Source organism: Scyliorhinus torazame, chromosome 13 (genome assembly GCF_047496885.1).
Source record: "Scyliorhinus torazame isolate Kashiwa2021f chromosome 13, sScyTor2.1, whole genome shotgun sequence".
NCBI lineage: Eukaryota > Metazoa > Chordata > Chondrichthyes > Carcharhiniformes > Scyliorhinidae > Scyliorhinus > Scyliorhinus torazame.
Window position 1 is genome coordinate 29,551,952 of NC_092719.1, and position 121,896 is coordinate 29,673,847.

Here is a 121,896-nt window from a genome sequence, read left to right on the forward strand (position 1 = left end):
CCAATGCCTGCATAACAAATCATGATCGAAGTGACAGACAGTTGTTTGAATAAATCAGAAAGCCTCAGCTGAGAATTAGAACCAATGAAAGTAAATAAGGGGCTAAACCATAGATAAAGATTCCCTTAAGAATGTGATCCGTATGACTGATTAGGAGAAGAATTTTAGCCTTCTGCGATTCTTGATACATTTGTGATTACCTTTTAAAAAGCCTTTTGTTGAAATGACTTTTATTTTGTAATTCTGGAGTTACTTTTATCTTGAAGCTTTTTGCTTTCATTCTTCAGTATCTCAAGGACTTTTCAATGTACTCTCAAAAAAATTTCGATTTAATTTTGTGCAAATGTACCAAATGAATTATTGAAAATAAAGAGTGCTTGGACACCTCAAACTAGACTGAGTACCTTATCCTGAGTAAGAGATAAGAGGATCTTTCACTCCTGTAGTGATACACATAAACAAGTGTATGTGTAAATATGTATAGCTTCTGACCAGCAGGTGTCAGGCAAGTAATAGCACATGGCACTGTTGCCTGGGGGAGTCTGGAGGAGAAACCATCGTGGTCAGTCGTGTTTGTATTAGTTCCTATTTGATAGCATTAGTTTCCTACCCACAGTTTATTACACTATAATAAAATTAACTAGTCTTGACCTAGATGTTCTTCAGTATGCCTTCTCCGTAATTGTGTCTGTACGAGAACAAACTCTGTGCTAGGTATTGCTCCAACCATTGGGGAGATTTCCCATTGATTTCTCTTTGCTGGTACTTGATTTCGTACTTGGTTAAATGTTGCCTTAATGTCAGGGTGGTGACTCTCACTTCATCTCTGGAATTTAATTCATTTTAGTCCATGTTTGGACCAAGGCTGCAATGAGGCCTGGTGCTCCTGCCATCAGGAAATAGACATAAAAAACTGTCAATGGAGAGAATATCAGTTTTTCAAGCGTACAATGCATTTAGTTTATCTAATATGTTAACCAATCTAATTTATCGAATATGTTTTACGTTTCGCTTTGACAACCAACATGGAATACATGGACCACCATTTCTCCACGTGTCTGATATCAGCCGTTTTTAGTATAGTCCCACACTTACTGTGTCTTTAATGTTCAGGCCCTGCCTGCTGTGCTCCCTGACCCTGGATACTCAACATGTCCACAATAGCCCCCGGTCATTGTCCCTCTGTCATTTCCTGCTACTTAAACCACCAAAACCAGGTTACCACTGAACAGAGAATCCGGACTTCTTGAGTGTTTTGAGCTCTTAGAAAATAATTAATAAGGAAAAGAACTTTTGAACCTTAGTGTCAATTCCTGCCCGAAATGACTATGATTGAAGTAGTGGTGAAATTCTCCTCACAAACAAGGAAATCTCCTGATGTTTAGTACCTATGCCCCACCCTCTTGCTTAGCTAATGCCTGGTGTTTTTATAATCATAACCTTTAAATTGACGTCAACAGGATCAAGTGAAACCCTCAACTAACTTCCCTTAACTTCAGCCAGAGGGAGGTGAATTTCAGAACATGTGGTTTGGACTTGTAGAGTCCAACGAACCCTGCAGCCAAAGGAGGAAAGTCAGCCAAGTGTGTTACCTTCATCATGATTGTCTAAGATCCAAGGAGGGGCAATTTAGCATGGCCAATCCACCTAATCTGCACATCTTTGGACTGTGGGAGAATGTGCAATATAGTTCTTGTTATTAATAAAAAGTAATTTCAATTCACAATTTTACAAACCTGGTGACTGTAATTGTTGGGCAGCAAAGGGTCAAAGCCGTTGGGTATTTTTCTAAGAATGATTGGTTAATTCAATTATGTAGCACCTTGGGTCAAGGAGGTATTGACCGTGCCCTAGCCCAGGGTGCCGTAACAATACATCATGGCATGACACTCATACCCAGAAGACTAGGCTGAAAGGTCAATGCAATAGCGAACTTGAAGATCCCAAATTCCAGATCATAGACAGTGCACACCAGCCAGCCATCTCAGCTGGAGCAAGCCTGGATTGGTAACTCCAAATGTGGCACAGCACACAAGACCACTGACTGCTGAACAAATACAAGAGCAGTACAAAGATGTGTTTACAAGGTTTGGATGTCTTCCTGCTGAAGTGGATGGGTGTGTAAAACCAATTCAACATCGGTCAAGAAGGGTTGCAGCCGTCTTCAAGTCAAGCCTAATAATCAGGATAGAAGAGCGGGAAGAGAGCGGCGTAATCAAGAAAGAGGCAATCCCTCGAGACTGGATTTGCAGCATGGCGGCAGTGAAACAACCTGGAAAGCTGAGACATTGGGTGGGACATTTTGGTCCTGCCTACCACAGGATAGAAAATTCCCACCAAAAGACAATGGACCTTTTGTCATTCCATCAAATTGTCCAGCCCATCCACGACAATTCCAGTGGAGGGTGGCACCAGAAAATATCCCCCCCCACCATTGAATCTGACAGACAAACACTGTTCTCAAATCTACCCAACAAAATACAGCTTTACAAGTGCTGTGAGAAGTAGCAATGAAGGAGTGGTCTGCGAGGATACAGCAAATGTCACAAGAGCATATTGGATATACTGAGATGAACTGACAGCCAAAATGGCATCTTGTAGAAAGTAAATGGAGTCATCACCCAGAATGAAATGAGAAGCATCTGTACAAGCCATCAAGGAATTGAATGAAGTGTGAGGAGGTTGAGAGAAGTGCTCCATTATCTCACTCTTCCCATTACTGTATTCAACCACTACTTGTACCACCTGACCATACTTTTCCCTTTCCATCCTCCTCCCTACCATAGTATTTTATCCAACATTGAGGATTTGTCCTCTGGTTTTTGAAACATCTCTTTCATCAATTGGAATGGACCCTGTATCTCACGGTCATAAACTAACTCAAATGGGTCTAACCCAATAAATTCATTTGGGGAATCCATGTGGCAAATAATAAAAAATTCCAATCTCTTGAATATTCATGGAAAGAGGCCCTAATCATGGTTTTGAGAGTCTGATGCTAGCTCTCCAAAGCTCCTTGAGTTTGTGGATGATAAGGAGTCCTTTTTCTTTTAGACTCAGCACACAATATCTATCCAATTATCCAAGGCTGCCTTTATATGGTCCGCATCCTGATGGTAGGACAGAAGAATCCAGCCCCATGTGTACGATAATTGAAACTACTGTTGGCGTTGGAATTTTTGATACATCTGTTGGTTTGGCCTTGTTCTGTAACTTCTGATATAAAACGTGAAAAGTCCAAGAAGAAATATTTTTTTAAAAAAGAATATTTGTCCACCCAGAGTATATTCTTTAATAATCTTTATTAGTGTCACAAGTAGGCTTACATTAATACTGCAATGAAGTTACTGTAAAAATCCCCTAGTCGCCACACTCTGGTGCCTGCTCGGGTACATGGAGGGAGAATTCAGAATGTCCAAATTAATTACCTAACTGGGGGCACGACTTTCGGGACTTGTGGAGGGAAACCGCAGCACCCAGAAACATGTGCAAACTCTGCACAGACAGTGACCCAAGCGGGAATCGGACCTGGGACCCTGCCGCTGTGAAGCAGCAGTGCTACCCACTGTGCTACTGTGCCGCCCTTGTTTCCTTCAAGTGTTTCTTTCAAATGGAAGAGTTCTGATTCATTAGCTGAACAAGGGGTGGGGCATAGGTACTAATCATCAGGAGGTTTCCTTGTCCGTGTGGCGAATTCCACCACTACTTCACTCAAAGCATTTTGCACGTGCAGGAATGGACACTAAGGTTCAGAAGCTCTTTTTCTTATTAATTATTTCCAAAGGGCTCAAAACACTGAAGCCCAGAGTCTCTTCCAATTCCTGTTCAGTGGGAGCGGGCTTTGGTGGATTAAGTAGCAGGAAGTGACAGAGGGACAATGACCAGGAATTGTTGTGGGCATGTTGAGTATCCAGAGTCCGAGGGCGCAGCAGGCAGGGCCTGAACATTAAAGATACAGTGAGCGTTGGACTATACTAAAAATGGCCGATATCAGACACGCGGAAAGATGGCGGTCCATGTATTCCATGTTTGTTGTCAAAGCTGAATTTAGAACATTGGTTAACATATTTTTTTTAAATTTAGAGCACCCAATTAATTTTTTCCAATTAAGGGGCAAGTTAGCGTGGCCAATCCACCTACCCTGCACATCTTTGAGTTGTGGGGGCGAAGCCCATGCAAACATGGGGAGATTGTGCAAACTCTACACAGACAGTGACCCAGAGCCGGGATCGAACCTGGGACCTCAGCACCGTGAGAGTGCTAACCATTGCACCACCGTGCTGCCCCTTGGTTACCATATTTGATAAACCAAATGTATTGTACGCTTGAAAAACTGATATTGTCTTCATCGACAGTGTTTTATGCCTATCTCCTGATGGCAGTAGCACCAGGCCTCATTGCAGCCTTGGTCCAAACATGGACTAAAAAGAGCTGAATTCCAGTGACGAAGTGAGAGTCACCGCCCTGACATTAAGGCAGCATTTAAACAAGTACGAAATCAAGAGACCGCAGCAAAATGAAGGCAATGGGAAATCGTCCCACTGGTTGGAGCGTTCCTATTGAGACAGGAACATGGGGTGTAGTTGCTGGAGGCCAAGCATATCCTCCGCAAGCAGGACTTTGCTGCAGGAGTTAGTGTCGTCGGCCCAACCAACTCCATGACCTTCCCTCCACGATAAGGTCAGAAGTTTGATAATTGTATCGAGTTTGTGTCGTTCGAGACTCTCAGATACTGAAGTACTTCCTGCCTGGATGCAGAGAAACCCGGACAACATTCAGACTTGATCTCACAAGTAATAAGTAACGTTCGTGCCAAGCAAGTTCTGTCAGCGACAAGGGACAATCCCGCCATCTGCCCTTGATGTTCAAATCCCCATTATCATTAATCTGGCGGTTATCATTGATCAGGAACTTAATTGATTCAGCCAAATAAACACAGGCCAGAGGCCGGGATCTTTGTAGCGAATAATTCACCTCCTGATCCCCCAAAGCCTGTCCACCATCTACAAGGCACAAGTCAGGAGTGTGATGGATATTCCCCACTTGCCTGGGTGAGTGCAGCTACAAAAGCGCTCAAGAAGTTTGACTCTATCTGGGACACCATGGCAACATTTTTTATTTAAACCTATTTTATTACAAACTTGTATCAAAGCAGGTTATAGCAAGTAAACATCCCTGGAAACATACTTCCCAGCAATCAACTATACAGTCTGTACAGATTTTTCCCCTTTTTCACCCCCCCCCCCCCCGCCGCGACGAACAGCTCCTCAAACACGGTCACAAACATCCCCAACCTTTGCTCAAACTCCCCCTGCCGAGCCCCTAAACTCATACTTTATCTCCTCTAATCGCAGGAAGTCGTACAGGTCACCCAACCAAGCTGCTGCCCCCGGTGGCGATGCCGACCGCCACTCCAGCAAAATTAGTCACCGTGCAATCAGAGAGGCGAAGGCCACGACATCGGCCTTCCTCCTCTCCATGAGCTCGGCTTCTCTGAAACCCCAAATCTCGCCACCAAAGGGTCCGGGTCCACCTCCTCCTTTCGCAACCCCAAAACATATACTCGTGATTCGCTGGCCCTCGCCCACACCTCTCACACTCATCTGCTAACCCCTGAAAGAACCCACTCATTCTCGCCCGAGTCATATGCACCCTGTGCACCACCTTAAACTGTATCAGGCTCATCCTTGCACAGTCCCTAACCTGCAGATACCTGAACTCACTCCCCCTCGGCAGATCTACCCTCGTCCTCAGCTCCTCCAGTCTGGCGAACCCTTCCTCCAAATACAAATCCATCACCTTGACCAGCCCCACCCCACTTCCCTCCACCTCCTGTACACACTATCCATTCCCCCCCCCCCCACCCCCCCCCCACCCCCACCCCCGCTCAAACACATGATTCTCGCACAGCGGCGTTAGCACCGACAACCCTTCCACTATAAAATGCCTCCTCAACTGATTCCATATCTTCACCGTGGACTGCACCACTGGGCTCCCTGAATACCTACTCAGAGCCATTGGCAATGCTGCCGTCCCCATAGCCCTCAAACTAGACCCCTTGCAAGATTCCTCCTCCATCGTAACCCACCCTTCCCCTTCTCCTTCCCACCACCACCACACCATGTGCACATTCGCTGCCACACCTTGTGCACATGCGCTGCCACACCTTGTCCACATTCGGTGCCGCACCTTGTGCACATTCGCTGAAGCACCTTGTCCACATTCGCTGCCGCAGCTTGTCCACATTCGCTGCCGCACCTTGTCCACATTCGCTGCCGCACCTTGTCCACATTCGCTGCCGCACCTTGTCCACATTCGCTGCCACACCTTGTCCACATTCGCTGCCACACCTTGTCCACATTCGCTGCCACACCTTGTCCACATTCGCTGCCACACCTTGTGCACATTCGCTGCCACACCTTGTCCACATTCGCAGTCGCACCTTGTCCACATTCGCTGCCGCACCTTGTCCACATTCGCTGCCGCACCTTGTGCTCATTCGCTGCCACCCCTTGTCCACATTCGCTGCCACACCTTGTCAACATTCGCTGCCGCACCTTGTCCACATTCGCTGCCACACATTGTGCTCATTCACTGCCACACCTTGTCCACATTCGCCGCCGCACCTTGTCCACATTCGTTGCCACACCTTGTCCACATTCGCTGCCACACCTTGTCCTCATTCGCTGCCGCACCTTGTCCACATTCGCTGCCGCACCTTGTCCACATTCGCTGCCACAACTTGTCCACATTCGCTGCCGCACCTTGTCCACATTCGCTGCCGCACCTTGTCCACATTCGCTGCCACACCTTGTGCAGATTCGCTGCCACACCTTGTGCAGATTCGCTGCCACATCTTGTGTACATTCGCTGCCACACCTTGTCCACATTCGCTGCCACACCTTGTGCACATTCGCTGCCACACCTCATGCACATTCGCTGCCACACCTTGTGCACATTCGCTGCCACACCTTGTCCACATTCGCCGCCACACCTTGTGCACATTCGCTGCCACAACTCGTCCACATTCGCTGCCACACCTTGTCTACATTCGCTGCCACACCTTGTGCACATTCGCTGCCACACCTTGTCCACATTCGCTGCCACACCTTGTCCACATTTGCTGCCACACCTTGTGCTCATTCACTGCCACACCTTGTGTACATTCGCTGCCACACCTTGTCCACATTCGCTGCCACACCTTGTCCACATTCGCTGCCACACCTTGTGCTCATTCACTGCCACACCTTGTGTACATTCGCTGCCACACCTCGTGCACATTCGCTGCCACACCTTGTGCACATTCGCTGCCACACCTTGTGCACATTCGCTGCCACACCTTGTGCACATTCGCTGCCGCACCTTGTCCACATTCGCTGCCACACCTTGTCCACATTCGCTGCCACACCTTATCTACATTCGCTGCCACACCTTGTCCACATTCGCTGCCACACCTTGTCCACATTCGCTGCCACACCTTGTGCACATTCGCTGCCGCACCTTGTCCACATTCGCTGCCACACCTTGTCCACATTCGCTGCCACACCTTGTCCACATTCGCTGCCACACCTTGTGCACATTCGCTGCCACACCTTGTCCACATTCGCTGCCACACCTTGTCCACATTCGCTGCCACACCTTGTCCACATTCGCTGCCACACCTTGTGCACATTCGCTGCCACACCTCGTGCACATTCGCTGCCACACCTCGTCCACATTCGCTGCCACACCTTGTGCACATTCGATGCCACACCTTGTGCATATTCGCTGCCACACCTTGTGCACATTCGCTGCCGTACCTTGTGCACATTCGCTGCCACACCTTGTCCACATTCGCTGCCACACCTTGTCCACATTCGCTGCCACACCTTGTGCACATTCGCTGCCACACCTTGTCCACATTCGCTGCCACACCTTGTCCACTTTCGCCACCGCACCTTGTCCACATTCGCTGCCACACCTTGTCCACATTCGCTGCCTCACCTTGTCCACATTCGCTGCCACACCTTGTCCACTTTCGCCACCGCACCTTGTCCACATTCGCTGCCACACCTTGTCCACATTCGCTGCAACACCTTGTCCACATTCGCTGCCGCACCTTGTCCACATTCGCTGCCACACCTTGTGCACATTCGGCTCCACACCTTGTGCACATTCGCTGCCACACCTTGTCCGCATTGGCTGCCGCACCTTGTCCACATTCGCTGCCACACCTTGTCCACATTCGCTGCCGCACCTTGTCCACATTCGCTGCCACACCTTGTCCACATTCGCTGCCATTCGCTGCCACACCTCGTCCACATTCGCTGCCGCACCTTGTCCACATTCGTCACCGCACCTTGTGCACATTCGCTGCCACACCTTGTCCACATTCGCTGCCACACCTTGTCCACATTCGCTGCCGCACCTTGTCCACATTCGCTGCCACACCTTGTCCACATTCGCTGCCACACCTTGTCCACATTCGCTGCCACACCTTGTCCACATTCGCTGCCGCACCTTGTCCACATTCGCTGCCACACCTTGTCCACATTCGCTGCCGCACCTTGTCCACATTCGCTGCCACACCTTGTGCACATTCGCTGCCGCACCTTGTCCACATTCGCTGCCACACCTTGTCCACATTCGCTGCCACACCTTGTCCACATTCGCTGCCACACCTTGTCCACATTCGCTGCCACACCTTGTGCACATTCGCTGCCGCACCTTGTCCACATTCGCTGCCACACCTTGTCCACATTCGCTGCCGCACCTTGTGCACATTCGCTGCCACTCCTTGTCCACATTCGCTGCCACACCTTGTCCACATTCGCTGCCGCACCTTGTCCACATTCGCTGCCGCACCTTGTCCACATTCGCTGCCACACCTTGTCCACATTCGCTGCCACACCTTGTCCACATTCGCTGCCACACCTTGGCAACATTCGCTGCCACACCTTGTGCACATTCGCTGCCACACCTTGTCCACATTCGTCGCCGCACCTTGTCCACATTCGCTGCCACACCTTGTCCACCTTTGCCGCCGCACCTTGTGTACATTCGCCGCCGCACCTTGTCCACATTCGCTGCCACACCTTGTCCACTTTCGCCGCCGCACCTTGTGCACATTCGTCGCCGCACCTTATCCACATTCGCTGCCACACCTTGTTCACATTCGTCGCCGCACCTTGTCCACATTCGCTGCCACACCTTGTCCACTTTCGCCGCTGCACCTTGTGCACATTCGCTGCCACACCTTGTCCACATTCACTGCCACACCTTGTCCACTTTCGCCGCCGCACCTTGTCCACATTCGCTGCCACACCTTGGCAACATTGTGTACCTTCTACAAGATGTACTGCAGTGACTCACCACGGCTCCTTTGGCAGCATTTCCCAAATCTGTGACCTGTCCCGCCTGCAGGAAAAAGGCAGCTAATGCGACAGAACACTGCCACCTGCAAGTTCCCCCTCACCGAGCAGCCCGCTATTTTTCAGCAGAGGCGGTCCCGCCGTTGTCAATGGGTTTCCCCGTTGACTGCACCCCTCATCGCCGGGAATACCGTGTGCCATTGGTGGGACCGGAATATTCCGCCGGCGTGAACAGCCGGCAAATTCCGCCCATATAGCCACACAGCATCCTGACTTGGAACTATATAGTTGTTGTTTCACTGTCACTGGATCAAAACGTGTGAACTCCCTCCCTATCGCCAAATGGACTCCAGCAGTTGAAGAAGAAGGTGCCTCACCATCAGCACCTTCTCAAAGAGGAATACATTTGGATCTTACATTTGGACGCATACAAAATGATCAGGGGGTTCGATAGGGTGGACAGTGAGAGCCTTCTCCCGCGGATGGATGTGGCTGGCACGAGGGGACATAACTTTAAACTGAGGGGTAATAGATATAGGACAGAGGTCAGAGGTAGGTTCTTTACGCAAAGAGTAGTGAGGCCATGGAATGCCCTACCTGCTACAGTGGTGAACTCGCCAACATTGAGGGCATTTAAAAGTTTATTGGATAAACATATGGATGATAATGGCATAGTGTAGGTTGGATGGCTTTTGTTTTGGTGCAACATCGTGGGCCGAAGGGCCTGTACTGCGCTGTATTGTTCTATGGTCTATGTTCTATCTTACCAGCAATGCTCACTTCACGTGAATGAATTAAAAATGCATCCAAGTCTGTGCTGTCTTCCTCCCCAATGTGGTATTGAGTGAAGAGCTGGGTAGGAAGCGACAGTGGGACAGGAAGGCTGCTATAAACTAGACTCACACATCAAACACACAGCTCATGATGCAATTGTATTTATTATTGACTGAGAGACTAAGAACAGTCACAGAGGCAGTAACTGTGTCACAAACAAATCAAACACTGAATCCAGTCCTGGACAGGATCACGGAGCATCACCAGATTCTTCTACTCACAGGGCAGCTTGTAGGAGCAAATGAAAGGATATTTTCTATCACAAGGCACATCATTCCAAGTTTCCGTATTCGCTGGAGAAAGAAAGAAAGATTGAATTCAGTGAAGTGAGCAGCTTATTGGCTTATTGTTCTCATTCTTTCTGCTTTGAGAGTGTCAAGGTCTTTTCATTTTCCCCATCTCTTAATCCATGGGCGGGATTGTCCGTAGCCCGATGCCGAAATTGGAATCAGCAATCGGGCAGAGAATAGTTTCCGATGCAGGACCTGAGGCAGGCAGCCGTTTGACGCTGGTTCACGACGCCCCCTCCAAATCGGCGTCATCGGGAAGCGCTCTGCGCGCATTCGCAAGGTCATTGGCACATCATCCGCCGGCCCACCCACGATGCTCCGCCCCGGATGAGACGAGTTCCTGGTGGCAGCGTGCCGGCGGTGGACACTGTCCACCGCCGCCACACTCATCCGGGATCTGTGCCGCTAGCCAGGGGGCTGCTACTAGGGCTGGGGGGATTGGTGAGGGGTGGCGAGGGGGTGGGCTGTGGGGTCAGGGTGGGCGGGTTAGGGTTCCAGCATGGCCGGCGCCATGTTTTCAGGACTGCGCATACGCAGCTCAGGACCCGTCGATTCTGCGGCCGTTTTCCGCGCGATCCGCGGGTGTCCCACCTGGTACCAGAATCGTTGCGGGGGGGGTTTGCGCCGATTTTCCTGTCATGAATCACCCACGGATTCGCCGTTGGCACCGGCACTTAGTCTCAGGAACAGAGAATTCTGCCCTCTGAGGAACTTTGTAAAGTACCTGAGATATTTACTGTTCTTACACCGTTTTCAATCAGTGTGCGTGTGAGTCACTGAAACCTGAAAACCTGGCGATATTCAGTGTGGGTTTGGACAGTTCCGGAGTGAAGATGCGGAGTTTACCCTGGGTGGGATTCTCCTGTGTGGGTGGACAGCACGGCCTCACCACCAGGGGTTAAACTGTCTCCTTCCTCATTGCACAGACTTCACACAATTGGAACATTCCCAATTAGAATTGAGCTTTCCAATATCTGTCTGGGTGACATTATCTTCAATCTGGGAATTGAATCCTGTGGAAAGGGGGAAGGATGTTTGGTGCATTAGTGAAGTTAGCTGGATACAGGAAGGTTGAATCTTTTTCCTGGGAATGGTGTATAAACAGAGTGGTGTCCTGCTCACCGGGAGCACGGCTGCAGCCTGGGCCGTGTCAGGATCAGCTCAGTAAATGTGCAGCAGTTACGAAGCTGCTCTTGGTCTGACCTCATCATTGCAGATCCCACAGAGACGCACAATTGAGCAGAAGGAGAAACTTTAGTGTCACTCCCAGTGACCGTTCCTTTATCCACAGCATGTGACCCATGTACTTTCCCCCAGGAAACAGTTTTACCTGGAAGGTGACTGTCAGAGGGGCAGGAAGTAGAGATCTGTCAAAGTCTAAAACTCAACCACATGGAGTCCACTCAGAATCTCACCCACTGATCTATTTGTCTGGAATTGTTTCCCCACAAGACATTGTCACATTTCGCAAAATCATCTTACCAGACCAAACATGCACACAGTTTTCAGTTTTATTCAGATTATTAGGTTCACCAGTTCTCCATTTTGTAAAACCTGATGAAGATCCATCAGTCCAAAGGAAAGTCCCCTCCTGTGGAAATATGAAATCATGCATTCATGTCTCAGGTAGGCAGATATCATTTTCTTCATTAATGTCCTGACGCGGTTACTTAAGAGGTCACGTGACAGAAGCAGGGGGGTTCTCGTTGGAGTACGGGCAGAGTATAAATAGCTCCTCAGTCCAGTGAATAAATTACTATTGTTATAAGGCCTTGGTCACCAGTCATTGTAAGCCAGCACTTATACCTGGTGTAAGGAGTTGACAGTATGGCACAACAACGTGGCCTGCCCTTATTCAATGGAAACATTGCAGACAAGTTTGAAATGGAGCAGTGCATCTACTGCGGTGCTGGATTATCGGATAAATCCAAAAAGGCACAAGCTCACTCCTTACTAAGTCCAGTGGACCACAAGGCAGTCCAGAAGTTTGAGTCATTTGTGTTTCAAATGGATGAGGACAAAGAGCATCCTGAAATAGTTCTGGAGAAGTTTGAGAACACTTGGCTGCCAGTGAAGAGCATAATACTAGACATGCCCCATCAGTGCTCCAATACTCTGATGTTCACCGTCATATCAGTAAATGCCTCCCTGCAAAGGCTTGGCGCAATCTGCATCCAGAATGGCAAGCCTTTGCATCAAGGGTCCTCACTAATGCTGAAACCCATTATGCCCAGGTTGAAAAGGAAATCCTTACTCTCCTCTTCACCTGTCAGAATTTTATGATTTCATATATGGTCATCCTGCAACCATTGAAACTGCTCATCAGCCACTCATAACCATCCTCAAAAAGTCTCTTCACACTGTGTCTGCACAACTGCAGCAGATGTTAAGGCTATAACGCTACAATCTCTGCGTTGTCTCTAAATGGCGTAAGGAGCTGTGTTTGGCTGATTCCCGTTGCAGAGCCTTCCTATCCACTACAGACCAGGCAGATCGTGAGGAAGACATAGACATCATGACTATAGAGGTGCTGTTCTCTCATAATCCAGGAACTCAAAGATGCCCTGGAGGCAGACGTTACCTGCAGTCAACTGCACAACATCATGAGGGGCTGGCCAAAGTCCTCAAGGGAGCTTCCCCACAAACTACGCAGATTTCTTTCCATTAACGATGAACCAACCGCACAGGATGGCCTGATACTGCATGGTCAGCGATTTATCATTCCTTCATGTTTTCAGAGGTACGACACCTATCAACTTCACCAGGAGCACCCAGGGTTGGAAGAAACCAGATACAGGGTCAGGGATTCATTGGACTGGCCTTCCATGTATGCAGACATAGAAAGGGAAATCTCCAGATGTGCACCGTGCAACGCACTCAAGTCATAAAAACAAAAAAAAACACTGTGGCTGCATAAGTCCTGGGTCTCCCATAGTCATTCACAACAGCTGACATTTTCGAATGGAATGGTAAGCATTTGGTCTTAGTTAATTCGTATTCCGGATGGCTTGAACTCAACCACCTGCCAGACATGTCCATTCGCTGGGGGTGGGATTAACGCTCAGCCCTCTTAACACCTGATCAAACGAACAGGGTCCATACCACATGCAGCCATGACAATTGTACGGTGGGACATAACTATGCCCTGCACCCAAATAGTTGCGTGGTAGCTTCAGACAGAACCCACTATGCACAAAACCGGCATCACCTCCTACAGATATCGGAACCAGCGCCAGTAGAAACCACAGTTACTCCAGCCATTCAACCCCACAATACAGGCCTCCCACATCAGTGGAAATGGAGGCCTCTCCTGAGGCCGATGCAACAAGTCTTGCACCCATTGGGCACCCCAATTGCATGCCCCAGTTCGCCCATGTTGAGGACACCAGCCCAAGAATATCTAGAGCACAGTCAACTGTCAGAATGACATGCTCAGGGCACATGACCAAGCCAACAACAAGGTTCCAGGACTACGTAATGAATTAGCCTACAACTTGCCGTCATCTTTCTTCTTTCCATAACAACATGTGGAGAAGGGGGGGAAGGAAACACAAAGGACTCTGCAGCAGCTGCAACAGCTGAATCTGTGTCTCACCCTATGTAAATAGCTATGTATTCATAGATTCATAGAATTTACAGTACAGAAGGAGGCCATTCGGCCCATCGAGTCTGCACCGGCTCTTGGAAAGAGCACCCTACCCAAGGTCAACACCGCCACCCTATCCCCATAACCCAGTAACCCCACCCAACACGAAGGGCAATTTTGGACACTAAGGGCAATTTATCATGGCCAATCCACCTAACCTGCAGCACGGTAGCATAGTGGTTAGCACAATTGCTTCACAGCTCCAGGGTCCCAGGTTCGATTCCGGCTTGGGTCACTGTCTGTGCGGAGTCTGCACGTCCTCCCCGTGTGTGCGTGGGTTTCCTCCGGGTGCTCCGGTTTCCTCCCACAGTCCAAAGATGTGCAGGTTAGGTGGATTGGCCATGATAAATTGCCCTTAGTGTCCAAAATTGCCCTTAGTGTTGGGTGGGGTTACTGGGTTATGGGGATAGGGTGTGGAGGTGATGACCTTGAGTAGGGTGCTCTTCTCCAGGAGCTGGTGCAGACTTGATGGGCCGAATGGCCTCCTTCTGCACTGTAAATTCTATGATAATCTATGATAATCTTTGGACTGTGGGAGGAAACCGGAGCACCCGGAGGAAACCCACGCACACACGGGGAGGATGTATTGTTATCCTGTACAATCTGCATGTTATAAAATAATTTGCACACAATTAATATTTGCGTCCACTAGCCGCGATTCACCAAAATAAATGCTAAGTGCTGCTGTCAGCAGGAAAATCAATGCATTTCCCATTGGCCCGGTAACACCAATCAGGTACTGTTCAACAGGACTTGGAAATGTTTTTGGAGAAGAGCAGGTTTTGCACTGGCCTTGAGAGGGGAGGGGCCTACAACACATTGACAGATCCCGCTCCTCAAAGAGCCCCCACAATTGTTAGCAAGCCCCCCCCCCCCACTTTGCATCACTGGCAAGGCCCTCCCCAAAGTGAGCGACACCCCGCTATGGGTTTGCCAATGGCCCCCCCTTCAGACTCCTCCTCCCTTCAGGGCCCTCCATTCCTGTCTTCAGGATTCAACCCTTGGAAGTGCCAATCTGGTGTCCGTGGCCTTCGAGGAGAAGCAAGTGGGCGAATACCCTCTCTGCACTTCCCTCCAGCGTACTAAGGGTTCCTTCAGAGCTGGTAATGGTTGGGGGGATTTGGCTGGGCTGGAGGGGCTCAGGTCATGAGCCATCCTCAGGATAGGGTTGTATGGCAAGACTTCCCTCTGTAGCCTTGAAAACCTTTAAACTCTACCAGCATGTCAAAGTTCAAAGATATGTCAGATGAAGGCTTCGCTCTGTATCCTTCAAACCTGTGAGGTGTCTCCCAGCACGTCAAATTCAAAGATCTGTCAAATAAAAGGTGAAAGACTTCCCTCTGAAGCCTTGAAACCCTTGAAACGCTGATGCCACAGCCTCTGAAAAAAATAGTGGTTAGAAACAACACCTGCTCAAAAGAGGAAGCACTTCATATATATGGACCTTAAAGAGATATATAAACAAACAAAGCTAATCTTCCGATGAGATAGTCTGGGCCTATCAATCAAGAAGCTTACAAGGCAATAAATCATGAAATTGAATGTAAACAATGCAATTGAAAACTTTTAGGCTTTCCAGCATGCTCATAGGCTTGAAAAAGTTAAAGGGGGTTGAAATTGACTGTGAAAAAAGCACTTCTGTTTGCAACATAGGAGAAGGAAGACTTTCACCTTCATCTGACAGATCTTTGAACTTGACGTACTTGTTGAACCAATATGATGTCTTTGAAAGACATCATATTGGTCCAACGCCTCAGCAGCAAGGCAGCACGGTAGCCTTGTGGATAGCACAATTGCTTCACAGCTCCAGGGTCCCAGGTTCGATTCTGGCTTGGGTCACTGTCTGTGCGGAGTCTGCACATCCTCCCCGTGTGTGCGTGGGTTTCCTCCGGGTGCTCCGGTTTCCTCCCACAGTCTAAAGATGTGCGGGTTAGGTGGATTGGCCATGATAAATTGCCCTTAGTGTCCAAAATTGCCCTTAGTGTTGGGTGGGGCTACTGGGTTATGGGGATAGGGTGGCGGTGTTGACCTTGGGTAGGGTGCTCTTTCCAAGATCCGGTGCAGACTCGATGGGCTGAATGGCCTCCTTCTGCTCTGTAAATTCTATGATTAACTACAACTTGACATGCTGAAAGAGAGTTTATTGATTTTCAGAACTATAGAGGGAAGACTTGCCACATGACTCCCAACCCAGAAAAGAACCCTGACCTGACCCCCCTCCAGCCCAGCCCGAGCTCTGCCGACCCCCACCATTCCTAAATGGACCCCTTTGGCATCCTAAAGGTAAGTATAGAAAGACCCCCCCTTGGTGTCCAGGGTGTCTGATCACTGCTTTTAGGGACCGGAATCATAGAATTTACAGTGAAGAAGGAAGCCATTCGGCCCATCGAGTCTGCACCGGTCCTTTGAAAGAAGGTCGCAACGGGTTTGATGCCTGGCGAGAATTCTGATTTTGCCCTCACGCAGCGGGCCATTGGGAATCCCGCCAGGGGCTAGCGGCCTTGGAAAATTGCCCCCACTGTTACATCTCAGCACCACCAGTTGTCCCAACTGGAGCAGGGGGACCAGGTGGTCACGTGATGACATGGTTACTTACTCTGCAGAGCGCAGGAAGAGTACAAGCATGTAAGAGCTGCTCGTACTAGTGAATACACTATTGTTTGTTGTAAGTCCTTCGTCTTTGGGAACTTAGCACTTCTACACATATCATTGAAAAATGTATAATTTCTTTACCATGAACAATGTGACACAGCAAATAAGAAAAGTTACCTTGTAGAGGTCACTGAAACCAATCCAAGTGGGGACATGAGATCGTTTGGCTTCAAATATCAGCTCAAAAACAAAATCGTTCTGTTTCTCCCAGTGTATGGAGGCAAGATGGCTGGCTGGACCCAGAGTCTGGCAATACAGCTTTAAATAGAAACAGACCATTTATATCTTATGATATTTTTACAACTGAACATATTCAATTGTTTTGTTCCAATATATTTAATGCTGAAACTTTGTTCTTTTGCAGAACGTGAACAATAAAACTACAACCTCCTGCTATGTCCATGATCTCCTGATTGGGACTGATTCCAAATGTCAGTGAATGGGGACACACTCACATTGATTCGACTGATTACTTGGAACCAATCGCATTGTAGTTCCAAACCATCACATCGAAATTCCAGCACAATGGTTAGCACTGTTGCTTCACAGCTCCAGGGTCCCAGGTTCGATTCCCAGCTTGGATCACTGTCTGTGCGGAGTCATTTCTTCCCGTGTCTGCATGGGTTTCCTCCAGGTGCTCCGGTTTCCTCCTACAAGCCATGCTAAATTGCCCTTAGTGACCAAAAATAAGGTTAGGTGGGGTTACTGGGTTGAGGGGATAAGGTGGAGGTGTGGGCTTCGGTAGGGCGCTCTTTCCAAGGGCTGGTGCAGACTCGATGGACCGAATGGCCTCCTTCTGCACTGTAAATTCTACGATTCTGTGTTACTGAACTTTCAACCCCGGCAGCACTGAACCCCCGCCTCCCCCCAGCCCTCCATGAAACCACCTGCGGGGAGTTGGAGTGGGGGGGTGGGTTCTGTAAACTTTCACCCAGAGAGTAAGTAGAATGGGTTGCCCGCAGGTTTTAGGATGAGACACGTAATGAGCTCTGGAATCTATACATTTTTAAAGGGTTGAATGAAGGAAGGTGGAGCCGTTTTGACTGATGTCGCCACATTAGTAAATAGCATAGTTGGATACTGGAAATTGCAAAGGGACATTGATAAACTGTCTCAGATGGAGCTAGATGTGGGGAAGTATGAGATGACTTTGTTTCCGACCTAATGAAAGATAAATTGGAGTAATCATTAACATGGTGAGAAACAAGGAACTGTGGTGGAGCCGAGAGATTTAAAAAATCATTGCAAGGCCGTGGACAGGTACAAACAGGTAATGAGATTAAAGGTTAAAAGAAGCGGATTCAGCAGAATAAAGCTGGTGCTAAAACGGGTAAATAATAAATTGCACAAAACTGGGCTTGTATTCCCTGAGAATAGAAGATTAATAGGTGAACTAACTGAGATGTTTAACATAATTTAAAGGAGCTGATGAGATAGATGGAGGAACTATTAAGTCATAACCTTACAATTAGTATTATACCTTTAAGGGTGACGTCAGGGAGCTTTCCTCACACAAAGTGTAGTGGAAGTAAGGGGCGCGATTTCAGAGAATTGCCTGGGTCGCCAAATTTTCCCGCAACGCCGGTCCGCCGCCCTCCCGCGATTCACGGAAGCGGCCAGATAGGCACAATCGCGTTTTGCGCGGCGCGGTCCAGTGAATCGCCCGAGACAGCCAAAATGACGATTCACCAGTACTCCTGCGATTCTCAGTGCCGGATGGGCCGAGCGGCCTGCCCAAAACGGCGGGTTCCCCCCGGCGCCGTCCACACGTGGTCGCTGCCGCTGGGAACAGTGCGGGAACGCTGGGGGGGGGGGGGGGGGAGGGGGGGGGGGGCTGCAGGGGGGGGGGGGGGGGAGTGGGGATCCTGCACCGGGGGGGGGGCTCAAATGGGGTCTGGCCCGCGATCGATGCCCACCGATCGTCAGGCCGGCCTCTCTGAAGGAGGACCTCCCTTCTTCCACAGCCCCGCAAGATCCATCGGACATCTTCTTGCGGGGCGGACTCGGGGAGGACGGCAACCACGCATGCACGGGTTGGTGCCGGCCAACCCTCGCATTCACGGGTGACGCCAGTTATGCGGCGCCAGCCGCGTCATGTATGCGGCACCGCTTTTATGCGGCGCCAAGGCCTGGCGCGCGTAAATGACGCGGCGCCGCTCCTAGCCCATTTTCAGGCCCTGAATCGGTTGGGATAGGCGCCGTTTCGTGCTGTCGAGAACCTCGACGGCGTTCACGACGGCGCGAACACTCTGTCTCCATTTCAGAGAATCGCGCCCCCTGTGCTCACTCCCTGAAGTTTAGTTAGCTCGGTTGGCTGGCTCATATTCCCGTATTGGCTGAGGTGATCGTGAAGTCTCTCCTTTCTCAACCCTGCCCGTCGCCTGAAGTGTGGTGACCCTCAGGTTAAATCACCATCATTCAGCTCTCAAAGGGGAGAGCAGCCTGTGGTGACATTTACATTTTACACACTCCTTTAATAAGCCTGAGGGTCAAAGGAAAATTACAGAAGGGTACTTAAAGTTTCTCAAACCTAAGTGGGTAGATGGAGTTAAGATCCAGATCAGCCATGGCCAATTTGAATGGGGGAACAGTTTTGAGGGGACGAATGGCCTATTCTTGTTCCTATGTTCTACACATCATCCCCCTGGTTGTTGAGCTACATAAGCCATGAAGCAGCAATGTCTTGATCATAAAATTTGCATTTTTGTTTTCAAATACTACTATGGCCTCACCCCTGACCCTGGACCAGCCTCCCATACCAGCCTCCCGAACAGGCGCCGGAATGTGGTGACTAGGGGCTTTTCACAGTAACTTCATTTGAAGCCTACTTGTGACAAGGAGCGATTTTCATTTCATTTCATTTTCATCTCCTCCAGCTTTACAATCTGCCAGGACCTCTACCCTCCCCTAATTTTGGCCATTTGCACAATGTTGATTTTTAATTAATGAACCATTGGCAACCGGGTCTTCAAGTGCCTTGGTCACAACCTTTGCAATTCCCTCTTCAAACTTCCCCGACTCTCTATTTCTCTCTCCTTTAAAACATTCTTTAAAAGTACAATTTTTGATCAAACGTTTGGTCACCTGCAATGGTGAAAATGGGTGGAGTGCGTACAATGCAAACTCCGCTGAATTGTATCTGAATTTGAATCAAGGTCCAGCAGCCAGTGTTAAGAACACACCCTGGTTTGCATTTGAGTGAATGGAGGCTGGCTTGAGGTGTGGGTCTGGAGCCGAATAGTGCACTGGGCTGGATTTGGACATCAAACAATGACTGAGGTGAACACCCGCCATCCCCCCCCTCCCCCCCCACCACCCCCAAATCACGTGTTTATTCATACAAAAGGAATTGTTAGAAGCAGAGGTTACCTCATAGGCGGCTTTAGAGGTCGCCATGGCTCTGAAAAGTGCCAAAAGAGTGGCGATGGAGTTTGGAGCATGAAAGCAGGCAAGGACCACCAGGTCTGGCAGGAAGCCACTGGCAATCACAGCGCCAGGGATGATGGCATAGAAATCATTGGGCAAAGAGGGTCAGGGCAAAAGTACAGAGATACAGGGAATTTGGTCCGCAGCCCAGGAGCTATGAAGACTACTTCCAGTTGCCGTGGAGATCACGCCCATGAGAGATGTAAATTGAGGAAAGTTACATGTTAAGCCACCAATAGGAGGGGGCACATTGGGAGGAAATGCAAGACTAGGCAAATCCCACAGGGAGACATCTAAAACAAAACCTGACTCGAGTACACAGTGTTGAGAATAACCCCGAAAACAACCAGAATTTTACAGCTCAAACCACATCAAAGTGGGAAAGATGCCCCCAATTGGGATTGTGTTGGTAGTAAATGGTCAGCCATTTAGAATCGAGATGGATGTGGGTGTTAAGTAATGGGTTAAGGGACATTCTATTTAGTTGTCTCATTTATGTTAAGTATCCAATAATTGACACTGATATGTAAAGGGGGTTCAGGTGGCCTTTGTGTCAGATGATGTGATGTTAGAGTTTTGTACAGAGTCTGTTGAAGTAAATTAAAGGTGTTTGTGGAAAAGGAGCAGAACCTTTGACTCTTTATACAACAACAGCAGCTAAACATCTAACAGTGGGGCCCACCGTAAGGTGGCATACAGCCCCTGAAGTTAAGAAGGTCAGCAGCCAAATTATCCATGAATAGCGGGGAAGCTTCAAAACTCCTAAGACCGGCCACAATGACCATAAGCTACCAGAATCAGTCAGCTCAACTCCCCCAATAGCAATGGAGTCCAAGGGTACAGTCTGATGGACCAGGATTGGCTTTGCCAAATTAAATTAAATTGGCTAAAAGCCTTCCAAGTTAGCCAAGGAGGCATTCATGACCTCTTTAAAAAAAATCAGGAGGTTATCCAAGACAGGCTTGGCAAGATACAGGGCCTTAGAGCAAAGACTAACAGGGATCCAGAAGCCATGCCCAAGTTTTTCAGAGCTTGATCCATCCCGTGCCTTAAACGAGAAGGATAAATCTGAACTCAGGCGACTAGAAGAATTTTGATAGGCATCCTCAAACCTGTGCAGTTTTGGGAGTGGGCAGCTCCAATCGTGCCAGTGGTGAAGCCAGATGGAACCATCAGAATTTGTAGGGACTACAAATCAAATGTGAATCCAGCAGCCAAATTAAACCAGTATCCAATACCAAAAAAAGATTTATACCGTAAATTACCCTTGATATGAGTCATGCATAACAACAGTGGAGTTCCCTTCCAGAGAGTTTATTACCACAAACACCAACAAAGGCTTCTACAAGTCTACCCGGTTACCCTCATCTGCCAGTGCAATGTATATTCCAGTGATGATGGAAAGTTTATTGCAGGACCTACCCAAGGTGGTTTTCTGTCTAGATGCTGTACTGATTACAGGAACAGCCAAAGAGGAGTAGCTAACCAATCTTGAAGAGGTCTTAAAAAGATTAAAGATGGCCAGAAAAGGTTGAGAAGCAAACAATGTATGTTCCAAGCTCGTGAAGTTACATTGTTAGGGTTCAGGGCTGCACCCTATGGAGGGGAAAATCAAAGCAATTAAGGTTGCACTGGCCCCCAAAAATACATCAGAATTGAAATCCCTTTTCGGAATGGCAAACTATTACGGCAGATTTATTCCCAATCTTTCCACATTGTTGACATTCTTACACAAACTACTTAACAAGGACCAGAGTGGTATTGGAAAGAGCGTCAGAAAGAAGCCTTTGAATGGGTTAAAATTGCTTTACAGTTATCCAGTCTCTTGGTCCATTTTGACCCATCAAAATAGATAATCGTTAAGAGCGACGAGTCACCTTACGGAATAGGGGCAGTTTTGGCCCACATGTAGAAAGATGGTGCCGAAGGCCTTTCGCCAATGCCTCGAGAACTTTGACCAGTGCTGAACAAGCCTACTCCGAAATTGAAAAAGAGGGACTAGCCTTAATACTCAGAGTCAAAAGGTTCCACCAATACGTCCATGGATGGCATTGACCACTACAAGATTATGAGGGGCATGGATAGAGTGGATGGGCAGGCACTCTTTCCCAGGGTGGAGGGGTCAGTCACTAGGGGGCATAGGTTTAAGGTCGTGAGGCAAAGTTTAGAGGAGGGTTTTTACAAAGAGGGTGGTGAGTACCTGGATTGCGTTGCCGGGGGAGATTGTGGAAGCAGAGACATTAACGGCGTTCAAAAGGCATCTCGACAGATACATGGATAGGATGGGCATAGAGGGATACAGCACTAGGAAGTGCTGAGGGTTTTGGCCAAGGTTGGTATCATGACCGGTACAGGCTTGGAGGGCCGAAGGGTCTGTTCCTGTGCTGTATTGTTCTTTGTACTAACCCCTGTTGGGGCTATTTAGGGATGACAAGGCCATTCACCCCATTGCTTCAGCCAGGGTCCAATGCTGGGTTCTATTATTAGCAGCCTACGGGTGCATGTTTAAACCTAGGTCGGGCACCCACATTTCAAACGTGTGTTCCCCCTATCTCAGAGTATACCTCGTCCACCAGTACCAGAGGAGATCCTCCTTCCTTTGCACTTTCTTGATACATTGCCAGTGTCAGCAAGGCAGATCAAGCTTTGAACCCAAAAGAACCCCTTATTATCTCGTGTCCTTCACAGCTGGCATTATGATAACAGGTCTGAGCTGCTGTGACCCTTTCAGATAAGAAGAAAATGAGCTAAGTTGTGAAGGTGGTGAATCATTATGGGGAGCAAGGGTGGTTGTTCCCACTGCCGTGAGGAAGCTATTGTTGTACTGCACCCATCCTGGAAAATGAAAATGAAGATCCTCAAACGTGTCACAGCCCTTCTGGTCTCAGCTAATGGGACAGCTGTAATAGTGAAGAATTGCAACATTTTACGAGGGCTAATGGCATTCAACATATTCAAACTACTCCCTAACACCCTGCTTCAAATGGACTGGCTGAGAGAGCCAAAGATTCAAGGCTTCCATAAAAGAACAGTCATCAGTCCCTTTACAACTTAGACTGGCCCAGTTCCTTCTCACCTATCGAACTACACTTCATGTCGCCACAGCCGTTACATCGTCAAGTTATTAATGGACAGATGCATTAGAATGCAATTGGATCGTACATTACCAAACTTGGCAGGCAATCATAGATTTTACAGTGCAGAATGAGGCCATCCGGTCCATCGAGTCTGCACCGGCCCTTGGAAAGAGCACCTTACTCAAGCCCACGTCTTCACCTTATCCCCGTAACCCAGTAACCCCACTTAACCTTTTTGGACACCAAGGGCAATTTAGCATGGCCAGTCCACCTAACCCGCACATCTTTGGATTGTGGGAGGAAACTGGAGCACCCTGAGGAAACCCACACAGACACGGGGAGAACATGCAGACTCCGCACAGACAGTGACCCAAGCCAGGAATCGAACCTGGGACCCTGGAACTGTGAGGCAACTGTGCTAACTACTGTGCTACTGTGCACCCGTGGGAGGATGAACCAATGGGACCACCTGGCCAGGGTAGGCTGGTCGGTGAATGGTTATGGACAAAAGTGATGTCGCAGTAAGCTACCCAGAGGGCAAACTCGGTAATGCTCCAGGGGTAATTGGGAAAGTACCTGCATGGATACCCTTTTGCAAATTGAGAGATAACCCATTGAGGGTCAATAAAAGATCCCTCTACTGCTGAAGCGTCAGTGAATTAGTGAATTACGTCGCTCCGAATGGATTAAGAAGTCTCCTGACTGACTTACCTTATAAGAGACCATATTGAGAGACACTTCTTGTATACTTTTGTAAATAGTTCCTTTGTTATTTGAAGAATGTTAATCAGAAACGTAAAGGGAGAGGGATGGGGCAGTGTCCCCCTTTGAGGAGGTGAGTTCCTGGATGGTAATGTGACCCGATTGACAAATGCACGTGATCCCTGGGGAGTGGAGCGTGGGTTTCCCAGTTAGCTGGGATTTTGGAGTCTTGGAACATGGTCGCCTTGATCTCACTCTCTGTGCATAGTTTAATAAAGCACTCATTTGTTACTCGATCTGGCTGTCATCCGCCTGTCAGGATAGGGGCAGCATGGTAGCCTTGTGGATAGCACAATTACTTCACAGCTCCAGGGTCCCAGGTTCGATTCCAGCTTGGGTCACTGTCTGTGCGGAGTCTGCACATCCTCCCCGTGTGTGCGTGGGTTTCCTCCGGGTGCTCCGGTTTCCTCCCACAGTCCAAAGATGTGCAGGTTAGGTGGATTGGCCATGCTAAATTGCCCTTAGTGTCCAAAATTGCCCTTAGTGTTGGGTGGGGTTACTGGGTTATGGGGATAGGGTGGCGGTGTTGACCTTGGGTAGGGTGCTCTTTCCAAGAGCCGGTGCAGACTCGATGGGCCGAATGGCCTCCTTCTGCACTGTAAATTCTATGATAATCTATGATATTACATATTACCAGGGGATTGAACACTTGTAAATCAGAAAGATCCAGATACAAACAAGAAGTTTTCCTTGAGCGTTTTGTCATGTTTAGAAACATTGAGGAGCAAATACTTCAATAACTTACAAAGGTTCCAGGGACTTACCTCAGCTTCTATCCAAGTCTTTGTATCAGGAATAAATTTGTAGCAATGGCCAAAGTAAGGCACGCCATCACGACAAAATCCTCTCCCCAATTGACCACCATTCTCAAGGTGCCGATTCGGCAATTCAGTGTGCGGAGGAGAAGTTGCTGCAGATTAAAACAAGCTGTAATAATCACAACATTCACAGTTCATTTCTCATTCAGGAGGCTAGAAATTGATGAGCACATGGTAGACGAGACCTGCCTGGGACTGGCAGGTTTCACCTGACTGCATTAATCCTCTGCTCACACACCAGAGGTTTCCATCACAATATAGAGAGGTTACAGAACAGGAAGAGAATGTTTGCTCCAATTGGTCAATGCCTATGTTTCTGTCCCTCATGACTCTCCTGATCTGTTTATTTCCTCTAACCCTCCCACCAAATCACTTCATTCCCATCTTCCCCCTGTGCTTATCTAGTTTCCCTAAAGCACACTGGGCTAAATCGCTGGCTTTGAAAGCAGACCAAGGCAGGCCAGCAGCGCGGGTTCAATTCCCATACCAGCCTCCCCGAACAGGCGCCGGAATGTGACGACTAGGGGCTTTTCACAGTAACTTCATTTGAAGCCTACTTGTGACAATAAGTGGTTTTCATTTCAAGTGAATCATGGCCACCTGCCCCAACAACGCCATCTGTTGACATGTTTCACATCCTCACATTTCTCCTGAATTCCTCATTAAGTTAATTGGTGACGAGCTTGGCCAGAATTCTCCATTTGGGAGACTATGGGCTGGATTCTCTGTATCTGAGACTCAGTGTTGACGCCAGCGGAGGAAGTGTGGCATTTTGCGACAGAGAAAACAGCGTAACAGCTGCACCGATTCAGCTACTTTAAATGGGCTAGCACCGTCGCCACGTGGAACACAATCGGTTCCATGGAAAACACTGCCAGATTCGGCGGGTCCGTGATTGGCACTCATTAGGCTCAGACGCTGCAGACGCCCTTCAACGGTCCCCCCACTCACACCAGCCAAGCTAACAAGATGGCTGGAAGGAGAGCGGCGCCATGGTTCAGGGACGATGAGCAGGACACCCTCGAGGAGGAGAGAAGGATGACCCTGTACCCCGACCCGGGCGGAAGGCCGCCAGGCGCCGCCGTTTGCCATGCCTGGGCACAGGTGGCAGAGGCAGTCAGCGCTGTGGGCAACATTGTCCAGACTGGCATGCAGTGCCAGACGAAAGTGCATAACCTTCTCAGGGCGGCCAGGGTGAGTTGGCTGCTCCATGTCCCTGGCACTAACCGTGCCCCCCCCCCCCCCCCCCCCAACACAGACCCGTAACCCGGCCCCCAGCCCCCAAGGACGGCCAAACCCTCGCCCTGCCCCACATGCTAGCATCTATGCCAGCGGCCATGGTCGGGTGACCTGGCCACTGAGGACACCATCTATCCAGCCCCTGGGTTGCAGGCATTGAACTGTCCAACGGTGTCGTTGTTTGTGTTTGTTTGTACCCCCCCCCCCCCCCCCCCCCCCAAGCAGATGGAGGTAGGATTAGCCGAGAGGTCAGACGGTTGGAGGGCAGGACCGCCCGAGGAATCAGCTGCCGTCCAGACAGGTCCCGGGCTTCTGGAACATCCAGTCCCAGCCACAGTGCAGATGCAGTCAGAGAGCCAGGGGACATAGGAGGGGATGTCGGCGAGGATCCAGCACCTGTGAGAGTAGGTGGAGGAGTCCAACCGCGTGCAGGAGCAGGGTGTGGCGCCGGCCGTGCGTGCAACCCAGGCCAACACCGCACAGCTGGCGCCTGCAGTGGAGGCATTGGTGGCGACGGTTTCGGCTATGAATCAGCATGTCCAAGGCCTGGGGCATTCTGTGCAGGCGTGGGCCGAGGCCCAGGACAGGGCTGCCCTCTCACAGGCAGCCATGTGCCAGAGCCACCTGGATATTGCTGCAGCGCTCCTCAGAATGGCCCAGTCACAGCAGGCCATGGCTGGGACCATCAGTGGCATTGCCCAGGCGCTGGCTGGCATTCACAGGGGGAGGTGGCCCAGTCCCAGAGGGAGGTGGCCCAGTCACTGGCTGACGTGGCACAGTCGCAGCCAGATGGAGATGGTCCACTCGCTGTGCTGCATGGCCACGAGCGTGCAGACCCTGGTCGAAACCAGAGCGGGCCTCCAGGACCTGCAGCGCCCGGTGGCAGGGGAGGGCTCATGGGGATGGCTCCACTCGCACTCCCATCCAATGGAGTAGCTCGGGGGCTATCAGATACCCCGAGGGAGGATGCCGGAACACCGCAGCACCTCGGACTTCAACCCCCCCACCCTGTCCCTGGTGCATCTGGTGGACAGCGGCAGAACAGGGTGGCACCACACCACCTGGGACACCAAAGCAGCAGCCGGACCCATATAGGCCGGGTCGCCCAAGGAAACATGCGCCAACAGGGACCCTTGTCCCAGGGCAGGAATCACAGCAGGCTGCCTCCACTCCTGTTGTACCGTCTGAGGAACCACCTCGGCATGGGCAGCACGGTAACATTGTGGATAGCACAATTGCTCCACAGCTCCAGGGTCCCAGGTTCAATTCCGGCTTGGGTCACTGTCTGTGCGGAGTCTGCACGTCCTCCCCGTGTGTGCGTGGGTTTCCTCCGGGTGCTCCGGTTTCCTCCCACAGTCCAAAGATGTGCGGGTTAGGTGGATTGGCCGTGATAAATTGCCCTTAGTGTCCAAAATTGCCCTTAGTGTTGGGTGGGATTGCTGGGTTGTGGGGATAGGGTGGAGGTGTTGACCTTGGGTAGGGTGCTCTCTCCAGGAGCCGGTGCGGACTCGATGGGCCGAATGGCCTCCTTCTGCACTGTAAATTCTATGATAGTATAGGGCCCGTAAGGCTAGAAAGCTAGACACTTGTTAGGTTGGCACGGGCAGGGGCGGATCTATTATTAAACTAATGAAGCTTAAGCTTCAGGGCCCCTAATCCCGGAGGGGCCCCAGAAGCGACTTTACAAGGCAGTCATAAATTAATTGACAGGACTTCACTGATCTATGAGCAGATAAGTCACTGCTGGGTCCCAGGTTAAAAGGAAAGTGATTATTCTGCTGCAAAAATGCGATCAGGAAATGCTGAGGATCAAAATTCGCCTCCTCTTCCGAATGTAGATCTGTCTCGATGAAGAGTGTCACCCCGCGTAAGTGTTGTGTTAATGCAGTGTGTGTGTGATTGGGTATTCCAAGAATGCTGATGTGGCCTGGCTCACGGGACTGCTCTCCCCTCACGCACTGTTCACTTGGCCAGTTTCACGAGGGTCACATATTTTGCAGCTGTGTATCGGAGGAATGAGAAAGAGCTGGCTCCAAACCTCAGCACAAACACTGGCGCCCTGCTTTGCTAGTTTTGTCTTTAGCCACAGGGGCCCTTTCTCTGCCTTCTTTGAAACGCAAAGCTCACTCAGCCTGGGAACTCGCGGTGTGAATTCAGATGTCCCCCTTTGCCGGTTTGCTATTTCACGATCCCAGCCTTCATCTCAGTTTTTACCAGCAGAACTTTGCAGTGTCGTGCAAACATTTAGAGTTAGGAAATTGCAAAGGAGAGCATATCGCTCTCGCACCCCGGTATACAGGTTTAGGTCCCCCATTTTCGGATTTCACCAGACCCCCGAACCCATTGGGACAGATTAAAGTGCATCCATTTTCTTTATGTATTCTGTGGAATAAAGAGATGTAAACCTCTGTGTCTGACTGCCAGGCCAGAGAAATTTGTGTGCTGCTATTTTGTACAGGTTAAGATGTATGGATTATTTTTGGATTGTTTAAATGAGGATAGTTTATTGAGAATAGTTAGAGGTTCCAGTTTTTTTTTATTTTCTGCAATTCATGTATTAATGTCATAGCGCCCCGTAGAGTTTTATGACAATGAATGTATTTAAAATGGTTTAGGTAAAATTGTGTTGCATAGGTTAGGACAGTGTAGAGCCTAAGTCTAGGTGCCCCGGTGATCAGAGGATGAAGACGACATAGTAATGCGATTCTTCACGCTTCGCGTTGAGGATCACAAGGAGGATGTGTAGCCAACTGGGGTGGCCACGTCCTGATTACAAAATGGACACTTGCAAAGAATGCAGGGAAAATTGGACAATGCTAAGAAACAAGCAGGTGCAAGCTCTGTCTGTTGATTAGAACCTTAAACTCCTAGACAGGACAGAAACCACCAAACACTCTACATACCAATGAGCCATATACGGGGACAAAAGGGAAACATTTAGATACACAATGTTAAGGCAGACTCCCCGGCGCCAGAAGAAGCTAAGACAAAGCAGACTGACAGTCACCAGGACACGCCCAGCAATCAGGGAACCACCCCTCTATTAGAGGAAAATCGATACAGATGATTGGGAAAGACCCAATTAGTTGAGGCCAAGTTCAAGGCCCACCCAAAAGCGCGCAAAGCCCTTTTTAGTATAAAAGGTATCTCCCAAGGGAGAACGCCCTCCTTTGGCTTTGGCTCTCACCGAAGAGAGAGAGACCAGCCTAGCAGCTGCACCAGACGAAATAAGTTCCAAGTCAACGCACGCTACGAGATAGACGCTCCTAGTTGCTAACCTGTAAACAGCTCAACCCAGCAGCCTCAGAACCGAGCAACGGCCATTGTTCCTCTGACTGAGTGGGCACCCGAAGCTAAGTATAGGCTTTAGTAATAGTGGTAGTTTAGTTTGTAGAGTTTATGCATGAGTAGATTTGACTGTGTGTAAATAAATGAGCATTGCTTTTGAACTTACTAACTGGTGTATCGAGTCATTGATCAGTATTCGGTTCTGAACCTTGTGGCGGTGCCGAAAAATACCTGGCGACTCTTGAGCAAAAGTGATTAAACAGAGCCAAATTAAGGGCCAACCAAAAGTTAGCAACAATTCTATGATGCATCATGCATGTACATAGCATTTCCCTAATTTTCATCCCCCCGTAACTCGAAATCTATAAGGCATAGGAAATCTTTATTCACACCAGTGACTTTGACATGTGAGATGATCCAGTACAGCAATTTCTATCAAAATCTGAGGTGCAGTGGTTAAATTTTAAAACAGTTTGTGGTGATCTGTCGTGGAACAACCCCATTGAAGAAGATAACAGTGGTTACCCAGACCTCGTTGCTGGTTGCGAAGGGGCCCCCATAACAGTTCAAGCTTCAGGGCCCCAAAAATGTAGGTCCGCACTGGGCACGGGTGCAGAGCAAAGTTTAGTTGTAGGGGCTAGGGCACAGACTATATATATTTCTTCAAAATAAACACCTGTTAACACCGTTAAATCCTGCCTCGGTGCCCTGTCTGGTGTGTGTGGGGGTGGCTGGTCCGGGCTGGCTGGTGGGAAGTTGGGGGGGGTCACCAGTGCACGCATTGTGGGAAGACCATGCTCCACACCCTTCTCCCCCCACCCTCACCCCCGCGCCCCGATCGTCCCCAGAACCCCATCCCAGGGATTCAACGGGACCATGAGATGTACTGACCAGCTCAGAAGGTGCTATCATGGGCATGAGTCAGGCATTGTCGTACGATGCGGAGCACCAAAGCTCATCGCAGAGCGGGTTGGCATCATCCTCCATCCCATAGACCAGACCCGCTGTTAATAATTTGGACATTCTGAATTCCCCCTCTGTGTACCCAAACAGGTGCTGGAATGTGGCGACTAGGGGCTTTTCACAGTAACTTCATTGCAGTGTTAATGTGAGCCTACTTGTGACAATAATAAAGGTAATAATAATTATTATTATTCAAAAGTTTCCTTTTGTGGGGACGAGGAGAACTCAAGGCCGTCAATATCAGACCGTCACCAAGATTGCCAGGAGGGAGTTCAGGAGAAACATCTTCAGCCGAAGAATGATGAGAAAGTGGAACTCACTACCACAGGGAGTGGCTGAAGAAAATAATGAAAATGTATTTAAGGTAAGTGAAATAAGCATGTGTGAGGAGAATAGAGGGTTACAATCATAAATTTGGATGAGGAAAGATGGGGCAAGGATTTAGTGGAGTATAAACTCCACCATGGACAGATTGGGCCAAGTGTCCTGTTTCTCTGCTGTATATCCTGTGTAATTTGCATCTATCCTGCAGCCTTCATTCTTATCCTCACAGAAAACAAGTACTGGAATCAGTATCCATAGGGTCTCCTTCTCTACCTCCTCTTGTGTCCTGACAGACACACAGTCCTTTTCCTGCAATGTGCTTCACTATGAGTTGACTGTGATCTGGAGAGAGCCGTGTGGGTATTTCCCCTCCTCCCCTGTGTTGGAGAGTCTCAAACTCACACTTCAGCTCAACAACTCTGAGCTGCTGTGTCTCAGGCAAGAGACACGAACGGCAGGTGTAGCCATCCCGGACAGTCTGATTGTCCCAAATTCCCATATTCTACGATCCGGTTACACCTCCTGTGCTGCCAATTTTAATCTTTATTTTTTGTTCACAGTCATTGATTTCTACAGATAATAGAATCAGTTTACCTGCCACCTCACTGCTGAATAATGCAGCAAACAGCAAAACTCCAATCAGCATCATATCTGGCTTGAAGTTCCTCTCCTCAAACCTGAAATACAAAAACAATTCAACATTAACATCAAGATTTCCAATGAAAGGTGGGAATCTCCTGCTCCCATTCCTACCTCTCTCTTTCCCAGTTGTCTGATGTGATGAGGTTCCAAGTGTGACTGTGAATATATAGAGCAGACTGAAGAGCAGTGGAGCCACTGAAATCAAATCCAATTGGCTGGATCAGTAATGATGTCACATGAATTATTGACCAATTGGTGTCTGAGAGCCAACAGGAGGGACTGGAAGATATTCAAATATTTCCTGTACCACATCTGAGATTGTTTAACGTGGCTCTGTAACTCCTCAGTGAGGAATGGAAACTGCAGTCAATGTTCCAAACACCATTAATCATTCTGGAAATAAATGGATTTAAGAAATTAAGATTTAAGAATCAATGAAACCAGTTAGAATTTGCTCCTTACCATTATGAGCTTACAGCCCTAAAATAAATGGATTAAGTTCTAAAAACACAGACAGTTTCATTCTCCATTCCGGAGACTAACTGTTGACATTGGCGCAGGATTCGTAGAGACCTATGTTATGATATGCAAACATGCAGCTAATGAACACGTAGAATAGGACACGACCAATGAGCAGTCAGGACACTCAGGGCTGGTATCTCACTATAAAAGGGATGCGGCACTCACTCCCCACCTCTTTCCACAGACCAACATCTACAGAGTGAGACAGGGTGTATCCTCAGCATCACACCCCAGCACGTGGCTTAGAGCAAGGCTGGTTCAGTTAGACTGAGTTACTACGTTTAGATTAGCAGAGAGTCGAACTCATTGAGAACTGTGCTAATAGTTCAATAAAACACATTGAACTCACTTCAAAGTCTGGAGCATCTTTTATTCAAAACTGCATCAAGTGGTTGCTTGTGTTATTCCAAATTACATAACACAACATGATACCAGGAGTCTGTTCAATCTAGTTAGTTCAACTCAGCAAGATCCGTGATGACCAGCGAATGTATACCGGCACAATGGAAAAGACTCCGGCTCCTCACCAGCTCAGGACCTCCGGCAATCTCAGTGCCAACTGGCGGACATTCAAGCAGAAATTTCAGCTTTACGTCGAAGTATCAGACCTCAATGGAGCGTCTGAAGCACGGAAGATAGCTCTTTTCCTCACCACAGCGGGTGATCATGCCTTGGAAATATTCAACTCCTTTCACTTCGCCGAAGACCAGGACAAGACAAAGTTTCAGACCATCCTGGACAAGTTTGACAGCCACTGTGAGGTGGACACCAACGAAATCTTCGAGCACTACATATTCCAGCTGCGATTGTAAGGTAAAGACGAATCCTTGAACTCATATTTAACTAACCATAGACTGCTAGCGCAATCCTGCAACTTCGGTGATATCACTGACTCCATGATCCGAGACCAAATTGTTTTTGGAGTTCACTCTGATCCTCTGAGAGAGCAGTTACTGAAGTATGACCCTGCCAGTCACGATTGAAACATGCACAGTGCATGAACACGCTAAAAATCGCTATTCCCAGTACAAAATGGCAGAAAATGATAAACTAGCCTCCCACGAGGTGGAGAGTGTGCAGACCATCTCCGATGCAGCGCCTCAACATTCGCGCGCCCGGGGCCCGACACATGCGTGATGCGAACGGGATAACGAAGCGGCTGAAACCCGCACTGCGCAGGTGCAGACATCTGAGAACCGCACTGCGCATGTGCAACGACGCCTGGAGTGTCAGGACGCTGACGTCATGACGTGTTCGAACTGTGGCATCGGCCATTTAAAGAAACACTGCCCTGCAGAAGGCAGACGCTGTTTAAACTGCGGGAAGCCAGGCCACTGTGCAGCCCTGTGCAGATCTGCACCACCAGTCAGGAGCCAGCGCTCCCAATTCCGACGACGGCACATCCGGAGTGTGCAACAACGCCTACAGGATTCTGATCCCGGCAGTGCAACGGATCCAGATGCTGAATGCCTGGACAACGCCTACCGTGTGGCAATATTACAACATGTGAATATGCCACACCAGACACATCGCAAGTCCAATCAATCCTAGCTGTGGATTCCGAGGATGAATGGCGAGCAGTGATGAAGGTCAACCACTGCCCCATCCAGTTCAAGCTGGACACAGGTGCCTCTGCCAACCTCCTCTCACAGGCAGATTTCTGACGCATTAAGAAGCCCCCCATGGTCCTCCCAGCTGCCTGCAAGCTCCTGGATTACAACGGGAATGCCATCACGGCACTGGGATCATGCCATCTGCACATATCCAACCGACACACACAAGCACGGTTACGCTTTGAAATTGTTGAGCTGGACAGGGCATCCCTACTAGGTGCACACGCCTGCAAGCAGCTGCACCTCATTCAAAGGGTTTGCACCACAACATCCTCCCATGTGGATCTTCAGGCCGGCATCGACGCCATCCTCGCCCAGTATCCAGATGTGTTCGACGGGATGGGCACGCTGCCTTATCGATACAAGATTCTGCTATGGCCTGATGCCAACCAGTGGTCCACACACCACGACGTGTCCCTGCTCCACTGAGAGAGCGCCAAAGGCACAGCTCAAGGATCTTCAGCAAAAAGGCATCATATCCAAGGTCACCGAACCGACTGACTGGGTCAGCTCGATGGTGTGCGTAAAGAACCGTCGGGGGACCTGAGCATCTGCATTGATCCCAAGGATCTCAATCAGAATATCATGCGGGAACACTACCCCATCCCGAAGCGGGAGCAACTCACGAGTGAGATGGCACACGCCTGCTTCTTCACCAAATTGGATGCATCACAGGGATTTTGGCAAATCCAGCTGGAAGAGTCCAGCAGAAGGCTCTGCACCTTCAACACGTCTTTTGGCAGATGCCGCTACAATCGCATGCCATTTGGCATCATCTCGGCATCGGAGATATTCCATCGCATCATGGAGCAGATGATGGAAGGCATTGAAGGGGTTCGTGTGCACGTGGATGACTTCATCAGATGGTCCACGACCCCTGAAGAATGTGTCCCGTCTCCAGAAGGTATTCTGCCGTGTACATGACAACGGCCTAAAGTTAAACAGGTCCAAATGTTGTTTTGGCACATGGCCGCTCAAGTTCCTAGGCGACCAGATCTCACAGCATGGTGTGCGCCCGGACACATACAAAATCAAGGCCATCGAGGTGATGAAGGTCCCTGAGGACGAAAAAGTGGTGCTGCGCTTCTTGGGTATGGTCAATTTTCTGGGCAAGATCATTCCAAACATAGTCACACACACCACGGCCCTATGCAACCTGGTGAAAAAATCAACTGCCTTTGAGTGGAAGGCGGCACACCAGACAGAGTGGCTGGAGCTGAAAGCCAAGCTCACCACTGCACCAGTCCTGGAATTTTTCGACCCGGACCGGGAGACAAAGATATCCACAGATGTGAGTCAGGATGGCATCGGTGAGATGTTGCTTCAACGAGATGACACATAATCCTGGGCACCAGTAGCCTACGCATCAAGGGCGATGACGCCCACTGAAACCAGATATGCTCAGATTGAGAAGGAGTGCTTGGGTCTTCTCACCGGCATCCTCAAATTTCATAATTATGTCTACAGCCTGTCGACATTCACTGTCGAGACGGATCATAGGCCTCTGGTCCACATCATCCACAAGGACCTGAACGACATGACGCCTCGGTTACAGAGAATCCTGCATAAACTTAGGAGGTATGACTTCAACTTGGTGTACACACCTGGCAAGGAGCTCATCATCGCTGTTACATTGTCCCGCTCCGTCACCTCGCCCAGTGAGCCGCTGGAGATCAAACAGCACATCGAATCGTAGGTGCAGCTGTGTGCTAGCACTCTCCCGGCGACAGATGAGAAGGTAGTTCTCATCCGTGGTCATAGAATTTACAGTGCAGTACAGTGATGAGACAGCCAAGGACCCCCCTCTTGCAGCGCGTCATCCACAACCTCTCCAATGGCTGCCAGAAAGGGCAGTGCCCACAATTTTAAAATGTGAAGGATGACCTGACAGTGATTGATGGTATCCTCCTCAAGCTGGCGAGGATTGTCCGCTCAGTCTCCAGAGCCTGGTGCTGTGCCAGATTCATGAGGGACACCTGGGCGTCGAGAAGTGCAGATGCAGAGCCCGGCAAGCTGTCTACTGGCCCGACATCAGCCAAGACATCACGAACAAGATCCAGAACTGTGCTACCTGTCAGCAGTTCCAGCCAGCGCAGAGCAAGGAGACCCTCCAACCGCATGACCTAGAGACCTCTCCGTGGTCCAAGGTTGGCATTGACCTCTTCCATGCGAATGGTCACGACTACGTATTGATCATCGACTATTTTTCGAATTACCCTGAGGTGCTGAAGCTCCCGGACCTCACCTCTCGGACCGTCATCAAAGCCTGTGAGGAGACGTTCTCAAGGCATGGCATCCCAATCACCATCATGAGCGGCAATGGCCCGTGCTTTAGCAGTCGAGAATGGTCCACATTTGCAGGTCATACAATTTCCAGCATGTCACCTCCAGCCCACACTATCCACAGTCCAATGGAAAAGTCGGGAAAGGGGTGCACATTGTGAAACAGCTCATCTGCAAGGCCGCGGACTCTGCTTCCGACATACACCTTGCACTGCTCGCGTACAGGGAGACTCCATTGTCCACTGGCATGTCACCGGCTCAACTCCTGATGAACAGGGACCTGCGGACGATGTTTCCAGCCATAAACCTGCCCAACCTGGATCACCTCCCGGTGCTGCAGAAGATGCAGCAGCTCAGAAACCGTCAAAAGCAGGGCTATGTTGCCCATGCCACCGATCTGGCCGTGCTAGCCCCGGCAGACACTGTCAGGATCCAGATACCGGATGGTGGGTGGTCTGCCCCGGCTGTCGTTGTTTGACAGGCCGCGCCCCGCTCTTGCGTTGTACGTATGGCTGATGGCTCAATCGTGCGAAGGAATCGATGGGCACTGCGCAAAGTTGCCTGCCCGCAACCACTTTCTCCTCCATTTCCATATGTTGAATTGCCACCTCCTGATACCTCGCACCACGAGGCCACCAGTCAGGCTTCCATCCCGCCTGTCAAGGCGCCGTCGTCCCCTCCGCCACCTCTCCGGCGGTCGACCAGGCTCAGGCGCAAGCCTGAGAGACTGGACTTATGAACGTTTGTTTTGTTTGCTCTGTTCTGTTGTCCTCCATCAGTCACGTTAGACAGACTCATTCACATGTAAATACATTCACATACGCCAGCAAAACATAAAAAAAGGGGAGATGTCATGATACGCAAACATGCAGTTAATGAACACATAGAATAGGACACGGCCAATGAGCAGTCAGGACACTCAGGGATGGTATCTCACTATAAAAGGGATGCGGCACTCACACCCCGCCTCTTTGATATCTTAAATGATAGCATCATTTAAGATGCATCTAGACAGATATATGAACGGGTGGGGAACAAAGAGAAGTAGATCCTTGGAAAATAGGCGACAGGTTTAGATAAAGGATCTGGATCAGCACAGGCTGGGAGGGCCGAAGGGCCTGTTCCTGTTCTGTAATTTTCTTTGTTCTTTCTTTCCACAGACCAACATCTACAGAGTGAGACAGGGTGTATCCTCAGCATCACACCCCAGCACGTGGCTTAGAGCAAGGCTGGTTCAGTTAGACTGAGTTACTACATTTAGATTAGCAGAGAGTCAAACTCATTGAGGACTGTGGTAATTGTTCAATAAAACACATTGAACTCACTTCAAAGTCTGGAGTATGTTTTACTCAAAACTGCATCAAGTGGCAGCTTGTGTTATCCCAAATTACATAACACAACAATCCACAACAGCTAAACTGGCGCCGCACCTGGGCTGATTCAGAGACCCTGGAGGGGCTAGCACCAGCTATCGATTCCAATGAGAAATGGTATTGGATTCGCCAGGTCCATGATTGACACTCGGGAGGTTGACAAGCTACAGCCGTACATGCACATTACACTCCCCACACACACTCATCCCAGCCCACAAGGTGTCACTGGTTGTGCTGGAGCGCGCCCATCCTGCTGATGGGTCGGCTGGGGCCAGAGGTCACCCAGACGACCTGTGGCCTTAAGTTCACAGTGGGTCGTTAGTGGTGTGTGCAGCTGCACAGCTGCCTTGTAGGTCGCGCCAATGATGCTCCGTGCCCTCCATCCCAACCCCACAGCCTACCTCCTGGCCGCCTCCCGCTACTCCCCTCGGCCCTGGTAGAAACCCCCTGGCCAGCGACATGATTATTAGCAAACTCTGGTGATGTTGGACACTTTCCGTACCCCGTCTCTCTCCCTCAGCTGCCACGGCGCCTGTTTCACCATTTTTAAAAGCACTCGTGAACCTCGCCGTCGGGAACTCGGCCCAGTGGAGACGGAGCAGCACGTAGGCCCCGGAGAGTATCGGGTCAGGCCTGCTCATGATATGCCAACGATGTTTACTGTACATGCATTCTGGGATGCATTGACACCGCTGTCAAAGCACCAGAGAACCGGCGCTCACCACGATTTTGGTGTCAAAACCGATCCTCCGCCTAATCGCGTTTCTCGCTTCCAGCATCGGCCGACGGAGAATCCAGCCCGACAACGTATATCAGATAATCCGATCCCTTTTGTAAGAGATCCGTTCCTCTCATTTCTCCCCATAATGATAGATCTCCTTCACACACTGGCAGCAGTGGGAATGTTACCCATTTGTAAAGAATAGTACAGGAGACTCATGACAAAGGTCAGAGCAGCTAAAGGAACAAGTAGTAGAATGGATAGCACTTCAGTTGTACCTCCAATGTCACCCTCCAAACATACACACTTACATCCCAAGTTGGTACTCACTCTTGGGGCACACCGAGGATCACTGAACCATTTCTAGGACTGGCTCCACGTGCGATGGACCACCTCATGCCCACTCACCTGAACAGCCACGCCTATCCAGGCCTTCTTCATCTGATGGGGTGACTTCCTCTTGCCTTCCCATGCCATGGGTATGTCAAACTGGGCACGCACTACCCCGACTAGAGCACACAGACTCTCACCAGCGAACTGGGGCAGAGTGCCCACTGGCATTGCCCCCGAGGCTTGTGTGTCAAATGGGTGCAGATGCCATCATGCTTACCAAATACCTTGCAGTCTCATGTGGAGAGGCATTCTAATTCAAGATGGAATAAAACCACTCCAGCTAAAGGTCAGATAGAGGTTACCACCTGATGGGAGAGACTCCAAGCTGGTTCGAAGGACTCATTAGTATCAAACTATTAAAGACTTTTCTTTGATAGACCATAAATCCTTTGAGACGAACTCCCCTCCCAAGAAGTATTCAAAATATAAGGACAGGGAATTCTCCAGATAAATAGATACACAAATCTTTCTCAAACTATACCTTTGGACACTTACAATAACGCCTTCACAAAAGTGTCTGTTTTGATATCTGGAGAGGATGTCACCCTGACAAGAGGCAGGCACCAACCAGTGCCTCCCTTGCCAATATATCTTAGAACCCTGGACAATTACACAGACACTACAACCATTAAAAGATCTATCAGTGATAGTACATCCAATTAGCCATTTGGCTATAGGTAATTAACCAACAATAAATGCTAAGGTAACAAATGTCTTCTGAACCGATAAGCAAGTTTAATGTATATAAAGAGAAGGCATTTTAGCAGAAGTATCTCTCTCTGATTCTGACCCCCCTCTTAGGGCGAGAGTCAGTTCTGTTCTCAGGAAGCTTGTCTCGTCGGACAAAACCTGTTGTAAGTATGGTTTTGCAATAACTTCTTAGAAATGTATTAAGAAGCTTATAGAGATGCTTTAAGGATTTTTCCATGTTTAGATATCTCATTCGATTGAGAGAAGTTAGTATGTTCGTGTCATGATATCCACATTAACATATCATGGTGCAATCACACACACACACTGATGGACAGGTAGATGGACCAATCAACACACACACAACATCACAGCCAATCACCAGTGAGAGCTCACGCACTATAAAACAGGGAACACCACAGTTCCAGCTCATTCTACCAGGCGATAGCACAGAGCTCACAGCGTGCCACTCAGACATACACCATGTGCTGAGTGCCTCACTAAGATAGTGCTAGGGCTGGGTCCACAGGTTAACTGGTGAAGTACGAACCACAGCCAGAAGTTAACAGTTATTATTGTACAGAATAATAAAACAGAGTTGTCCCATCTACAACCGTGTTGGTTCGTTTGTGTATCGGAACACCCAACACAACAGTTAGTAGATAACTAGAAGGACTGTTTAGTCCACTTATACTTTAACTCTGTAATTCAGTATGTATCCATTGGTAGTATTTTCACAATAAAGATACTTTAATTAAAATCATACTGTGTGAAAATTAATCTCGAGATTGATCTCCTAGACCCTCATTTAGGAAGCCTAAGTCGGCGATAGGACCCACGACCTCAAGAGGTATTGATTTAGTTATGAGTGACGAATCTGAACTCTCCCAAAAGAAAGTAACTGAAATCCTGTCTGAGACCCAGAAAAGCATTCTCCCTTCGTGAGATCTATTCTGAGTCTTGGCAGGAAAACAGGTTTCCCTCTTATAATAGGTTAATCTAGGGCATAGGTTAGTAATGGAGTATTATCAGATCCGGAATAACCTAAACCCACGACACACCTGGATCAGACGGTAAAATTAGCCTCCTCTCTGGAAGTAGCGTTCCAGAGCCTCAACACGTTCCCGTCTGACCACGCGACCCCCTCGTGGACCCCCGACCAAAGACTACCCCAGGCCTGTGCCGCGCGGCTACCGCCTCCCATGGGGGGCTACCCTGCTATTTCTGCGGCCAGCCCCAACACCCCCGGCTGCACTGCCTGGCCCGTAACGCGAACTGCAGCAGCTGAGGGAGTTTGCCTGGCCAGGTCCAAGAACTCTAAATCATAGGCCCGATCCTCAGACTCACAGGCCCGCAGACCCCGCAGTGTGGCAGCATGTCTGCCGACTCCACCCCCTGTAGGTGCGTCATCAGCCTTGTGCTATCCGTGGGGGCAGCCATCTTCCAGCCCACACAGCACGTGCGACTCACGGGGGCCGCCATTTTGGCCATCCTCCCCCACGCGGCCTGCCGCGTGCGCTCCATGCGGGCCACCATCTTGGACGCCATCTTCCTCACTGCCTGACACGCTCGACCAACGGGGGCCGCTATCTTATCCGCCAGCTGCTACACCGCTCAACACGCTCGACCAACGAGGGCAGCCATCATGGAACCGCCCCAGCGCCTCCGACCACGCCGGCTACCCGCAACTCAGCGTGGTCACCTTTGACCAGTAGCGACCCAAGCACCTCCGGAGTTCCATGATGACCGTCCGGGTAAACGGGCACAAAACGCGTTGCCTCATTGACTCCGGGAGCACAGAGAGCTTCATTCGTCCGGACATGGTAAGACGCTGCTCGCTCCCAATCTTCCCGGCGCACCAAACCATCTCCCTCGCGTCTGGGTCGCACTCGGTGCAAATCCGATGGTGCACTACCGCAACCCTAGCGATACAGGGCGCCGAGTACGCCAATTTTAAATTATCCGTACTCCCAGACCTCTGCGCTCCTCTCCTATTGGGACTAGATTTCCAATGCAACCTCAGGAGCCTAACCCTGAAATTCGGGGGGCCCCTACCCCCACTCACCATATGTAGCCTTGCTAAAGGTCGACCCTCCCCCACTCTTCGCAAACCTCACCACCGACTGCACACCAGTTGCCACCAGAAGCAGGCGGTATAGCATCCAGGACAGGACTTTTATCAGGTCCGAGGTCCAGCGACTCATGCGGGAGGGAATCATCGAGGCCAGCAGTAGTCACTGGAGAGCTGAGGTGGTGGTCGTAAAGACCGGGGAAAAGAACTGGATGGTTGTAGATTACAGCCAAACCATAAACCGGTACACGCAACTCGATGCATACCCCCTTCTCCGGATCGCAGACATGGTTAACCAGATCGCACACTACCGGGTGTTCTCCACGGTGGATCTGAAGTCTGCATACCACCAGCTCCCAATCCGCCCGGAGGACCGCCACTACACGGCTTTTGAGGCAGGCGGCCGCCTTTTAAACTTCCTCCGGCTCCCCTTTGACGTCACGAACGGGTCTCGGTGTTCCAAAGAACAATGGACCGAATGGTGGACCAGCACGGGCAGTGGGCCACATTTCCGTACTTGGACAATGTCACCATCTGCGGCCATGATTAGCAGGACCACGATGCCAACCTCCACAGATTTCTCCAAACCGCCCAAACTCTTAACCTCCCTTTCAACAAGGAGAAATGCGTTTTCCGCACAACCAGGCTAGCCATCCTCGGCTACGTCGTGGAAAACAGGGTTCTAGGACCCGACCCTGACCGTATGCGCCCCCTCCTGCAACTCCCCCTCCCCCACTGCCCCAAGGCCCTGAAGAGGTGCCTCGGGTTCTTTTCATATTATGCCCAGTGGGTCCCCAACTATGCGGACAAAGCCCGCCCACTAATCAAGGCCACCATCTTCCCACTGGCGACTGAGACCCGCCAGGCCTTCCGTTGCATCAAGGCGGACATCGCCAAAGCCACTATGCGCGCGGTGGACGAGTCCGTCCCCTTCCAGGCGAGAGCGACGCATCAGAGGTCACTCTCGCCGCTACCCTCAATCAGGCAGGCAGACTGGTCGCGTTTTTTTCGCGCACCCTCACCACCTCCGAAATTCGTCATCCCTCAGTCGAAAAGGAGGCCCAAGCCATCGTGGAAGCCGTACGGCACTGGAGGCACTACCTCGCTGGTAGGAGGTTTACCCTCATCACCGACCAACGATTGGTAGCCTTCATGTTTGATAATATGCAGCGGGGCAAAATCAAGAATGATAAGATCTTGAGGTGGAGGATCGAACTCTCCACCTATAATTACGAAGTAATATATCGTCCTGGGAAATTCAACGAGCTCCCAGATGCCCTGTCCCGCAGCACGTGTGCCAGTGCGCAAGATGACCGACTATGTCACCCGGCTTCTCCACTACATCAAGGCCTGCAACCTGCCCTACTCCACCGAGGAGGTCAGAACTATGACCAGGGACTGCCAGATCTGTGCAGTGTAAACCGCACTTCTAGCGACCAGATAAGGCCCACCTGGTAAAGGCATCCCGGCGCTTTGAGCACCTCAGTATCGATTTCAAAGTGCCCCTCCCCTCCAATAACCGCAATACATATTTTCTCAACATTATTGATGAGTTCTCCCGCTTCCCCTTTGCAATCCCTTGCCCCGACATGACCACGCCCATCGTCATTAAAGCCCTACGTAGTTTCTTCACCCTGTTTGGTTTCCCCAGTTATGTCCACAGTGACCGGGGCTCGTCATTCATGAGCGATGAACTGCGTCAGTACCTGCTCAGTAAGGGCATCGCCTCGAGCAGGACTACCAGTTATAACCCCAGGGGAAACGGGCAGGTGGAGAGGGAGAACGCGACGGTCTGGAAGACCGTCCTACTGACCCTGCGGTCTAGGAATCTCCCAGTTTCCCTCTGGCAGGAGGTCCTCCCCGTTGTGCTCCACTCTATTAGGTCCCTACTTTCCACGGCCACAAACGAGACCCCTCATGACTGCCTATTTGTTTCCCTCAGGAGATCCACCTCAGGGGCCTCGCTTCCATCCTGGCTGAAGACACCGGAGCCCGTTCTGCTCAGAAAGCACGTCAGGAGCCATAAGTCCGACCCTCTGGTAGAGAGGGTCCAGCTCCTACACTCCACCCCTCAGTACGCATATATCGAACACCCCGATGGCCAACAGGATACGGTCTCCCTCCGGGTCCTGGCACCTGCCGGTTCCACCACAATCACCACCGCCACTCCACCCTATCCCGCCGAACCTATCATGACCAGCGCCCCGCCCCTATATGGTTCCCGTGCTCCTTCCCACCTGCCATCCCCCCTTCACCGATCCACAGGAATGAAGCTCCAGAAGAGACGCTCCCGGAATCCACGTCTGTACCCGCACCGGCGCCCTCACTACTGATGCCAGCAAGGATGAGTTTGACTCCCGGGCCAGCAACAGCACCAGAGCTTCAGCGATCACAGCGCACAATCCGTGCGCTAGACCGGCTGAACTTATGAACCCGTCACCCCCCCCGGACTTCATTTTTTTAACAGGGGGTGAATGTGGTGAATGTATTATATTACTAATCCACCATTGTATCTGTGCTATGCTGTTGCCCTTGTGGGCTCCACCTATGGGCCATTGTATGGCATTATCCATAAGGAAACATGTTGGGGCCAGTATGGTCTCCGCCCATGGCTCCTCCCCTTGAAGGGAGGTATAAAGAGCAATCAACCTATAGGCAGCTCTCAGTGTTAGATCAGTCGCAGGCAGGCACTGTTCTAGTTGATTAAAGCCACAGCTTATTTCTACTCTTGTCGCGAGTGAATTGATGGTCGCATCACTCTCTCACACACACAGTCTCTCCGTCTCCCACACACTCTCTTTCTCCAACACACAATCACTCTCTCCCACATACACACTCTCTCCCTCTCTCTCATACACACGCTCTCTCCCTCTCCCCCATACGCTCAGTCTCTCCCACACACACTCACTCTCTCTACCACACACACACTCTCTCTCCCACACACTCACTCTCTCCCACACACACACTCTCTCTCCCACACACACACACTCTCTCTCCCACACACACACACTCTCTCTCCCACACACACACTCTCTCTCCCACACACTCACTCTCTCCCACACACACACTCTCTCTCCCACACACACACACACACTCTCTCCCACACACACACTCTCTCTCCCACACACTCACTCTCTCCCACACACACACTCTCTCTCCCACACACACACACACTCTCTCTCTCACACACACACACTCTCTCTCTCACACTCTCTTTCTCCCTCTCTCCCACACACACACTCTCCCACACACACACTTTCTCACTCTCTCTCCCACATGCACACTCAATCTCTCTCTCACACACACTCTCTCTCTCCCACACGCACACTCAATCTCTCTCTCACACACACTCACTCTCTCTTCCACACACACACTCTCTCTCCCACACACTCACTCTCTCCCACACACACACTCTCTCTCCCACACACACACTCTCTCCCACACACACACTCTCTCTCCCACACACACACACTCTCTCTCTCACACACACTCTCTCTCACACACTCTCTTTCTCCCTCTCTCCCACACACACTCTCCCACACACACTTTCCCACTCTCTCTCCCACATGCACACTCAATCTCTCACACACACTCTCTCTCTCCCACACGCACACTCAATCTCTCTCTCACACACACTCACTCTCTCTTCCACACACACACCTTCCCTCTCTCTCACACACACTCACTCTCACTCTCCCACACACACTCACTCTCTGACACTCTCTCACACACACTCACTCTCTCTCTCACAGACTCACTCTCTCCCTCTCCCACACACATACTCTCTCTCCCCCACACACTCAGTCTCTCCCACACACACTCACTCTCTCTCCCACACACACACTCTCTCTCCCACACACTCTCGTTCTCCCTCTCTCCCACACACACACTCTCTCCATCACACACACTTTCTCTCCCACACGCACACTCAATCTCTCTCTCACGCACACTCTCTCTCTCTCCCACACGCACACTCAATCTCTCGCTCACACACACTCACTCTCTCTTCCACACTCACACTTTCCCTCTCTCTCACACACACTCACTCTCTCTCCCACACACACTCACTCTCTCACACACTCTCTCTCACACACTCTCTCTCTCCCTCTCTCCCACACACACTCACTCTCTCTCTCCCACACACACACTCTCTCCATCACACACACTCTCTCTCTCTCCCACACGCACACTCAATCTCTCACACACACTCACTCTCTCTTCCACACACACACTTTCCCTCTCTCTCATACACTCACTCTCTCTCCCACACACACTCACTCTCTCTCTCACACACTCTCTCTCACACATTCCCTCTCTCCCTCTCTCCCACACACACTCACTCTCTCTCTCACACACACTCACTCTGTCTCTCACACACTCTCTCTCTCTCCCACATACACACTCTCTCTCTCCCACACATACTCACTATCTCTCTCCCACACACACTCACTCTCTGACACACTCTCTCTCTCTCACACTCTCTCTCTCACACACTCCCCCTCTCCCACACACATACTCTCTCTCCCACACACACTCACTCTCTCTCCCACACACACACTCTCTCTCCCACACACTCTCGTTCTCCCTCTCTCCCACACACACACTCTCTCCATCACACACACTTTCTCTCCCACACGCACACTTAATCTCTCTCTCACACACACTCTCTCTCTCTCTCCCACACGCACACTCAATCTCTCTCTCACACACACTCACTCTCTCTCCCACACGCACACTCAATCTCTCTCTCACACACACTCACTCTCTCTTCCACACTCACACTTTCCCTCTCTCTCACACACACTCACTCCCTCTCCCACACACACTCACTCTCTCTTGTGGTGTTGGGTGTTCTGACACACAGATGAGCCAACACAGTTGCATATGGTACAACGCTTCTTTATTTAAACTCACTATTTACAGTTTGGTCTTTGCACTCTGCACGTGGGGGGCTCCCTGCTTGTGGTGTTTCAACAGTTTGTTCTTGTTCCCTTCTCCCCAGACCTACTGACCTCCAGGTGTCGTGCTCGTGCTTTTTATGTGGTTGGTGTTCTTGTCTGTGATTGGTTGTGGTGTTGTGTACTCTGATTTGCCTGTTAGTGTGTCCATCATGATGTGTGTGTTTGAATATCATGACATCCCCCCTTTTTACAAAGATATGTGCCTACGTGGTAATAAAAATGATCGTGACGTGAGTGCATCTAAGAGTGTGTGTGTGTCGTGTGCAGCATGTGTCTATGACGGAACTATGTACATGGGGCGATGTCGAGTGCGTCACATGAATCCAGTTGTACCATAACATAACAGAAATGCGAACGAGAGAAGAAGAAAAAAAATTTGAACAGTTGTCCAGTCAGACGACATCTGGAACGATAAACAACAACAGGTTATCATGTAAAATTGTCCAACTTATTAAACATATGAACTGTATTATAAGTCCATTCTAATGGGTTTGCGACGAATTCGGGTTGACCGCCTCAAGGGTGGATCAAGAACCACCGGCTGCTGTGCAGGCATGGCCATGGGTGGCGATGGAAAGGGCGTGATGTACGGCAGCTCCACAAAGTCATCCTCGGAAGCCTGTTGAAGATCTGGCATGTTGTGTGGCTGTGAGCGTGGAAGTCGGCGAAGGGCGCGCCGATTGCGGCGACGCACGGAACCATCCGGCATGCGAACCAGGAACGAGCGGGGAGCCACTTGTCGGAGGACTTCGGCCGGTGCTGACCAGCCACCATACGGTTGATGGACGCGTACTTTGTCTCCGGAGGACAGGGGGGGCAGGTCCGTCGCTCGTGTGTCGTACCGACCTTTCTGGCGATCACGCTGCAGTTGCATGTTCCGAAGAACCGCCTCATTGTCTGTTGTCGGTGCCAGGACGGAAGGTACCGTCGTCCTGAGGGAGCGACCCATTAGTAGCTGCGCTGGCGAGAGGCCCGTGGATAACGGGGCCGATCGATAGGCCAGCAAGGCAAGGTTAAAGTCCGATCCGGCATCAGCCGCCTTGCACAGGAGCCGCTTTGCGATGTGGACACCCTTTTCAGCCTTCCCGTTCGATTGTGGATGCAGAGGGCTGGATGTCACATGAGTGAAACCATATGCTGCGGCAAAGGACGACCATTCACGGCTGGCAAAACAAGGTCCATTGTCTGACATGACAGTCCTTGGAATGCCATGGCGAGCAAACGTTTCCTTGCAGGCCCCAATGACTGCGGACGACGTCAGATCATGGAGAGGCATGACTTCCGGGTAGTTTGAGAAGTAGTCTATAATAACAATGTGATCTCTGCCGAGCGCGTGAAATAGGTCCACACCCACCTTCGCCCAGGGGGACGTCACCATCTCGTGTGGTAGAAGTGTTTCCGGAGGTTGAGCCGGCTGAAACCTCTGACAGGTTGTGCAGTTGAGCACCATGTTGGCTATGTCTTCATTAATACCCGGCCAATATACCGCCTCCCGGGCCCTTCGTCTGCATTTTTCGACGCCCAAGTGGCCTTCGTGTAGTTGACGAAGAATCATCTGGCGCACACTGTGTGGAATAACGATCCTATGCGATTTCATAAGGACCCCGTCTATATTGGTGAGATCATCTCGCACATTATAAAACTGGGGGCACTGCCCTTTTAGCCACCCTTCCGTCATGTGGCGCATCACTCGCTGCAGCAGAGGGTCAGTCGCCGTCTCTGCGCGTATGTGGGCCAGACTAGGATCATCAGCTGGCATATTTGCTGCTGTCAGAGTCACGTGTGCCTCAATTTGACGCACGAACCCCTCTGCATCTGGTGGTGTGCTCACTGCTCGGGAAAGAGTGTCCGCCACGATGAGTTCCTTCCCCGGAGTGTAGATCAGTTCAAAATCGTACCTCCTGAGTTTGAGTAAGATGCGCTGGAGGCGAGGAGTCATGTCGTTCAGGTCTTTGTTAATGATGTTGACCAGGGGGCGGTGGTCAGTTTCGACCGTGAATCGTGGCAGGCCATACACATAGTCGTGGAACTTGTCCAGTCCAGTTAACAAGCCCAGGCATTCTTTTTCGATTTGCGCATAGCGCTGTTCGGTAGGGGTCATGGCTCGTGAGGCATACGCAACCGGGGCCCATGATGACGTGCTGTCTTTTTGCAGGAGTACCGCTCCAATACCAGATTGGCTGGCGTCTGTTGAGATCTTTGTAGGGCGAGCCGTGTCAAAGAAGGCCAGCACTGGTGCCGTGACCAGTTTGTGCTTGAGCTCCTCCCATTCCCGCTGATGCGATTGGTTCCAGTTGAATTCCGTCGATTTTTTTACGAGATGGCGCATGTTTGTTGTATGAGAAGCCAGGTTGGGAATGAACTTCCCAAGGAAGTTGACCATGCCCAGGAATCTTAAGACAGCCTTCTTGTCAGCCGGTCGTGGCATGGCTGTGATGGCGCTAACCTTGTCTGCATCGGGACGGACCCCGGACCTTGAGATGTGGTCCCCGAGGAATTTCAGCTCCGTCTGGCCGAAAGCACACTTCGCACGGTTGAGACGCAGGCCATTTTGCCGTATGCGGGTAAAGACACGTCGAAGACGATGCATGTGTTCCTGCGGAGTGGTGGACCAAATGATGATGTCGTCCACATATACACGTACCCCTTCGATGCCTTCCATCATCTGCTCCATAATGCGGTGGAATACTTCAGATGCCGAAATGATGCCGAATGGCATCCGGTTGTAGCAGAATCTGCCAAAAGGGGTGTTGAATGTGCATAGTCTTCGGCTGGCCGGGTCCAGTTGGATCTGCCAGAATCCTTTGGACGCATCCAATTTAGTGAATATGTTGGCTCGCGCCATCTCGCTGGTGAGGTCTTCTCGTTTCGGGATGGGATAGTGTTCCCGCATGATGTTGTTGTTCAGATCTTTTGGATCTATACATATACGGAGCTCGCCAGAGGGCTTCTTTACACAGACCATGGAGCTGACCCATGGCGTGGGCTCCGTGACCTTGGATAGGACCCCTTGGTCCTGAAGAATCTGCAGTTGTGCCTTGAGGCGGTTTTTGAGAGGCGCAGGAACCCTGCGAGGTGCGTGAACGACAGGGATGGCGTCCGGTCTGAGTCGAATCTTGTACGTGTGTGGCAATGTCCCCATGCCTTCAAAAACCTCCTGGTTGTGAGCGAGGAGGGAATGGAGATTCGCGTGGAACTCAGCATCCGGGAAGTCGGATATCTCATCTGGAGAGAGAGACATAATGCGCTGTACCAGGTGAAGGACCTTACACGCTTGTGCGCCCAGTAACGAGTCCTTTGATGAGCCCACAACTTCGAAGGGGAGTGTGGCCGTGTACCCCTTGTGAGTCACCTGTAGCTGGCAAGATCCTATGGACGGGATAACGTTCCCGTTATAGTCAACCATCTTAAGCCGGGATGGTGTGATGGGTGGCTTGACCTTCATGGCCTGGACTGCAGAGTAAGCAATCAGGTTGGCGGATGCGCCGGTGTCCAGACGGAAGGCGACGCGCGATCGGTTGACTGTCAGGGTGGCACACCACTCATCGGCTGGATTGATGGCATTGACCTTGTTGACATCAATGACGGCAACTCGGAAGGCATCCTGGTCATCTGCATCACTTAACTGGAAGTCTTGATGCGTGGGCTGGACGGTCCTGACTCGTGTGCGAGGTTGTCGAGGATGCGCCGGATCCATGGGTTGAGCCGCACGACAGCGGGCTGCGTAGTGGCCCATCATGGCACATCTGTTGCACTGTCGGTTTTTTGCAGGACATTGCCCTTTTAAGTGTAGACGTCCACAATTGCTGCACGTGATGACGTCACGGCGTTCGTTGCGCCACTGCGCATGCGCAGTGCGATCTTGCGGTGGGCGCGCCTGCGCAGTGCGTCCCTCGTTGTGGCCGTTATTTTTGGCGCGCACCTGCGCGGGAGACCGCGAAAAGCGCGGGAAGCGGCCGCTGTCGTCCGGGCCGTGGGGCGGGAAGAAATCGACGGCCTGGATGCGTTCGACGTCGTGGGCGGCCTGGCTTGCCGATTCGACGGCTGGGGACCCCCTCCGTGCCAACTCGGACGCCTGAAATCGGGCAAAACGGCAGGTAGCATTTTCATGGAGGACACAGGCTTCCACAGCAGACGCTAAGGTGAGGCTTTTCATTTTAAGAAGCTGCTGGCGTAGGCCACTAGAGGCAACGCCAAAAACAATCTGGTCCCTGATCATGGACTCTGTAGTGGTGCCGTAACCGCAGGACTGCGCTAGAATCCGGAGGTGCGTCAAAAAGGGTTGAAAAAGTTCCTCCTTACCTTGCAGGCGTTGCTGAAAGATGTATCTTTCGAAACTTTCGTTTACTTCAGCTTGAAAGTGCTGGTCCAGTTTGAGGATGACCGTGTCATATTTGGCCTGGTTTTCGCCTTCCTCGAACACCAGTGAGCTAAAGACATCGGTTGGGTACGGGCCTGCGTAGAAGAGGAGCATTGCAATCTTCGAATCATCCGAGACATTCTGTTTTTCGGTGGCACGGATGTACAGGTCAAATCGCTGCCTGTAGAGCTTCCAGTTGGTGCCTAGGTTCCCCGTGACTTGCATCGGCTGCGGTCCGTCGGTCTGGTCCATGTCCAGAATGGCAGGTTAGTAGGCAGGTATCGATCCACTCCTGTACCATGTGGTGTTGGGTGTTCTGACACACAGATGAGCCAACACAGTTGCATATGGTACAACGCTTCTTTATTTAAACTCACTATTTACAGTTTGGTCTTTGCACTCTGCACGTGGGGGGCTCCCTGCTTGTGGTGTTTCAACAGCTTGTTCTTGTTCCCTTCTCCCCAGACCTACTGACCTCCAGGTGTCGTGCTCGTGCTTTTTATGTGGTTGGTGTTCTTGTCTGTGATTGGTTGTGGTGTTGTGTACTCTGATTTGCCTGTTAGTGTGTCCATCATGATGTGTGTGTTTGAATATCATGACATCTCTCACACACTCTCTCTCACATACTCTCTCTCTCCCTCTCTCCCACACACACTCACTCTCTCTCCCACACACTCTCATCGTCCCTCTCTCCCACACACACACTCTCTCCATCACACACACTTTCTCACTCTCTCTCCCACACTCAATCTCTCTCTCACACACACTCACTCTCTCTTCCACACACACACTTTCCCTCTCTCTCATACACACTCACTCTCTCTCCCACACACACTCACTCTCTCTCTCACACACTCTCTCTCTCCCTCTCTCCCACACACACTCACTCTCTCTCTCCCACACACTCACTCTGTCTCTCACACACTCTCTCTCTCCCACATACACACTATCTCTCTCCCACACATACTCACTATCTCTCTCCCACACACACTCACTCTCTGACACACTCTCTCTCTCACACACTCTCTCTCTCACACACTCTCTCTCTCTCTCTCTCACAGACTCACTCGCTCCCTCTCCCACACACATACTCTCTCTCCAACACTCATTCTCACTCTCTCACACACTCACTCTCTCTCTCACACTCTCTCTCTCCCACTCCCCCACTCTCTCTCCCACACTCACTGATGCGACCATCAATTCACACGAGACGATGAGTAGAAGTGAACAGTGGTTTTAATCAGCTAGATCTGTGCTTGCCTGCGACTGCTCTGTACTGAGAGCCGCCTACAGGCTGCAGATCTATATACCTCCTCTGAGGGGGCGGAGCCATAGGCAGAGCCTACAAGGGCATCAACAGAGTACAATACAGTGTAATGCAAAGCAATGGTGAATGGTAGCAGTAATACATTCACTCTCTCCTAAACTCTCTCCCACACTCTCTCTCTCTCCCACTCTCTCTCTCACACTCTCTCTCTCACACAGTCTCTCCCTCTCTCACAGTCTCTCTCTCTCACACACTCTCTCCCCCTCTCTCTCTTCCCCTCACACACTCTCTCTCACAGTCTATCTCTCTCACACTCTCTCTCTCCCACACTCACTGCCTCTCTCTCCCACACTCACTCCCCCTCTCCCAAACTCTCTTTCTCCCACACCCTCTCTCCCACACTCTCTCTCTCACACTCTCTCTCTCACTCACTCTCTCTCCCACACTCTCGCTCTCACACTCCCTCTCACTCCCACACTCACTTTCTCCCAAACTCTCTCTCTCCCTCACCCTCTCTCCCACACTCTCTCTCTCCCCCACTCTCTCTATCACACTCTCTCTCTCTCTCACACAGTCTCTCTCTCTCTCACACACTCTCCCCCACTCTCTCTTCCCCTCACACACTCTCTCTTCCCCTCACACACTCTCTCTCACACAGTCTATCTCTCTCACACTCACTCTCTCCCACACTCACTCCCTCTCTCTCCCACACTCACTCCCTCTCTCTCAAACTCTCTCTCTCCCACACTCTCTCTCTCACACTCACTCTCACTCACTCTCTCTCCCACACACTCACTCTCTCACACAGTCTCTCTCTCTCTCACACACTCCCTCTCTCTCACACTCTCTCTTCCCCTCACACACTCTCTCTCCCACACTCTCTCCCACTCTCTCTCCCTCTCTCTATTCCTCTCTCTCTCTGTGGTAAACCACTGTTGCACCTGTATTCGGTGATGTAAGGTAAGACCTGGACTACAGGTTCGCCGGTAGCTCCTGCCTGCTGGCTCCGCCCAGTAGGCGGAGTATAAATATGCGTGTCCTCTATTCAGCAGCCATTTCGCCAGCTGCTGTGGGAGGCCCCACATTTTACTGCAATAAAGCCTCAGTTGTATCCAACCTGAGTCTTTGTACAATTGATCGTGCCTCAATTTATTGCAGTAAGATTTTCTAGAAGATGGACCTCCGAATCAAACCAGATCGCCTGCAGCTGGATCCGCAATCTAGCGACGCCAAAAAGGACTTTAATCACTGACTAGCTTGCTTCGAGGCCGATATCAACTCAGCGACCACCCCTGTTCCGGAGGCTCAGAAGATACAGATCCTGTACTCAAGGTGGAGCTCCAACGTGTTTCCGCTGATCCAGGACGTCCCGACACGCCTCAAAGGAGGCCATGGCGCTCCTCAAAGAAAACTACGAACAGAAAACAAACACACTCTTCACCAGGCACGTACTCGCCACTCGCTCTCAACTCCCTGGTGAGTCCATAGAAGACTTCTGGCGGGCCCTAATCACATTCGTCCGGGACTGTGACTGTCAGGCCGTTACGGCCACCGAACATTCCAACCTTCTTATGCGCGATGCGTTTGTAACGGGGATTGGGTCGGACCTCATACGCCAAAGGCTGTTTAAAGGGGCCACACTCGACCGAGCGGAGACTAAAAAGCTAGCACTCTCCATGACAGTTGCCTCACGAAATGCTCAGGCCTACCCCTCCGGCCGCGGGGCCCACCCCTCCTATCCCTCCTATCCCTCGTGGACCCCACAAACGGCCGCCCCAGCCGGGGCTTTACCCAGCCAGTACGCCTGCGCCACACACCAATCCGCGCACCCCGGGGGTCCCCGATGTTACTTCTGTGGCCAGCAGAAGCACCCTCACCAAAGCTGCCCGGCCCGCGCTGCCATTTGCAAGGCTTGCCGCAAAAAGGGGCAGTTCACCGCGGTGTGCCAGGCCAGCACAGTCGTCGCTATCGTCCCCTCCCCCCTGACCTACACACAATGGGCGCCGCCATCTTAGTCCCGGACCACGCACGGCCAGTGGGCGCCGCCATCTTCACCTCCCCAGACCAGGCGCAGCCAGTGGGCGCCGCCATATTCACCTCCCGAGGTCGCGGGCGGCCAGTGGGCGCCGCCATCTTCCCCTCCTCAGTCCACATGCAGCCCATGGGCGCCGCCATCTTGTCCAGCCCCCGCAACGTGTGGCCCATGGGCGCCGCCACCTTGTCCCGCCCCCACAACGTGCGGACCATGGGCGCCGCCATTTTGTCCCCCGCAGGATCTTCAGGCGCCGCCATCTTGTCTTCCCCACAGGGCATGGACGCCAACAACATTCCACTACCTGGGCCCACCATGCTCTCCACCTTCTGACTCCAGCGACGACCGACCGCAGCTCGCCTCAGTGACGATCGACCAGTCTCATCTGCACAACCTGGCCACCGCTTCGACGAGTGTGAAAATGGCCTGCTGGACTCCGGGAGCACCGAAAGCTTCATCCACCCGTATACGGTAAGGTGCTGCTCCCTCGTGGTCCACCCCGCCAATCAAAGAATCTCCCTGGCCTCCGGATCCCATTCCGTCGCGATCCGGGGGTTCTGCACGGTCACTCTCATGGTCCAGAGCGTAGAATTCAGCGGCTTCCGCCTCTATGTACTTCCTAATCTCTGCGCTGCACGACTACTAGGCTTGGACTTCCAATGCAATCTCCAGAGCCTTACCCTCAAATTCGGCGACCCCTACCACCCCTCACTGTGTGCAGCCTCGCGACCCTAAAGGTCGGCCTACCCTCCCTCTTTGCCTGGCTAACTGCAGATTGCAAGCCCGTTGCCACCAGGAGCAGATGGTACAGCACCCAGGACAAGACCTTCATCAGGTCCGAGGTCCAGCGGCTGCTTCGGGAAGGCATCATCGAGGCCAGCAACAGCCCCTGGGAGAGGCCAAGTTGTAGTCGTTAAAACTGGGGAGAAACACAGAATGGTCGTGGACTACAGCCAGACCATCAATCGGTACACGCAGCTTGACGTGTACCCCCTCCCACGCATATCTGATATGGTCAATCAGATTCCACAGTACTGGGTCTTCTCAACGGTAGACCTCAAACCCGCCTACTACCAGCTCCCCATTCGTAAATCGGACCATCCATACACTGCCTTTGAGGCAGACGGTCGTCTCTACCACTTCCTCAGGGTTCCCTTCGGCGTCACTAACGGGGTCTCGGTCTTCCAAAGGGAGATGGACCGAATGGTCGACCGGTATGGCTTGCGGTCCACCTTCCTGTACCTAGACAACGTCACCATCTGCGGCCATGACCAGCAGGACCACGACGCCAACCTCGTCAAATTCCTCCACACCGCCACTCTCCTCAACCTCACCTACAACAAGGAGAAGTGTGTGTTCAGCACAACCCGCTTAGCCATCCTCGGCTATGTGGTCCAGAACGGAGTTCTGGGGCCAGATCCCGATGGCATGCGCCCTCTCATGGAGCTTCCTCTCCCCCACTGCCCCAAGGCCCTCAAACGCTGCCTGTGGTTCTTCTCCCACTACGCCCAGTGGGTCCCAAACTATGCGGATAAGGCACGCCCACTCATTCAGTCCACCCACTTTCCCCTTACGGCCGAGGCACAACAGGCCTTCGCCCGTATCAGAGCTGATATAGCCAAGGCCGGGATGCACACAGTAGACGAGACACTGCCCTTTCAAGTAGAGAGCGATGCATCAGATGTCGCCCTAGCCGCCACCCTCAATCAGGCTGGCAGACCCGTGGCATTCTTTTCCCGCACCCTTCATGCCTCAGAAATTCGGCACTCCTCCGTCGAAAAAGAGGCCCAAGCTATCGTTGAAGCTGTGCGGCATTGGAGGCATTACCTGGCCGGCAGGAGATTCACTCTCCTCACTGACCAACGGTCGGTAGCCTTTATGTTCAACAACACACAGCGGGGCAAGATCAAAAACGATAAAATCTTGCGGTGGTGAATCGAGCTCTCCACCTATAATTACGAGATTTTGTATCGCCACGGCAAACTCAACGAGCCCCCAGATGCCCTATCCCGAGGTACATGTGCCAGCGCACAGGTAGACCGACACTGGGCCCTACACGACAGCCTTTGTCACCCGGGGTCCCACGATTGTACCACCTTGTCAAGGCTCGCAATCTGCCCTACTCCGTCGAGGAAGTTCGGACAGTCACCAGGGACTGCCAGGTCTGTGCTGCACTTCTACCGGCCGGAACGCGCGCGCCTGGTGAAGGCCTCCCGCCCCTTAGAACGCCTCAGCGTGGATTTCAAAGGGCCCCTCACCTCCCCGACGGAACCACGTATTTCCTCAGTGTGGTCGACGAGTACTCCAGATTCCCCTTCGCCATCCCATGCCCCGACATGACGTCTGCCACCGTCATCAAAGCCCTCAACACAATCTTCACTCTGTTCGGTTTCCCCGCCTACATCCACAGTGACAGGGATCCTCATTCATGAGCGATGAGCTGCGTCAGTTCCTGCTCAGCAGGGGTATCGCCTCCAGCAGGATGACCAGCTATAAACCCCGGGGAAACGGGCAGGTAGAGAGGGAGAACGGGACGGTTTGGAAGGCCGTCCAACTGGCCCTACGGTCCAGGAACCTCCCGGCCTCTCGCTGGCAGGAGGTCCTCCCTGATGCACTCCACTCCATAAGACACCCATGAACGTCTTTTTGTCTTCCCCAGGAAGTCCACATTGGGGTGTCGCTCCCAACTTGGCTCGCAGCTCCAGGACCGGTCCTGCTCCGTAGGCACGTCCGACTCCACAAGGCGGACCCGTTGGTGGGTAGGGTGCATTTGCTCCACACCAACCCCCAGTATGCCTGTGTGGCGTAGCCCGACGGCCGCCAAGATACTGTCCCCCCTCAGGGACCTGACACCAGCAGGTTCCACACACACACACCTCTCCGGTCCAGCGCCACCCTCCCCTTCCCCGGCGCTCCCAGCATTAACCCCACCAGGACCATCCCTCCTTCCCCTGCCCACGCAAGAGGATGAAGAGGATTTCAGCATGCTCCCGGGGTCACCCAACATCAGGCCAGCACTGACGTCGCCAGCATTGACATCGCCACCACTGCTACGTCGCTCCCAGCGGAACGTCAAGGCATCAGGCCGGTTGAATCTCTAACTGGCACCGGACTTTCAAAAGACATTTTTTTTTCTCCTAATAAAATTCACTACTGTATATAGTTCTCCACCACCCCTGCTGGACTCATTTTTAACAGGGGGTGAATGTGGTAAACCACTGTTAAATCTGTATTAGATGATGTAAAGTAGGACCTGTATTACAGGTTCGACGGTAGCTCCTGCCTGCTGGCTCCGCCCAGTAGTAAGAGTATAAATATGCGTGTCCTCTATTCAGCAGCCATTTCGCCAGCTGCTGTGGGAGGCCACACATTTTACTGCAATAAAGCCACAGTTGTATCCAACCTGAGTCTTTGTACAATTGATCATGCATCACTCTCTCACACACACTCTCTCTCTCTCACAGTCTCTCTCCCTCCCACTCTCTCTCACACACTCTTCCCTTCACACAGTCTCTATCTCTCACACACTCTCTCTCTCTCTCAGTCTCACTCGTTCCCACTCTCTCTCTCACACTCTCTCTTCCCTTCACACAGTCTCTCTCTCTCACACTCTCTCTCACATACTCTCTCACACACTCTCTCTTCCCCTCACACAGTCCCTCTCTCTCACACTCTCTCTCACACTCTCTCTCTCCCACTCCCTCTCTCACACTTTCTCTTCCACCCACACACTCTCTCTCACATTTTCTCTCCCACTCTCTCTTCCTCTCACACACTCTCTCTCTCACACTCTTTCTCTCTCCCACGCACACAATTACTCTCCCACTCTTACTCTCTCTTCCTCTCACACACTCTCTCTCACACGCAAACAATTATGGCCAGTTACACACAAACTGCTTGTACTCATAAGAAGTCCTTGGATTGCTTTATTTTTGGAAGCCAGTTATCCTGACATCTGCATATTTCAGACATAAACAGAAGACAAAAAATTCCTGCATTCGAAAGAACTTATTAATAACATGTTTTTGGAAAGTACAATTTTTCTGAAGGCGACGAAGAATCCAACATGAGTTTGTGAGTCAAACGAACCTTAACTTTATTTACACTAATATTTACACAGCACCCGTATGTCGCTCCTGGTCTTCTCTCGAGCCAGTACCTAACTGGCCGGCTCTATTTATACAACAGAACAGGTTATCGATTACCCCGCTCCACTTGAGGGAGCTCATATTCCCCAAGATCCATGGGGTAACCATTTGTCCCTACCCAGTACAGGTTCCAGCAACAACAGAAACTTGACTTCTGCTGGATTGTTTTAATAAAGGATAGCAGCAGCAGGAGAAGTAATTCAGCCACCTTGGTACACAGGGTATCAAGTTCTTTCCGAATTCCACAAAGGTTAAGACAAATATACTCGTTATTGTCATGATATGCAGATAAGGATATACAGACAGGCACAGACAGGCAGCCAATGAACACAGAGAACAGGACATGACCAATAAGCAGGCAGGACACTCAGGGGTGGTATCTCACTGTAAAAGGCACGAGGCACTCACACTCCGCCTCTTTCCACTGATGAACATCTACAGAGTGAGTTGGGGTGTATTTACAGTATCACACCTCCAGCACGCGGCTAAGAACTAGTCTGGTTCAGTCAGTCAGAGTAACCACACTTAAGTTAGCAGAGAGTCGAACTCATAGAGAACTGTGCTAACTGTGCTACTGGTTCAATAAATCAGATTGAACTAACTTCAAGGTCTGGAGTATCTTTTGGTTAAAGCTGCATCCAGTTGCAGCCTCTGTTATCCCAGAGTACATAACACATCATGCTACCAGGAGACTACTTAATCTAGGTGGTTTACCTCAGTCCATTCCGTGACGACCAGCGAATGTATCCCGGCACCATGGAGAAGATTCAGGCCCCTCACCAGCTCAGGACCTCCGGCAATCTCAGTGCCAACTGGCGGACATTCAAGCAAAAGTTTCTGCTGTACACCGAAGCTTCAGACCTCGTGGGTGCGTCTGATGCAAGGAAGATCGCGCTTCTCCTCTCAACAGCGGGTGATCAAGCCATCAAACTCTTCAACTCTTTTCACTTCACCGAAGGCCAGGACAAGACAAAATTTCAGACCATCCTGGACAAGTTTGACAGTCACTGTGAAGTGGACACCAATGAAATCTTTGAGCGCTACATATTCAAACAGCGTCTACAAGATAAAGATGAATCTTTCAACTCCTTCTTAACTAACCTCTGCCTGCTAGCGCTGTCCTGCAACTTTGGTGTTATTGCTGACTGCATGATCAGAGACCAAATCGTTTTTGGAGTTCACTCTGATCCTCTGAGAGAGCAGCTGCTGAAAATCAAGCATATGACCCTGCCAGTCGCGATTGAAACATGCACAGTGCATGAGCACGCCAAAAATCGCTATGCCCAGTACAAATCGGCTGAAAAGGAGAAACTTGCCTCCCACGAGGCAGACAGTGTGCAGGCCATCGCCCGGATACAGCGCCTCAGCATTGATGAAAGCGGCCATTTTGCGTGCTTTTCCCGGGGCCCCACACATGCACGATACGAACGGGGTAACGAAGCGGCCGACAGCCGCACTGCGCATGTGTGACGACGCGCGGAGCGTCAGGGTGCCGACGTCATGATGTGCTCGAACTGCAGCAACGCCCACTTAAACAAACACTGCCCTGCAAGCGGCAGGCGATGTTTAATCTGCGGGAAGCCTGGACACTGTGCAGCCCTGTGCAGGTCTGCACCACCAGTCAGGGGCCAGCGCTCCCAATTCTGACGACGGCACGTTCAGATTTCGCAACAAATTTCAGGATCCTGATCCTTGCAGCACAGCGGACCCAGAGGACGAATGCCTGGACTCCGCCTACTGTGTGGGCATCATTACCAAATGTGAATATGCCACATCCAACTCGTCACAAATTCAATCCATCCTCGCTGTGGATTCTGCGGACGAATGGCGTGCGGTGATGCAGGTCAACCGCTGCTCCATCCAGTTTAAGCTGGACACAGGTGCTTCTGCCAACCTCCTCTCACGGGCAGATTTCAAACGCATCAAGAAGCCCCCCAAGGTCCTTCCAGCAGCCTGCAGGCTCCTGGACTACAACGGAAATGCCATCACGGCACTGGGATCCTGCCATCTATTCGTCTCCAACCGGAGCACCCAATGCACGGTTACGTTTTGAAATTGTCAAGCCAGACAGGGCATCCCTACTTGGCGCGCATGCCTGCAAGCAGCTGAACCTCGTGCAGCGGGTTTACACAACAATATCCTCCCATGTGGATCTTCAGGCCGGCATTGACGACATCCTCGCTCAGTATCCGGATGTGTTCGACGGGATGGGCACGCTGCCATGTCGATACAAGATTCTGCTACTACCTGATGCCACGCCAGTGGTCCACGCACCACGCCGGGTCCCGGCTCCGCTGAGGGAGCGCCTGAAGGCACAGCTCAAGGATCTTCAGCATCATTTCCAAGGTAACCGAACCGACTGACTGGGTCAGCTCGATGGTATGTGTTAGAAAGCCTTCAGAAGGCCTGCGCATCTGCATTGATCCCAAGGATCTCAATAAGAATATATTGCGTGAACACTACCCCATCCCGAAGCGGCGAGATGGCACAAGCACGTTTTTTCACCAAGTTAGATGTGTCACATGGATTTTGGCAAATCCAGCTGGATGAGTCCAGCAGAAGGCTCTGCACCTTCAATACACCGTTTGGCAGATACTGCTATAATCGCATGCCGTTTGGCATTGTCTCGGCATCGGAGATCTTCCATCGCATCATGGAGCAGATGATGGAGGGCATTGAAGGGGTTCGTGTGTACGTGGACGACATCATCATATGGTCCACCACCCCTGAAGAGCATGTTTCCCGTCTCCAGCAGGTATTCCGCCATGTCCATGCCAATGGCCTGAAGCTGAACAGGTCCAAATGTTGCTTTGGCATGTCGACACTCAAGTTCCTAGGTGACCAGATCTCTCAGCAGGGCGTGCGCCCGGGCACAGACAAGGTCAAGGCCATCGCAGCCATGAAGGTCCCTGAAGACAAGAAGGCGGTGTTGCGCTTCCTGGGCATGGTCAATTTTCTGGACAAATTCACCCCAAACCAGGCCTCACACACTACGACTCTACGAAACCTGGTGAAAAAGTCCACTGCCTTTGAGTGGAAAGCAGCACATCAGGCAGAGTGGCTGGAGCTGAAAGCCAAGCTCACCACTGCACCCGTATTGGCAATGTCCGACCCAGACAGGGAGACGAAGATCTCGACAGATGCGAGCCAGGATGGCATCGGTGCGGTGCTGCTTCAACGCGATGACACTTCATCCTGGGCACTGGTAGCCTATGCATCGAGGGCCATGACGCCCACCGAAACACGGTATGCGCAAATAGAGAAGGAATGCCTGGGACTTCTTACTGGAATTTTCAAGTTTCACGACTTATGTCTACGGCCTGCCGGCATTCACTGTCGAAACGGATCACAGGCCGCTGGTCCACATGATTCACAAGGACCTGAATGACATGACGCTTCGATTGCAGCGCATCCTCCTCAAACTCAGAAGGTATGACTTTGACGTAGTGTACACGCCTGGCCAGGAGCTCATCATCGCTGATGCATTGTCCCGCTCCATCACATTGCCTAGTGAACCGCTGGAAATCATCCGGCAGATTGAATCACAGGTGCAGCTGTGTGCTAGCACCCTCCCGGCGTCTGATGAGAACTTGGTTCGTATCCGCGAGGAGACAGCCAAAGACCCCCTCTTGCAGCGTGTCATGCACCACCTCGCCAATGTCTGGCAGAAAGGGCAGTGCCCTCAATTTTACAATGTAAAGGACGACCTGACAGTGATTGATGGAATCCTCCTCAAGCTGGACTGGATTATCATTCCACTCAGTCTCCAGAGCTTGCTGCTCAACCAAATCCATGAGGGACACCTGGGCGTTGAGAAGTGCAGACGCAGAGCCAGGCAGGCTGTCTACTGGCCCGGTATGAGCCAGGACATCTTGAACATGGTCCTCAATTGTGCGACTTGTCAACGCTTCCAGCCAGTGCAGAGCAAGGAGACACTCCAGCAGCATGAAATCGAGTCCTCCCCGTGGACATGGTTGGCATCGACCTCTTTCGTGTGAATGGTCATGACTACGTGTTGATTATTGACTATTTCTCCAATTACCCTGAAGTCGTGAAGCTCTCAGACCTCACATCTCGGACCGTCATCAAGGCTTGTAAGGAGACGTTCTCCAGGCATGGTATCCCACTCACTGTCATGAGTGACAATGGCCGGTGCTTCAGCAGCCATGAGTAGTCTATGTTTTCCAAGTCGTACCATTCCAAACATGTCACTTCCAGCCCACACTATCCGCAGTCCAATGGGAAGGTTGAAAAAGGGTGCACATTGTGAAACAGCTCATCAGCAAGGCCGCGGATTCTGCTTCTGATATCCACCTCGCGCTGCTTGCGTACAGGGCGACCCCACTGTCCACTGGCATGTCGCCAGCTCAGCTCCTGATGAATAGGGACCTGTGGATGACACTTCCAGCCAGACATTTGCCCAACCCGGATCACCTCCCGGTGCTGCAGAAGGTGCAGCAGCTCCGAAACCAGCAAAAGCAGGGCGATGATGCTCATGTCACCGATTTGCCCATGTTATCCCCGGCGGACATTGTCAGGATCAAGATACCGGATGGTGGCTGGTCTGCTCCAGCCATCGTTGTTCGACAGGCTGCGACCCACTCCTATGTTGTACGTATGGCTGATAGTTCTGTTGTGCAACAAAACAGACGGGCACTGCGCAAGGTTGCCTGCCCGCGATTGCTTTCTTCTCCGTTTCCGTCCGTTGTTCTGCCACCTCCTGATACCTCGAATTACGAGGCCACCAGTCAGGCTTCCATCCCGCCTGTCAAGGCGCTGTTGTCCCCACCGCCACCTCTCCAGCGGTTGACAAGGATCAGACGGAAGACCCAGAGACTGGACTTATATGAATGCTTGTTTTGTTTGCTATGTTCTGTTTTCTCGCATTAGACATCTGTCTTCACATGTAAATACGTTCACATATGCCACCGTTTTGTAGATATGTTCATCTAGGCCACCGCATGTAAATACATTCCCACATGCCACCAGAACATACAAAAAAGGGCGATGTCATGATATGCAAACATGCACATAATGATATACAGACAGGCAGCTAATGGACGCAGAGAACAGGACATGACCAATGAGCAGGCAGGACACTCAGGGGTGGTATCTCACTATAAAAGGCATGAGGCACTCACACTCCGCCTCTTTTCACTGATGAACATCTACAGAGTGAGTCAGGGTGTATGTACCGTATCACACCTCCAGCACGTGGCTAAGAGCTAGTCTGGTTCAGTCAGACAGAGTAACCACACTTAGGTGAGCAGAGAGTCGAACTCATAGAGAACTGTGCTAACTGTGCTACTGGTTCAATAAATCAGATTGAATTAACTTCAAGGTCTGGAGTATCTTTTGGTTAAAGCTGCATCCAGTTGCAGCCTGTGTTAACCCAGAGTACATAACACATCCGAGTGTATTTGTCTTAAGCTTTAGGGTGAATTCTAAAAGAACTTGGCCCCCTGTGTCCCAAGAATGTTGAATGACTTCTCTAGCTGTTCTGTCCTTGATTAAAAAATTGTAGCAAAAGTCAAACAAGTTTCTATTTTCCATTGTCCTTTCCAAATACATGTTGTTAATAAATTCTTTCAAAGTTAAGAATTTTGAAGAGTGTGTTTATATCTCGTAAATGCAGATGACAGGACAGCTGGCTGCCTTCCAGGAATAACTCACACTCCTCAACCACCTCGTCCGCCAGCTCTACAGCAGACGACGCAACCTGGAAACCAAGATAGAGGCCATATTCTCAACTTGCGCTCAGGACGCAGCAGACCAGCTGCGGAACACCGCCAAACAGATGAGACAACAATACTATGCCACCTATATGCACACCAAGAACAGAAAGCTTGAGAAACTTGGTGTCACCACCGGCAGCAACCAAGCCACCCCCGGTGCCACAGTAGAAAACAATACAGGGAAATCTATTGTCAACTTGTCAGACTACACCCTTCAACCAGACGAAATCGAAGTCCTCAGCAGAGGGCTCAATTTCTGCACCACCACCAAAATGGACCCCATCAGTCTCGCGGCAGACACGGAGGAATTCATCAGGCGAATGAGGCTCCGGGAATTCTTCCACAGACCCCAAGAGGCCAACAGCGAACCCAAGCAGACTACCAATGAACCGGAACAGCAGACCGAGAGATCTGTGGTGTGGCAACCGAAGAGGAAAGAATCGAATTGGACCCTTCCGGAAGGCCGCTGCCTTAGACTCGACATGTATGCTCAAGCCGTCAGGAGTCTCGTCAATGCCAGATTCATCAGTCGCATTCACAAGACAGTCCTGAACGTCACCCAAGCACAACGCAATGCCATCCGCGCTCTCAAGACCAACCGCAGCATCGTCATCAAACCAGCAGACAAAGGAGGGGCCACTGTCGTACTGAACAGAACGGACTACTGCAAAGAAGTATACCGACAACTGAACAACCAAGAACACTACAGACAGTTACCCGCAGATCCGACCAAGGAACACATCCGCCAACTTAACAGACTGATCAAGACCTTGGATCCAGATCTTCAGAGCACCCTACGTGCTCTCATCCCACGTACTCCCCGCATTGGAGATCTCTACTGCCTCCCGAAAATACATAAGGCCAACACACCAGGCCGCCCTATCGTTTCAGGCAATGGGACCTTGTGTGAGAACCTTTCTGGCTACATCGAGGGCATCTTGAAACCCATCGTACAAGGTACGCCCAGCTTCTGTCGCGACACGACGGACTTCCTACAGAAACTCAGCACCCATGGACCAGTTGAACCAGGAACATTCCTCGTCACAATGGACGTCTCGGCACTCTACACCAGCATCCCCCATGACGTCAGCAATGCGCTGCAACAGCCTCAGTACTCAACACCGACAACTGCCAATCTCCAGACGCAATTCTGCAACTCATCCGCTTCATTCTGGATCACAACGTCTTCACCTTCGACAACAAGTTCTTCATCCAGACGCACGGAACAGCCATGGGGACCAAATTTGCACCCCAATACGCCAACATCTTCATGCACAAGTTTGAACAGGACCTACTCACCACACAGGACCTTCAACCAACGTTATACACCAGATACATCGATGACATTTTTTTCCTTTGGACCCACGGCGAAGAATCACTGAAACGACTACACGATGACATTAATAAGTTCCATCCAACCATCAGACTCACCATGGACTACTCTCCAAAATCAGTTGCATTCTTGGACACACTCGTCTCCATCAAGGACGGTCACCTCAGCACTTCGCTTTACCGCAAACCCACGGATAACCTCATGATGCTCCACTTCTCCAGCTTCCACCCTAAACACATTAAAGAAGCCATCCCCTATGGACAAGCGCTCCGTATACACAGGATCTGCTCAGACGAGGAGGAGCGTAACAGCCATCTACACACGTTGAAAGATGCCCTCGTACGAACGGGATATGGCACTCGACTCATCGATCGACAGTTCCAACGCGCCACAGCGAAAAACCGCACCGACCTCCTCAGAAGACAAACATGGGACACAACCGACAGAATACCCTTCGTCGTCCAGTACTTCCCCGGAGCGGAGAAACTACGTCATCTTCTTCACAGCCTTCAACACGTCATTGATGACGATGAACATCTTGCCAAGGTCATCCCCACACCCCCACTACTTGCCTTCAAACAACTGCGCAACCTCAAACGAACCATTGTTTGCAGCAAACTACCCAGTCTTCAGAACAGAGACCACGACACCACACAACCCTGCCATGGCAATCTCTGCAAGACGTGCCAGATCATCGACATGGATACCACTATTACACGTGAGAACACCACCCACCAGGTACGCGGTACATACTCGTGCGACTCGGCCAACGTTGTCTACCTCATACGCTGCAGGAAAGGATGTCCCGAAGCGTGGTACATTGGCGAGACCATGCAGATGCTGCGACAATGAATGAACGGACATCACGCAACAATCACCAGGCAGGAATGTTCCCTTCCAGTCGGGGAACACTTCAGCCTCTGATCTCCGGGTAAGCGTTCTCCAAGGCGGCCTTCAGGACGCGCGACAACGCAGAATCGCCGAGCAGAAACTTATAGCCAAGTTCCGCACACATGAGTGCGGCCTCAACCGGGACCTGGGATTCATGTCGCATTACACTCATCCCCCACCATCTGACCTGCGAAATCCTACCAACTGTCCTGGCTTGATGCAATTCACACCTCTTTAACCTGGGGTCACCCCATCTCTGGATCTGTAAAGATTTAATCGCCTGCTAATGGTCGCATTCCAAGCATTGTTTGGCATCTTTGAATTTGTCTATATATGTGTTTCTGGAACATACCTCTTCATTCACCTGAGGAAGGAGCAGCGCTCCGAAAGCTAGTGACATCGAAACAAACCTGTTGGACTTTAACCTGCTGTTGTAAGACCTCTTACTGTGCTCACCCCAGTCCAACGCCGGCATCTCCACATCATTCCAGGAATAAGGCATTCCAAGGACATCTCATGAGTTCCAGCATTTTCTGTGTAATTGGCCATAATGCTCAGTATCCTTTAACCTTTTATTAATCTAATTGACATCTCAATTTTCCCATAAAATGTGTTATTTTCATTCTAACATCACCCGCTGGGCTAACACGTGAACCTTCTTTCCACCCATCCTCACCTGATTGTCACGTCATGGTGTAGTGCTGGATGCCCTTCAGGTGCAAATTAGTGCAAACATTTACAAGCGGGGCCCAAACTTGCTGGGGGTGGGGGGGGGTCGGGGGTGTTGGGGGGAGGAGGCACTAGTGGCTGTAGTGGGGAATTTCTTGGTGCCATATCTGTGGTCTTAGGGTATCCCCTCAGGATCGGGGTGACCTGACCTGACCCAGAGTGCCATTGCTGCAGTATATCTTATAAATGCACCCCTCTGGTGCTACTTACAGGCACCTGGCTGCTCACACTGCTGAATTCTTCCTGTGTCCTTTGAATGTCATCTGGGAACTCACACAGGCCGCATCGCTGGGCACCCGCAAAGCCCAGCTGTTTCATCAAGGGGATGGACGTGGCCAAGCTCAATCACTGGTCCAGAGGAAGCGGGGCATCAGCAGAGCTCACTCCAACCAATGGACACTTGCACCGTTGGTGTCCTTTGGACTCCTGCCTGGTTCTCTGCCCCTCTCAAGACCGTGGCCTCACCTGTGCACCCCCTCCACCCCTCTGGATCACCAGCTGTCTCCTCCTGGTGAGGCTGACAGTGCTAGCTGCCTCTGCCAACACCTCCCAGGTGGCGTTCAGGAGGGCAAGGTTGGACACCTGGGGAAAAGGTGTCCCTCCTCGCCTCACTGACATGGAGCTGTGGGTCCACTGCGGACTCCCGAACTTGGGGGGAGCAGGTCGTCTGTGAGTCCTCTTCATGGATGCAGTGAGGGTGTGGTCAGAGGAACGCTCAGGCTCTTTAGCGCTAACTCCAGCCCCAGTGGTTGCCAGGCCTGCTGGGCCGAGAATTACTCTCAGATCGCGCTAGCAGTGTGCTGACCCATTCGCATGTCCTGACTTGCTAACCGAATAGCACCCCCAATGGAAGTGCAAATCGCACGTTATTCTATCTCGGCGGCAACACTTAAGGGGCAATCCAACCAAATGAGTTCAAAGTGTGGTAGCGAGTGGGAATCACCGGGTGTTTCCCGCAGTCACCAGTATGTAACGTTATTGAGGCACTTAATGATGGCCCATCTGCTTCAGGCCGCAAATGACTGTCCCGCCGGCCATTTCATTAGGGCCGGGCCTGGCAGGTCCCTGCTAACGAGGGGGAGCAGCACTTTAACCAATCCCGCAGAGCAAACCCCAGACATCACGCAGCCATGTCACCGCGTAGACCAGCGCCAAGATTCGGAGATGCCGACTGAGCCAGAGTGATGGACACGTTGGAGTCCAGGCGGGACACCCTATTCCCCCAAGGGAGCCAGAAGGTCAGCCAGAGGTCAGCCAGTGACGCCTGGGAGGCAGTGGCAGCAGCCATCAGCTCGGGGAGTGTAACCAGGAGGACCCAGTGCCGCAAGAAGCTCAATGACCTCCACTAGGCTGCACGGGTGAGTTGGCACCGGCCCCCTGTCACCGGCCCTGCCTGCTACCACCCACTACCTTGTGCCTTTCACCGCACCCGCCCCCATCAGCACAATACCGCGATGTGCCCCTTACACACCCCACCCATGCCCCGCAGTGGCGCACCCGCATATCCCTTGCCATGCCCCCCGCCCACCCCCGATGACTGAAGCGCGTGGCACATGGTGGCCCCTCTGTGTCCCCGCAGGAGAAGTTGGCCCACAACAGATGGGAAAGGGCACTGGAGTACTGGACCTATGGTCCTCGTCCTCCATGAGGAACGACCCCCTGGAAGTAGCGGGGGTTGCCCGAGGTCAGTTCGGCCTGCGGCGCAGAGATAAGCATCCACCACCCTCACCCACGAGACCTGTCACACGGGAGCTGTTCATGCCAGCATGGTGATCATCCCTTCCCACTGACCACACTTTCATTCTCCCGGAGGATCACCATCTGATGGTGCTGGCCCATCCGGGGTGGCTGCCCCCCCTCACCCCCCCCCCTCCCTCCCCCACAACCAACAGTACGCTTGGCAGCAGGGGTTGGCCCCAGGGCCAAAGGCCCCCAGGGTGCCAGGGACCGATGGGGCCAGAGGTGCAGGGAAGCGGGAGGGGGGCACATGCAGGGGCAGGGTCTGCTGTGCCAACCAGGAACACCATGTAGCCCACTTGACCTGGTTGGTCACGCGGGTACGCACCCTGCTGTCATGTCGGCCTTTCACCCCCTGCAGACAATGGATTTTGGACCTCGACCAGCAATGGTGACCTTCCTGCTGCTCACCGCAGCCCTGGCAGACGCACTGAGGTTGTATGAGCTGCTCAGGGAGGGCCTTGCAGAACCAGAGTCTGCCCCAGAGGAACAGGGGCCAGCCGGTGAGACTGGAGAGCCGGCAGCCTAACAGGCCGAGGTGGGAAGGAGGCGCCGCATCACGCCACGTGTGTACCGGCAGCAGCTGACATTCGAGGACCTGCCGGAGCGAGCATGCCGCTGAAGACTCTAACTGAGCAGGGGGACTGTGAAAAATCTCAGCCAGAGCGGGGGTATGGGGGGAGGATACCTGCTCCCGGTGGCCGGCAATGTGACGGTGCCCTGAACGTTTACGACACGGACTCCTTCCAGGCGCCGAGTGGGGTCCTGTCCAGGATCTCGCAGACTTCGGTGCACAGGTGCATCCGTGCCGTTATGGAGGCCCTGAATGCTGCCCGATCGGCACAATACATCAAATTCAATGTGGATCAAGCCCACCAGGATGCCCGGGCAGCAGGAATCATCACCATTGCCGGGATGCCCCAGGTCCAGGGGGTGATCGACGAGATGCATAGAACATACAGTGCAGAAGGAGGCCATTCGGCCCATCGAGTCTGCACCGACCCACCTAAGCCCTCACTTGCACCCTATCCCCGTAACTCAATAACCCCTCCTAACCTATTTGGACACTAAGGGAAATTTTAGCATGGCCAATCCACCTAACCTGCACGTGTTTGGACTGTGGGAGGAAACCGGAGCACCCGGACAAAACCCACGCAGACACGGGGAGAACGTGCAGACTCCGCACAGACAGTGACCCAGTGGGGAATCGAACCTGGGACCCTGGGCACTGTGAAACCACAGTGCTAGCTTGTACCCCACTATGAGCTCCGGCGCATCAGGGAGTGGTCTTCATGAACCGAAAAGGTTTCCATTCCTTGAATGTGCAGTTGGTGGATCACCACAAGATGGCCATCATGCACATCTGTCTCTGATACCAGGCAGCGTGCACAACGCCTTCATCCTGCCACACTCGACAGTTCCAAACACCTTTGAGGCGCACTCCTGGGTGCAGGGTTCGCTCCAAGTCAGGGGTTATCCGTTGCGGTCGTGGCTAATGATGCCTATCTGGAGGCCACAAACTGACAAGGAGAATCTCTACAATGACGCCCATACAGAATCCAGTGATTGAGCAGTGCATCAGCGTGCTGAAGATGTGGTCCAGGTGCTTTCTGGAAAGCGCAGGGCACCGTCACATCTTGGTGGCCTGCTGTATCCTCCACTGCACGGTGCAGCTTGGGGTAACATGCTGGAGGACGACAAACACCAGGCCTCATCCGAGAATGCAGAGGAGGGCCATGATGGGCAGGGCATGGGGCCGGGCAGCCACAGGAGGCCGCACAGCATGTCCGTCTAGGTCAGTGGGCACGGGACAATCTAATCATTTCCAGGTTCATCGACGAGGGGTCATGGCCACTGCCAGCTCTCCGCTCAGCTCCGCCCAATGCTACCCACTAGTCCATCTGGTGGAGGCTGTTTTGGCCGGTTGGGGGAGTCCATTGGTGTGGGGGTGGGGGGTGGGGGGGGGGTGGCATCAGGGGCGCGGTGCTGGTAACTCCTCCTAGCCGCCCTGAGAAGGTCGTGCAGCTTCTTGCGACAGAGCTGGGCGGTCCGGGTGGTGGGGCCCACGGCGCTCCTGGTTGACGTCTGCAGGTGGCAGCCACCTTCTCACCCTGGGGAACAAGGTGCCTCGCCTCTACTCGAAGGCATTCGGCAGGATCAGAAGCTCCGCATCAGAAACATGGGTGATGCTTTTCGGAGTGCCATCTTGCTGGCTGGAATGAGTGTGTGTGCGGACAGGAACGCTGATAGGCAGCTGCAGCTTGTCCAGCTCTCGAGCGCTAGTCCTAATCCTGGCGAATCAAACACCGTTTTACATTGGAATTGAACTAGTTCTATGTGGCGCCGGTGCTAGCCCATTAACGGGGCTGAATTGCTCAAGGACCGGCACCTCTTTCACCTACGTAGAACAATCAAGATTCAGCCCTGGCGTCAGAAATTAGTCTCTCAAATTGAGGATTTCACCCACTCCCTTTCACACACACTCCCTCTCTCCTTTACACATTCTTTCTCTCTCACACAAACAGAATTATGGCCAGTTACACAGAAACCGCCGGAACATATAAGAAGTCCTTGGATTGCCTTATTTTAGGACGCCAGCCAGTTATCCTGCCATCTGCATATTTCCAGACATAAACAAGCTCTTCACGATCAGAACAGATACGACAGATAAATCAAATGGAATCGACTCTGTTCAGGAAGTACAATGGAAGTGAGTGTAATGAGGGTGTGTGTGGGAGTCAGTGTAATGAGGGTGTGTGTGGGAGTCAGTGTAATGAGGGTGTGTGTGGGAGTCAGTGTAATGAGGGTGTGTGTGGGCATCAGTGTAATGAGGGTGTGTGTGGGAGTCAGTGTGATGAGGGTGTGTGTGGGAGTCAGTGTAATGAAGGTGTGTGTGGGAGTCAGTGGAATGAGGGTGTGTGGGGGAGTCAGTGTAATCAGGTTGTGTGTGGGAGTCAGTGCAATGAGGGTGTGTGTGGGAGTCAGTGTAATGAGGGTGTGTGTGGGAGTCAGTGTAATGAGGGTGTGTGTGGGAGTCAGTGTAATGAGGGTGTGTGTGGGAGTCAGTGTAATGAGGGTGTGTGTGGGAGTCAGTGTAATGAGGGTGTGTGTGGGAGTCAGTGTAATGAGGGTGTGTGTGGGAGTCAGTGGAATGAGGGTGTGTGGGGGAGTCAGTGTAATCAGGTTGTGTGTGGGAGTCAGTGTAATGAGGGTGTGTGTGGGAGTCAGTGTAATGAGGGTGTGTGTGGGAGTCAGTGTAATGAGGGTGTGTGTGGGAGTCAGTGTAATGAGGGTGTGTGTGGGAGTCAGTGTAATGAGGGTGTGTGTGGGAGTCAGTGTAATGAGGGTGTGTGTGGGAGTCAGTGTAATGAGGGTGTGTGTGGGAGTCAGTGTAATGAGGGTGTGTGTGGGAGTCAGTGTAATGAGGGTGTGTGTGGGAGTCAGTGTAATGTGAGAGTGTGTGGGGGTCAGTGTAATGAGGGAGTGTGGGGGAGACAGTGTAATGAGGGTGTGTGTGGGAGTCAGTGTAATGAGGGAGTGTGTGGGAGTCAGTGTAATGAAGGTGTGTGTGGGAGTCAGTGTAATGAGGGTGTGTGTGGGAGTCAGTGTAATGAGGGTGTGTGTGGGAGTCAGTGTAATGAGGGTGTGTGTGTGTCAGTGTAATGAGGGTGTGTGTGAGAGTCAGTGTAATGAGGGTGCGTGGGAGTCAGTGTAATGAGGGTGTGTGTGGGGGTCAGTGTAATGAGGATGTGTGTGGGAGTCAGTGTAATGAGGGTGTGTGTGGGAGTCAGTATAATGAGGGTGTGTGTGGGAGTCAGTGTAATGTGGGTGTGTGTGGGAGTCAGTGTAATGAGAGTGTGTGGGGGAGTCAGTGTAATGAGGGAGTGTGGGGGAGACAGTGTAATGAGGGAGTGTGGGAGAGTCAGTGAAATGGGGGTGTGTGTGGGGGGGAGTCAGTGTCATGAGGGTGTGTGTGGGGGGGAGTCAGTGTAATGAGAGTATGTGTGGAAGTCAGTGTAATGAGGGAGTGTGAGGGAGTCAGTGTAATGAGGGTGTGTGTGGGGGGAGTCAGTGTAATGAGCGAGTGTGGGGGAGTCAGTGTAATGAGGGTGTGTGTGAGAGTTAGTGTAATGAGGGTGTGTGTGGGAGTCAGTGTAATGAGGGTGTGTGTGGGAGTCAGTGTAATGAGGGTGTGCCTGGGAGTCAGTGTAATGAGGGTGTGTGGGAGTCAGTGTAATGAGGGTGTGTGGGAGTCAGTGTAATGAAGGTTTGTGGGAGTCAGTGTAATGAGGGTGTGTGTGGGAGTCAGTGTAATGAGGGTGTGTGTGGGAGTCAGTGTAATGAGGGTGTGTGGGAGTCAGTGTAATGAAGGTGTGTGTGGGAGTCAGTGCAATGAGAGTGTGTGTGGGAGTCAGTGTAATGAGGGTGTGTGTGGGAGTCAGTGTGATGAGGGTGTGTGTGAGTCAGTGTAATGAGGATGTGTGTGGAAGTCAGTGTAATGAGGGTGTTTGTGGGAGTCAGTGTAATGAGGGTGTGTGTGGGAGTCAGTGTAATGAGTGTGTGTGTGGGAGTCAGTGTAATGAGGGTGTGTGTGGGAGTCAGTCTAATGAGGGTGTGTGGGAGTCAGTGTAATGAGGGTGTGTGTGGGAGTCAGTGTCATGGGTGTGTGTGTGGGAGTCAGTGTAATGAGGGTGTGCGTGGGAGTCAGTGTAATGAGTGTGCGTGTGGGAGTCAGTGTAATGAGGGTTGTGTGGGGGTCAGTGTAAGGAGGGTGTGTGTGGGAGTCAGTGTAATGAGGGTGTGTGTGGGATTCAGTGTAATGAGGGTGTGTGTGGGAGTCAGTGTAATGAGGGTGTGTGTGGGAGTCAGTGTAATGAGGGTGTGTGTGGGAGTCAGTGTAATGAGGGTGTGTGTGGGAGTCAGTGTAATGAGGGTGTGTGTGGGAGTCAGTGTAATGAGGGTGTGTGTGGGAGTCAGTATAATGAGGGTGTGTGTGGGAGTGAGTGTAATGAGGGTGTGTGTGGGAGTCAGTGTAATGAGGGTGTGTGTGTGAGTCAGTGTAATGAGGTTGTGTGTGGGAGTCAGTGTAATGAGGGTGTGTGTGGGAGTCAGTGTAATGAGGGTGTGTGTGGGAGTCAGTGTAATGAGGGTGTGTGGGAGTCAGTGTAATGAGGGTGTGTGTGGGAGTCAGTGTAATGAGGGTGTGTGGGAGTCAGTTTAATGAAGGGTGTGTGGGAGTCAGTGTAATGAGGATGTGTGTGGGAGTCAGTGTAATGAGGGTGTGTGTGGGAGAGTCAGTGTAATGAGGGTGTGTGTGGGAGTCAGTGTAATGAGGGTGTGTGTGGGAGTCAGTGTAATGAGGGTGTGTGTGGGAGTCAGTGTAATGAGGGTGTGTGTGGGAGTCAGTGTAATGAGGGTGTCTGTGGGAGTCAGTGTAATGAGGCTGTGCGTGGGGGGGGTCAGTGTAATGAGGGTGTGTGTGGGAGTCAGTGTAATGAGGGTGTGTGTGGGAGTCAGTGTAATGAGGGTGTGTGTGGGAGTCAGTGTAATGAGGGTGTGTGTGGGAGTCAGTGTAATGAGGGTGTGTGGGAGTCAGTGTAATGAAGGTGTGTGTGGGAGTCAGTGTAATGAGGGTGTGTGTGGGAGTCAGTGTAATGAGGGTGTGTGTGGGAGTCAGTGTAATGAGGGTGTGTGTGGGAGTCAGTGTAATGAGGGTGTGTGTGGGAGTCAGTGTAATGAGGGTGTGTGTGGGAGTCAGTATAATGAGGGTGTGTGTGGGAGTGAGTGTAATGAGGGTGTGTGTGGGAGTCAGTGTAATGAGGGTGTGTGTGTGAGTCAGTGTAATGAGGTTGTGTGTGGGAGTCAGTGTAATGAGGGTGTGTGTGGGAGTCAGTGTAATGAGGGTGTGTGTGGGAGTCAGTGTAATGAGGGTGTGTGGGAGTCAGTGTAATGAGGGTGTGTGTGGGAGTCAGTGTAATGAGGGTGTGTGGGAGTCAGTTTAATGAAGGGTGTGTGGGAGTCAGTGTAATGAGGATGTGTGTGGGAGTCAGTGTAATGAGGGTGTGTGTGGGAGAGTCAGTGTAATGAGGGTGTGTGTGGGAGTCAGTGTAATGAGGGTGTGTGTGGGAGTCAGTGTAATGAGGGTGTGTGTGGGAGTCAGTGTAATGAGGGTGTGTGTGGGAGTCAGTGTAATGAGGGTGTCTGTGGGAGTCAGTGTAATGAGGCTGTGCGTGGGGGGGGTCAGTGTAATGAGGGTGTGTGTGGGAGTCAGTGTAATGAGGGTGTGTGTGGGAGTCAGTGTAATGAGGGTGTGTGTGGGAGTCAGTGTAATGAGGGTGTGTGTGGGAGTCAGTGTAATGAGGGTGTGTGTGGGAGTCAGTGTAATGAGGGTGTGTGTGGGAGTCAGTGTAATGAGGGTGTGTGTGGGAGTCAGTGTAATGAGGGTGTGTGTGGCAGTCAGTGTCATGGGTGTGTGTGTGGGAGTCAGTGTAATGAGGGTGTGTGTGGGAGTCAGTGTAATGAGGGTGTGTCTGGGAGTCAGTGTAATGAGGGTGTGTGTGGGAGTCAGTGTAATGAGGGTGTGTGTGGGCGTCAGTGTAATGAGGGTGTGTGTGGGAGTCAGTGTAATGAGGGTGTGTGTGGGAGTCAGTGTAATGAGGGTGTGTGTGGGGGTCAGTGTAATGAGGGTGCGTGTGGGAGTCAGTGGATTGAGGGTGTGTGTGGGATTCAGTGTAACGAGGGTGTGTGTGGGAGTCAGTGTAATGAGGGTGTGTGTGGGAGTCAGTGTAATGAGGGTGTGTGTGGGAGTTAGTGTAATGAGGGTGTGTGGGAGTCAGTGTAATGAAGGTGTGTGTGGGGGTCAGTGTAAAGAGGGTGTGTGTGGGAGTCAGTGTAATGAGGGTGTGTGTGGCAGTCAGTGTCATGGGTGTGTGTGGGAGTCAGTGTAATGAGGGTGTGTGTGGGAGTCAGTGTAATGAGGGTGTGTGTGGCAGTCAGTGTCATGGGTGTGTGTGTGGGAGTCAGTGTAATGAGGGTGTGTGTGGGAGTCAGTGTAATGAGGGTGTGTCTGGGAGTCAGTGTAATGAGGGTGTGTGTGGGAGTCAGTGTAATGAGGGTGTGTGTGGGCGTCAGTGTAATGAGGGTGTGTGTGGGAGTCAGTGTAATGAGGGTGTGTGTGGGAGTCAGTGTAATGAGGGTGTGTGTGGGGGTCAGTGTAATGAGGGTGCGTGTGGGAGTCAGTGGATTGAGGGTGTGTGTGGGATTCAGTGTAACGAGGGTGTGTGTGGGAGTCAGTGTAATGAGGGTGTGTGTGGGAGTCAGTGTAATGAGGGTGTGTGTGGGAGTTAGTGTAATGAGGGTGTGTGGGAGTCAGTGTAATGAAGGTGTGTGTGGGGGTCAGTGTAAAGAGGGGGTGTGTGGGAGTCAGTGTAATGAGGGTGTGTGTGGGAGTCAGTGTGATGAGGGTGAGTGTGAGTCAGTGTAATGAGGGTGTGTGTGGGAGTCAGTGTAATGAGGGTGTGTGTGGGAGTCAGTGTAATGAGGGTGTGTGTGGGAGTCAGTGTAATGAGTGTGTGTGTGGGAGTCAGTGTAATGAGGGTGTGTGTGGGAGTCAGTGTAACGAGGGTGTGTGTGGGAGTCAGTGTAATGAGGGTGTATGTGGGAGTCAGTGTCATGGGTGTGTGTGTGAGAGTCAGTGTAATGAGGGTGTGCGTGGGAGTCAGTGTAATGAGTGTGTGTGGGAGTCAGTGTAATGAGGGTGTGTGTGGGGGTCAGTGTAAGGAGGGTGTGTGTGGGAGTCAGTGAAATGAGGGTGTGTGTGGGATTCAGTGTAATGAGGGTGTGTGTGGAAGTCAGTGTAATGAGGGTGTGTGTGGGGGTCAGTGTAATCAGGGTGTGTGTGGGAGTCAGTGTAATGAGGGTGTGTGTGGGAGTCAGTGTAATGAGGGTGTGTGTGGGGTTCAGTGTAATGAGGGTGTGTGTGGGAGTCAGTGTAATGAGGGTGTGTGTGGGATTCAGTGTAATGAGGGTGTGTGTGGGAGTCAGTGTAATGAGGGTGTGTGTGGGTGTCAGTGTAATGAGGGTGTGTGTGGGTGTCAGTGTAATGAGGATGTGTGTGGGAGTCAGTGTAATGAGGGTGTGCCTGGGAGTCAGTGTAATGAGGGTGTGTGTGGGAGTCAGTGTAATGAGGGTGTGTGTGGGAGTCAGTGGAATGAGGGTGTGTGGGGGAGTCAGTGTAATCAGGTTGTGTGTGGGAGTCAGTGTAATGAGGGTGTGTGTGGGAGTCAGTGTAATGAGGGTGTGTGTGGGAGTCAGTGTAATGAGGGTGTGTGTGGGAGTCAGTGTAATGAGGGTGTGTGTGGGAGTCAGTGTAATGTGAGAGTGTGTGGGGGTCAGTGTAATGAGGGAGTGTGGGGGAGACAGTGTAATGAAGGTGTGTGTGGGAGTCAGTGTAATGAGGGAGTGTGTGGGAGTCAGTGTAATGAAGGTGTGTGTGGGAGTCAGTGTAATGAGGGTGTGTGTGGGAGTCAGTGTAATGAGGGTGTGTGTGGGAGTCAGTGTAATGAGGGTGTGTGTGTGTCAGTGTAATGAGGGTGTGTGTGAGAGTCAGTGTAATGAGGGTGCGTGGGAGTCAGTGTAATGAGGGTGTGTGTGGGGGTCAGTGTAATGAGGATGTGTGTGGGAGTCAGTGTAATGAGGGTGTGTGTGGGAGTCAGTATAATGAGGGTGTGTGTGGGAGTCAGTGTAATGTGGGTGTGTGTGGGAGTCAGTGTAATGAGAGTGTGTGGGGGAGTCAGTGTAATGAGGGAGTGTGGGGGAGACAGTGTAATGAGGGAGTGTGCGAGAGTCAGTGAAATGGGGGTGTGTGTGGGGGGGAGTCAGTGTCATGAGGGGGTGTGTGGGGGGGAGTCAGTGTAATGAGAGTATGTGTGGAAGTCAGTGTAATGAGGGAGTGTGAGGGAGTCAGTGTAATGAGGGTGTGTGTGGGGGGAGTCAGTGTAATGAGCGAGTGTGGGGGAGTCAGTGTAATGAGGGTGTGTGTGAGAGTTAGTGTAATGAGGGTGTGTGTGGGAGTCAGTGTAATGAGGGTGTGTGTGGGAGTCAGTGTAATGAGGGTGTGCCTGGGAGTCAGTGTAATGAGGGTGTGTGGGAGTCAGTGTAATGAGGGTGTGTGGGAGTCAGTGTAATGAAGGTTTGTGGGAGTCAGTGTAATGAGGGTGTGTGTGGGAGTCAGTGTAATGAGGGTGTGTGTGGGAGTCAGTGTAATGAGGGTGTGTGGGAGTCAGTGTAATGAAGGTGTGTGTGGGAGTCAGTGCAATGAGGGTGTGTGTGGGAGTCAGTGTAATGAGGGTGTGTGTGGGAGTCAGTGTGATGAGGGTGTGTGTGAGTCAGTGTAATGAGGGTGTGTGTGGAAGTCAGTGTAATGAGGGTGTTTGTGGGAGTCAGTGTAATGAGGGTGTGTGTGGGAGTCAGTGTAATGAGTGTGTGTGTGGGAGTCAGTGTAATGAGGGTGTGTGTGGGAGTCAGTGTAATGAGGGTGTGTGGGAGTCAGTGTAATGAGGGTGTGTGTGGGAGTCAGTGTCATGGGTGTGTGTGTGGGAGTCAGTGTAATGAGGGTGTGCGTGGGAGTCAGTGTAATGAGTGTGCGTGTGGGAGTCAGTGTAATGAGGGTTGTGTGGGGGTCAGTGTAAGGAGGGTGTGTGTGGGAGTCAGTGTAATGAGGGTGTGTGTGGGATTCAGTGTAATGAGGGTGTGTGTGGGAGTCAGTGTAATGAGGGTGTGTGTGGGAGTCAGTGTAATGAGGGTGTGTGTGGGAGTCAGTGTAATGAGGGTGTGTGTGGGATTCAGTGTAATGAGGGTGTGTGTGGGAGTCAGTGTAATGAGGGTGTGTGTGGGAGTCAGTGTAATGAGGGTGTGTGTGGGAGTCAGTGTAATGAGGGTGTGTGTGGGAGTCAGTGTAATGAGGGTGTGTGTGGGAGTCAGTGTAATGAGGGTGTGTGTGGGAGTCAGTATAATGAGGGTGTGTGTGGGAGTCAGTGTAATGAGGGTGTGTGTGGGAGTGAGTATAATGAGGGTGTGTGTGGGAGTGAGTGTAATGAGGGTGTGTGTGGGAGTCAGTGTAATGAGGGTGTGTGTGTGAGTCAGTGTAATGAGGTTGTGTGTGAGAGTCAGTGTAATGAGGGTGTGTGGGAGTCAGTTTAATGAAGGGTGTGTGGGAGTCAGTGTAATGAGGATGTGTGTGGGAGTCAGTGTAATGAGGGTGTGTGTGGGAGAGTCAGTGTAATGAGGGTGTGTGTGGGAGTCAGTGTAATGAGGGTGTGTGTGGGAGTCAGTGTAATGAGGGTGTGTGTGGGAGTCAGTGTAATGAGGGTGTGTGTGGGAGTCAGTGTAATGAGGGTGTCTGTGGGAGTCAGTGTAATGAGGCTGTGTGTGGGGGGGGTCAGTGTAATGAGGGTGTGTGTGGGAGTCAGTGTAATGAGGGTGTGTGTGGGAGTCAGTGTAATGAGGGTGTGTGTGGGAGTCAGTGTAATGAGGGTGTGTGTGGGAGTCAGTGTAATGAGGGTGTGTGTGGGAGTCAGTGTAATGAGGGTGTGTGTGGGAGTCAGTGTAATGAGGGTGTGTGTGGGAGTCAGTACAATGAGGGTGTGTGTGGGAGTGAGTGTAATGAGGGTGTGTGTGGGAGTCAGTGTAATGAGGGTGTGTGTGTGAGTCAGTGTAATGAGGTTGTGTGTGGGAGTCAGTGTAATGAGGGTGTGTGGGAGTCAGTTTAATGAAGGGTGTGTGGGAGTCAGTGTAATGAGGATGTGTGTGGGAGTCAGTGTAATGAGGGTGTGTGTGGGAGAGTCAGTGTAATGAGGGTGTGTGTGGGAGTCAGTGTAATGAGGGTGTGTGTGGGAGTCAGTGTAATGAGGGTGTGTGTGGGAGTCAGTGTAATGAGGGTGTGTGTGGGAGTCCGTGTAATGAGGGTGTCTGTGGGAGTCAGTGTAATGAGGCTGTCTGTGGGGGGGGTCAGTGTATTGAGGGTGTGTGTGGGAGTCAGTGTAAAGAGGGTGTGTGTGGGAGTCAGTGTAATGAGGGTGTGTGTGGGAGTCAGTGTAATGAGGGTGTGTGTGGGAGTCAGTGTAAGGAGGGTGTGTGTGGGAGTCAGTGTAATGAGGGTGTGTGTGGGAGTCAGTGTAATGAGGGTGTGTGTGGGAGTCAGTGTAATGAGGGTGTGTGTGGGAGTCAGTGTAATGAGGGTGTCTGTGGGAGTCAGTGTAATGAGGCTGTGTGTGGGGGGGGGGTCAGTGTAATGAGGGTGTGTGTGGGAGTCAGTGTAATGAGGGTGTGTGTGGGAGTCAGTGTAATGAGGGTGTGTGTGGGAGTCAGTGTAATGAGGGTGTGTGTGGGAGTCAGTGTAATGAGGGTGTGTGTGGGAGTCAGTGTAATGAGGGTGTGTGTGGGAGTCAGTGTAATGAGGGTGTGTGTGGGAGTCAGTACAATGAGGGTGTGTGTGGGAGTGAGTGTAATGAGGGTGTGTGTGGGAGTCAGTGTAATGAGGGTGTGTGTGTGAGTCAGTGTAATGAGGTTGTGTGTGGGAGTCAGTGTAATGAGGGTGTGTGGGAGTCAGTTTAATGAAGGGTGTGTGGGAGTCAGTGTAATGAGGATGTGTGTGGGAGTCAGTGTAATGAGGGTGTGTGTGGGAGAGTCAGTGTAATGAGGGTGTGCCTGGGAGTCAGTGTAATGAGGGTGTGTGTGGGAGTCAGTGTAATGAGGGTGTGTGTGGGAGTCAGTGGAATGAGGGTGTGTGGGGGAGTCAGTGTAATCAGGTTGTGTGTGGGAGTCAGTGTAATGAGGGTTTGTGTGGGAGTCAGTGTAATGAGGGTGTGTGTGGGAGTCAGTGTAATGAGGGTGTGTGTGGGAGTCAGTGTAATGAGGGTGTGTGTGGGAGTCAGTGTAATGTGAGAGTGTGTGGGGGTCAGTGTAATGAGGGAGTGTGGGGGAGACAGTGTAATGAAGGTGTGTGTGGGAGTCAGTGTAATGAGGGAGTGTGTGGGAGTCAGTGTAATGAAGGTGTGTGTGGGAGTCAGTGTAATGAGGGTGTGTGTGGGAGTCAGTGTAATGAGGGTGTGTGTGGGAGTCAGTGCAATGAGGGTGTGTGTGTGTCAGTGTAATGAGGGTGTGTGTGAGAGTCAGTGTAATGAGGGTGCGTGGGAGTCAGTGTAATGAGGGTGTGTGTGGGGGTCAGTGTAATGAGGATGTGTGTGGGAGTCAGTGTAATGAGGGTGTGTGTGGGAGTCAGTATAATGAGGGTGTGTGTGGGAGTGAGTGTAATGTGGGTGTGTGTGGGAGTCAGTGTAATGAGAGTGTGTGGGGGAGTCAGTGTAATGAGGGAGTGTGGGGGAGACAGTGTAATGAGGGAGTGTGGGAGAGTCAGTGAAATGGGGGTGTGTGTGGGGGGGAGTCAGTGTAATGAGGCTGTGTGTGGGGGGGGTCAGTGTAATGAGAGTATGTGTGGAAGTCAGTGTAATGAGGGAGTGTGAGGGAGTCAGTGTAATGAGGGTGTGTGTGGGGGGAGTCAGTGTAATGAGCGAGTGTGGGGGAGTCAGTGTAATGAGGGTGTGTGTGAGAGTTAGTGTAATGAGGGTGTGTGTGGGAGTCAGTGTAATGAGGGTGTGTGTGGGAGTCAGTGTAATGAGGGTGTGCCTGGGAGTCAGTGTAATGAGGGTGTGTGGGAGTCAGTGTAATGAGGGTGTGTGGGAGTCAGTGTAATGAAGGTTTGTGGGAGTCAGTGTAATGAGGGTGTGTGTGGGAGTCAGTGTAATGAGGGTGTGTGTGGGAGTCAGTGTAATGAGGGTGTGTGGGAGTCAGTGTAATGAAGGTGTGTGTGGGAGTCAGTGCAATGAGGGTGTGTGTGGGAGTCAGTGTAATGAGGGTGTGTGTGGGAGTCAGTGTGATGAGGGTGTGTGTGAGTCAGTGTAATGAGGGTGTGTGTGGAAGTCAGTGTAATGAGGGTGTGTGTGGGAGTCAGTGTAATGAGTGTGTGTGTGGGAGTCAGTGTAATGAGGGTGTGTGTGGGAGTCAGTGTAATGAGGGTGTGTGGGAGTCAGTGTAATGAGGGTGTGTGTGGGAGTCAGTGTCATGGGTGTGTGTGTGGGAGTCAGTGTAATGAGGGTGTGCGTGGGAGTCAGTGTAATGAGTGTGCGTGTGGGAGTCAGTGTAATGAGGGTTGTGTGGGGGTCAGTGTAAGGAGGGTGTGTGTGGGAGTCAGTGTAATGAGGGTGTGTGTGGGATTCAGTGTAATGAGGGTGTGTGTGGGAGTCAGTGTAATGAGGGTGTGTGTGGGAGTCAGTGTAATGAGGGTGTGTGTGGGAGTCAGTGTAATGAGGGTGTGTGTGGGATTCAGTGTAATGAGGGTGTGTGTGGGAGTCAGTGTAATGAGGGTGTGTGTGGGAGTCAGTGTAATGAGGGTGTGTGTGGGAGTCAGTGTAATGAGGGTGTGTGTGGGAGTCAGTGTAATGAGGGTGTGTGTGGGAGTCAGTGTAATGAGGGTGTGTGTGGGAGTCAGTGTAATGAGGGTGTATGTGGGAGTCAGTGTAATGAGGGTGTGTGTGGGAGTGAGTATAATGAGGGTGTGTGTGGGAGTGAGTGTAATGAGGGTGTGTGTGGGAGTCAGTGTAATGAGGGTGTGTGTGTGAGTCAGTGTAATGAGGTTGTGTGTGAGAGTCAGTGTAATGAGGGTGTGTGGGAGTCAGTTTAATGAAGGGTGTGTGGGAGTCAGTGTAATGAGGATGTGTGTGGGAGTCAGTGTAATGAGGGTGTGTGTGGGAGAGTCAGTGTAATGAGGGTGTGTGTGGGAGTCAGTGTAATGAGGGTGTGTGTGGGAGTCAGTGTAATGAGGGTGTGTGTGGGAGTCAGTGTAATGAGGGTGTGTGTGGGAGTCAGTGTAATGAGGGTGTCTGTGGGAGTCAGTGTAATGAGGCTGTGTGTGGGGGGGGTCAGTGTAATGAGGGTGTGTGTGGGAGTCAGTGTAATGAGGGTGTGTGTGGGAGTCAGTGTAATGAGGGTGTGTGTGGGAGTCAGTGTAATGAGGGTGTGTGTGGGAGTCAGTGTAATGAGGGTGTGTGTGGGAGTCAGTGTAATGAGGGTGTGTGTGGGAGTCAGTGTAATGAGGGTGTGTGTGGGAGTCAGTGTAATGAGGGTGTGTGTGGGAGTCAGTACAATGAGGGTGTGTGTGGGAGTGAGTGTAATGAGGGTGTGTGTGGGAGTCAGTGTAATGAGGGTGTGTGTGTGAGTCAGTGTAATGAGGTTGTGTGTGGGAGTCAGTGTAATGAGGGTGTGTGGGAGTCAGTTTAATGAAGGGTGTGTGGGAGTCAGTATAATGAGGATGTGTGTGGGAGTCAGTGTAATGAGGGTGTGTGTGGGAGAGTCAGTGTAATGAGGGTGTGTGTGGGAGTCAGTGTAATGAGGGTGTGTGTGGGAGTCAGTGTAATGAGGGTGTGTGTGGGAGTCAGTGTAATGAGGGTGTGTGTGGGAGTCCGTGTAATGAGGGTGTCTGTGGGAGTCAGTGTAATGAGGCTGTGTGTGGGGGGGGTCAGTGTATTGAGGGTGTGTGTGGGAGTCAGTGTAAAGAGGGTGTGTGTGGGAGTCAGTGTAATGATTGTGTGTGTGGGAGTCAGTGTAATGAGGGTGTGTGTGGGAGTCAGTGTAATGAGGGTGTGTGTGGGAGTCAGTGTAATGAGGGTGTGTGTGGGAGTCAGTGTAATGAGGGTGTGTGTGGGAGTCAGTGTAATGAGGGTGTGTGTGGGAGTCAGTGTAATGAGGGTGTCTGTGGGAGTCAGTGTAATGAGGCTGTGTGTGGGGGGGGGTCAGTGTAATGAGGGTGTGTGTGGGAGTCAGTGTAATGAGGGTGTGTGTGGCAGTCAGTGTAATGAGGGTGTGTGTGGGAGTCAGTGTAATGAGGGTGTGTGTGGGAGTCAGTGTAATGAGGGTGTGTGTGGGAGTCAGTGTAATGAGGGTGTGTGTGGGAGTCAGTGTAATGAGGGTGTGTGTGGGAGTCAGTGTAATGAGGGTGTGTGTGGGAGTCAGTACAATGAGGGTGTGTGTGGGAGTGAGTGTAATGAGGGTGTGTGTGGGAGTCAGTGTAATGAGGGTGTGTGTGTGAGTCAGTGTAATGAGGTTGTGTGTGGGAGTCAGTGTAATGAGGGTGTGTGGGAGTCAGTTTAATGAAGGGTGTGTGGGAGTCAGTGTAATGAGGATGTGTGTGGGAGTCAGTGTAATGAGGGTGTGTGTGGGAGAGTCAGTGTAATGAGGGTGTGTGTGGGAGTCAGTGTAATGAGGGTGTGTGTGGGAGTCAGTGTAATGAGGGTGTGTGTGGGAGTCAGTGTAATGAGGGTGTGTGTGGGAGTCCGTGTAATGAGGGTGTCTGTGGGAGTCAGTGTAATGAGGCTGTGTGTGGGGGGGGTCAGTGTATTGAGGGTGTGTGTGGGAGTCAGTGTAAAGAGGGTGTGTGTGGGAGTCAGTGTAATGAGGGTGTGTGTGGGAGTCAGTGTAATGAGGGTGTGTGTGGGAGTCAGTGTAATGAGGGTGTGTGTGGGAGTCAGTGTAATGAGGGTGTGTGTGGGAGTCGGTGTAATGAGGGTGTGTGTGGGAGTCAGTGTAATGAGGGTGTGTGTGGCAGTCAGTGTCATGGGTGTGTGTGTGCGAGTCAGTGTAATGAGGGTGTGTGTGGGAGTCAGTGTAATGAGGGTGTGTCTGGGAGTCAGTGTAATGAGGGTGTGTGTGGGAGTCAGTGTAATGAGGGTGTGTGTGGGGGTCAGTGTAATGAGGGTGTGTGTGGGAGTCAGTGTAATGAGGGTGTGTGTGGGAGTCAGTGTAATGAGGGTGTGTGTGGGGGTCAGTGTAATGAGGGTGCGTGTGGGAGTCAGTGGATTGAGGGTGTGTGTGGGATTCAGTGTAACGAGGGTGTGTGTGGGAGTCAGTGTAATGAGGGTGTGTGTGGGAGTCAGTGTAATGAGGGTGTGTGTGGGAGTTAGTGTAATGAGGGTGTGTGGGAGTCAGTGTAATGAAGGTGTGTGTGGGGGTCAGTGTAAAGAGGGGGTGTGTGGGAGTCAGTGTAATGAGGGTGTGTGTGGGAGTCAGTGTGATGAGGGTGTGTGTGAGTCAGTGTAATGAGGGTGTGTGTGGGAGTCAGTGTAATGAGGGTGTGTGTGGGAGTCTGTGTAATGAGGGTGTGTGTGGGAGTCAGTGTAATGAGTGTGTGTGTGGGAGTCAGTGTAATGAGGGTGTGTGTGGGAGTCAGTGTAACGAGGGTGTGTGTGGGAGTCAGTGTAATGAGGGTGTGTGTGGGAGTCAGTGTCATGGGTGTGTGTGTGGGAGTCAGTGTAATGAGGGTGTGCGTGGGAGTCAGTGTAATGAGTGTGTGTGTGGGAGTCAGTATAATGAGGGTGTGTGTGGGGGTCAGTGTAAGGAGGGTGTGTGTGGGAGTCAGTGTAATGACGGTGTGTGTGGGATTCAGTGTAATGAGGGTGTGTGTGGGAGTCAGTGTAATGAGGGTGTGTGTGGGGGTCAGTGTAATGGGATGTGTGTGGGAGTCAGTGTAATGAGGGTGTGTGGGAGTCAGTGTAATGAGGGTGTGTGTTGGAATCGGTGTAATGAGGGTGTGTGTGAGAGTCAGTGTAATGAGGGTGTGTGGGAGTCAGTGTAATGAGGGTGTGTGTGGGAGTCAGTGTAATGAGGGTGTGCGTAGGAGTCAGTGTAATGAGGGTGTGTGTGGGAGTCAGTGTAATGAGGGTGTGTGTGGGAGTCAGTGTAATGCGGGTGTGCGTGGGATTCAGTGTAATGAGGGTGTGTGTGGGAGTCAGTGTAATGCGGGTGTGTCTGGGAGTCAGTGTAATGAGGGTGTGTGTGGGAGTCAGTGTAATGAGGGTGTGTGTGGGAGTCAGTGTAATGAGGGTGTGTGTGGGAGTCAGTGTAATGAGGGTGTGTCTGGGAGTCAGTGTCATGAGGGTGTGTGAGGGAGTCAGTGTAATGAGGGTGTGTGTGGGAGTCAGTGTAATGAGGGTGTGTGTGGGAGTCAATGTAATGAGGCTGTGTGTGGGAGTCTGTGTAATGAGGGTGTGTGTGGGAGTCAATGTAATGAGGGTGTGTGTGGGAGTCAGTGTAATGAGGGTGTGTGTGGGAGTCAGTGTAATGAGGGTGTGTGTGGGAGTCAGTGTAATGAGGGTGTGTGTGGGAGTCAGTGTAATGAGGGTGTGTGTGGGAGTCAATGTAATGAGGGTGTGTGAGGGAGTCAGTGTAATGAGGGTGTGTGTGGGAGTCAGTGTAATGAGGGTGTGTGTGGGAGTCAATGTAATGAGGGTGTGTGTGGGAGTCAGTGTAATGAGGGTGTGTGTGGGAGTCAGTGTAATGAGGGTGTGTGTGGGAGTCAGTGTAATGAGGGTGTGTGTGGGAGTCAGTGTAATGAGGGTGTGTGTGGGAGTCAGTGTAATGAGGGTGTGTGTGGGAGTCAGTGTAATGAGGGTGTGTGTGGGAGTCAGTGTAAAGAGGGTGTGTGTGGGAGTCAGTGTAATGAGGGTGTGTGTGGGAGTCAGTGTAATGAGGGTGTGTGTGGGAGTCAGTGTAATGAGGGTGTGTGTGGGAGTCAGTGTAATGAGGGTGTGTGTGGGAGTCTGTGTAATGAGGGTGTGTGTGGGAATCAGAGTCTGAGATAAAACGTGAAGAAGGGGGGAGAATTTGAAATGAAATTGATGTTTTAGTTCGGGTCATAAAACATAAGATCGTCACCAATAAACTCAATGAGGATTTCAGATTTGTGCGAATGTGGAGCTTGTCACTAGATGGCGCTGTTGGGGCAGATAGCACAGACTCACTTTCGCGCGCGAATGGATAAGCACTTGGTGCAGATTGGAATGAGTTGATTCGTTGGGAGAGTTATAGAAACTAAACAGTATAGGAGGAGACTCCTGAGTGACAGTTACACAGGCATTGACTAATTGGAGCAAATATCCTCTTCCTTTTTTGTAACCTCTCTATATTGTGCTGGAAACGTGGGCCGGGATTCGAACCCCGGGGGACGCGGGAATCGCGCCCCGCTGCCGGCTTCCTTATTCTTTCCCCACCGATTCTCGGGCACCCGCGGGATTCCCGCCGTGCCAGTCGGCGGCCGTTGTAAGCGCCCCCCGGCCCCCACCGGCAATTCTCCGGGCACCGATGAGCCGAGTGGCCGACGAGTTCGGCCGAGTCCCGCCGGCGAGGGTGACTCATGTCCGTGACCGGGGCCTGCCGATCGGCGGGTGGGCTGGTTCCCTGGAGGCCTATTTCTGCACATGTGTGGAACGGCCGGTGTGATTCCACGCATGCGCGGGGGTTTCCCTTCTCCGCGCTGGGCCCCGGGCAATGTGGCGGAGCCCTACAAGGGCCTGGCGCGGAGAAGGGAGCCCCCACGCATGCGCGGAAATACGCCGGCCGTTCCGCACATGCGCGGAAATACGCCGGCCGTAGCGCACATGCGCGAACTCGCACCGGCTGTTCCGCGCTGGCTTGAGCGTCTGGGACCATACCGGCGCCGACCTAACCCCCGAGGAAGGGGAGCATTCAGCATTATCGGGGACCGTTGACGCCGGAGTGGTTGGTGCCGCTTTTCACGCCAGCGTGGGGACATAGCCCCATTATTGGAGAATCCCCGCCCAAGGTCTGTGAGTAAAGGATTAATGCAGTCAGATGAAAACTGCCACCCCCAGGCAGGTCTCCCCTACCATGTGCTCATCAATTTCTAACCTCCTGAATGAGAAATGAATAGTGAATGTTGTGATTATTACAGCTTGTTTTAATCTGCAGCGAACCCTCCTCCTAGCAGTGACTTAGGGAATCAGACAGTGGCGATTAATCTATGGCAGGAAAACATAGGCCTGTAACTTCCAGGTATTGACAGAAAGCTGCGCACTCACCTGCTCTCAGAAATGGCGGCGAACCTTCCTGTTCCAGCCTCGGGCCTCCAGTGCGCCAGTTTGCACAGACAGCGCGGTGCAGTTTCGGTGTAGCCACGCTCTCTTCATCACAGAAACAACAGGAATGCCCCTTGAGGGCCAGCATTTAAACTGCAGATTTACATTGAAGACAGCAGGCAACAGCTTTAACAAATGTTTCAAAGATATGTAAAAGGTGTTTGAACAGTTTTTGTGCTCTTTCTTTCCCTCAGCTATTGCTGTTGCTATTGGTTCTTTTAAAGTAATTTTTAATTTTATATTTTTATGATTAAGGTTAATTATTGTTCAATGGAATGGAGATTGGTCTTAATTGGTGATTATTGGTTTCTCGCCACACCGTCACAGTTCAGGGTCTCACCAACGGGAGTGGGCCAGTTATATAGGAAACTGATCGCGCCAAGAGTGGTTCCCGATTTCCGCCTCTCCTGCTATTTAACCGCTCATTTTCACGCCAGGTGTGACCCAGTAGATCGTGCCCTTAATCCAACCAATTTATGGAATAACAATAAATGGAATTTTTGCAAAAAAACCTGAGCATTTAAGGAACAAATCAATTGATGATCAACAACTCAGCAATGTCAAAGAAATAAAATGTATAGTTAAAAAGAGTAGGTGATGGAGATAAGAGAAGAGCAGTATCCATGGGTGGATGAGTGGAGTGTATGTAAGGCAGAGAGAGACAGAGAGTGGGCTAAATTCTGCGCCTCATGCTGCCAGTCGTGGAGTTGGCGCTGAGGCAGAGAATCCAGCGTGAGGGAGAGAACAGGACCCCGCCTAATGCTCGAGGTTCACGCCCCATGCCAGCGGGAGGGCCGGGCACCATATTCTCCAGACCGGCGTGATTCTCCGGGTCCTCTGAGTTGGGTATCACATGGCCGAGAATGACTGCTGGGCCTGACAATCGTGGCCCTGGCGCCGTGGACCTCACAGTGGCCAAGGGGGATATTCTTCAAAGGAGTTGCCCCTAATGTCCATCAGAGGTCACGCAGCCCCCCACAGTGCAAGACCTGTCCACCCTACCCCACCATACACCCCCAGTCTCCCATCACCAGAGACCCCCAAAGTATAGAGGCCCCCACACAGAGACCTCCTAAACAAGAAGACCCCTATGCAAAGAACCCCTAAATAAGGAATCCCCCCCCCACCAACAGACCCCCCAGAAGAGAGTAACTTTGAAGTGCTCGAACCACAATGTTTATAAACATCCAGTTTTGATTAACAGTTCCTGGATCACTTCAAACAGAGTTAACTGATTTCAGTTTCAAGCTGACCACTCCAAAGTCACTCAACCATGGAAAGCACTTAATGCTGTTTGAAGTTGTACAGGAGCTGTTCATCAAAGCTTGATGAATTGCGATGGTGGGGCTGTGTGGCCAGCCGTGCAACCTCACTATCAGGCTGCCAGCTCCAAATGGCAACCTGACAGCCAGATTCCCTCGCAAACCACTCCCAAACCCCGCCACGCATGAATTTGCATGGCTAAAGATTGTTAATTGCTTCCTGATTCGCGCTCCCGAATCAGGTGTAATTCAACTCCGGCGGAGAACATACGCTCTCCCAAATGAAGAATCTTTCCCACTGTCTCACTCTCTCGCACACACACTCTCATACACACATTGGGTGGGATTCTCCATCAGCCAACGTTGGAATCGGTAAAGGCGATTGGGCACAGAATCAGTTTTGACACCGAAACCGTGGCGGGTGCTGGTTCACGCCAAACCGCAATTCTCCGAAGCCTCGACAGCGGCATCAATACATTCCACATCCATTTGCGTATCATTTGCAGGCCTGACTTTGTATTCTCTGGTCCTCCGCGATTCTCCGCCTTCATTTGAGGGGGAATACCCGATGACGAGGTTCACTTGCTTTTAAAAATGGGGATCCAGGCGCTGTGGTTGAGGGAGAGAGAGGAGGTTGGACACAGAGAGGTGGACACAGAGAGGCGTGACCATGCACTGCCAGTCCTGACAATAGTCGGTCTGGCTTGGGTGAGGTGGGCCCTGCCTGGGGCGTGGGGTTGGGTGACGGGGAGACGGGCCGTGGGGCCGGGCTGACCCTCCAGGGGACTGGGGCAGTGTCCAGACATGGACCGCCATTGCCATGGACCGCAAGGCTCCCACTGGCTACCCATCTTGGCCCTTGGTTCCACAGAGTGCCAGCGGCCGTATGGGTGCTCCATACCACCCCACCACCCCTGCACCCCAGCCCCCACCCTGCTGCACCTGCACCCCAACCCCCACACCTGCACCCCACCCTTTGCCATACCATCACTGCCAAAATTCGATCTCCGGCCCCCGTACTGGTGTCATTAGCCAGGTTCTCAGAGATATTCCTTATCCCCCAAGAGCCAACCATCCACCGTGTTCTTTGAAGAGGACAGGGATGACCGACTGCCCCTGGATGTAGTTGTCGTGCACACTCCCTGGGAAGCGTGCACACACGTGCATTATCTGCAATTCATGGTCGCACTTGAGTTGTATGTTGAGGAAGTGGGACTCCTCTCGGTTCACATGGGGCACACCCAGATGGCCTGGTGCGTGCAAGGTGACATGCGTGGCCAGGGGCGGGTCGACTATGAAACTAATGAAGCTTAAGCTTCAGGGCCCCTAATCCCCAGAAGCGACTTTAGTCCACATTGCTTAAAAATTTTGGGTCTACTGTATGAGAAGGGTTTTTTAAAAAAAATAATAATATTAATAATAGTGTAATTCAATACAAAATAATAGTTAAAATAAAAATTAAAAGGTTATTAAAGTATCATGTAGGCTAGCCGTAAACGACAAAAAGTTCAAATTAAGGATGTTTCATTCTAAATATATTTAATATAAAATAATTATAAATAGTTTAAAATACTATTAACATTTATGACGGAAATACAAACAGTAGATGACTTGTCGTAACAAAAAGGGGAGCCGTTGAAGAGGCAATCACAATGTTAACGTGAATTTCCAACGTGATAGCACTCGTGATAGCGATCGAGACAAGAAGTTTTTTCAATAACGTGTTCATAAGGATACAATATTTTAATTACCTCTACTCAAAAATAAATGTTATATTTAGAAAAGTAAGGTAAGAAATAGTGTTAGATTATCCTAAGCCTATTGTTTTTATGAAGAGGTGAACGGAAGGTAGGCTACGACAGCATAGCCCAGGCTGATTCTAAATTCCAAGTACTTATGAAAAAGTAATAAAAGGGTGAATTTATGTTAAATTACAGGTGTTTATTATGAAAAGTGTTCAAATAATGGTAAAATTGTGTTACATTACCTTAGCCAATGAGTTTTGGTGGCCTAGTCTTGCCTAACTTAGTTTAGCCGAGCGTAGGCTAGCTTGAACATAGCCTAGTTTAGCCTATTTAGCTTATTTATTATAAATCTGAAAAAATGGTGCTTTACTTTCTGAGGAGGGTTTTTAAAAAAAAACCTTTCTCAGAAAGTAGACCTAATTTTTTTTCCTTTCAAAGCATGCGACAAGCAAGAGGTTTGGCATTTAGAGGTCATGAGGAGAAGTGGGGCTCACCAAATAATGGAAACTTCATGGGGGCCATTGAACTTATTGCAGAGTTCAACCCATTTTTACATGAACATCTCGAGAAATGTAAAAATGCTACTTACCTAACCAAACCCATGTATGAAGAATTGATAGAAATCATGGGAAAACATGTGCAAGATGAAATTGTGAGTCAAATCAACAACCTAGACACCAAATACTACTCTATTATTGTTGACTCTACGCCTGACCTGACACATGTTATAGAACATAGAATCTACAGTGCAGAAGGAGGCCATTCGGCCCATCGAGCCTGCACCGGCCTTTGAAAAGAGCACCCCATTTAAGCCCAGAACTCCGCCCCATACCCGTAACCCAGCAACCCCACCCAACCCCTTTGGACACTAAGGGCAATTTAGCATGGCCAATCCACCTAACCTGCACGTCTTTGGACTATGGGAGGAAACCGGAGCACCCGGAGGAAACCCACGCAGACACTGGGAGAACGTGCAGACTCTGCACAGACAGTGACCCAAGCCGAGAATCGAACCTGGGACCCTGGAGCTGTGAAGCGACAATGCTAACCACTGTGCTACCGTGCCGCCCCAGCTGGTAATTGTGGTTCGATACTGCTATAATAGAAAACCCTGTGAGAGATTTTTAACATTTTACCGATAGAAAACCATTCATCCATGACCTTGTTCAACAAAATACAACAAGTCCTGGGTGAACATAAGCTTTCACTTGAAAATATCCGTGGTCAGTCCTACGATAATGCATCTAACATGAAGGGCTCGGAGAAAGGGCTGCAAGCACTCTTTAAAAACATTAACAGGTACGCAGACTATGTACCATGAGCAGCCCATTCACTTAACCTTGTTGGAGAAAGGGCAGTGTCTACTGTACCTGAAGTTGTTGACTATTTTGGCAATTTGCAGGAGCTGTATGTTTGCTTTTCTGAATCTCCACGAAGATGGGGGATTTTAAACACACAGGGCAATTTACATTTTTCTCTAAAGAGCTTAAGTGTAACTAGATGGTCTGCACACTATGAAGCAGTCCGGGCAATTAAAAATGGATATATGGGTATTTTACAAACTCTCAAACATATTTCTGAAGACTCAGTAGAGAAGCCTGAATGTAAACGAGATGCAAAGAATTTATACCACAAGTTGGTAAAGCTGGAATATGCTATTTTAACAGTCGTTTGGGAAGAAGTGCTGCAGCACTGGTTTTGATGTATTTGAAGGTTATCTTCCATCATCTTTACTTTTGTTTGTTAAAGAACTCAGAGAAAACTCAGCCGATAGGATTGCACACTATGAATCAGAAGCAAAAGGTTTGTGTGAAGATATCACCTAAAGTTACTCTGATGCTCCCAAACACATTGTTACAAGGAAATTGTCAGATGGAACAAGTGGTATTGCTTCTTTGAGAGGAGCTGACAAATTTAGGATAGAAGTTCTATATCAACTCTATGATAATCCAGTTACGCAAGAGGATTGACCCATATGAGCAGATTGCGGAAAAGTTCAAGCTCCTCTCAGAATTGGTGAACAATTCTGAAATTGATGAGGACAGTATTAAACTTATAATATCATATTACAAAGATGGTATTGACCACAAATTAGTAAACGAGTGTTATCAGTTCAAAGAATATTTGCACCTTAGGAAATCCCAGTACACAGAACAAAACCCGCCATCTAAAATGCAATGCGCAGAAGTTCTTCAGCTTATTTGTGAGCAACACCTAATTGAAGTGTTCCCCAATATTACTACTGCGCTTTAGCTGTACTTGACAATGCCTATCACGAGCTGTGAAGCAGAAAGGAATTTTTCAAAAGCTATCCTTTATAAAGAACAAATTTCGGTCCTCCATGTCTGAAGAGCGCTTAAATTCTTTATGCATAGTGTCTCTAGAAAATGACATTGCAAGGAAGCTCTCATATGACAAAACTGTACATGAATATGTTGCTAGAAAAAACATTAAAAATAGTATTTTGTAACATGTGCTTCATGTAGTATGTATTCTCAGAGGTGTCTAAAATAAAAGATTATATTGACTGTGGTCTTTTCTATGTTTTATTTCATCATTCTATGATGCATCATGCATGTATATAACATTTCCCTAATTTTCATCCCCCCATAACTCAAAAACCATAAGGCATAGGATATTTTTATTCACACCAGTGACTTTGACATGTGAGATAATCCAGTACAGCAATTTTAATCAAAATCTGAGATGTAGTGGTTAAATTTTAAAACAGTTTGTGGTGATCTGTCGTGGAACAACCCCATTGAAGAAGATAACAGTGGTTACCCAGACCTCGTTGCTGGTTGCGAAGGGGCCCCCATAACAGTTCAAGCTTCAGGGACCCAAAAATGTAGGTCCGCACTGTGCGTGGCATTTATTAGCCTCTGAACACGAGGCATCCCGGCGATGGTGGAGAGACCGGTTGTCCAGGCATCCTGTTGGGCTTGGTCCATGTCAAAGTGGATGTAGTCTACCGCCCAGACATACAGGGCATTCTTGACCTGCCGGATGCACCTGCGGGCTGTGGCCTGTAAGGTACCACACAGGTCCAAGCTCAAGCCCCGGAATGATCCCGTAGCATAAAGGGTCAGGGCTGCAGTGACCTTGCAGGCTACTAGGAGCAGGTATCCTCCTCCTCCATGTGGTGCCAAGTCCGTGAGGACATGGCACAAGTGCCGCACCGTCTCCTGAGGCAGAGCCTCCTGTGGCACAAGCTGTCCGTCATCTGTTCAAAGGACCAGTGGTACCTGTACACCTTGGGCCATCGCGGGACCCCTCCTCTGAGTTCCTCCCCAGCCTGATGGGCGACCGGGTCCTCAGGGTGTGGGGCGGGGTATGGTACAGGGGATGCCGCCTCGAGCATCTGCAGACCCTGCTGCTGCTGCCACCTTCTCCGGCGTCTGGCCGCTGTGTGTAACACCAGCACCAACATCCCTGCCATAGCGGTCAGAATTGGGAGAGTGCGTTAGACTGACAAACAGCGGTGGCTCCCACCCCAGAACCCTCCATTCCCCTACTGACCTGCCCCCACCCACCCGGCCGCAACGGCCCCCCATCACCAGGCCCCAGACCCTGAACCCTGGACACCCTCTCACAACATCAACCGGACCGGACTCTGGCCCCCTCGCCGTGGCACTCACCCACCCTCCAGCCGTGGACATGCCACCCAGAGCTGTGCCCCATCCCTTGGGTGTTCGGATGCTGACTGCTGCGTTTGGGGTATTGCCTCCCGCAGTGTTCTGGCACTGTCCATGCATCATGGTGTGATTGAGATGCTAGGCAATGCTAGCATGCTACATGGCCCACCCACCCACAAAATCCACTTGGGTTGTATGAAGTGCTCACTTAACCACGATTGCCAATTCCCTAGAGGCTATAGCCTTCAGTCGGGCAGCCAGAGGCCCAAGTCGGTGTGGGCTATGGGTGGTCTATGGGGCAGACGGGCAGGGACAAGGGTTGTCCCCAGAATGGGTCCACACAATCCAGCATGGCGGTGCAGCGAGCGGTTGCCCCCCCACAGCGCTTCCCCCACTCTCTCATGGTGGCCTACCCTGCGGAGGGTCCCCCCACCCCCAGCCAAGGGACCCCCATCCCCATCGAGCACTGGGGCAGGAGGCTCTTTGCCTATTAGCAGAGATGGCTACTCACCCCCTTGGCTCCCCACAAAAGCCTTCCCCCCAGGGTTCACGTTTTCCAAAAGGAGTCCTAATTGACGCCACCGTGAGCACTTGCAGGGGAGGCCACTGAATGATAGGAGGTCGTAGGATATGGGGTGGATCTCGTTAATTGTATGGAATTGGGGCTTAGGTGGTGATAAGTGATTTCTCGCCACGCCACGGCAAGATTCCGATTTCGCCTACGAGAGCGGGCCGGTTGCATCGCAAACTGGTTGGCGCCTGGTGCGATTCCCGTTTTTGGCCTTGTGGTAGTCGGTATTAGAGGTATTACGGTACCCTGTAATGCTGTAAGACCATTGGTGTAGGAGGTACTGTTTTAATTAGTTAAGCCTGCCTGCTGGTTCCGCCCAGTAAGGCTGAGTATAAGAGCCCGTGTCTCCCCAGCACTGCCTTCTGTACCTGCGCTGCTGGGGGAAACATCTAGTGTAATAAAGCCTTCAATTGTCTCCAATCTCGCTTCTGGAGTTATTGATCGAGCATCAATTTATTACACTAGATTTTAAAGAATGGAGCTCCGAATCAAGCGGCAACCTTCAAGCACTGGCAGGCGTGTTTCAATGGATATCTCAGGACGACCACAAGTACACCCACGGAGGACCAGAAAATTCAAGTTCTGCACTCGCGGGTGAGCCAGAGATCTACACTCTCATCGAGGACACGGACGATTTCGAGGCCACAATGAATCTGCTGAAAGGACACTATATTCGCCCTATGAACCAGGTCTATGCCCAACATCTACTAGCGGAGGCGACAAATCCCTGGGGAATCGTTGGAGGAGTTCTACCGTGCGCTCCTAGTGTTGGGGAGGAACTGTAACTGCCCGCAAGTTTCGGCCAGCGACCACACAGAACCTTTGATCCGGGATGCATTTGTTGCAGGTATGCTGTCCTCGAAAATCCGCCAGCGATTGCTGAAGAAAGAGACACTAGGCCTCAAGGAGGCACGGGCCCTTGCTAGCTCCCTGGATGTGGCCTCCCGAAACGCCCGCGCTTACGTCCCCGACGGCAGCCCCTTGGGCAGCGTGGAACGCCCCTGCGACCGACTCCGATGCATCCCCCATCCCACCACAAGCTTGTGCTGCGAGACTGCCAGGCAACCCCGGGGGGCCCCGCTGCTATTTTTACGGGCAAGCCAAGCACCCCCGACAGCGCTGTCCGGCACGCTCATCCCTCTGCAAAGGATGCGGCAAAAAGGGGCACTTTGTGGCGGTATGCCATGCCCGGGCAGTCGGTGCAGTCTCCGGAGGTGAATCGGGACCGCCACCACAACCCTCTCCATGGGCCACGTGCGGCCAACTGGCGCCGCCATCTTCCTCCTTGAGGGCCACGTGTGGATCCGGGCGCCGCCACCTTGTCTCTCGGACACCACGTGTGATGGATGGGTGCCGCCATCTTGTGCACCCCAGCCATGTGCAACCAGTGGGCGCCGCCATCTTGGCTGGACTCTCAGGACCCTGACACGGATGACCACACACCGCCCGAGGAGAACATTCAACTTCTGCCACGACTAGCCTTGGTGACCCTGGACCAGTCTCGGACCCAAACACTCTCGACTGCAACGACGACCGTGCTCATCAATGGGCATGAAACATCCTGTCTGATCGACTCTGGGAAAACGGAGAGCTTTATACACCCCAACATGGTAAGGCGCTGTTCTCTCCCCGTTCACCCAGTTAACCAAAAAATCTCGCTGGCCTCCGGGTCTCATTCAGTGGAGATCAAGGTGTTCTGCATAGCGAACCTCACGGTCCAGGGAAGGGAGTTTAAAAATTACCGGCTCTAATGTCCTTCCCCACCTCTGCGCTGCCACACCCCTAGGGTTAGATTTTCAATGCAACCTCCAAAGCCTAACCTTTAAATTTGGCGGCCCTATACCCCCCTCTCACTGTCTGCAGCCTCGCGACCCTCAAGGTCGATCCGCCTTCCCTGTTTGCGAACCTCACCCCGGATTGCAAACCCGTCGACATCAGGAGCACACGGTACAGTGCCCAGGACCGGACCTTCATTAGGTCGGAGGTCCAACGATTACTGAGGGAAGGTGTCATTGAGGCTAGCAACAGTCCCTGGAAAGCTCAAGTAGTGGTCGTAAAGACCGGGGAGAAGCATAGGATGATCATCGATTATAGCCAGATCATCAACAGGTATACGCAGCTTGACGCGTGCCCTCTCCCCCACATATCCGATCTGGTCAACAGGATCGCACAATATAAGGTCTTTTCCACGGTGGATCTAAAGTCCACCTACCACCAGCTCCCCATCCGCCCTAGCGACCGCAAATGCACTGCTTTCGAAGCAGATGGTCGGCTCTACCACTTCCTAAGGGTTCCCTTCGGTGTCACTAATGGAGTCTCGGTCTTCCAACGAGAGATGGACCGAATGGTTGACCGGTACGGTTTGCGGGCCACGTTTCCGTACCTCGATAATGTCACCACCTGCGGCCACGACCAGCAGGACCACGACACCAACCTCCGAAAATTCCTCCATACCGCAAAAATCCTTAACCTCACAAAAAACAAGGGTAAATGCGTGTTCAGCACCGACCGTCTAGCCATCCTCGGCTACGTAGTGCATGATGGAGTTATAGGCCCAGACCCTGAACGCATGCGCCCCCTCATGGAGTTCCCCCTCCCTCACTGCTCCAAGGCCCTGAAATGCTGCCTGGGATTTTTCTCTTATTATGCCCAGTGCGCCCCCAACTATGCAGACAAGGCCCGCCCGCTAATCCAATCCACGGTATTTTCCCTGTCGATAGAGGCCCGCCAGGCCTTCAGCTGCATCAAAGCGGACATCGCAAAGGCCACGATGCACCCCATTGACGAGTCCCTCTCCTTCCAAGTCGAGAGCGACGCGTTCGACGTAGCTCTGGCGGCCACCCTCAACCAAGCGGGCAGACCCGTGGCCTTCTTCTCAGGCACCCTCCACGCTTCAGAAATCCGCCATTCCTCAGTTGAAAAGGAGGCCCAGGCCATAGTAGAAGCTGTGCGGCATTGGAGGCATTACCTGGCCGGCAGGAGATTCACTCTCCTCACTGACCACGGTCAGTCGCCTTCAAGTTCGATAATACACAGCGGGGCAAGATAAAGAACAAGATCTTGCGGTGGAGGATCGAACTCTCCACCTACAACTACGAGATCTTATATCGTCCCGGGAAGCTAAACGAGCCTCCTGACGCCCTATCACGCGGCACATGTGCCAACGCACAAGTGGACCGTCTCTAAGCCCTCCACAAGGACCTCTGCCACCCGGGGGTCACTCGATTCTTCCACTTCATTAAAACCCGCAACCTGCCCTACTCCATCGAGGAGGTCAGGACCGTCACCAGGGACTGCCAAATCTGCGCGGAGTGCAAGCTGCACTTCTACAGGCCAGAGAAAGCGCACCTGATAAAAGCTTCCCGTCCCTTTGAACGCCTCAGTATGGACTTCAAAGGGCCCCTCCCCTCCACTGACCGCAACACGTACTTCCTGAACGTGATTGATGAGTACTCCCGGTTCCCATTCGCCATTCCCTGCCCCGACATAACCGCAGCCACCGTCATAAAAGCCCTCCACAGTATCTTTATGCTGTTCAGTTTCCCCGCCTACAAACACAGCGATAGGGGGTCCTCCTTTATGAGCGACGAACTGCGTCAATTCCTGCTCAGCAAGGGCATCGCCTCGAGCAGACGACCAGTTACAACCCCCGGGGTAACGGACAGGTAGAGAGGGAGAACGGAAAGGTCTGGAAGACCGTCCTACTGGCCCTACGGTCCAGGAATCTCGCAGTCTCCCGCTGACAGGAGGTCCTCCCGGATGCCCTCCACTCCATCCGGTCACTACTGTGTACCACGACCAACCAAACACCTCACGAACGTCACCTTGTCTTCCCTAAGAAGTCCTCCTCCGGGACCTCGCTCCCAACCTGGCTGGCAGCTCCTGGCCCCATCCTGCTCTGCAAACACTTGCGGGCGCACAAGTCAGACCCATTGGTCGAGAGGGTCCATCCCCTCCACGCTATCCCTCAGTACGCCTACATGGCGTACCCGGACGGCCAACAGGATACAGTCTCCTTACGGGACCTGGCGCCCGCTGGATCCCCACACACACCGCTACCACCAATCCCACCCTCCCTCCCACAGCCGCCCCCTTCCCAGGTGGATCGGTCCTCCCACCAATCCCGTCTAGGGGTGATGAAGTTGCCGAAGAAGCCAAAGCCATGCTCCCGGAGCCACAGATGCCCAAGCCGGCGCCTGCATCACCACCGAAGCTACGACGATCGCAGAGGACGACCAGGGCCCCCGATCGACTAATTGCTTCATTCTGAACTGTAAATAAATTTTGTAAATAGTTGCGATGTAACGAGGCAAAACCACTATACTGATGTATACCGGGTACCTCCATAACCTTAACCTCTACCACTGTGTAATGCGAGGCCACCACCCCCACCGGACTCTTTTTTGAACAGGGGGTGAATGTGGTAGTCGGTATTAGAGGTATTACAGGACCCTATAATGCTGTAAGACCATTGGTGCAGGAGGTACTGCTTTCATTGGTTAAGCCTGCCTGCTGGTTCCGCCCAGTAAGGAGTATAAGAGCCCGTGTCTCCCCAGCAGCTGCCTTCTGTACCTGTGCTGCTGGGGGAAACATCTAGTGTAACAAAACCTTCAATTGTCTCCAATCTCGCTTCTGGAGTTATTGATCGAGCATCAGGCCTCTAACCGCTGTTCACCGGCCTCGTTTCGCTTGAGCGTGGGTGTAACGAGGCCGGAAGATCGTGCCCTTTGTTTTTTTTAAAAAGTATTTTTATTAAGGTTTTGCAGAATTTATCATAATAAAACAGTAGTAACAATAATAACAAAACAAACTAGAGTGAACATTAACATAGTGTAAAAAGAGAATATACAATAACAATTAAATAGACATTACCCCACGCGACTCAGTCTTCCCACACCATCCCAATGAAGCACTCATCCACCCCCCCCCCCCCCATGGATTGCTGCTGCTGCTGACGTTTTAATTTTCCCCGAGAAAGTTGACGAACGGCTGCCACCTACGAGAGAACCCTAGCGTAGACCCTCTGATGCATGATCAATTACACAAAGACGAGATTGAATGCAATTGAGGCTTTATTACTTTAAGATGTGTGGCCTCCTACAGCAGCTGGCAAAATGGCTGATGTATGGGGAGCACACATATTTATACTCCGCCTACTGCGAGGAGCCAGCAGGCAGGGAACTACCCCCGTACCTGTAGTACAGGGCCTTACCACAAATCACCTAATATATACATCAGTGGTGACTATCACATTCACCCCCTGTTAAAATTGAGTCCGGCGGAAGTGGTGGAGAACTAGATACAAGTACATGTTTTAACTACAGAGAAAAAATGGAGTCCCGATCAAGTTACAGGTTCAGTCGGTCCAGAGCTTTGATCTGCCATTGGGAGCGCCGCAGTGATGGCAGCGATTCCAGTGTTGGTCTGGTCATCGGTGACTCCGGGAGCGTGCCGAAATCCTCGTCATCCTCTACCATCCTCCATTTCTCTACCATCCTGAGCGGCAGCTCTTTCAGTCTCTCCTCCTGCCCCTTGGCCTGGATCACAAATAACTTGCTCTTTCCCATGTTCAGTTTGTACCCTGAAAAACTACCAAAATCCCTCAGGATCCACAGAACCTCCCCCATCCCCTCCACAGGGTCCGAAATGTACAGGAGCAAATCATCCGCGTATAGCGAGACCTGATGTTCCACCCACCCCCCGCCCCGAACCAGTCACCCCGCAGTTCCTCGAGGCTCTCAGCGCCATAGCTAGCAGTTCTATAGCTAGGGCAAATAGTAATGGAGAGAGGGGACACCCCTGCCTCGTTCCCCGGTGAAGCTCAAAGTACCCTGACCTCAGCCGGTTTGTACATACACTTGCTACAGGCGCCTGGTACAGCAATTTCACCCAGCCAATAAAGCCCTCACCAAACCCGAACCTCCCCAGCATTTCCCACAGGTACTCCCACTCTACCCGGTCAAAGGCTTTCTCTGCGTCCATCGCTGTTACCACCTCCGCCTCCCCTCCCTCTGAGGGCATCATAATACTATTCAAAAGTCTCCGGACAAAGGTATTGAGTTGTCTGACTTTAACAAACCCAGTCTGGTCTTCCTCCGTCACCCCTGGGACGCAATCCTCAATTCTTGTGGCCAGAATCTTAGCTACCAATCCACGTTTAAAAGCGAAATCGGCCTGTATGACCCGCAATGTTCCGGGTCCTTCCGTCGTTTAGGAATGAGTGAGATCAAGGCCTGTGACATTGTTGGGGGGAGGGTACCTTTCTCTCCAGCCTCATTGAAGGTCCTCATCAGGAGTGGGCTCAATATTTCTGAAAGTTTCTTTTAGAATTCTACCTGGTAACCGTCCGGCCCCGGGGCTTTACCCGATTGCAGGCCCTCTATACCCTTGACAATCTCCTCCAATTCAGTCGGGGCCCCCAGCCCCTCCACCAGGTCCTCTTCCGCCTTTGGAAACCTCAACTGGTCCAAAAATTGCCTCATCCCTTCCGCTCCCGTCGGGGGCTCTGACTCGTATAGTTTACTATTGAACTCCTTAAAGACTCCATTCACCCCCCCGGATCCAAGGCCATGTTACCCTCCTTATTCTTTACTCCCCCGATTTCCCTGGCCGCCTCCCTCTTTGATTGTGTCCTTTGTAAACCGCTTCAGGGTAGCTTCCAAATTCTCCAAAGTTTCCTGTTCTCTTAAACCGGTGATGATAATGTAATTTAAATAACATTGAGCCCACTTAGAATATGAGGCGGGATTCTCCCGAATCGGCGCGATGGCCCGACGCCGGCGTAAAAAACGGCGCAAACCACTCTGGCGTCGGGCCGACCGGAAGTTGCGGAATTCTCCGCACTTCCGGGGACTAGGCCGGCGTCAGAGGGGTTGGTGCCGCGCCAGCCGGTGCCGAAGGGACTGCGCAGGTTAGCGCAATGTGCAGAACTGCCGGCGTGGTTACGCGCATGCGCAGACCGGCCGCCGTATTCTTGCGCATGCGCAGGGGGGTGTCTTCTCCGCGCCAGCCATGGCGGAGCCCGACAGGGCCCGGCACGGAAGGGAGAAGTGCCCCCATGCACAGGCCCGCCCGCAGATCTGTGGGCCCCAATCGCGGGCCAGGCCACCGTGGGGCCCTCCCCGGGGTCGGATCCCCCCCCCCCCCCGCCCCCTAGGATCGCACCAGCCAACCTACCTAACAGGTCGCACCGTGTGGGACCGTGTCCAATCCACGCCAGCGGGACTGGCCAGAAACCGACGGCCGCTCGGCCCATCAGGACCCGGTGAATTGCCGGGGGGGGCCGCTGCCAACCGCCCCCGGATGCCGTGATGTGATCCCCGCCCCTGCCCGAAAACTGGCGCCGGAGAATACGGCAGCCGGCGTCTGATCGACGGGGCGGGATTCACGCCGTCCCCCAGGGATTCTCTGACCCGGCGGGGGGTCGGAGAATCCCGCCCATGATCAATGGATCTCTGAGCAGACACAGATGTCATTCCAAAAAGAAATCTTCTGTTATGAAACGTGCCTTTGTGCATTACGATGGTGAATAGCAGCTGGGATTCAGCAGCCACATTCTGCAGATAAGACTGTGAAAGATCAATTTTACTGAATTTCAGTCATCCAGAAAGATTAGCAAGCACGTCTGCAATCGGCGACAGTGGATAATAATCTACGCACAAAACTGGGTGAATCGTAGTTTTAAAATCGCCACATATTCTCACAGTGTCATCCCGAAATGATTGGTGTCACCTAATCACTTGTAGCAACAGGTTCAATGACTCCTGTCCATGCTAATCTTTCTAGTTCTTCTTCAACCTTCGACCCAATGACACATGGTACGGTTCTAGCTTTGAGACATTGGGTGTGCTGTCTGGCTTGATTTTTAGGTGCAGTTCTGCTCCATCATGGAGACTAACGGACACTTTCTCATATATCTGCAGAAGTTGTTGCAAGCTGCTCCTTGTATCCACGAATTGATTGACTGTTTCCCAGTCAAACTCTATCTTCGCCAACCATGCTGTCAAATAGAGCAGGAAAATTTCCACAGAAAACGTGAAGAGGCAACTTTGTCGTCTGTCTATTTTGTTCTACTATCCTTTTAGTGGTACAGCCTCTTCAGTGAACATCTTTAGGATGATGCTTGATGGTTTCAAAGGCAGATACTTTAGCTTTTGATGATAAATTGTCTCCGATATTGCTGCGCCTGTGTCCACTTCCATTTTAATTTCATGACCTTCAAGTTTGAATATGCCCAAGAACGTTGTTGATTACCCTGCATTGACAAGACGCATAGTTTCTGCAGTAGCTCGGTTACATTGTCTTTCTAGTGATTTTGAACTTCATCTACTAATTTATAGACACGATTAGTCTGATTAGATGTGTTTTTTTTCCTTGCACATTGTAGCGCACAAAGACTCCATGAGACGAATAGAGTGAAGTCGATGAGGCTTTATTAAGCGTGTCTGTTCCCCCGCAGCTCGATAGTAAACTGGCCTGCGGGGGAAGACTCCGGCTTCTTATACTTCGCCTTCAGGGCGGAGCTTGAGGTCAACGGCCAACCAGGACCCGGGATCTGTCAGCCAATGACATTAGGGCTTCCAGTCCCACGTGACCCCCAATACATACTACCACATTCACCCCTTGTCAAAAATGAACCCGGCGGGGTGATGCTTCGTATGGTGGTAAGGGTTTACAGGGCTGGTCCTGGGAGGATAAAACATTCACATGGCAATACAGTATTGGACAATTTCGTCCTGTTGCAATTATTTACAGAGGGTATAGGAAGAAAGCAAAATGTTCTTGTGAACAGTCCATATTTGTTTTACATCGACGCCACGAGTCGGTCGGGCGGTCTGGTCGTCCGTGTCGATCGCCTCGGCCCCGGCGGTGGTGGTGGTGCTTGTACCAGTGTTGTCGCCTCCAGGAGCCGTACGGTTTCAGCTGTCGGTGCAAAGGGGAGGGGGACCGATCCTCCTGGGAAGGGGGCGGTCGCGGGGTGCGGTGGTGGCAGGAAGGGGGTGGGTTGGGTTGATGGTGTCGGGGGGGTGTGCGTGTTGCCGGCGGGCGCCAGATCCCGCAGGGAGACCGTGTCCTGTCGGCCGTCGGGGTACTCCACGTAGGCGTACTGGGGGTTCGCGTGGAGGTGAACCCTTTCGACCAACGGGTCCACCTTATGTGCCCGCACGTGCTTTCGGAGCAGGATGGGTCCTGGGGCAGCCAGCCAGGTCGACAGCGACATTCCAGAGGAGGACCTCCTAGGGAAGACAAGGAGACGCTCATGCGGCGTTTGATTAGTGCTCGTACATAATAACGACTGGATGGAATGGAGAGCGTCCGGGAGGACCTCCTGCCACCTTGAAACTGGGAGGTCCCTGGACCGTAAGGCCAGTAGGACGGCCTTCCAGACCGTGCCGTTCTCCCTTTCTACTTGCCCGTTCCCCCGGGGGTTGTAGCTGGTCGGCCTGCTTGAGGCTATGCCCTTGCTGAGCAGGAACTGGCGCAGCTCGTCACTCATGAAGGAGGACCCCCTGTCGCTGTGGACGTATGCGGGGTAACCGAACAGTGTGAAGATGCTGTTCAGGGCTTTAATGACTGTGGCCGCGGTCATGTCAGAGCAGGGAATGGCAAAAGGGAAGCGGGAGTATTCGTCCACTACGTTAAGAAAATATGCGTTGCGGTCGGTGGAGGGGAGGGGCCCTTTGAAATCGAGACTGAGGCGCTCGAAGGGGCGGGAAGCCTTAATCAGGTGCGCTCCATCTGGCCTGAAAAAATGCGGCTTGCATTCCGCGCAGATGTGGCAGTCCCTCGTGACTGTATGGATCTCCTCTAAGGAGTATGGGAGATTGCGGGACTTGATGAAGTGGTAAAACCGAGTGACCCCCGGATGGCAGAGGTCCTCGTGGAGGGTTTGGAGGCGGTTAATTTGTGCGTTGGCACATGTGCCGTGGGATAGGGCATCGGACGGCTCGTTCAGCTTTCCGGGACGATACAAGATCTCGTAGTTGAAGGTGGAGAGCTCGATCCTCCACTTTAAGATCTTGTCGTTTTTGATTTTGCCCCGCAGTGCATTATCGAACATGAAGGCTACCGACCGTTGGTCGGTGAGGAGAGTGAATCTCCTGCCGGCCAGGTAATGCCTCCAATGTCGCACCGCTTCCACTATGGCTTGGGCTTCCTTTTCCACTGAGGAGTGGCGGATTTCTGAGGCGTGGAGGGTCCGGGAGAAAAAGGCCACGGGTCTGCCCGCTTGGTTAAGGGTGGCCGCTAGAGCTACGTCGGAGGCGTCGCTCTCGACCTGGAAGGGGAGGGACTCATCGATGGCGCGCATCGTGGCCTTTGCGATATCCGCTTTGATGCGGCTGAAGGCCTGGCAAGCCTCTGTCGACAGAGGGAAGGTCGTGGTCTGTATTAGGGGGCGGGCCTTGTCTGCGTACTGGGGGACCCACTGGGCGTAGTACGAAAAGAACCCCAGGCAGCGTTTCAGGGCTTTTGGGCAGTGCAGGAGGGCAAATTCCATGAGTGCGCGCATACGTTCGGGGTCGGGGCCTATTATCCCATTGCGTACTATGTAGCCCAGAATGGCTAGCCGGTCGGTGCTAAAAACGCACTTGCCCTCGTTGTACGTGAGGTTCAAGGCTTTGGCGGTCTGGAGGAATTTCTGGAGGTTGGCGTCGTGGTCCTGCTGATCGTGGCCGCAGATGGTTACATTGTCGAGATACGGGAACGTGGCCCGCAACCCATGTTGATCAACCATTCGGTCCATCTCCTGTTGGAAGACCGAGACCCCGTTTGTAACGCCAATAGGGACCCGTAGGAAATGGTATAATCGCCCGTCTGCCTCGAAGGCTGTGTACTTGCGGTCACTTGGGCGGATGGGGAGCTGATGGTAGGCGGACTTGAGGTCCACGGTGGAGAAGACTTTATATTGGACAATCCGATTGACCATGTCAGATATGCGGGGGAGAGGGTACGCGTCTAGTTGTGTGTACCTGTTGATGGTCTGGCTATAGTCAATGACCATCCTTTGTTTCTCTCCTGTCTTCACTACTACCACCTGCGCTCTCCAGGGACTATTGCTGGCCTGGATTGTGCCCTCCTTTAGTAGCCACTGGACTTCGGACCGAATGAAGGTCCGGTCCTGGGCGCTGTACCGTCTGCCCCTAGTGGCGACGGGTTTGCAATCCAGGGTGAGGTTCGCAAACAAGGACGGGGGTTGCACTTTGAGGGTTGCGAGGCCGCAGATAGTGAGTGGGGGTATGGGGCCGCCGAATTTGAACGTAAGGCTCTGTAGATTACATTGGAAATCTAATCCCAGCAAGGTGGGGGCACAGAGTTGGGGAAGGACGTTAAGTTTGTAGTTTTTGAACTCCCTCCCCTGCACCGTAAGGGTAACTATGCAGAATCCCTGGATCTGTACGGAGTGGGATCCTGCCGCTAGGCAAATCTTTTGTGCGCTGGGATAGGTGGTCAAGGAACAGCGTCTTACCGTGTCGGGGTGTATAAAGCTTTCCGTGCTCCCGGAGTCGACTAGGCATGGTGTCTCGTGGCCGTTTATTAGGACCGTTGTCGTCGTCGTCTGGAGTGTCCGGGGCCGAGCCTGATCGAGCGTAATCGAAGCGAGCCGTGGTTGTAGTAGTGGAGTGGGGTCCGTTGTTGCCGTCCAAGATGGTGTCGGGGATGAACAAAATGGCCGCCCCCATACATCGCACATGGCTGGGGGGTCACAAGATGGCGGCGGGGGTGGACAAAATGGCCGCCCCATGCGTCGTACAGGTCTGGGGCGGTCCAAGATGGCGGCGCCCCTCCTCCCCTCGTGGTGGTCGGGACCCAAAATGGCGGCGTCTGCGGGTCGCACATGGTGTGCTGGGGGGGCTGGGGAGCGCTAGGACCGCGAGCGCTAGGACCGCGCGGAGCTCCCTCACCGCGAGCGCTAGGACCGCGAGCGCTAGGACCGCGGGGAGCTCCCTCACCGGGGACAGCGGTGGTCGGGACCCAAGTCGGCGGCGCCGGCGGGTAAGGTGTGGGGCTGCGAGCGCAAGGACCGCGAGGAGCTCCCTCACCGGGGACAGCGGTGGTCGGGGTCCAAGTAGGTGGCGCCGGAGGGTCAGGCATGGGGCTGCGAGCGCAAGGACCGCGAGGAGCTCCCTCACCGGGGACAGCGGTGGTCGGGACCCAGAGCGGCGGCGCCGGCGGGACAGGCGTGGGGCCGCGAGCGCTGGGATCGCGCGGAGCTCCCTCACCGGGGACAGCGGTGGTCGGGGTCCAAGTAGGTGGCGCCGGCGGGTCAGGCGTGGGGCGTGGGACGGGGGTTAGGGTGGCGTTAGGGACGCGAAAAACTCCCTCCTCTCCGTGGGGGGTGTTGGCCGGGACCCAAAGCGGTAGCGCCGGCGGCGGGTCATACATGGGCTGCGGGGAGGGGGGTTGGGGAGCGTAGGCGGCGTGCAGGGCTCCCAGTTCTCCCGGGACCGCGGTGGTCGGGACCCAGAGCGGCTGCGCCTGCGGGTCGCACATGGCGTGCTGGGGGGGTTGGGGCGCATAGACTGCTTGCAGGGCTCCCTGTGCTCCCGGGACGGCGGCGACCACGCGGGACCGGCACACAACCGCATAATGGCCCTTTTTCCTGCAGCTTTTGCAGATGGCTGCGCGGGCCGGACAGCGCTGTCGGGGGTGTTTCGCCTGGCCGCAGAAATAACAGCGGGCGCCCCCGGTGCGACTCGGCGTTTGGACCGCGCAAGCCTGTGGGGTGTCCGGGAGGGGGGGGGGGGTAGGGGGTTTCCCGCGACGGGTACGTACGGGGTCCAATGGCCTGCCGCGCGGTCGGGGCCGTAGGCGCGGGTATTACGCGCGGCCACGTCTAGGGAGGCTGCTAGGGCCCGTGCCTCTGAGAGTCCTAGCGACTCTTTTTCTAGAAGTCTTTGGCGGATTTGGGAGGATTGCATACCTGCCACAAAAGCATCGCGCATTAACATGTCCGTGTGTTCGTTTGCGTTCACCGACGGGCAGCTGCAGGCTCGTCCCAAAATCAGCAGCGCGGCGTAGAACTCGTCCATCGATTCTCCGGGAGCTTGCCGTCTCGTCGCGAGCTGGTAGCGAGCATAGATTTGGTTAACTGGGCGAACGTAGAGACTTCTGAGTGCTGTGAACGCCGTCTGGAAATCGTCGGTGTCTTCAATGAGGGTGAAAATCTCCGTGCTCACCCTCGAGTGCAGGACCTGCAGTTTTTGTTCGTCTGAGACTCGGCCGGTGGTCGTTCTGATGTAGGCCTCGAAGCAAGTCTGCCAGTGTTTGAAGGCTGCTGCCGCGTTCACTGCGTGGGGGCTGATCCTCAGGCATTCTGGAATGATCCTGAGCTCCATAGTCCTTTTTAGGCACGCTTAATAAATTGTAGCGCACAAAGACTCCATGAGACGAATAGAGTGAAGTCGATGAGGCTTTATTAAGCGTGTCTGTTCCCCCGCAGCTCGATAGTAAACTGGCCTGCGGGGGAAGACTCTGGCTTCTTATACTTCGCCTTCAGGGCGGAGCTTGAGGTCAACGGCCAACCAGGACCCGGGATCTGTCTGCCAATGACATTAGGGCTTCCAGTCCCACATGACCCCCAATACATACTACCACACACATTCTTGGTGTAGAAGAGGTTTTCTGAGCCCAACATGCTTTGCCAATCTGGGCTTTCTTGCCACAGTTCTTGTCTAGATTTGTTTTACTCCCAACATTCCCCTGCTGAGTGTCCAACCTGCGTACATCAGTGACATGGTTTCACCCTTGCAACCTTGTTCCTGATAGTATCCATTTTGCTGGTCTTCTTTCCAGCGATCTTTCTGCCTCAATCCTTGTTGCCAGTTTTCTCTCCTGTTATGTCTCTTTGTTGCCACACACAGAAAAGGTATGGAGGTGCCCACACTCTGGATTCTTGTAAAACACGATGAGAGGTTTGTTAAGTACTCCTACAATTAAGATGGTGATGTGCTCAAAGCCTGCACAAACACTGCAATGTCAGCACTTATCACGTGACACAGAACCTGAAAGAATGTATTCCCACATACATAGCATATTTCCACAGCCCTGTGGGAGGACCCGCACGACATGGACTGCTGCAGTTGAAGAAGGCAACTCGCCACCACCTTCTCAAGGTCAATTAGTAATGGGTAGTAAACACTGGGCTAGCCAACAGCACCCACATCCCTAAAGACTAAAGACATCTCTTGACTTGTGGCTAGTAGATTGTAGACAGTATGTGGGGAGTCAGGAAGTGTGGTGCTTTCCGCAGGAGGTGTGTTACTTGCTCTTGTAGACACACTATTTATATGGCTAGTTCAATTATGGTTCTGGTCAATGGCAAGTCCCGGGATTTTGATAGTGGTGATACAGCGATGGTAATGCCATTGAATGTGATGGTCTGCTGGTTATATTCTCTCTTGTTGGAGATGGTCTTTGCCGGGCACTTGTGTGGCACAAATGTTAATTGCCACTTGTGAGCTCAAGCCTGGATATTGCCCAATTCTTGCAGCATTTTGGACATGGACTGCTTCAGCATCTGCCAAGTTGCGAATGGTGCTGAATATTGTACAATCATCGAATATCCCAATCTAAATTTTCAGGTCCCTTCCTGCACAGGAATTGTCAAGGCTAATTTGATAGACCAGTGAAAGGTCTCCTTATTTCTAACCTTATGATGGAAGGTAAGTCATTGATGATACAGGTGGAGGTGGTTGGGTTTAGGACACGGCCCTAAAGGACTCCTGCAGCAATGTCTTGGGACTGAGATTGTTTACTCCCAATAACCACAACCATCTGCTTTTTGTTAGGGATGACTCCAACTTGGGGAGAGTTTTCACCCCTGATTCCCATTGACTCCGGTTTTGCTCTGCTCCTTGATACCACACTCAGCCAAATGAAGCCTTGTCAGGGGCATTCATCCTCACCTCACCTTTGGAGATCCAAACCCTTGACAATGTTTGAACCAAGGCTGGAATGAGGTCAGGAGTTGAGTGTTACCCTGGCTATGCCCAAACTGAGCATCAGTGAGGAGGTTATTGTGAAGCAAGTGCCACTTGATAGCACTGCTGATGACACCTTCCATCACTTTACTGATGATCAAGGACAGGCTGATGGGATGGTAATTGGCCGATTGGATGTTTCTTGCTATTTATGTACAGGACATATTTGGGCTATTTTCCATATTCCAGAATGAAAAAAATCCACTCCAAGAAACTACTCTCCATAACGTTGTTCATGCTCCAGATTCCAACATGAACTGGGTCATTTAGAGCAGTGTTTTTCAAACTTATTTGTCTGGGACCATTTTTACCAACCGGCCATCCTTCGCCACCTGACCTTCATGACCCATGCCAGCCGACCTTCTCGACCCACCGACCTTTAATGTGACAGGCGAGCCTGCTCACGATCTCACTTGCTTTCGTATTCAACGCTATTTTTCTGATAATGACTTCACTGATGATTTAAGATCTCACTGCATCCGTTGAAAAAAATCAAGAGGTTTGTCCTCAACCTCGCCATGTCCTGTCTTCAAATCTCTTTGAGGTTTTGAGGATTTTAATCTTTCATTTGCCAGTGCATCCCTGCAGAGAACACATATGATCTTTGAATCCTGAATTATATTGGCACAATTAATAAACCTCAGTAATCATCTCAATGCTGCTTTGTTACTATTTTCAGTTTCTTCTTCATGGGTTGTTCACCAGGGGCCCTGGAGTTCACACCAGCACTGCTGGCAGCTACAAAATGGAGGAATCTTTCTCGTGCCCAGAACACGTGACTTCAGTATACAGGGCATGTGACCTGCTCTCTACTGCCGCTCCAGGCAGGAAGACTCCAGCGATTTAAGAAGAAATCTGCTCCTGGATCAACACATTGACGTCAGGAGGAGGCTCCAGGCCTGCGCACTGCTGAGGACGCATGCAAGCACGGAACGGCCAGCATTCTGAAAGCCAGTCGCAGCCAGCATTTTTAAAAGCTGGTCGCCACCGTTGGGCACCAATTCCAGCAATCGGGAAAGCCACAACACATGGCCCTGCGACCCTCCCGACAACCACCCACCTGGGTTTGAAAATGACTGATTAGAGAGTGGGAAAAAAAGATTTAAAATAGATATATATCTCCATGTTGATAGGTTTCATGTCAGGCTCCTAAAAGAAAAACTTGAGGAAATTGTAGATGCTTGTCAAAGTTTTTCAAAACTTTCTTGGTTCAGAAATTATTGTCACTTTGTTCTTTAAGAAGGGGTGAAACTAGATACCGACAGGCCAATCAGTTTATCAACAATTGTTGGGTGGCAGCTGGGATCTGTCGCCAGGGATACGGTGATAAAGTTGGAGGAATATCAACTGATCAAAGAGAGACGAGAATTTGTGAAGAGTTGATGTCAAACTGATGTAGTTGAGTTTTCAGAGGAGGTCACCAACATGGTGGATAGGGGAGTGGATACAGATGGTGTCGATACGGATATAGAGCAAGGGAGGGTAAAAGGAGTTGATGCTCAGATCAGCTGATATCTAGTGGAATGGTGGAACAGGTTTGAGGAACTGAATCACCTAGTCCATTATGATGTGTTAGGAAGAAAACCAAACCTTAGATGAGTATATTGTGCAGGTCGTATCAAAAAACATTTCTGGAAACAATCAACTTCTGCACAGACTCGATTCCAGGGACACAATAGGGAGCAAAGGCAAAGACAAAATGGAAAGAACAGGATTTGCATCTAAACCAACACTATGATCCTGTTTATCGGTAACTGAGTTAATGATGCATCCTGTCTGGCTCTGTCCTATTAATTATTGTCATTGGGCTCAATCACTGGGGCCAGGTACAAAATGCATTTGCTTCTGCTTGCCTCTATATCCCCTCATTGGCCACTGTTTATCTGGTGATTTAGAGGTAATTAGCGTAATGATATCACGGTTGTGTTGTAATTTACCGACTGACCACTAGGAGTCTCATTTGTGTCTAAATGACTGTCAGAGTCAGCTGACCTCAGACTGACTGGAGAGCTGGGAGAGAGGTTGCTTGTGCATGATCATACTGTTATTCATCTGGTGTTTTGTATATAGTTAATGTTAGCACAGTTAATGTTAATCAATCGTTTATAGCTTTGCTCCAAGTGTTCTTGTAATATAAATCAGACCAACTGACAAGAACATAACATGGGGCCAGGGCTGGATGGTATTAAACACTGAGGAAAAAAAACGAGCCTGCCACGAAGATTTGAAGATTTTGCAGACTGCAAGAATTAGGAACATGGAGTCGTTGAAGCCACCAATGAGTTTCAGATTTCATGGCAGTGTGGACAGCAACTGCTGTGTGTTTAAATAGCAATTTAATCTGTTTCTTACTGCAATAAATTTAGGAGATCAATCAGATTTGCGTAAGGTAGCGATGCTCCTGACAGCGGCAGGGCCCGAAACAATTGTTGTGTTTAATACATTTAAATTTGCAGACGATAAAGAGAGTAAGAATTTTAAGATTTGATGCACATTGCACCCCCAGAAAGAATGAACTTTATGAGCACTATGTAGTTAGCTCATGTTTACAGAAGGCAGAAGAGTCCATAGATCATTTAATCACTGATTTAAAGTTAAAAGCTAATACCTGTAGTTTTACTGCGGTGGAATCTTCCATAATTTGGGACCAAATTGTGTTTGGTGTGAATGAGGATAAGCTGAGCGAAGGGTTGCTGGGGGAATCGGAGCTGTCTTTGGAATAAACAGTTAACATTTGTCAGGCTCACGAGCTAGCAGCACAGCATTTTAAAATATTTCTCAGTAATGGCAGCGTCTTCATGGAGGAAAGCACTCCGGTAGCCACACTTATTCCAAAAAGGCGGAAAACCTGCAAAAAAAGGCAGGAAAATTCTCAGAATGCTCAGAATTATTACTCAAAGCTCAACCCCAGATCAGTCAGCACAGTGGAAGACACAGTCTCCAGTAATGAAACATCATTGTTTGTTGGAGTAATAACAGAGAGGAATAATTTTTTGGAGACATCAAAAAATTCTCCAGCACTTAAAAAAAACTAAACTGATTGCCCATTTAAAATAACTGCGCTTGACGAGGACAAATGGCTGCTACCATTTGAAGGGAATGGTACAGTGGTCCAATTGAAATTAGACACTGGCGCCAAAGCCAATTTAATCAGTATAACGAATTTAAAAGATCAAAAAATTCAGCTGGTTAGAAGAAATCAAAAATATGTCTGCGAGATTATAATGATTCAAGCATTAAATGTCATGTTACTTGTGACTTGAGTGTGGTGGTGAAGAACACAGTTTATTCCGTCCCATTCTGTATTGTTTCTGAGGGCTTGGATTCGTTATTAGGTGATCAGTCCTGTGAAGAATTAGGTCCAGTGCAGTTGGTATATAGCATCCACAACATATAGGATCAACACTCCAACGATTCGGAGAACATTATCAGCAATTCAACGATGTGTTCATAGGTTTTGGTTGCATTACCATTCACCAACAAGATACAACTCAAAGAGGATACAAAACCTGTGATACATGCACCAAGAAAAGTACCTGCACCTCTTTGGCATCGCCTCAAAAAGCAACTAGACAGAATGACAAAATTAAAAGTAATCAGAAAGATAGAAGAATGTACCAATTGGATAAATTCCATGGTATGTGTAAAAAGAAAGACTGGTGATATTTGCATCTGTATGGATCCCAAAGATCTTAATGAGAATATCAAAAGAGAACGCTACCAAATACCAAAGCATGAGGAATTCACATCTGAGGTGGCTGGTGCACAATTCCTTATGAAACTTGACGCATCTCAAATTTTCTGGCAGCTAAAGCGAGAGGAACAAAGTACAAAATACTGCACTTTTGATGTGCCATTTGGATGGTATTGCTTTCTGAGAATGCCGTTTGGCATAATTTCGGAATCAGAAGTTTTTCACCGTGCCATGTAGCACATAATCGAAGGCATCGAAGGTGCACCTGTGTACGTGGATGATATCATCGTTTGGGGCCCAACCATAGAAGAGCACAATACGAGGTTGCTTAAAGTTCTAACGAGAGTGAGAAATGGGCTTAAACTCAACAAGCAAAAGTGCCAATTTGGAGTAGCTGAGGTCACATTCCTAGGTGACCAGCTCTCATTGCATGGCATTGAACCTGACAAGGACAAAATCCTTGGGGCTGGTTTAGCACAGCGCTAACTCGCTGGCTTTTAAAGCAGACCAAGGCAGGCCAGCAGCATGGTTCAATTCCCGTACCAGCCTCCCCGAACAGGCGCCGGAATGTGGCGACTAGGGGCTTTTCACAGTAACTTCATTTGAAGCCTACTTGCGACAATAAGCGATTTTCATTACTTTTCATTTCCAAATCCAAGCAATTCTCAACCTGTCAAAACCACACAAGAAAGCCATCTGAAGAGTGATGGAAATGATCAATTTTTGAGGGGAATTCATTCCAAACCTGTCTGTAAAAACATCGACGTGCTCTCCTGCACAAGACAACAGATTTCACATGGACTGAGCAACATGAGCAAGAGTGGAAGAAGCTCAAGACTTCATTCACCACCATGCCACTTCTCACATTTTTCGACACCTCTAAGCAGATTAAAATGTCAACGGACGTGTCGAAAGATGGCCCAGGAGAAGTTCTTCTGCAACTCAAGCATGACAATTGGAAACCAGTCGTATATGCATCACGGTGTCCATGACAACAACAGAGCAGAGGGACGTTCAAATCGAAAAAGAATGCCTAGGTTTAGTTCTAGGCTTGGAGAAATTCCAGGCTACGTGTATGGGCTTCCAACTTTCACAGTTGAGACAGATCATCGTCCTTTGGTTATCAGGAAGAATCTCAACCAAATGTCTCCGCGCATTCAGAGGTTGATGATAAAGTTAAAATGCTATGACATCAATCTCATCTACACATCTGGCAAATTTTTGTTCTTAGCAGATGCACCGGGAGCGCCGGTACAAAATATTAGTGGTGAAATTGCTGAAGATGTAGATCTGCATGTCAATCTTATTTCCACACTACTACCAGTATCAGATACAAAACTACGTGAGATCCAAGAAGAGACCAGGAAGGATCAAACTCTTCAAGAGGTGATGAGGAACATCAACTTACACTGGTCCAGAGGTCAATGTATGGAGTTCTACAATATAGGATCTGAACTCAGTATCATTCATGGAGTGGTACTTTGTTTGAACACTATAGTATACCTCAATCTCTCCGCAAGGATGTACTTCAGAGGATACGTGAAGGACATCTCAGGATTGAGAAGTGTAAAGGGAGAGCTTGTGACTCTGCTTACTGGCCAGGTATAAACCAGGACATTGACAGGATGGTCAGTTGTTGTGACACATGCCAGACGCATCATTACAAGCAAACAAGAGAACCTATGCAAATATGATTTACCTATGACACCATGGCAGAAAGTAGCTATGGATCTCTTTTAACTACAAGGAAAAGATTATTTAATTATCATAGACTATTTTTCATACTGTCCTGAAATGGCTCTACTGTCAAGCATAATGGCAAGCAGTGTAATGCTGCATAACAAGTCAATTTTTGCTAGACACGGAACTCCTCAAGTCATCATGAGTGACAAGGGTCCTTGTTTTAGCTGTAAAGAGTGGCAACACTTCGCAGTCACGTATGATTTCAATCACATCACGTCAAGTCTGTTGTACCTTCGAGCCAATGTCAAAGCCAAGACATATTGTCAAGCAATTGTTGAAGCTGGTGATGGACAGCCAATCTGATCCATATCTCGCACTATTGAGTTACAGAGCGTGTTGCTAACTTTGCCTTAGTTTAATTGCTCTGTTTTATCACCTTTGCTCTTGAGTCACCAGGTATCTTTATGATACCGCCACGTGGTTCAAGTCCGAGTAATGATCAATAATCCAATACACCGCTTAGTAAGATTTAAATCAAAGCACATTTATTATACACAGTAATCACTACTCATGTACAAATTCTACGTCTAAGCTACGTCTACAGCTAACAGGCCAATACTTAACTTGGAACTGACCCACCAGGTCAGGGAAACGAATGGCCTTTTGTTCGGGTTCTGAGCCTGCGGGATTCGAAGTTGGTACAGATTGGTAGCTAGGAGTGCCTATCTTGTAGCGCGCGTTGAAGTAAGACTTACTGGATAGCGGCGGCGGCTGAACCGGTCACTGTCAAGGGTTGGTTCGCGTTGCTGACTGACCCGGTCAAGAAGAACAATTTGAACTTGGGCTTAATTCTTATAGTCCCCAGGGGCTTCCCGCCTTTCGGGGCGGACCCTGTACCTGGTTCCAAGTGATGGGCTGTCTTGAGGTGGTCGTTCACCTCCCTTTGTGTAGGCTTCTGCTGGCGCCAAAGAGTCTGGTTTGGCTTTATGTGTCTAAATGTTGCTCATTGTTCCCAGGGATTACTCATTAATATGCAGATGGCTGGTGTTTTGTTATGCTGATGGTTGCCGGTATCGATCTTGTCTGGCCTTTCCAGAGGTAAATATACACTCAACCAGCAGCTGCTCGTTTGTGTCCTGTTGGCTGACTTTCCCATCAGCCTTTGCCGTTCGCCATTTTAAATCGGGAGTTAGCCATTTTAAATCGGGAGTTAGCCATTTTAACTGGCTACAAGCGTCATCATTGTCACATGGTATTTGCCAGCAGAGTTACTCATGAATAGAAGGTTGCATTCCACACTTCCAAACTTGGAAAGAAAGGAGGAGAATGCAATGGTGCTGCAGGAAATGCAAAACATTAAAGCTAAACAAAAGCAGTTCTATGACAGAGTGTCTAAAACTTTACAACGTCTGAGTAGTGATGACATGGTGAGAATGGAAGATTCAAGTAATTGATCAAGAAAAGCCACTGTACTTGAAGAAGTAGCAGCTCGTTCCTACAATGTACAGAGAGAGGAAGGGTTGGTTTAAAGAAGAAATCGTTTCGCGCTCTTGAAAACCAGAGAAGACTTTCACAACAAATGTGATGGTGACAAATCCACGTCAGAATCACCACCAGCTGCAGTGTCAGATAGTTCAGCAGTTCCTGAGCAGGAGAGTGTTATGGAGAACATTGAAGCAAGGTCAAACTTTGAGAAGATTGACCAGAGTAAGAAGAAAACTTGATTGACTCAATTTGTAGATTTGGACTATTTGTACTTACCATGCTTACTGTTCCTGTATACGTATACTTGTTAAACCAGTTTTAAACATTTTTTTAAAAAAAATTAATACTGTTAGACTCAAAGCTAATGATATCACATGTAAATAACTGATGATAATGTATAAATGTATTCCTTCAAAGGAAAGGGAATGTGGTGATATCATGGTTGTGTTGGAATTCACCGACTGCCCACTAGGAGTCTAATTAGTATATAAGTGAATGTTAGAGTCAGGTGACCTCAGACTGACTGGAGAGCTGGGAAAGGTGTTGCTTGTGCTTGATCATATTGTTATTCATTTGTTGTTTTTTATATATTTGACCCACAGGTAATGCAAATAAATTGTTTATAGCTTTAGCTCCAAGTGTTCTTGTAAAATAAATCAGGCCATCCGACAAGAACATAATAATCAGCAGCCCTGGTTCTGGGTTTGATAGTGTGTGGGAGGTTCATCTGATTATTTCTGATGAGTCACTTCATCTTTCTGAGACACGGCAACGTTATTCTGTCTTCTCGGCCAGTTGTTGCTCAGAGTCAATCCATCTGCCTTTACCCAGGACAAAATCGCCCATTGTTGGTGTGAAAGAGCCAAGACCAAAGGGGGTAACCTGAGCTGAGGGCACTCACATCCCAGGTGGAGTAGGCCTCAGAGTTGGCTGGTGAAGACGGAGATCATTCCGACACAGTCGGTGACATTTACCACCCCAACACTGAGTGAGGCTTCATCCAGTATTCATTGATAACGTGAACAAAAGTGAGTGACCTATAGTCTGGGAGCCGCTCTCAGAATCATTAATCACTAATTATCTCATTTCTCTATTCCAGCTACCAGCAAGAAAAGGTGGAGAGAAGGTTTCAGCAAAGTGGCTTAGCCCAAGCCCCAGACCACCTCTGAGGAGGAGCCAGCAGATCCGTATGATGAAGTTCCATCACTGCATTCACCTGCACTCTCCACCAGAACAGATACACACCCCTTGGTGGGTCCTGGTTATACAGGAGGTTCTGTCACTACCCAGTGACCACCTGATGGACACGTGTCCACAGTGAACAGTGGCAGTGGTAACGGTGATGTCTGACTCTAGGAGGACAGCTGGTGACCAGACCCCTCCAGAGTCTGAGTCTGATCATGAGGTTCTTCAATCAGCCCTCAGAGAAATGTTGGAGATGCAAAGACAGGCAGGGGAACATCAGGCAGGGTTGTCAGAAGCAGTCAACTGATTGGAAAGAATAATGAAGTAGTCCGTCCATGTTCTGTCTGATGTTATGGCTCTAACATGAGAATTCATCAGAGTCTCCATTGGAAGGGTGCTGGCTGCCATGGAAACCCCGAGCCAGCAGAGGGCACCGTTTCTGCCGGGTTGTCTCTTGGACCTGCGCAACATCACACCAGCCATGGATACATTCCAGCCGCAGCTAGGTGAGAGGGGAACTAAACACCGCCACCTTCCTCCAGGTGCCTCATCTCCTTTAGGTGTCCGTGGGGTGAAGGGCGTTACTTGGGCTCCCAAAGTGAGGAGGGACGGAAGACAGACACTTCAGGAGCACCAAATGTCCTGATGCTCTAAATTGCCCCTGCCTGTGACCTCTTCAACTCCAGCAGGTCAGGCCAAGGACAGTGCACTTGCCTCAGAGCAGAGGACCCTCAGCAGGTTGGGGCTCTCCAGGCCTCAGGCTCCAGAGGACACCCACCAAAGGCATCACAGCATCTGGGCATTGCAGTCAGCAGGCTGCCTCCTCCTTTGCTGTGGGTGTTGGGACTGATCCTCGGTGTAGCAGTAGGATAAGAAACATCAAGAAGCTGTGAATGCACAATGAGGCATGGGTACTTTTTCATTGTATATAAATCAGCACCATTGTAAATAAATTTCACTTTTACCCCTCTCCAAGTTTCTGGTATTGATTGGCTGATTGATGTGATGCAAGGTCTCATGTTTATTCAAGGAAATGACCCTCCCCCACCACCACAATTATCTTCCATCGTTTCCCTCAGTCCCATGACGTCTCTCTCAATCCCGCACAATCACATTTCATTCCACACCAGTGACATGAACTTTGTTTTTAATGATGGCTGGACGATGCACATGTAAGCCTTGTCGTGTTATTCACCCTGGGGTAATACGTACTGTAAAGTAGACACCAAACTTAGACATTAGTTCAATACATTTTATTGAACTTCTGGAGCAGTGCACACAGCTTGCTGTGGGTTGACACTCTATTAATCTAAGTGTGCTAACTATAACTAACTAGACGAAACTAGCTCTGAGCCACGTGTAGAAGGTGCTAACTGATATATACACCCTGACTGTCACTATAGTTGTCACAGTGGAAAGAGGCGGAGTGCTGATGCCTCGTGTGTTTTATAGTGGGAAACCCCCCTCTAGTGTTCTGCCTGGTGATTGGTTGTGTTCTGTCCTGTGTGTTGATTGGCTGTACTGGGTGTCTGTCACTGTCTGCCTGTTTCTCATTATGTGCATGAGTGCATATCATGACAAGCCTCACATCTGTCTGAACATTACTCCTTTATTAGTCCCGTTCTCCCGTGCAAAACACTGAGCGATCCATGTTGGCTAACTCGGCAACATTTAAGATGCCTGCTAGATGGGAATGAGTGTGTGATGTCAGAGGTGGATTTGGATTGGATTTGTTTTATTGTCACCGATACCAAGGTACAGTGACAAGTATTGTTCTGCGCACAATCAGACAGATCGTTCCATACATGACAAAACATAAGACATGCATAATGTAAATACATAGACGCAGGCATCGGGTGAAGCAAATGGAGTGTAGTACTACTCAGTAGAGAAGGTGCAAAGAGATCAGTTCAGCCCATAAGAGAGTCCGTTAGGAGTCTGGTAACAGCGGGGAAGAAGATCTTTTTGAACCTGTTAGTGCATGTTCTCAGACTTTTATAGCTCCTGTCCGATGGAAGAAGTGGGAGGGGCCTTTGATTATGCTGCCCGCTTTCCCAAGACAGCGGGAGGTGTAGACAGAGGCAATAGATGGGAGACGGTTTTGCGTGACGGATTGGACTGTTTTCACAACTTTGTAGTTTCTTACGCTCCTGGGTCGAGCAGTTGCCATGTCAGGCTGTGGTGCAGCCAGATAGGATGCTTTCTATGGTGCATCATATCGGCGCTGTATGCTCATCCTGATGAAGCTGTCCGATGATCGGTATGGATTATACTTTGTTCCTGATCGGTTGCGGAATGTTGCTTGACAGAATCCCTCTGAGGTTACAGACGTTCATTCGATACGAGTTATATTTATTTCTTGCTGCAAAGATAAAGGTTATGGAGGTGTCCACACTCTGGATTCTTTCAAACCCGATAAGCGGTTTATATAGAGATGTTGCTCATACAACCTAAGGTGGAAAACTGCAAAGGCCGCACAAACACTCTGGTGACATCACTACACATCACGTAACGCTTCACCAGCAGGGAGATATTCTCTGATACATAACACCCCTCCCCCTTTACTTCATTAGTGCAATAGCAGTGATTAACATTCAGACAACAGATCCACTTATTTCTATACATACTTACAATTCAATGAGACAGTCTCGTTAGGGGACATCCATTCCTTTTTGGTTGAATTGGGCGTTCTGGAACTTGACCTTGTAAGTGCCCGCTTCCCTCCAGTAGATGGGACTTTGAGGGGAATTACTCCTGTATCTGCCACGATAACGATTGGAAAAACCTCAGAAACAAAATCTGATCTTGCCATTCTCTCTGGTCTCTTTTCTGAAGTATTGCTCGGTAGAATTTCCAAGGGAAGGACGTCTTGAGATGTTTCTGTCCATTGGGTTTGTGAAGCAAGTAACTGATCAGCATGACATAGCCAAACTCTTTCATCGTCCACCTGATTTGCTATGTTCTAGGTATGTGGTAGTGTCACCTTTGTGTGTATCGTGAATGTCCATTGGTCATGTCCTATCTAACTGATCTATTGGTTGAGTGTGTGTGTGATGTTTCTGGTGCTCCCTCTAGTGTAAGCTAGCCTACATGCATTTCCATTGCTGCACATCACCACACCACCTGTACATTGAATAATATTGGATCTGTCTTTACCAAGATCACAGCAGATACACATATGTCGCTGTTGGTGTAGCTTCCAGCTGACACTCTCTCTCCCTGGTTGAATACTCACACAGAGATTTGCTCCCTCCTAGCAATTTGTACTTGATGTTGTCATTTGACAATCTCTGAAGTATCAGGTGAAGTTAGCAAATTAAACTGTGTTTGAAGTTTCATTTTAAATAAAAGCATTGCCAGCGAACTCTATGGTGTGTCGTGTACAGTGTTCCGGTAAGATATCAGGAATTTGTTCACTCTTCTTGCCAATGTTCCCTTGTCCTTTGATAGAATGCTTTAATGATTGGACAAAACGTTCGACCAATCCATTCACTGCAGGAAGTTATGAAGCTGACTTGATTTGGTGAATACCCTTTCCCTTAAAGTAATTCTCAAACTCCTTCACAGTAAACTGAGGACCTGTATCACTGACAATCTGTTCTGGTGTTGCGAATATTTCATCTAGTTTCTGAATAGTCTTCTCAATCATCATTGACTTCATTATCCCGTCTTCCGCCCATTTAGAAAGTGCATCCATAATCACTAAGAACATGAGACCCTCCGGCGGACCAGCATAATCGATGTGTGTTCTGTGTCATGGCTGTGTCAGCCATTCCCATGGATGTACTGATTGTAATGGTGGACAGGTGCTCTGGGGTGTTGCAGGGTTGTGGCTGGGGCGAGGAACACCAGACTGTCCCGCTTCATTGGCAGGCGAACCTGCAAGGTAGAAGGCAAGAAACATGGGTAGGCATAATGTGGGGGGAGGGGTGAATCAAGTACAATAGACCATAAGACCATAAGACATAGGAGCAGAATTAGGCCACTCGGCCCATCGAGTCTGCTCCTCCATTCAATCATGGCTGATATTTTCTCATCCTCATTCTCCTGCCTTCTCCCCGTAACACCTAATCCCCTTATCAATCAAGAACCTATCTATCTCAGTCTTAAAGACACTGTGATTTGGCCTCCACAGCCTTCTGCGGCAAAGAGTTCCACAGATTCACCACCCTCTGGCTGAAGAAATTCCTCCTCAGCTTTAAAGGATCGTCCCTTTAGTCTGAGATGGTGTCCTCTGGTTCTAGTTTTTCCTGCAAGTGGAAACATCCTCTCCACGTCCACTCTATCCAGGCCTCGCAGTATCCTGTAAGTTTCAATAAGATCCCCCCCGTCATTCTTCTAAACTCCAACGAGCACAGACCCAGAGTCCTCAACCATTCCTCATACGACTAGTTCTTCAATCCAGGGATCATTCTTGTGAACCTCCTCTGGACCCTTTCCAAGGCCAGCACATCCTTCGATACGAGGCCCAACACTGCTCACAATACTCCAAATGGGGTTTG

The 121,896-nt window shown here is 50.9% G+C and overlaps 1 protein-coding gene across 1 annotated transcript; it reads right to left on the reverse strand.

Moving 5' to 3' along the window:
* Positions 1 to 10,269: 10,269 nt before the first annotated feature.
* Positions 10,270 to 121,055, reverse strand: LOC140387795 (lithostathine-1-alpha-like). The gene is made up of 8 exons (XM_072470922.1): positions 120,926 to 121,055; positions 102,265 to 102,365; positions 31,423 to 31,526; positions 31,264 to 31,346; positions 24,802 to 24,947; positions 16,890 to 17,030; positions 11,957 to 12,065; positions 10,270 to 10,477 (listed from the first exon to the last, which is right to left on the reverse strand). The coding sequence occupies exons 1-8, from the start codon at positions 121,053 to 121,055 to the stop codon at positions 10,398 to 10,400; spliced, it is 894 nt and encodes a 297-aa protein (XP_072327023.1). The 3' UTR covers positions 10,270 to 10,397.
* Positions 121,056 to 121,896: the final 841 nt, after the last annotated feature.

Bases quoted from the DNA above. Each gene is read 5' to 3' on its own strand.
- LOC140387795 (XM_072470922.1), bottom strand. From the start codon at position 121,055: ATGAAGTCAATGATGATTGAGAAGACTATTCAGAAACTAGATGAAATA. The intron at 17,031-24,801 runs GTAAGTCCCTGG...TTCTATTTAAAG, and splicing joins AGACTTGGATAGAAGCTGAG to CTGTATTGCCAGACTCTGGG. The intron at 12,066-16,889 runs GTAACTTTTCTT...ATATTTCCACAG, and splicing joins GTTTCAGTGACCTCTACAAG to GAGGGGACTTTCCTTTGGAC.